The 111,857-nt window shown below is 40.2% G+C and overlaps 2 protein-coding genes across 3 annotated transcripts; both read left to right on the top strand.

The window, feature by feature from the left end:
- Window positions 1-34,255: 34,255 nt before the first annotated feature.
- prdm10 (PR/SET domain 10) lies at window positions 34,256-89,418 on the top strand. The gene is made up of 22 exons (XM_008114345.3): window positions 34,256-34,522; window positions 50,758-50,941; window positions 51,875-52,039; window positions 53,869-53,928; window positions 58,205-58,466; window positions 60,157-60,398; window positions 61,071-61,274; window positions 63,820-63,892; window positions 65,136-65,253; window positions 65,802-65,931; window positions 66,506-66,724; window positions 73,046-73,393; window positions 74,421-74,576; window positions 75,539-75,718; window positions 78,416-78,526; window positions 79,778-79,978; window positions 81,051-81,197; window positions 81,623-81,793; window positions 84,663-84,803; window positions 86,195-86,354; window positions 86,728-86,831; window positions 87,855-89,418. Exons 2-22 carry the CDS (start codon window positions 50,849-50,851, stop codon window positions 88,065-88,067), a joined length of 3,498 nt encoding a protein of 1,165 aa, XP_008112552.1. The 5' UTR covers window positions 34,256-34,522; window positions 50,758-50,848; the 3' UTR covers window positions 88,068-89,418.
- A 1,062-nt stretch (window positions 89,419-90,480) lies between these two features.
- On the top strand, window positions 90,481-108,360 carry nfrkb (nuclear factor related to kappaB binding protein). Of its 2 annotated transcripts, none has more exons than XM_008114346.3 (27): window positions 90,481-90,628; window positions 91,204-91,302; window positions 91,577-91,719; window positions 93,681-93,882; window positions 94,508-94,635; window positions 95,439-95,613; window positions 96,035-96,136; window positions 96,644-96,717; window positions 97,316-97,400; window positions 97,526-97,730; window positions 98,326-98,434; window positions 98,546-98,672; window positions 99,206-99,271; window positions 99,415-99,494; window positions 99,996-100,039; window positions 100,361-100,418; window positions 100,839-101,013; window positions 101,899-102,005; window positions 102,423-102,546; window positions 103,161-103,240; window positions 103,567-103,796; window positions 104,761-105,037; window positions 105,271-105,537; window positions 105,739-106,527; window positions 106,907-107,013; window positions 107,518-107,653; window positions 108,102-108,360. In XM_008114346.3, the coding sequence occupies exons 3-27, from the start codon at window positions 91,585-91,587 to the stop codon at window positions 108,225-108,227; spliced, it is 4,008 nt and encodes a 1,335-aa protein (XP_008112553.1). In that variant the 5' UTR covers window positions 90,481-90,628; window positions 91,204-91,302; window positions 91,577-91,584; the 3' UTR covers window positions 108,228-108,360. The 2 variants fall into 2 exon arrangements, with proteins under 2 accessions (XP_008112553.1, XP_003223215.1); XM_003223167.4 differs by having other exon boundaries at window positions 100,358-100,418.
- Window positions 108,361-111,857: the final 3,497 nt, after the last annotated feature.

Raw genomic sequence — 111,857 nt, 5'->3', positions numbered from 1 at the left:
GCAGATACCCTCACTGATAGATTTTGCAAACTTCATGGCTACTCAAATGCTAATTCAAGCTGACTATCTGCAACATTCACTCTTTTTAAAAACATACAAGGGTTCTTTCTCCCACCCTGAACATTGCACTGGTATTTCTATACTCCACTCGCATCACTGCCAACAGAACCTCTGAAGATGCCAGCCACAGATGCAGGCAAAAGTCAGGAGAGAATGCTGCTGGAACATGGCATACAGCCCAAAAAACTCACAACAACCCAGTGATTCGGGCCATGAAAGCCTTCAACAATACACTATTTAATATTGCTTTGGACCTAAATCCAGTCGTTTAGTCCCAACTACAATAGACCGACTGCATCAGTAGAAAGTAAATATAATTGATTCAATGTGTTTCCTCTAGGTTGGGATCAAACATGTAATAGCTGTTGCTTAAGAGCATGTATTTGAACTGGTTTTCTGGAGTTATTTATGATACAGTTAGACATAATAGTTCCTTGCTTCTGATGCACTTTCTGAGATGACTCCCCAGCCAATATCTTTGCAGCGGAGCGGTGTTTCTCCCTTCCGGGATGTCTGTCTTCCCGTCTCTGCCTATTCCAGTTTTACAACCTCAGCTCTAAAAGACAAATTATGGTGTCAAGACTATATACCAAGTGCCGCTCCTTGAACTTTAGTCTCGGGATTGTAAAGGAGGCGTGTGGAATGTAAGTCCCTTGCAGCCTCACATTTAAAGTTATCCATCAACTAGGTGAAGATGGCCTTGAAAATTGCATCTGGAAGGCGGAAAGGGAATTAAATATATTACAGGTCACTTGGGAAAAATCTCATTCAGATAAATGAATGCTCTTAAGCAACTGCTTCATTTTAAAATAAGATCTGGTCTTCTGAAACTGGAGGATGTTTGCCTAGAAGTTGTGAAGATGATGTTTGCTAAATTGGTTGTTAGACTTTATTACCAGGGTGCTCTGTGTATGATCACTATGAGAAAAGGTCAGCAAGAGCCACCTGATCAGAACTTGGACAAAAATTGAGTTTTCTTTTTTTACAATAGCTCCCCAAATCCCCCAGCAAACTTTTCAGAGCTCTCTACCTTGTATGTTGTGACATTGTTCTGAATACAATTGCTAGATTGACCTAATACAGTCTTGTTAAATCAATTGCTGAATGATTACATCTACACTTACGTAAATTCCAGTGACTCAGTGTTGGGAGCAGTAACTGAGCATTGCTTGTTTGAGATTCACACATTCAGTGACAGGAGATCAGAATTAGGGCAAAAGGAAAGGCGAGAAGGAAACACCCATTAAAAAAGCAATACAAAGAAACACCTAAAATATGAGTAGAAAAACATTGCTCCAACCCAGTTATTCATGAAAGAGCTGAAGAAGATCTTCTAGGCTTAATCAGCTTGGTGTATAGAGCTTTGTGTTTTATTTTACCCATATTGCTTGATAGTTATGCTTGCTTTAAACTCTTGCTTTGTAAGACAATTACCTTCAAAGGGTCCTGGTTCAGGAGGGAAATCAGACAGAAAACTCAGTCTTGTGAGAGATGCAAAAAGCAAAGTTTATTATCATAGCTATGATTAGGCAAACAGCTGTAGGCAGGCACCCATTTCAATGGGTCCCGTACCATGCAAATGGCTGCCGCAACATGTGCGTAGCAAACAAAGAATTTATACCTTTTGCTTATCTAAAATTGACCAATGGCTGAGGGTCTTCCTCACCTTCCACACCCACTTGGCATAAGTGATACCTGTGACCTCACTTGTTGATTCCAAGCTAACTTTTGGTCTTGGAACTTTCTGGAGAAAGGCACCAGCTCACAGGCACCAGCTCATATGTAGAGGCAAAGCTACATAGGCAATAGTTTACTATTTTCTGGCTTATGGTCCCTTCAGCTTCTGTTTTGTCTTAACTGCATTTCCAGATCTTGTATGTCCCATATCTCCTTTCATTTTTTTCACCACTCTTCTTTTCTTAGAGTGCATCTCCACTGTGGAATTAATCCAGTTAGACACCACTTTAACTGCCATGGTTCAATTCTATGGAATCCTTGGAGTTGTAGTTTGGTGAGGTTCCTGCAGAAAAGGCTAAAGATCTTCTAAAACTAGAACTCTTATGATTCCATAGCATTGAGCCATGGCAAAGTAGTGTCAAACTGCATTAGTTCTACAGCACCTTCAGAGCGCCCCATGCAGACCAGTGTTTCCCAAACGTTGTTCTTCCAAATGTTTTGGAGTTCAGTTTCCAGAATTCTTGACTCTCAACCAAGCTGGCTGGAGCTTCTGGGAGCTGAAGTCCAAAACAGCTGAAGGACCAAAGCTTGGGTATCAGTGATGCAGACTAAAGCTGGGGAACTATCAACCTTCAGATATTGATGAACTACTATTGCCATTACCTACAGTGGCTAGGGCTGATGGGAACTGGAGTTCAACAACACATATAGTGTGATGGGCCTCCAATGAACAAACAGGGAGTTCCATCTTCTGAGTTGAGTCTGAAGGTACTGTGGACTTCTAAAACTGAGTGCTTTTGGGACAGGGTTGTCTGAAAAGCTCGCTATGCTCATGAAAACTTCTTTGTGTGATGAGTTACAGAAGATTCTGAAGGAAAGACTTGGCCATGAGGAAGAAAAGTTCCACATCCCATGCTCTTCCTTTTATCTTTGCAAACAGTAAGTTAAATCAAGAGACCTGGGGTGAACCAATGTTGCCAGTATATTTCATGACTTTCTGAGGGTTTGAAAATGAATCAACAAAGTTCCAGACCTATTTTTGTTCATGTATCAAATTTGCAACACACAACCGTGTTTAGTTGCTAACCAGTCCTCTTATGGTTTAATAAATCAGATTTATGATAATCTTTCATTTCTCTTTGCATTTGTTCACTGAAAGACAACAGATCTTAATATGTTTATACAAACACATCTCGATTGCACATATATATTTCCTAAAAAGCTGAACGATTTTCGTATTTATAGGACTGAATTGTACTGACTTGGAAAGTTTGGAACAAAAAGGTCTATGCGAGAAAAAGCAAAAAAAAAAAAAAAAAAACCCTGTTGGAAATTATCTTCTTAATGCATCTGTTTTCTCTTCTTTTAGCCTCCACTTCACATGGATTTCAGGTGCAAAGTCCTCCAGATTTTAATGGTATAAAGAGATGAGTGATTTCAGCAATATGGATCTTTTATACTTTTAGAAATGAGGTGGAAAAGAGCCAATGAGTGACACTTCTAAACCCTTAACACATTTCATCCCGCTGAAACTAATTTTCAGTAATTGGTTTGACTCTTGTGACATAAACCATGTAGTTCCTCAACCCTGAGGGGCAAAAAGAAAGAAAGAAAGAAAGAAAGAAAGAAAGAAAGAAAGAAAGAAAGAAAGAAAGAAAGAAAGAAGCCATTTGCCAAATCAACAAGACTTGGGATAATAAAGCAAAAAAGAACTCATGTGTGATGTAAGATTTGCTGGTTTCTTAGCTCTGTGGTTAATAATTTAATGCTGGAAAAAGATCTCTGCTGACATTCCAGTTTATGTTAGTTACTCTGCATGTTCCCTACATAAGAAAATCTTATAAAATCTATGAGGTTACCATAAGTCAAAAGACAGATTTAACACACGCACACACTTTAGTTATCTTGCAAGTTAATTTTTTTTCAATACGTTGCCCCTTACTAATAGCAAATGCCAAACTTCACTTGGTTTCTTTTAATTGGTGAGGTGCTGTCATTGCTCCTGACAAATAGGAACCCACCAACACTCCAAAAAAATCCTCTAGCACGGTGGTTCAGCAGTACATAGGGCGATTGTTCACAAAGGCAGCTATTCCTGTTTTTAGCCTTGGCAGCACCAGAGAAGGATCTAGATCAGTGGTTCTCAACCTTCCTAATGCTGTGACCCCTTAATACAGTTTCTCATGTTGTAGTGACCCCAACCATAAAATTATTTTCATTGTGACTTCATAACTGTAATGTTGCTACTGTTATGAATTATAATGTAAATAACTGATATGCAGGATGTATTTTTATTCACTGGACCAAATTTGGCACAAATACCTGATACACCCAAATTTGAATACTGGTGGGATTGGGAGAGGATTGATTTTGTCATTTGGGAGTTGTAGTTGTTGGGATTGATAGTTCACCTACAATCAAAGAGCATTCGGAACTCCACCAATGATGGAATTCAACCAAACTTGGCACACAGAACTCTCATGACCAACAGAAAATACTGGAAGAGTTTGGTGGGCATTGACCTTGAGTTTTGGAGTTGTAGTTCACCTACATCCAAAGAGCGCTGTGGACTCAAACAATGATGGATCTGGGCCAAACTTGGCACGAATACTCAATATGCCCAAATTTGAACACTGGTGGAGTTTGGGGAAAATAGACCTTGACATTTGGGAGTTGTATTTGCTGGGATTTATAGTTCACATACATTCAAAAAGCTCCTTGAACCCCATCAATGATAGAATTGGACCAAAATTCCCACACAACACCCCCGTGACCAACAGAAAATATTTGAGGGATTTGTTTTCCTAAGACCATCAGAAATACGTGTTTTCTGATAGTCTTTGTCGACCCCTCTGAAACCCCCTTCATGACCCCCAGGTTGAGAAATGCTGATTTAGATAGCATTGCCTAACTATAGGAAGTATAAAATAGATTTGGAGACCTCAGTCTGAGACCTGGATTTCCATTCTGTCCCTCTGGGCTTCCTCATATAGAAACAGCTTCTTTCCCATCTTGTTTTTTTGATGTGTTTTTCTTCCTTTCTGTAAGGAAACTGAGCCAGGTCTTAATGGCTTAAATAGTAAACACAGTTTTTAAAGACAAGAAATAGCTAAAGTTGGTTTAGTTTGTTCCTTCCTTTGGAATATAGCCTACAGCACCTGATATTTGTTTGCAGTTTCCAATCCAAGTACAGTAGAGTCTCACTTATCCAAGCCTCTGGATAATCCAAGCCATTTTTGTAATCAATGTTTTCAATATATCATGATATTTTGGTGCTAAAGTCATAAATACAGTAATTACAACATAACATTACTCCGTATTAAACTACTTTTTCTGTCAAATTTGTTGTATAACATGATGTTTTGGTGCTTAATTTGTAAAATCATAACCTAATTTGATGTTTAATAGGCTTTTCCTTAATCCCTCCTTATTATCCAAGATATTCGCTTATCCAAGCTTCTGCTGGCCCGTTTAGCTTGGATAAGTGAGACTCTACCGTACTAACCAGAGCTGACTCTGATTACCTTCTAAGATGAAATGGCATCTGGTGCCTTTAGGGTATATAGGCTCTGCCACTTCTGTTGCAATGAATTTTATCTGGAAAACCAAATGGCTTCTGGGAGCACAAACCAGCCTTTCTCAAGCTGGGAGTCCTCCAGATTGACTTGACTATGGGATCCATTATTTATTTATTTATTTATTTATTTATTTTTCAAACTTATATGCCGCCACTCCCCTAGGGCTCGGAGCGGCTTACAAGAACCGGCTAAAATCAACAATTTAAAAAACATTTTAAAAACATCATTAAAAAAAAAATCTTTAAAACATCCTAAAAGCACCCATCCTTGCTGGCCAGGGAGTTGTCCAGCCTGTTTGGAGTGACCTAACTTGGGAAAGGCTGGTCAAAAGAAAAAAAAATGCTCCTTTGAACATCAGCATTGCTTGCAAAAGGAAGGCGTTCCCTCCAGGCATGTTAACAGCAAAGCCAATTGCAACGAAGGATAGCAGAAGACGGTGAGCAGCTTGTGGTTCCTTTCCACGAAGGCACTGGAGACAGCAAGCTGTGCAACCGGCTGTTTGTCATCCATGAGCCAGTGCTTTCAGAAACTGTCTGTGAGCATGCAGAGGAGAAGGAATTAAATATCCTCAGAAGGTCCTTGGTTCTCTTTTAAAACTCCCTGACTGATGGGCTGTGCAATCAGGTCAGCCTTCGCGATGTAATTTCTATATGAGCACTTTAATTAGACTCCTGATTGAATATCGAAATGATGATGATATCATTTATAATCATCCATGCAGGCGAGACGGCTCCCAGACAGGGCCAGGAATCTGAAAGCAAAGCAAGGGGAGCAAAGCGTGAGCGGAGACCTGACTTCAGGACTTAACAAATGAATTCAGAGGATATGACTTAAGCTGTGTGGCTCCTGTGTGAGTCTCTAGATATACGGGGTGTCTAAAATGATCTTTACAATTGCACTTTTCAAACACCTTGTAACAAGTCATTTCCACAACAATAGTAACAAAAATAGGACTGTTGCATGTAAGTAGCAGTGGATTTCAAATACAAAAACATTGCTAATGTAATTAAGTCGTCACAAGTACTTCCTGGTAGTCTAGAAATCATTATGGGGAAAAGATGCATTTTGCTCTTGCTAACAGCCAATAGGAGCCCTGGTGGCGAAGTGTGTTAAAGCACTGAGCTGTTGAACTTGAAGACCGAAAGGTCCCAGGTTCAAATCCTGGGAGCGGAGTGAGCGCCCCCTGTTGCTCCAGCTTCTGCCAACCTAGCAGTTTGAAAACATGCCAATGTGAGTAGATCAATAGGTACCGCTCCGGCGGGAAGGTAACAGCGCTCCATGCAGTCATGCCAGCCACATGTCCTTGGAGGTGTCTACGGACAATGCCGGCTCTTTGACTTAGAAATGGAGATGAGCACCAACCCCCAGAGTCAGACATGGCTGGACTTAACATCAGGGGAAACCTTTACCTTAACATCCAATTCAGACCTTTTATCAGCTCTGGATGATGATGACGCCACTCTGGGCTTTACTCAAAGGAACTCCTCAAGATAGCCACAGACCTTATCTCTAAACAGGTTCAATAACTGGAGTAGCTTCTCTGAAGTTTGGATTAAGGCTACAAACCCAAATCCTATCGTTAATCCCAACTAGAGTAAAGGCATTGAAACAATGGGGTTTACCTAAGTGTTGACTCACCATTCAACAGTGGATTCCATGTGTCTACTGCAGTTGGGACTTTTCAACAGTATCCCAACCAAAATGCATTTGGCAATCTCAGTAAGATGGAATCTGCTACTTATAAGAGGTAGTGATGGCTAACATCAGAGATGGCTTTAAAAGAGGAGCACATGCCTTCCAACATGTCACAGATGGAAATCAGGACATATGTGGTCAAGCAATATCACAACAACGTCAGGAAGAAAAACACCCAAACTGGGAAAGGCTGCAATGTTTGCTTTTCCCTGAACCTACAGGAAAGACCTGAGTTATCTGAGCTCAAATTACTTTTGTACTTTGAATTCAGTCTCATTAGTTAACACCCCTGAGAATGTTGACTGAAAAGGATGCACAACTAGAAAGGATATTTGGACAGAACCATGGCTATCTAAAATTATTGAAATCTGCTGCAAGATTAATTTATATTCCACTTTTGAGTTATAATTGGAAGGTGAGGACTCCTGGTTTGCTGGAGACAGTCTATTGTCTGCAAGGTCAGAGATGTACAATTATAGATGATTAATTGCAGTGCAAGATAATAAAAACCAGTCAAGTATATGCACATATCTCAAGACCATGAGGATGGAGCCATAATAAAACAGAGTATGGATTGTAAGTTACGATTGCAGTGATTGTTGTCTGTTTTCCAGTCATTTCCAGCTATGGCAACCCTAAGGCAAAGCTGTCAAAGATTTCCTGGCAAAATTTCTTGAGAGATGTTTTGCCAATATCGCCTGCCTCTGAGGTTGGGTGTATGTGCTCTGTTCAAAGTCATCCAGTGGCTTTCCATGGTTGAGTGAGGATTTGACCCTGGTTTCATAAAGCCCAAATCCAATATTCAAACCACAGACCAAGTTGGCGCTTCTCCAACCCAACTCCTTCAATTCTCAGTAGCACAATTAGCATCTGAATATGAAACATCCTTCTCATTTCTCCTTACTCTGCCATTTAAAAATGCATTAGATTTTTTTGTGTGCATTGGGAGAAAGGTAGTACTTAAACAAATTGCTGAATATCTCAAGCCATTGTTTTGACTCCTGAGTGGATGCCCATGTTCACTGGGCATCCACTAAAGGGTTTAGGAGAATATAAAAACTGGGATCTCCTGGGACCTGATTATATGTCCCTTTTCTTCATTTATGACATTGCCCTGACTGCAAAGGAGGGGTTTCTATCAACATATAAAATACATATAAGATATGGGTGCTTCTCTCATTCCATTATAACCCCCTTGTATCTTTTTCCCAGTTTTTTTTTTCTTCCTGAAGCCCACTGTTTGTAAAAGTTACTTGATGCTGACTTTATGTGGTGCCAAAAAGTCTTTTTTTTTCAACGTTCTGCCAAACACAAGCAATCAAAGGGAGAAATATAGCATAGCAACAAGGCAATGTGGGCAATGCAAAGAACTGTCTGTCCAGAAGCTGCCACAGTCTACAGAATCTAGTTTGGGAGTTGCAGAAAGATACATACAGCAACCTGGGGAATATTTACAATGGAGACTTGGGTACCAGGGAAGATTTAAGCCCTTTTGCTTTGGCATCTTTGTACGAGAAATCTACAAGTATTTGCCACGTAATTCTGTCCCAGGACTTGGCTTCTAGGGGAATAAGGGAATCAAGGGGAAGATGTCAATTACTGCTCTTACTGCTAGTTTGATGCCTGAGACAGAATAGTAAATGATAGCCATCCCCTCCTCCAATCCAAGCCAAAGATTCCCAAGTTATTTTGGCACATGAGGCAACAATAAAAGAAAGCAAAAGATAACCCTGCAAAAACCATCTCTGGCCATTAAGAACACAACATCCTCTTTTATTGGACCAACTTCATGGCATGAAATAAATTATGTCAGCTATGGAAGTTTCACTGGCCAAATAAGATGGAGTTGGCCCACTTATTTGGATTTTGTTATATTTTGCTGCATGGGCAACACAGCCACCCCTAAATATTTTTAAGACCGTGGCAGTGACAACTTGAAACATTAATGAATTAATAATCTGCTGCATTGTCCCACAGCCCCAAACCTACCGACTGAGTTGGCCACTTCATACTCTCAAATGATTGGGTCGGTCCCAACTTTAACGCAGAAACTTTGGGATCCTCTGATTTGTAAATGCTGGCATTTAATCTTCTCTTTTGTTATCCCTCCCGCTCTGCCCCCACAGTGTGTCATTACTCTGGTTTTCAAGCTAGCAATACCAGACAGGTATTTTAATTAAAATATTTTAGGACTAATAGTGGTTTATGTTATCTGTTATGCTGATGGATTATGATGATCCTGCCGCAGAGAGCAGACGCTTCAAAGTTAATGGCTGCTTACGTATCCCTGTGTGCTGCTTCTCGAGCGGAACTTGTGATACCTTTGAAAAGGCAGAAAGAGCTGGCAGAAAATGGGAGAGAGGAGGCTGAGTCAGGGCCGGCTCAGTTGCAGAAGCAGCACAGTTTGGCCTTCAAAGGGGGCTATAATAGGTTCTGCAACAAAATACAATTTCGACAGCAAAATCCTGAGCAGTGTCTTAATGACAGACAGGTTTGATTTGCTCCCACTGATTCTTTCCACGTAGGCACCTATAACTCAAGTTGAAGTTGGAATTCTAGAAAAGAGCACCAGGATCATCCAACCCCATTCTGCTATGCAAGAATACACAAAAGCACCCATCCATCCTCTGCTTAAAAACCTCCACGGCAGCCTATTTGATTGCTGAACAGCCCTTACTGTCAGGAAGTTCTTCTTAATATTTAGGTGGCATTTCTTTCCTTACAATTTGAATCCGTTACTCAGTGTCTTATCACTGGAGCAGCAGAAAACAAGCTTTCTCCTTCCTCAATGGGTCTTTCTTTCAAATATTTAAACATGACTATCATATCTTCTGGTGGCACAGTGTGTTAAAGTGCTGAGCTGCTGAACTTGCGGACCGAAAGGTCCCAGGTTCAAATCCCGGGAGCGGAATGAGTGCCCGCTGTTAGCCCCAGCTCCTGCCAACCTAGCAGTTCGAAAACATGCAAACGTGAGTAGATCAATAGATACCACTCCTGCGGGAAGGTAACGGCACTCCATGCAGTCATGCCAGCCACATGACCTTGGAGGTGTCTATGGACAACACCGGCTCTTTGTCTTAGAAATGGAGATGAGCACCAACCCCCAGAGTCGAACATGACTGGACTTAACGTCAGGGGAAACCTTTTCCTTTACCTTATCATATCCTATTTTAATTTTCTCTTCTCCAGGCTAAACATATCAGCTCCCTAAGCTGTTCTTCATAGGGCTTTGCTTAAAGCTAGCAGTAGTTTGTTTTTTCGGAATACATTGGGATGCACAGCTTCCTTCACTTTGAGGCATCAGATGTTTGGATGCTCAGTCTTTCTTGTCAAAGAGGCATTTGCTCTTCTGCTGCTGTTCCTTGTCCTGATAATGATGAAGGTGTCTCCAGAAGTTCTCCAATCACTGCATTGGATACTAGATGTTCAGTTTTGATGTCCATCATCTGGAATCAGAAGTCTTTCTACATCCACCCAGTTCTTTAGACTCTACAGCAGTGGTTCTTAACCTGGGGTCCCCAGATGTTTTTGACCTACAACTTCCAGAAATCCCAGCCAGTTTACCAGATGTTAGGATTTCTGGGAGCTGAAGGCCAAAAACATCTGGGGACCCCAGGTTGAGAATCACTGCTCTACAGTGATATTATGGTGGTATTATCAGTGGTATTATGACAATCAATGGCATTGTGTAGACAGGAAGGTCTTCACCTAATAGAATTATAGCTCCTAGCATTCTTCATAATTACATGTACATGCTGGGATCTGTAGTGTAAGGCTGCATCCACACTGTCATATAATCCAGATTATTTGCTTTGAACTTGATTATATAAGTCTACACTATCCTATAATCCAGTTCAAAGCAGATAATCTGGATTTTATATAGCAGTGTGGATGGTTTCTAACAGTAGATACCCACCTATTTCTCACTATGATAAAGATAAAGCGATTCTGCGAAAGGGAAGGAGAGCATTTACTAGAGCCAAAGGACAAAGTGTTGAATTAGAATCAGATTCATGCTTGGCCTTGGAGTTCGGGTGATGCTCATGAGGTTGTTTGTCTTGGCTACATTGCTAGGCCCCTGCATTCATAGCATCCCCAATCTTATGCCCACCGTTCCATTTCTGGGCAGCATTTAATATTTAAATCCTTTGGGCCTGATTCATCAGCAGTTCCTTCAGACACTATAAAACAAACCTGTGGTGACATGCCGTTGTCTCAGGGCATGCTGAAGTCACCTTTTTATTGCTCCTCCTCATTGTTTTTTTGCATGGTTACTCATTTCATGGGCATCAGGGTGTGATAACTGACAATGTATGTGACACACAGAACCATTAAAAACAACAATAACTAATTGGTGACACACAGCCAGCAAACACTGTTTGTGAGGCCACCAAGGATTATTATGACTACAGGGCATTTCACTCTTTAGGAACACTGCACTCCCTTCTCTTCTTGGTCTGCGTTTTTGTTCCAAAAGCAACTGTTGTGCCAACATAGCTGAAAAATTGGTCTTGGATTGGAATCACAGAATCTGAGAGCCATCTTGTTCAATCTCTTGCCATATAGGAATATACAACTAAAGCATTAGAAAGATCCCTATCCAACCTCTGTTTAAAGAGGAGTCAATTCCACTGCCAAATGCCTCTTATATTAAATACGTTCTTCCTAATGTTTAGGTGGAATCTCTTTTCCTGCAATTGGAAGCAACTGGTTCAGGATCTCATCTCTGGAGTAGCAGAAAATAAGCTTGCTCTATCATTTACATACGGAACCCCAGTGGCAAAGTGTGTTAAAGCGCTGAGCTGCTGAACTTGCAGACCAAAAAGTCCCAGGTTCAAATCCCGGGAGCGGAATGAGCGCCCGCTGTTAGCCCCAGCTCCTGCCAACCTAGCAGTTCGAAAACATGCAAATGTGAGTAGATCGATAGGTACCGCTCCGGCGGGAAGGTAAAGGCGCTCCATGCAGTCATGCCAGCCACATGACCTGGAGATGTCTATGGACAATGCCGGCTCTTTGGCTTAGAAATGGAGATGAGCACCAACATAACAACCCCCAGAGTCAGACATGACTGGACTTAACGTCAGGGGAAACCTTTACCTTTACCTTTTATCGTTTACATATCACCTCTTCAGGTATTTAAAGATAGCCATCATGGTCCCTTCCAACACAGCTAAATAAAATCTCACATTATCTGCTTTGAACTGGAATATATGGCAGCGTGGACTCAGATAACCCAGTTCAAAACAGAAATTGTGGCATTTTCTGCCTTGATGTTCTGGGTTATATGACTGTGTGGAAAGGCCCTGTGTCAACTCAAGTCTTTTCCAAGTTAAATGTATCCAACTCCTGAAATTGCTCCTCAATAAAACTTAATTTCTAGACCTTTTATCATCTTGGTGGCATTTCTCTGGATGCATTCCATCTTTGGACAAGACTCAAGCCCTTCTATGCTCGCTCTATATCCCAGGATCTGATCCCAGATTATCTGACAGTGAAGACTCATATAACTGAGTTCAAAGCAGATAACCTGGGATCAGATCCTGGGATATAGGACAGTGTAGAAGGGGGGTCTGAGGCCCCTGGTGACGCAGTGTGTTAAAGCACTGAGCTGCTGAACTTGCGGACCAAAAGGTGCCAGGTTCAAATCCCAGGAGCGGAATGAGCGCCCGCTGTTAGCCCCAGCTTCTGCCAACCGAGCAGTTCAAAAACATGCAAATGTGAGTAGATCGATAGGTACCGCTCCAGCGGGAAGGTAACGACGCTCCATACAGTCATGCCGGCCACATGACCTGGAGATATCTATGGACAACGCCAGCTCTTTGGCTTAGAAATGGAGATGAGCACCAACCCCCAGAGTCGGTTACGACTGGACTTAACATCAGGGGAAACCTTTACCTTTAGAACGGGTCTGAGTTGACTTCTTGAATTGCAGTGTGTCCTTCCTCATTAATCCTTTGACCATACTCCAATGTTGCTTAGGTTGAACCTACACTGGGAATGTGTTAGACCCATATAATGCAGTTTAACTGCATTGTAGATCCAGTGGTAGCCCCATGTTTCCCAACTTCTATGTGTGAAATGATGGAGGGCATGGTAATGACTAATACTAACATGTTTGGTCCTTCACCTCCCCCCCTTGCCTTGGAAAACACAGATCTTTTTGCCTGTATGGAATAGACCCCAGGTCCAATCAATAATTCCCCGCACAACTTGAGACCTCCTGGCTCACACACACTCTGGGACATAATGTTATTCTTTAAAACTGTTCTGCTGTCAATGTCTGGTCACGTTGTCGCTTTGTGTGCTGTTGTTGTGTATTATGAAATAACGATTTTATTCTTTTATTTCATGGTTTTTGTAAACTACCATGGAAACGATGTCAAAAGGATGAATGTAAATTATTGTTGTTAAGGTTTTTGGGAGGGTGCCATGGAAACATTGTTGGAAGAAAGTATACAATCCCTTAAAATAAAAAGAGATTCTCTAGATACATATAAATAATACACATAAATGAGAGATCTGGCTTCTCCAAGCATTATCACAGAGGTTTTGATACTCCCTCCACTCTCTTTCTTTCCTTCTTTCTTTTTATGCTCAAGCTAAAAGATTGCAAACGGGTCTGGAGCTTCTTAGAACAGCTTCCCAGAACAAGTGTCCTGCTTCGAATTTTAAGGGGCGCAGTTTGAGATTGAGTTATTAACAGTGAATTTTTTTTAATGTGTTGTTGAAGGCTTTCATGGTCAGAATAACTGGAATGCTGTGAGTTTCTGGGTCGTATGGTCATGTTCCAGAAGCATTCTCTCCTGACATTTCTCCCACACCTATGGCAGGCATCTTCAGAGGTCTTTTGGAAACTAGGCAAGTGGGGTTTATATATCTGTGGAATGTCCAGGATGGGAGAAAGAACTCTTGTCTGTTGGAGGCAAGTTTAAATGTTGCAATTGGCCACCTTGATTAGTATTGAATAGCCTTGCAACTTCAAAGCCTGGCTGCTTCCTGCCTGGGGGAATCCTTTGTTGGGAGCTGTTAGGTAACCCTGATTGTTTCCTGTCTGAAATTCCCATTTTCTGAGTGTTGTTCTTTTTTACTGTCCTGATTTTTTTTTACATTTTTTATGGCTTTAGGGGCTCATATACAATATATATATGGTGACATATACATTGGCTCTGGGATCAGGCTTTTGGTGATTAGTACAGTACAATAAAAGACTTGGAATTATGTATAATTGACAATGGAATGGCCTTGGACTATGATTTTTGGATGATGTGATTTTAATATTGAATGTAATGTTTTTAATGTTTAATATGTATTAATTTTAATTTAATTGATTTTAAACTTCTGTTTGTATGTATTTTAAGGCATCTAATAACTGCCATATGTAAGCCACCTTGAGTCCCCTGTGGAGTAGAGAAAGGTGGGGTAGAAATAAGGTAAATAAATATGGTGACATATACATTTTAAAAACTAAAATCAGAATATCCATGGAAGTCAGCTGATTACAGAGAGGGTGAAAACCTAATCATAGAAAGGAGCAGTGAGAACATAGTTCAGGAGCACAGAAAAGTGAGGCAATTTTCATTCCAAACATCCCATTCTTCTCAGTATTCTTTTCACACAACAAACCATACAAAATATATTTTTAAAATCTTCTTGTTCTGCATATGAATGTAACAAGAAATCTGGGGAAAAATCCAAAGCACAATGATTACTTTCGTAGGCAAGTCAATATTTTTGTATTAAATAAAAGATTATCAGCTGCAAGAAAATGAATGTCAGGTGACAGGAAATTCTCACATCTTCTCACTAAAGACACACAAAGAAGTTGGACACAAATTACCTTGAATTCGATGCAGATCACTCAAATCAATTCATTCTTTTATTTTCTCTTTCATTGACGCCATGTTTTTTGGAAGATTGTTAAGACCAAACTAATGGCCTTTTAGGTTTCCTCCACATGAATAAATAGGAGTTTGTTTTTGAATAATAAGAATTATATGTCACTTGGGGGCATCAGGAGTTTAGAGATGCTTAGGTGGGCATGGCCAAAAAAAGATTGGGAACCACTGTTTTAGACTATCCCACAAGCAAAGAAGAAATACCCATCATAGCAACAGGGCTCTTATTTCAATCCGAACTTTAAAGAATCTAGCCAAGAAGTTAAGTCTCATGTCTTCAGCACCTTGGATAGCTCATTGAAGATTATGGCTCCTTCCTGGACTCCAGTGTGAAATTACAATGATGAAAACCAGAACCTCAGTAGCCAAGTAACATCAGAATGTGGTCATGATATGAAAAGTAATTAAGGAGGAAAAACACATAGAAGAGGATGTAACAGTTTGTTTTTTTCTGAGCTGACTGGGAAGGACAAAAAATCCACCCCCTTCTCTCCTTAAATTCATCCTGAGTTAACTGAATGTCAATTATTTTGAACTCTAATGTGAACTAATTAAAATATGCTGACGATCAAAGGAAAAAGTTGGAGGAGGAGAAAAAAGCTGGGAAATTATAAAGCAGCTGGAAAACTGGGATAACAGAGAATAAACTGGGACAATTGGAGGGTACAGTGTAATGGTCAGTTCTGGAGTGAGCAGCCCCAGAAAGTCTTGCATGATTCTCTATTTTTCATTTGCAAAAATTGTTGTTTTGGGGTTGACAGAGAGAGAGATCATCCACTGCATGACACAGAATCCCTATCCATGGGTTTAATAGTTGAATTGGAACTTGGTGTTAGGTGGGTCAAGTGCAACAGTATGGCATTGGGTCAGGAAGTGGATAAAGTTGTAAATAAAAACTAGGAGGGATGAATGTAATCTTGAGATTTGTAACTGATAAGGCATGAGACAAATGAAGTGAACAAATACATTTGTTGTTGTGTGCCTTCAAGACAGCTCTGACTCACAGTGACCTAAGTTTTCTTGTTAAGTTTCATTTGGAGGACGTTAGCCTTTGCTTTGCTCTGAGGGTCAGATAATGTGACTTATCCAACCGATTTCCATGGCTGAGTGGGAATTTGAACTCTGCTCCTGGAGTCAACCAAATCTTGCTGGCTCAAGAAATAATTCAGTGAATCAGAATATGAAAGGGGTATGTGAGATTCTCAGAAAGGGGAAGCAGTGACATGCTACAAAAGCGTCGCTTGGAGAAAGCACATTGCCAGAGATTCCAACATAGTAAAGACTGCAAGAAGGGAGAGTTTTTGTCCATTTCCACATTGGAGACTCTGGTGCAAAAAGGAGATGTTTACACACTGGGCAGGAAGCAGGGACTTTCCACAGGGGAAGAACAAAGTCGTAGCAACATTCTTGAGCAATCGCTAGAGGTTTCCTTAAACACATATCCCCACCCAGAGGCAGACACACCTTGCATCCGGTCCTTGCTGCTGAAATCTCCACCACTTTCCAAAGGAGACATTGGAGAAGGCACTGCTGACTGATTTTTTTGTGACAGCCAGTCATAACCCAGTATTCCTCTCTTTTTTTTTCGTGTCAGGAGTAACCGGAGTTGCTTCTGGAGTAAGAGAATTGGCCATCTGCAAGGATATTGCCCAGGGGACGCCCAGATATTTTGATGTTTTACCATCCTTGTGGGATGCTTCTCTCATGTCCCCACATGGAGCTGGAGCTGACAGAGGGAGCTCATCCGTGCTTTCCCCGGGTGGGATTCGAACCTGGCAGCCTTCAGGTCAGCAACCCAACCTTCAAGTCACAAGGCTTTTATCCCCTAGGCCATCAGAGGCTCCAGTATTGCTCTTGAAGGAAGGTCCTTAGGGAATGCAAGAACAACCTGATAAGTATTTGAGATTGGAGAACCCAGCTTTTATCCACGAAGGGGATGATTGTATGATGAAGGAAGCAGAGCCGAAAGGAAGCTGGTGTTTAAAAACACTAGTGGCAATGAGATCCCTCCCTTTCTCAAAAATATGGATTGTGAAAAGAAATCTGCTTCTACAATTCTTTTATTTGTTCCAGTCCTGCAATCTTGCACACAAACCTGAATCTGGATGCCATTGTTTTAAAAATGTCCTAGAGAGAGCCACATATTTCCCTTGCAAATGCAAATAGCTGGTTGCTAATTCTGCATTTTGGGCTCTCCAGGGATTGAGTTTGAAGCCTGTCACTGCCAGGAAAAGAGGTTTGTAAATTCTAAGTGTGCAGCAAGACTTCTGATTTAGGAAGTAATTTGAGGAAGAGGGTTTATCCTGTGATTTTGGAACTCCGGAGCTAAAGTCAACAGCAGCAGCAACAAAAAAAAAATTATTGATTAAGCAAGGCAGCAATGTTGGCTCAATAACAGAGGTGGAGCAATACATTTTGAAATGAAAGTGTGCACCATAATTGTGCCCAACGCCTAAAGGAGAGCCCAAAATACAGGAGGCTCAGTGGATCCAGAGCCCAGTATGGCAAAGCAGTTGAGTGTTGGACCAAGACTTCGGAAACCTGAGTTTGAATCCCTGCTTGGTCATGAAAACCCTTTGGGTGACCTTGGGCTAGTCACACTATCTCAGCTCTTGAAACCCTGTGATAGGGAACCAATATGTAAGGAACAGGTTGAAGGCATATAACACCAATAAAAACAACAATTGATCAGTCACTCTTTTTGCATGCATACAAACCAAAACACAGCTATATATCACATATACCCAGTTTAGTAGGATCAGTTGACGGTAACTTTCTAACAGTTCACAGATTAAAAAACCAGACTATGCAACATCAGTATGGTCAAGATGTTAACCAGCTCTTCTTCTGTTTATTTATATTCTGCTTTTTCTCTCCACAAGGAGACTCAAGGCAGCTTACATTAAAAGCATTTCAATACAATTTAAAATCTACAAATATTCAAACATTCAAACATAATTTAATATCAATGGTATTTTTGAAATTCAGAGATAAAATCCATAGAAACATATTGAATGCTAAAAACTAATGAGGAAGAACACACAATCTAGAAGAAGCTGCAGCAGTTTACTTTTGCCCGAGTCTACTGGGAATGGGATTTTTTTCCTCCTCCCTTCTGAGTTAACTGAGTGCAAACTGCTTTTGAGTTTGAACTCGATTTGCAGCAATTGAAGTGAACTAGATGAAAGGGAAGCTGAGAGATTTTTAAAAGCAGCTGGAAAAGTGGGTTGAGGATTAACTGGGGCAGTCCTTGCCAAATTGGGCCAGTTGGAGGGCATCCAGACAGTCACGGAACAGTGAGCTAACAAAGTGCATGTTGCTCAGAGGTCTTTGAGATGAGAATAAGATAATGAACACAGGATTTCCCAGAAGTTTATCTTCTGAACATCAGATAGAATGCATCTTGATGTCCTCAAACCTGTTCTCCACCCAAGGACAGGTCTTCTATAAAACTAATGTGTGTTAAATGTCAACTCAAGACCAAACACACTGAAACCACTTTGCATTACTATATAGACAACTCCCAACAGCTTGTACCCGAGGACCTAATGATATTAGCCTAAAGGGCACATTTTCCCTAGTCTTGCAGGTAAGTCATCAGAGGCTTAAATATTAGTCCATTAGCACAAATATGCACACACATATACATCATAATGCATGCAATACACAAAGAAGCCTATATAAAGCCTATCATAAAGACTATCATAAAAGAGCTAAAATGTTGTTCATGCACTAGGCAAAGCAAATGATTTTGTCTATTTTTATTGCCGCACTGAAGTGTCTCTTCAGAACACAAAAAGCTCACTCATAAGACAAAACAGCTCCTCGGGGCAAAGCGGCACACACAATTTCCTGTATACCAGCCAATGAAAAGGAACTTTAACTGCTTTTGCAATTTTTCCGGAGCTTCTGTGGGCAAGAGCTGCCAGGTCAAGTCATCTCAGCGAGGAAAAGAGAAAAACAAACTGGATTTCAACCCACAAAGTCTCCTCCACTTCCACATCGAGTGCATAATTTGCTCCAAAAAGAGGTCAAAGGGTTTGCATACAGTGTGTGCATGCGTGCTAATACGTATGTATTTAGAACATTTAGATGTACATGCATTAATTTAGGCTGAAATGTGATATATATCAATTGGGACCAGGCAAGCTAGGTAATTTGGGTGTTCACTTCATACATGCCAATAAGGGAGTTTGGGATTCAGGATAAAGTATGGTCCAAGCAAGACACACATTGAAATGAGAAATTAAGGGTGTATCTTCACTGTAGAATTAATGCAGTTTAACACCACTTTAACTACCACGACTCAATGTTATCGAAACTTGGGAGTTGTAGTTTTACAAGGTCTTTAGACCTCTCTGCCAAATAGTGCTGGTGAATCACCAAACTGTTATTGAGAAATTAACCCTCCCTTATAATTAAACATGAATGGATGGAGATGAATTTAAAATACATTATTTTTTTTAAAAAATTATCATTTTCGTAATGTCAACAGACTACTCCTCCACAACTCCAGAAAAGTCCAGCCAGCTCTATCTCCCTTTGTTTATGAAATCCATCTTTATGAAACTGTATAAACTATATCAAATGACATTAACTTTTAAAGTTACTAAACTCAAGATCTGTAGAATCTTATGCCTTGGGACAAGAAATGGACTAAAGCGACTAACGTATGCAAGCCTGAAGATGCCCAGGTCTCAATGATGGCATATATATTGTATTTCTGTGAGTCAAACCTCATTCCCATTAACAAATCTCTTTTCCATTGATCCTAACCGGGCTGGCTTTTCAGCCAATCAGGGAGGGTGTGGCTATTTTATAATAATAATAATAATAATAATAATAATAATAATAATAATAATAATAATAATAATAAAAACTTTATTTATACCCCGCCACCATCTCCCCAACGGGGACTCGGGGCGGCTAACATGGGGCCGTGCCCAGAGCAATGCAATATAATAAAATATAAAAACAACATATCATAGCACCATTCAAAATACAATAAATAATAATATTTATTAATATTATTATAATAATATTAATAATATTATAATAATATTATATTATTAATATAATATATAATAATAATATTATAATAATATATAATATAATAATAATATTATAATATTATATTTTGAATGACTGTCAAATGCTCTGTATTGCCTGTATGTTTTATGTAAGTTCTTTTGAGAGCACAGATTCTGTTCTGGCATCCTTTCTGGCCAGACAAAATAAAACTCTGCCTGTTGCCTTCAAACTAGGTTCACGTCTTGATTTGGCTTTTGGAGTAGCGAAGCACACCAGGCTCTGGACTCGTATTTTAGTGGTTAGCTGAAATCACTCAATAAAACTACAACTTCCATGATTCTATAGCATTGTGCCATAGTAGTTGAAGTAGTGCTAAACTGCATTGATTCTACAGTGTAGATGTAAGATCCATTTGCCTTACCTGAATGAGACGAACACAACCTCAACTGGCTTGTTGACTTTTCAGTTCAAATATTCCCCTTGCCCCAGAAACTGAGGGAAAATCTAGGTCTTATTATAATTCAATCTCAAGCCTCTCCGTCAATTTCAACATGCTAATCGCTCTGTTGCCCTTCACACCACTTCTAACAGTACATCGCTGGAGGCATGAGATGCAAATTTCTGCCAAAGTATGCTTTGTGTTTTCCAAATTCCCATAGCCTCCAACATTTCACAGATGGAAAGCAGGGCACCTGTGGCCAGGTATCACCAGAGTGTGGGCAAAAAGGCACCAGTTATTAATGAGGAAGAAGCGGCTAGGAAAATTTACTTTCAACTCAATGTAAGAAATCAAAGTAAGATATAGAGGGAGGATAGGAGGAAGTAAGAGAATGTGCAAAGGTAGAAGGGCACTTTCATGGCGGAGAGGAATGGAAAGGCGAGCAGTAGGGATTGCATCTTTCCTCTTGAAGTTTACCAGAGAAAGAGTGGTGAGATTGTCCTCCCTTCACTCTGGAAGCTCTTGAATGCAATTCAAGTGGCTAAAGGATGGTCCTTTCAGAACAGGAGATAGGTGTGTGGAAACCTGTATAGTATCCACTGGGTACCCATCATGGATACCAAAATCCATAGACGCTCAACTCCCATGATGAGATCCAATGGTGGTCTTCTTTGAATATCTTTCTTGAGGGATGTCCCCAATATAAAATGGCAATCTCAAGCTTTGTTTTCCCATTTTATTTCCAAGCCATGATTGGTTGAATCTCTGGATAATGAGGGCCGACTGTATATGATACTAACAGGATTCCAACCTGAATCCAAAAGCCTTCATCCTTCTTCTGGAATGAAGGTGACAAGCTCCCAGGAACTTCTTCATACCACTGTCAACTCGCATCCTACTTGAGATCATATGGTAACAAAAAACTAGATTAGATAGATCCTGGTATGATCCAGTTATCCTCATACCTTTGAATATCTTTCTTGGTGGATTTGCCTGTCTGTAAAGACGAGGAGAGCCGTTATCAATGAAAAGTTTTTAAGTCTTTGTTAACTGATTGATTTGTATGTCTTGTGCAGTTATGTTCATTATTGTATTATGTTGTAGTTGTTGTATGGTTTTATGTTGTTGTATGGTTTCTGTTATGTTGGAAACCACCCCGAATCCCTTGAGGAGATAGGGCGGTATATAAATAAACTATTATTATTATTATTATTATTATTATTATTATTATTATTATTATTATTATTATTATTATTAGAACTCATCTGTCTTCTCATTATGGCAACCAGTTTCTGGAATTGCTTCCTCCGAGAGATTTTGCTAACACTCTCTTCATTGTCCTTTAGGGATCATCTTAAATCTATCAAGTAGTAATTCAGATCAGTTTGTGTTTACTAGTCTTTTACATCTGTCTACTTGCACTCTGTCAAGATGCCCCAGCTCCCCCTTAGCAAGGTATCTTGTCACGAAACTGGGGTTTCATAACCATCTATTTTGAAAATGTTGGAGGGCAGAGCTAAAAAAGTAATGAAACCCACACTTGCTGTGCAAGCGAATGATTCACCCTGGCCTTTTTTGCTGGTGACTATCAAGCACTTTGTGACTATTTGCAGTGCATTCTTCTGGAGCTATTTATGAAAAATTTATTTCCATCTGACATTTGAGACAAAGAAATAAAATAGAAGTCAGACACCAGAACCCCAAATGAACTCTTGCTTCTGTTGAGGGGGGAAGGGCTTGGAACTGAAGGTAATGTTACAAATAAGAAATTACTTGTAAGTAGTCCTTTTCCTGATAAATATGCACTACAACTATTCTGCTACAGAGAACAAACTGCCTCTTTTTGTGGTGTGAAGATAAGATTTTAGTTAAATGGTATAGAGAGAGAGAATCAGGCTCATGCTGTGGGAATTGAGAGGTAGAAGAGGTGAATAGGAGAATCGTGTTTATTTGTCCCAGGCCCATGATTTGTAGCATTCAGATGTCTCTGTGTGTTTTAAAGGAATGAAAAATAATATATTGTATGTATATATACTTGTAAACCGCCCTGAGTCCCCTTCGGGGTGAGAAGGGCGGGATATGCCTGCAAAACCTTGCTCTTCCGACAAGTGTTCAATGGGTGAAAAACTCAGGGCTATGTCTGTTTTTATTGTTGCTTTTATTGTTGTTTTTATTGTTTTTATTGTTATTTTAAAGCCAAGTGTATTGTTTTAATCTATATTTGTAAACCGCTCCGAGCCAAACTGGGAGTAGCGGTATATAAGTTTAATAAATAAATAAATAAAAATAAACATAAATGTCGCTAATAAATAAATAAATAAATAAATAAATATTAGCAAATCTTATTGAAACGAAGGACTTCTGGCATAAGAATACCATAGAGTCCGGAGTTTCTGGAATACCATAAACACTGGAGTATCTAAAAAAATAAATATCATAATCTTCAAAATATCAAAGTAGGAGGTCATGAGTTCGAGGCCCGCTCGGAGCCTATGTTTGTCTTGTCTTTGTTCTTTGTTAAAAGGCATTGAATGTTTGCCTGTATGTGTAATGTGATCCGTCCTGAGTTCCCTTCGGCGTGAGAAGGGCGGAATATAAATGCTGTAAATAAATAAATAAATAAATAGTTTACACTCAGCTCAATGGAGGGGAAGAGCAAGTAGCGGACAGACCCTTGTACTTCCCAGTAGGCTCAGGCAAAAGCCAACCATTGCATCCTCTCCCCGTTTGTTATTCCTTCCTTATTCATCACTTTCCCCTTCTTGGCCACCCTTTGACACTGCATGCACCCCAGTTTTCATCTGTGAAGTATTGGAGAGTTTAGAAAATGTGCTTAGGGTCTGCAGCCTAAGTGGAAGTGAAGGGCTTGCTTTAAGCATGGATGGCGTCCCTGAGTGGCAGCCCCAGGCCCATGAGAGCAATTGCAGGATTCCTCTGGTGTGGGCAGATGTAGGTTATGGGAGTTCATTGCAACCATTTCACCGTTCCCTAATTGCAACGAGAAAAAGCATGCTAGTTTATTGAGATTCCAGAGATAGGGTGCTCCCCTTCCTCGCCTGGAGCCCTGGATGTGCGCTCTGCAAAAATATACCCTGACGTGTTGGTGAAACTAACAGACACACACCACACGTAAAGAGAGCAAGAGACGTACATGATGCAGTGGAGTCGATAGAATTATTACTGCACCAAGGCTACTGGGGATGGGATACAATGCATTAAGCCACAGGAAAGTACATTTAATTTTTCAATTTGTATTTCATTAGCACAGCAGTTTGTCTCTCCAGGGCAGTTTCTTTTAAAAGATTTGGTCACTCCAACTCAATAGAAATTTTAACAAAATTAAAATATTTTTCTCGGCTGTTCTGACATCAAGTTGCTCGTCTAAACAAGCTGTCTGTTGGTTTGATTGGCAATGCAAAAATTGACTTTTGCTAACTGAAAAAAATAAGTGGATGATGGTTCCTATGCTTAAGACCAAACCACAATCATCCTTAAAATGCATTGCCCTTAGTCCAAAACATACTTTAGCAACGGCTATATATTAAATGGCAGACTGGCTTTAACATTCATGCCTGGCCCTTCAGAATAAAATATAACAGAATACCTTTATTGTCATTGTAAGCTGTTCAGAAGACAAAGAGAAGCCTTAGATTTGGGGTGAAATGGAATAGCATACTCTTTACTATTCATTTAAAGATAATTACATTTTTTACTACTTGAAAGCATGTTAGATTTTCTGCCTCAGGCTCCAAAATAACCTGACAAGGAATAGGTATTATTATGGCAGAAAAGAAAAATAGCAAATTTTATATATTAAAAGAGGAGGGCTGAAGTCCAGCTCTCTCAGAAGGCTATTCATTTTTACTGTATTATTACTATCTTCCTGGTGAGATGGGATGGAAACCTCTAATAAGTATATCTTCACATATTTAAGCCTGGGAGGAAGGAAAGCTCTTCTCTGAAATGTGCCAGCTATTAATAATAATACTGAGACAGTGCAATGTAGTGGTTTCAGTGTCAGGTTGGGACTTGGGGAGACCAAGTTTCAAATGTCTGCTCTGCCATAGAAATCAATGGGGTAATCATATTCTCTCAGTCTCTTATGAAGATTTGCCTATCGTCTAAGGTTGCTAGACTTATACATGAGCATATAGGGTAATAATACAGCCACCCCTCCACATTTGCAGTTTTGACTTTTGTGGGTTTGATTTAAAATATTCTTTCTAGGTCCTCCAGTATTAATGTCCTCCAGTCATGCTAGAGGACCTGGAGATTTCTAGGACAGCTCTCTAGGAATCTCTAGGGCTGGATCTACATTGCCAAATAATGCAATTTGAACAGCTTATTCCATGGAGATTCAAGAGAAGCTGAAAATGGCTTACTGTCTTTTGAAGTGAGCTGAAACCTGTTTGGTCCCAGCCCTCTCAATAAGCCCTCTAGGCTTCTTTCCATGGCTGTTATCCATCATCTCATAGACAAGTAAGCTTGGCAAACTGGTGCAAGGGGCAGTGCCAAGGTGAATTTTGTAACTATATGATCTGAAGTCAAGATAAAGGTTTTCCTCTGACATTAAGTCTAGTCGTGTCTGACTCTGGGGGTTGGTGCTCATCTCCATTTCTAAGCTGAAGAGCCGGCGTGGTCGGCATGACTGCACAGAGTGCTGTTAACTTCCCGCTGGAGCGGTACCTATTGATCTGCTCACATTTACATGTTTTTGAACTGCTAGGTTGGCAGAAGCTGGGGCTAGCAGCGGAAGCTCACTCTGCTCCCCGGATTCAAACCACGAACCTTTTGGTCAGCAAGTTCAGCAGCTCAGCAGTTTAACCTGCTGCGCCAATGTATTTTATTTACCAACATATCTTGGCTTTCTCCTGGCTTCCAGACCTGATTCTGATTAGCAAAACACAAGGGACACTAGAATTATTGATCTCATGTTGGCTGTGTTTCAAAATTTCTGTCATATATTTATCAATTTTTATTTTTGGTACCATTTTATATCCAAAGATCTCGGGGCAACATACAAATAATCGGCTGAAACACACTAAACAGGTTAAATAAGGTTGAAAACGATAGAATAGTTTCCTTTATGCAGAAATTGTGTGTATGTACACACAAAGAGATACTTTGTTAGCATACAACAATAAAATTGGCATAAAACATAGGTATATACAACAAGAGCAAGTCACAAATAAAAAGAAAACATCCTTAAAATTTACTAATCTCAAGGATAAAATTTTCAACAATCTCACAAAAGAATGCATCAGAGTTGTTCAAAAGATATGGGATTTTATAACACCTCTGCCATTGAGAACACTATGAAAACATTGAATTCCTGCAGTTCACCCATAAATTATCATATTTGGGACAAACAAAGAATGATGAAGTGTTTCAACAGAGACCAAGTCACAAGAACAAATCTTTTTGGAGCATTCCACTTTTTTATATCTCACATCCAAAAGAGCTGATGGCAGCACATTACATCTTGCAGTTGCCAAAGCTCACTTCTGGGTGGGATTAATGAAAATGCGAAGATATTCTGCCATGACTCCATGCTCACATGGATAGGGGAACAAGTTGTCTTTGCTGCAAGAGTCAGATTATGAAATAATTGTTTCGAACCAGATGCGTAGCATTTGAAATAAGTCACTGTAGCCCAAAAGGCATTAAATAAATGCAATATTTTGTTCTTGATGTAGTTAAAGTGGTGACTGAATTTCCGATATCTGGTGATTTTAGGGCAAACTGATCACAGATATTTCTTGGCAAGGCTTGTTCAGAGGGGGGTTGAAACTAAGGCTGAGAGAGTGTGACTCAACCAATCTCATCCAATGCGTTTTCATGGCTGAGCAGGTATTTGAATCTTGGTCTCCAGTGCTGAAGTCTCAATCTGGGTTTTTTTTTTCTGAGGCTGGTCAGTGTAAACCCATATCATGCAGTTTGAACTGCATGATATGTTATGACCATATCATGCAGTTTGAACTGCATGATATGGCAGTGTATATCCAGCCTGAGACATTCTGCTCTTGGCCGCAGCATCCCTCTAAACATCCCTCTGACCATAACCCAACTGACTGCCAAGATGAGAGGTAATCCGAATATAATAGAAAATGAAAGCCCCCCAGTGAGAGCTAAATCTGGGATTCTTAAAAGCACCTAAGCTACTCAGAAGCCCAAATCTCATTTGCTTTCTGTGGCGTGTACATGTTGAACAGGTATGTTTTGAATGTAGAAGCACACATTGTATTAGTTTCAGCCAACCTTGAATGCAAATGCATCTAGATGCTGAACAATAAAGGGCATCTTGGTCGATGGATTTGCACAAGTTTAAATCAATAATTAATTAAATCTGCATGCATACTCATACTGAATGAGTCAGCATGGTGTTGCAGTTTGGAATAAAGGGTGCATCTGTACTATAGAATTAATGCAGTTTGACACCACTTTAATTGCCATGGTTCAAAGCCATGAAATCCTAGAATTTGTAATTTGGTGAGGTACCAGCACTCTTTGGTAGAGAAGGCTCAAGACCTTATCAAACTACAACGTGAGGTCTTCTGGATATTGCTGAACCCTAGTTCCTATGTTTTTACTTAGCTTCTTTTTTCCAGTTGTAGTGCCAGGGTTCACCCTCTGTTCTGCATCCATCATCGAGCTCGAAGCAAGTCAATTAGATTACATGCTCTTTATCCTATCTCACTAAGTAGGTGAGAAGCAATAAGCCCCTCATTTTACCTTTATCTGGGAACAACTCATTTTGCAAAGATTTCTGGTTTCACTTCTCTAGAAGTTGTGTGAGCAACATCATGTGTTTGTTTGTTTTTGGGTTTTTTTTGGGGGGGGGGAGGGAGGTTAAAAATAACATAAAGAATCCAATGGACTAATTGGGAGCATCTTTTTAATTAGCCTAAAGATTTTTTTAATTGGCTCATGTTACCAAGGAATTAACTAACTGCTAGTGCTTAGTTCTGGAGCCAGGATATGATCCCTAAAGTGGCATATATGGCAGGTGACAAATGTTTTCCTGAACTAAATTAATGTGGTGTTGAGGGCCTTTGTTATCTCCAAGTTTGCACCTATTTTTGTCCACAAAAAGTTGGGATAGAGATTATAACAGTAAGAGCAAGACGGTATACAATTTGTGGCTTTCTGGAAAAGTAAATGCGAACAAAGTAGAAATTGGATTCTTCTCCCAAATGGTCTTTCTGAGGGACTTTTACTTAAGCAAGGTAAGACTTTTGAGAAAATTAGCCTGGGACTATTAAACTACACATTCAGCCGTAACTGCTTTAATGGTATTTTTCTGATTGATAATGCTAATAATCCTTGCTGAGAAGAAAGATAAGTACTTTAGTGAAAATTTGAAAGCTGATAGTGGAGAAAAGCTTCATTTGTTTTTATAGTCTTTTGTCATAACATTCTTCCTATATAAAAAGCATGATGAACCTCAGTCCAGCTGCCGAAGTTACTTAGTGACGCTGCGACAGAGGAATTCAAGAGAGACTAGGAAGCCATTATTTACAACAGCTTCTTTCCAATTCAGTTTTCTAATCATTAGATGGAATTGTAGGGCTTTCCAGAAATGGTTGGACTACAACTCCTAGCAGCTCCAGTCAGTACAATCAGTAAGGAAGAAAACGGGGAATTTCTGTTTAGTAACATTTGGAAAATCACACAATTCATTCATCCACATTAGGGGTTTTTGCTTTGTAATGTATTTTGCATTTCTCCAGAATTTCCAAGGTGCAATATCTGACCTGGCTGCTAGGGTGAACCAGAGAGTATTTCCCGTAATGGCACATTAGTAAAGTTGGTTGAGCGCCTACATCACAGTCCGTTTCATAACTTTACAACTAGGTTGCAAAAAAGCAATGAAATCCTATATTGTGAAATGTCAAGATGAACATTATATACTTTTGATACACATGGGGGGTTCTTTAATGTTCTGGGACATCCTAGGGTGCATGTACATTGTAGACTTAATGCAGTTTTGAGATTACTTTAATGCTATGGAATCATGAATGCTGTAGTTTAAAAAGGTTTTTAATAGAAACTTTCTCTACTAAATACTGCTAGGGTTTCTCCAAACTACAGCTCCCATTATTCCATCGCATTGAGCAATGGCAATTAAAGTGATGACAAAATGCATTAATTATACAGCATAGATACAGCCCTAGTTGCTGTCCTGATACCTTAATATCAAGCAATGGCATATCAGTTTCTCTGAACTCAGAGCACAGTTCTATAGACATAGCAAACAGGATGGTTGTGGTCAGTTTGGAAACCTTGCTTTTGAACTGTAATTCCCCAGCTAACTAAGGGAGTCTGGGAATTGCAGCAAAAAGAAGTCACTGTCCTCATTGCGGTTACAATAAAGTTAAATATTTTTGTTCTTCCAAATGTTAAGTAGCAAGACAGGGAAAAAATGACAAGTGATGATGGATTATACAATTTTAATGCTCAAACTCCAGAACTTCCTTCATACAAATAGCCATTATGTACATGAATGGTCACAGTGAAGTTAAATTTTTCATTGAGCAATTATTCATTGAAGGATCTGCTGGATCAGACGCAACATTTATTTCCGGAAATGTTTATCCACCACCGTTCCAAAATGCTAGGTCTGGACCCTCCTAGAACTTGTGTCAGGGTTTAATTATATATTATTTTTCCCTGCACAGAAAAAGAGCATCATAGCTGACATGATTATAAGGTATCCTTCCTAAGACGCTGGATTTGGGTTTATTGCCTTCTAATTTACAATGCATGTGAACAAATGTAGAACAAGGCACTGCAATTCAACATGACATACTGTACATGTCATCTAATACTCACCCAAAAAGAGTTTGTTGTGCTAGTGAAGTCAGAAAGCATGTCCTACATCTTGTTACAAATATGGTTGTGCCAAAAGCAAGTATGCAATGAATAAAGAGACTCCTGAAATCTTCATTTTCATCCCATGTGTGATGATGTTCTGCACTAGAATTTTATAAAGATGTAAAATACATATTGTGAGTTTGGATAAGGCGGAGCTTGAAGATATTACTCCAAGTTCCTCTAGCCCAAAGGTGGGCAAAGTGCAGTTATCCAAGACCATTTTTGTGCCCCCGGAGGTCCCTTTTTTGGTCCAAAATGTCCCTAAAGCCCTCTATGAGGTGTGGAGGGCATTTCCAGCACATTTAAAGGCCCTGTTCCACCCAAAGATTAGATAAAAGAAATTCAACTTCCTTTTCCCTCAAATGTCCACTAGATTTTTTTTTTTGGGGGGGGGGGGGGATTTTTACGACATTCAGACCCACCTTGGCCATTTCAACCCATGAGGCCTAATTTCGACTCCCATTCACTTCCTACTATTAAGAAAATGTCTTAGTATGGTGATAATGCTCCCTTTATCTCCTAAAGTGCAATCTCCAATATATAGCAAGTCGGCTATATTTGCTGTATTAACCTAAAGAGTTGTTGGTACAATTTTGTAAAAGTCTGATACTTTTACAACTTTACTTGTACCAATAACCTTTTTGATTCGATTCCATCTTACCAGGGCAATACTCCATGAATCCAGAGGGAAGAGAATTGCATTCAGCTGTAAAGTGTGCAAAATTCACTGAAGTACTTGGCAGTCCTTTAAAAATTGGCACGAGAAAATCAAAGCTGCAAGAAATGATCAACAAGGCAATCATATATGTTCAGCATTTTAAATAACCAACCTAACCCCCCAAATGTGTTGATTTGGCAGGGAACCGCCTGATTGATCTTCTGCCATCCCACTTTTTCAACTGCTTTTACAATGTCCCAGCTTCACTCTCCTCCTCTTGCCATCGCCCTTCATCCTTGGCTTATTTCTATTATTGCAAACAGAGTTCAAAACACAAGAGTTGTTCCTACTCATTCAACGCAAGGGGAAAAGAGCAAGATTTCCCTGGAGTCTCAGGCAAAAGCTTGCCTTTTCTTGTCTCCTGTCTTCTCTTCATTCTTTCAATGTTAAATGATCACATCTTGATATTGCTTAGTTACATGTCCAGTTTTGTGAAATGTTGGAGGGTACGGAAGGGCTGGAATAGGTTGTAGTTCAACATCTTGAGAGCCCTACCATTGTTGTAATGTTACAGCAGTGTCTTTTTATAGTCAGCAATTAGACAGAATAATGCCTTCATCATTTTGCTTACTTTAACACAAGCAAAAGAGCTAGAAACCGAATTCTTTAAAAAAGGAAAGCTGAAAGCAGGAGGTTGTGCTAGCTTCACAAGGTTTGGTGAGGACACGAGAGAAGCTGTTGAGGTCCCTTGCCAACTTGGCCTCGCTCTGTAGGGAAAGGCTCATGTACGCAGACCAGCAACGGATTGGGTTTGGCAGAAGCAGCTTTTAATAGAAGTGGAGAAAAGTGTGGTGCTTTTTCTTTCATTGCCTCTCTTTCTCTCCGATGTGTTATTTAAAAGGGTTCTACATTGCTTTAATTTTTCAGTTGTTCTAAACTGGTAATCTAATCTGTTTAATTTTTTTAAGTCACTTGTAAACTATGGCAATCCTATGGATTTCATAGCACAATGTTATTTTTATCTGTACCTGTTTTAACTTTTGGAAAGTGAGACTGGGAAAATGGTAGGGCTATGATGACTGATGATGGCAACGTCCAATCAAGCCTGGGGTGCTGTTTTTAACAGGTTTCTAAATGGCTGTATTGGTTTTGACTATGTATATTTTAATAAGTCCTGTGTTTAATTCTGTTTTAATGTTTGTCTGCTCTGGGTTGTAATTTCCATTTTGTATGATTTTTATTGTTAGCTGATTTGAGTCTCCTCTGGAAGTGAGGAAGCAGATATAAATACTACTACTACTACCAACAACATACGGCTATCGCTTCAGCATGGAAAGAAATGTAAAGAAAGACAGGATACAAAACAGATATACAGTACTAGGATTTTGTAAGGCCCAGGTTCAAAACCTAACTACTACCAGTAATGGAAAGTCACTGGGTGATTTTTGGATAGGTCACACTTTCTTGGCCTCAGAGGAAAGCAGTGCAAAGCTCCTTTGAAAATATCCTGCAAAGAAAAACCTGTTATAGGTCTGTCTTAGGGTCACCATGAGCTGGAAATGACTTGAAGGTACACAACAAAAAAGAATATATTCTACATATAAAGTATTCCCCATTATCCATGGGGATGTTTTCAAAAAACTATTGGATGCCTGGAACTATAAATAGTACCTATATATACTATGTTTTTCCTTTTATATATATACCTATGATAATGTTTGATAAATTAAGCAGGATAAGACATTAACAATAGGTTTACCTGAACGCCAGCACTGCGATAACATGGCAGGTCTGTCAAATGCAATGGCTTTCAATGACTGGTGGGTGGGTAACTAATATAATGTTGGATATGCTGGAGAATGGAATGATTCATGGCCTGGGAGGGACAGAGCAGGATAGTACATTCTCAGTACTCTTGAGAATGATGTTAAAAGCAATTTAAAGCTTATGAATGGTTTATTTCTGGATTTCTTCCCCTTTAATATTTTCAGACCGCTGTTAACCACAGGTAACTGAAATCACTGGATAAAGCAAAACAGTGGATAAAGAGAGATTGCTGTAACAAGAATGGGGTGGGAGGAAGTGGTGACCAAGACCATCCTGTATGGAGTCCTGATCCCAATCGTCCAAGACACTCAAAGAGGCAATGTAGTACAGACGTTCTCCAGCAACTTTGTTAAGAGGACAAGATGGAGGCTTAGTGCATAAAATCTCATCCCTGGGCCCACTCCAACACCCTCTGTCCAGTGTTTTGTGGTGCCTTCATGCACCACATACAGTAATTCTAGCTTCCCTTTTTGTGTCAATTCTCCTCCCCAGTGCTCCAAGCAGGCAGGCAGCCAGGCTTGTCCAGGAATCCTTCACAAACTGAAAGGCAGCCAGCTTCAGAAAATTGCAAAGGTTGCCGCCGGCAAGGAAACCCGAAGGAAAGCATCCTGGTTTGAAGAGCGCAGCCTTCCCTTCAGCACAGAAACACAAAAAGGATGTTGCTGAACACCTAAGAGATGGGGAATGCTGTGAAAAATGCAGGCTTTGCCCAGGGGAAGGGTGGAGAAGGGAGGAACAGCAAAGGGCATTCCCACCAACGTCTTAGGGCTTGATGACTCACTTGTGAATATTAATGTTACGCAGAAAGTGGAAGCGCTTTTGTTTTTAAGGGAAGGCGCTACGTAATTTCTTCCTCCTCTCAATTCAGCTTGAAGAGAAATGCAAAGAAGTATTGCATGGCATTGCTTTTAAAAATTCAAGGCTGAAAGAAAACTGATTCAAGAAGCTTGCACTGCTGCTGAGTGCCATTTCTGATTTATGGCACCTCTAATACAAGCCAGCCATGGGGTTTTCTGGGCAAGACTGGTTCCAAGGAGGTTTATTTTGGCCTTCCTTGACTGAGCAGATTTGAACCCATCTTTCAGTTCTCCATTGTGCATGTGGTAGGACTCAGACTGCATTGTAGTAAATGGTCTGTAGTGTGTTATTCTCCACACTTGCATGTCGTGGACTCCTTTGTAGCCCCCTTTCTTAAGGTTGGCTCTGCATCTTGTGGTACCAGAGCGTAGTCTGTTCAGTGCCTTCCAAGTCGCCCAGTCTTCTGTGTGCCCAGGAGGGAGTTTCTCATCCGGTTTCAGTTGACTGGGGTTCTGGGCCGTTTTTGGACTCTCGCTTGCTGAGTTGTTCCTGCAAGTATCTCTGTGGATTTTAAGGCATTGGCTGTGGATTTTAAGGATGGGCCACAGATGTCAATGCCTTGGTCCTTTCATTACAGGTTGGGTATTAGGCAGCAGAGTAGCAAAGCGCAAGGGCAGATGTCTTCACTGTGTCTGGTTGTGATCCCCAGTTTGTGCCAGTCAGCTTTCATATGATATTATTCCTAGCACCCACTTTTTGCTTGATAATCAAGCAATACTTCTTGAAAGTCAGAGCATGGTCCAGGGTAACTCCCAGGTGTGCTGCAATGCTACAATGGGATTACTTCCCAAGTCATCTTCTGAGTGCGGAATGCTTGTCTGTTCTTAAGATGAAAAGCACAAATCTGTACATAGATTGGGAACCAGCTGTAAGAGCGCCTAAAGCTTCAGAGAGATTCTGTTCAACCATTTCAAAGCTCCCTGCTTAGGCGGTGGAGGCACAATCGTCAGCATAGGTGAAACTCTGTGTCCCTTCTGGCAGTGGCTGATCATTTGTGTCAATGTTAAACATCAATGGAGAAGCATACTCCCCAGAGGCAGGCCATTCTTCTGTCTTCACCACCTTCTTCTCTGGCCCTGTAACTCCACACAAAAGCTCCTGTTTTGTAGCAGGAAGACTCGAACATGATTTGTTGTTGTTCCATCACTCAGTTGTTTCCGACTATTCGTGACCTCAAGGACCAGTCCATGCCAGAGCTCCCTGTCGGCCGTCGCCACCCCCAGTTCCTTCAAGGTCAAGCCAGTGTCTTCAAGGATACCATCCATCCATCTTGTCCTTGGTCAGCCTCTCTTCCTTTTTCCTTCCATTTTCCCCAGCATCATGATCTTTTCCAAGTTTTCGAACATGATAGTTTGTAGTAATATCCCCCCTTCCAGCAGGGGGTGCTGTTCAGCCCTTCCATATTAACAGACAACCCGGAATGCGCAAACTCGGGCCCTCCAGATATTTTGGACTCCGACTCCCACCATTCCTAACAAACTACTGTTACCTGGAGGGCCCAAGTTTGCCCAGGTCTGCTATAAACCCGCAAGAAACGGACTCAATAGAGAGGATGCTCCCTATTGGTGGAAAACCACTCGCAGTGTGAGAGCGCCTCTATGATTGGCCGTGAGAAACCTGGAAACCCCCAGTGTAGAAGCGGGGTATCCCTCTTGGCATAAGATGTTGCTCCCAGTCTGCCCAAATCCCAGCTTCATTACGACACCGGGCAAAGCGGCCTTCTCGGGAAATATTTTGTCCCTTTTAGACAAAGCGTGATTGCAGACCAATCGGCGCTTGTTGCTAGGCAGATTATGCTAATGAGCTCAAACGTACTCCCCCCCCCCGCTCTGCAGCTACCATTGTGAGGTGAGGGCAGGTGGGCGGGATTGATCTGTGGCGCGGCCCTGGAAGCCGGCTTGGACGAGACACCGCCGCGGAACCCCCTCAGGTAAAGCGATGGGACGGTCCTGGGAGGGAACTGGGCCGCAGCCTCTCGCTAGGCCCCGGCCAGGGTTTTCGGGTTGTTGTTTTAGTCGCACCCAAGATGGCGCCGGGTCCGGGGCAAACCGTTGGCTCCGGCGGGTGGGGGAGGAGGCGCAGGACTTGGTGCGCACCCCTCCCCGCCGGAGAGGTACAGTCCGCTCCCCTCTCCTGGCCCTGAGCGGGATGCCCCATCCGCCCCGGACAGGGGGGAGAGCGTGCTGCCCCCTTCTGCGCCTCCCCTCCGCCCCGCTTGGTATCGCCCGGGCCCCGCCACCTCACGGGAGAGGGGGGGCACCTCGAAGCCATTTCCATGCCCCCTTCCTTCCCAAGCACTTTTAGGCTACCCAGGGTGACCTCCCTCCCCCCGTGGTGTGTACATCCTCTTTCCCATTTCTTCAATTCATCCCCCTTTCGGAGGACTGCTCTCTAATCCGAGTGGATTTTGCTCTCCCCCCTCCCATCGCTCAGAGTGGTTGGGGCGGACGAGGGATGACCGTTGGGCACGAGCCGCTGGGGCTGTTGAGGAGCGGGGGAGGGGGGGGGGCTCCCAAGTTGCGGGATTTGATTGGCTGAGAGATTTTAGGAGGGGCGGGGCTGATTACCTGGGCTATTGTTGGGGTCTTGGACGTCTTATTCTTGCCTCAGCAGGCCGTGGCCTACTAACTCGAGTGGTGTCGTGCTGCCACATTTGGGGCCATTACGCCTTTATTTACGGAATGTGCTGCTGTTATATGTATATATTTATATCCTGCTTTCTTCAGCGAAGCACAAAGGCTCACAAGACAAAAAAACTCACAGTTTACCATTTCGAACCTGCATTGTATAATCATTAAGAATGGTTAAAAATAGGGAGAATCACACAAAACCATGCAAGACTGGGGAAATCACAAACACTGCAATTATATTTATATCCTGCTTGCCTCTCTGAAGCAAAGCTCAAAGGGGCTTATAAAACTGAATGCAATTTAACATTAGAACGTACAACATAAGCGTTACATTAAAATGGTTAAAAACAAAAACACTTAAATACTGAAATTGTATTTATTTATATCCCATCTTCCTCTCAAGCTAGGCCCAAAGCGGCTTACAAGACTAAAAATACCAGAATTATAGAGTTGGAGGAGACCTCATGGGCCATCCAGTCCAAACCTCTGCCAAGAAGCAGGAAAATCACATTCAAAGCACCCTCGACAGATGGCCATCCAGCCTCTGCTTAAAAGCCCCCAAAGAAGGAGCCTCCACCACACAGAGAGTTCCACTGCTGAACAGCTCTCTCACAGTGAGGAAGTTCTTCATGTTCTGGTGGAATCGCCTTTCCTGTAGTTTGCAGCCATTGTTCCATTGCATCCTAGTCTCCAGGGCAGCAGAAAACAAGCTTGCTCCTCCCCCCCCCCCCCATGACTTCCCCTCCTCTCAGCCATCTCTTCTGCAGGCTAAACATGCCCAGTTCTTTAAGCCGCTCCTCATAGGTCTTGTTTTCCAGACCCTTGATCATTGTAGTCACCTTCCTCTAGATACATTCCAGCTTGTCAACATCTCCCTTTAATTGCGGTTGCCAGAATTGGACACAATATTCCAGGTATAGTCAAACCAAGGCGGAACAGAGGGGTAGCATGACTTCCCTGGATCTAGGCACTATACTATTGATGCAGGCCAAAATCCCATTGGCTTTTTTTGCTGCTGCATCACATTGTTGGCTCATGTTTAACTTGTCCACGAGGACTCCGAATTTAAACTTAACATTTAAATATACAATGTGTGTGTGTGTGTGTGTGTGTGTGTGTGTGTGTGTGTGTGTATGTATATATGGTCCATGAGGACTGGTCCATGAGGACTGGACTGGTCCATGAGGTCACGAAGAGTCGGAGACGACTAAACGAATGAGCAGCAGCATGATTCTGTGCTATTCTTTTCCATTTCTGGCCATATATATATATATATATATATATATATATATATATATATATATGGCCAGAAATGGAAAAGAATAGCACAGAATCATGCTGCTGCTCATTCGTTTAGTCGTCTCCGACTCTTCGTGACCTCATGGACCAGTCCACGCCAGAGCTCCCTGTCGGCCGTCACTGCCCCCGGTTCCTTCAAGGTCAACCCAGTCACTTCAAGGATACTGTCCATCCATCTTGCCCTTGGTCGGCCTCTCTTCCTTTTTCCTTCCATTTTCCCCAGCATCGTGATCTTTTCCAAGCATTCCTGTCTCCTCATGATGTGGCCAAAATACTTTAGCTTTGCCTCTAATATCCTTCCCTCCAGTGAGCAGTCGGGCATTATTTCCTGTAGGATGGACTGGTTGGATCTTCTTGCGGTCCAAGGCACTTTCAGGATTTTCCTCCAGCACCAGAGTTCAAAAGCGTCTATCTTCCTTCACTCAGCCTTCCTTATGGTCCAGCTCTCGCATCCATAGGTTAAAAGTGGGTTACAAGACAATAAAATTTACCATTATAATAGAATTAAACTGAATGTTTAAAAATAGTTAAAACCACACTATTATAACTACAAAACTATTAGTAAGAAAAACACTGCAGTTATGCTTATTTATACCCCACTTTCCTCTCAAACAAAGCTCAAGTGGCGTACAAGATTAAAAACAATTTACTGTTTAAAACCTGCAACATATAAACATTTAATCAGGATGGTTAAAAACAAATAGTTAAAATCATATAAAACTAATTTAAACACTAGAAAGGAAGAGAAAGGAAAGGAGAAGGGGAGGGAAGGAAAAAAGAGAAAGCAAGGAATAGAAAAAAAGAAGAAAGCAAAAGGGAAGAGGAAGGAAGGAAGAGAAAGGAAAGAAAGAGGGGGGAGGTGTATGATGGACAGCAAGGGAGGCATTGTGAGGTCTTTTCAGAGCTGAAGAAGGGAGAAAGCAGGTAGGTAGCGCTCCCTCCAAACCCTGGTTAACCCGGGGTATAAATGCTAGTACTGAGATAAAGGAGACAGTTGCTCTCCCTTTTGTGTATCATGAGAAATGTTCCAATTTCCACACAGCATTTAAACGACTGAGAAAAGGTTTCATTGATTTTTACACATTTCCCTGCTAGGCAGGCACGTGTTAGGTCTTCATACTGTATGTTATGGCAGAAGATGAATAGGCAAGGGAATAATGTGGGAATCCTTGCATGTTGGGTAAATATGGTTTCAAAAGGTGCACTAAACAAGATAAAATCAAAATTACGTATTGTTGATTTGTAAATCGACTGTCTACCTTCCTTCCAAAGATCGAAAAATACAAGAAGTCACTGGTTAATTAACATACAGGCTTTGATTACTACTATGTTTTCAATTCTCGTGGATATTTAGCACTTTCCTTTTAATTACCCTGTTGATATCGAACAGGTTGATTCCTTCTGACCGCACGGTTCCGCATCTGCGGTCTTGGGTTGCTATGGCAACTGCTACTCCCACGGCAACCATCCAACAGCTTTGGTACCGCAGAATCTGGGGCATCCTGTTCAGTGGCTGAAACAAATTGATGAAATTAATGGTTTCACCCAAGAATTCCAATCATCCATTATTGGCTTGTTAGCATGGGTGCCTTTCACAGTCCCCTGTGTTATAGACATACATGTAAGCGGGATCTGTGACTACTTACCAAGGGACATTTTTAGGAAAATGCACATTTTTTAGAACTGGCAGCATTCAAAAATGTGGCTGTGCCATGTCAGTGCCTGACGTAGTTGGATCAGAATAATAGCAGAACTCAATGTATCAGTTATCAATCAAATACTATCTTCGCAATGTAAGCTACACTTAGAGCGAGAAGACCATTCTTAATTCCATTGTGATTGACATTTCTTTACTTTCTTAAACTCTCATTCTGTGTTACTTACTCATTCTTTACTTCCATTCATTACTTTATGAAACTGTCATCACTTTCCCAGCTGTATAGATTTGCTGTCAAAGAAAGATGGGAGTGGAATTATTATCTTTTTCTTTAATCATAAATCACCACGACCAGTGGCAGCTTTCAGTTCGACTTTTGCATTGCATATTATATTATGTTCTGTTTTTTTTCCCTCCCATCCCCATGGTTTCTTAACCTACCAATTTCAGTTGAACATAATTAGCATATCGTGATGTAAGATTTTTTTTCTATCCTGGACTTCAGTCTTCATTGTCTTTGATTAATAATACCTGCATTAGTATTTAAAAGCACCATGATGGCATTTGTGGCTATTGGATTATTTTCCAAATAAAGTCTGGATATGCTGAGATGAGAGTCTTGAAAAGGCACATAATTTACAAAATCCTGCAGTATAAGTGATTACTTCAATCCAGGTCTTATATGCTTGTATCAGAACCTACACAAATTATATGTAGGATTGCAATATTCCACTTCCTCAAATATTATCAAATTATTCTAATTTGCATTATAATTGTGCATATCTGGCATATTGTTGCATTTTGCTTCTGCCAGGATTCAACCTTCATACAATATGAATTAAATTTATATCCTGCCTTTTCCCAGCACAGAACTTGGGACAGCATATAACAAATTAAAATAAAATGCAACTAAAATACTAAAACATTAAATAAACATGATGAAGATTTAAAAGCCCCTTAAACCACATGACCTGTGAACCACAGCCCTGATTCAACCAAAAGTCATTTGCCTGCTGATGAAAAGAGAGCAGAGATTGAACCTTCCTAGATGTGGATTGGCTTTACGGTTATACCTGACCTGAGAGAACCTGTACACTGCATTGTCTAGACTTGGATTTGAAATGGAGAGACCTAAACTGATTGGTTATGGAATTTGTCCAGTGACCCTTGGCCATAACTTCCACTTAGTTCACCTGCTTTGAGGTCCTCTTTTTTATTTAATTGCATAGCTTGCTATGCTCACTCTCCATTCAAGTATCATTGATCTAACTGGTGCTTGCTCTGAGTAAGTAAGTAAGCAAGCAAGATAGCAAGCAAGCTTGCAGTTGCAATCTTAAGCAAATTGTATTAGTGCATTGTGCTTTTGGGGCTGAGAACATGTATGGACAAAACCATCTCATTTACGTAATGCTGGTGGGTGGTGACCTAGTGGTATTGCTGGTATATGTCTTACATTAAATTTTGTTAACCTGCTGCTTGTTGTTCGGATCCATGGAAAATAAGCCCATTATGACTTCTTTCGTATTAACTTGTGCTGTAGTAGCCCAACACCTTTCTAATGTGTTTGCAGCCGCCTGCTGTCATTGCCAGCTGTGAAAACCAAATTGTAACAAATCTTTGACGCCAGCTTCAGAGAAAGGCAGACCTTTTAAGATAAGGGATATATATATGTGTGTGTGTGTGTGTGTATGTATGTTAATAGATGTACTTGCCAATTCTGGACGCTGCATTAACAGTAGGAGAAAATTGTTGTAAGCTGTATTTTGAAATGTGGCTTTCTCTTCTCGTTACTTTTATACTCCAGCAAATCCTGTGCAGATGAGATAGTTCACCAATGAGATTATTGTGGGATCATAGAGTGTGTTTGATTTTTGAAGGGAAATTTTCCTCATGGCTACTAGTTCTAGAGCTTCTAGTGAATTAGCTGAGTTTCTATGAACGTAGCTGAAAGTAATGATGAGCGAAGCGATGGGCAGCAACCCACTTTTCTCCTCAATTGAGCAGAACAAGGGTGTGCATAATCTAACCATACATTGTTTTGTTGGATTTCAGGGCTTTTTTCACACAGTACATCATATAATTTTGGCAATAGCCTTAGAGTTGCTGGAAGAGAACAATGAGCTATCCTCCTCTTCCATTGTTTTTATGGAAAGCACATTTTTGGCACATTTTTCATGTGATATTTTAAACCTGGAATGAAATAGAGAGAGCAAGTAAGAATTGCAACAAGATGTCTTTTATTCTGTATATAATGCTTAGAAAAATTAGACAGCCTATAAGTAACAGGGAAGCACCACAGCAAACATACAGTTCTAGTGTTTGGTATTCCTTGCCATATACACTGCCTTATAATCTAATTTCTGAATCCGGATTATCTGCTTTGAACTGATTTATATGGCAGTATAGACTGCTATAATCCAGTTCAAATCTGATAATCTGGATTCAGAAATTGGATTATATGGCAGTGTAAATCCATTTTAACTCCATCTTCTGATCATGCTGATATCAGTAGCTCTGTTTTAACTTTCCAGCCATCGTAACAGGGGACTTGAGTTTGCTACTACTGTATATGGTTCTTCCCTAAGCCATACAAGAAGGGGTTAGGTGCTATATTCTCTAATACTGTATTTCTGAGGAGAAATTGCAAGTGAGAGAAGAAATAAACTGGGTCATTTAAAAGCTGAAAAAAATGGGACGAGAGGGTTAAACAAAACTGTCTCAGCCAAATCACAATTGGAGAGTATGAGGAGCACCTAGTGATAAAGAAACACCATGCCTTTACATGGCAATCTGTCAGTAGATCTCCACCGTTTTATCCATTCTAGTATTATTTTAAAAAGAATTCAGATGGGAATGTGCAGATAATGGGATTAGTGATGCAAAGAACACAATTGTGGGGATGGGGCTGCTAGTCATTTCACACACCCCTTATGTGCCCAAATTCAGGTGTCGTGTAAGTGAATAGTTGCCATCCATTGCTATATGATGAGAGAGTAGAATTATGTATTTAGGGATTTTTTTTAAATAACAGATCCCAAACCTGTCCACTGCTATTGGTGTTAGATGACCTACCTATCTTCAACAGGAAGGGATCTTACAAATATATAGATCTTTGTTTTATACTATTATCTTGACTGGAAATTTACTCATAAAGTCATAATAAGGGAATCATGTAGATCAGAGCTTTCCAGACTATGTGTCATGACACATTAGTGTGTCAGTTGCAGTGTGTAGGTGTGCTGCATGAACGTAATGAGAAATGACAAACATCTTGGAAATGTATGTTATTATCTTATAAATCATATATTTTACAAAATATAAATGAATGGCTTTCAGAAGATATGTTGTGTTCCCATACATTTCATTATTACAACTTATGTATGTGTCTGTATCTCTTATAAGTGGTTGGTTTAACGCCAGGTTTGATAGTAAAACTGAATTACTTGTGTCACAAAATAACGCATGCCTAAAAAGCGTGTCACCAACATGAAATGTTTAGGAAACTCTGATTTAGATAGTCATGTTGTTTGTGATATAGGAGAACTTAGCCCAATTAATGTATCAAAACACATACACATCTGTATAAGTTGCCCAAGTACCTGTAGCGATTTTCCACCCCAGACATACGTCTATCTTAACCCTGTGTCCAGTTGCTATTTCTATCCCACTTACATTCTATAGATGTACACTGTCTAATTATTTCCGTACAGCCCAGAGCCACCAGCTCCTGAGTTCCTTGAAGCAATAAGTGAATGCAGAGAGGCATCAGTTATTGTGACCCAGCAGTCAATGAGGTTATAAAGCAGGAGCACTTTCCAGCACTTTTGCTACAGCAAGAGCATGTTCGTGTCAAAAACCTCTCAGCAGATGCATGGGCTTTCCTTCCTATACATACTGTGATAATTATGCTAAGTGTGGGATGTAGCCTTTTGGTAAGCATTTGTGGTGCTGCTTCCACACATAATGACTCACTGTGCTGTGAAAGGCTGCACGGCATAATTCTATAGAAAACCCGGTTACAAGCAATCTTGCAGTTCTTGAATATGGCTTGTAGAGAAAGCATATCTAGGCCTTGGTGATTACAACACAGCATAAATAGCAATTACCAAGGGTATAACATATATATCCCTGACATTCTGTATCCTGAAGTTAATGTGGATAAGTCCTGCGCTGTAAATGTTGAACAGGATACTGCTTTGACTTAAAATAGTGACTTTATGGTATGTGATAATTGATACAATTCCAATCTATTCTCAAGTCTGTCTTCTCAAGCTTGTTTTACATGTTATATATACCGGTAGATCTATATAAACTGTGTGTAGTGCAGCTTTCAAATAGATACTTATGCATCAAAATATCTCTATTATTTTCATACCCTGTTTCCCCTAAAATAAGACATCCCCAGAAAATAAGACCTAGTAGAAGTTTTGCTGAATTGCTAAATATAAGGCCTCCCCCGAAAGTAAGACCTAGCAAAGTTTTTGTTTGGCAGCATGACCGCCAAACAGAACACCAGAGCATGCAGGATCAGTAAATGTACGTACCATAGAGTGTTGTACATGGAAATATTGGTAGTAACAAGAAATTCTTGATAGGATTCAAGTTTATCTGGTTATGCTGGTTTGTGATAACAATTACTGTACAGTATATAATAAATGTTCATTTTTTTGTTCAACAATAAATGTGAATTCTTCTTCATGGAAAAATAAGACATCCCCTGAAAATAAGACCTAGTGCATCTTTGGGAGCAAAAATTAATATAAGACACTGTCTTATTTTCAGGGAAACACGGTAGATGTTGTGGTCAGAGATGTACATGGAACATTTTTCTTATTGCTGTGATCTGTATATTGATAACATAAAATTTTGATATTCACTTCACTTTAAATATTCCATCCTTTTTCTGGTCATTTTTCTTTGGGGCAACTGGGGTGCAGCTACATTGTAGAATTAATTCAAATTAATTTTATTTATTAATATTTTTGAATGGCTTTTGGAACTGGCTTACTTTTTAATGAATGAATGGGGAATAATGACAACGACAACTACAGTAACATACCATTAAAAGATGGAGGAAATTGCTGCAGCTCCTCTTACATCTTAGAACAGTTTATGATTTTTACCCTCTTCACTGCAATACAGTACAATTGCTCTCCTCCACTTTCAGCCTTCACACACAATTTGCTAGGGGAAATTGCAGTGAAAGCTTTGGAGTAGAAAAATAAAAAAGCAAAACAAGACTAATGATAAGGATCCACGATTTCCCATATGCTGTTGTTGAGGTTTGCCATGTGTGAAGAGGCCAAGGCATAATATTATAAAAATGGTTTTGAATTTGTGGAGATACTATTGACTATGGAAATGAATGTATCCTCTGAACATTACACGGGTTATTTGTATATTTGACTTGTGTGTTTATATGGGCAGGTTGTCTCCTCAAGGACAGGATGAAGATACGTACTCTAAAACTGATAACTGTAACAACATTTGAATGCCATAGGATATTGGGAAATAGAAATACTGTAGGAGATTTCTTGTTTTAACTTCATTTTACTTCTTTAAATTTCAGAACGAATAAACCAAGCTTTTTCAGTTAAACATTTTCATGCAGAATATGAAGGGACTTGCATTTTGAACCTTATATTTCAAACACTGGTTTAAATCTTCTGTCCAAAACATGCTTTAGTTTCCCTTCATCTTTCTTTTGAACTGAACTACAAGAGTTGGGTAAAATACTTTTTTACAAAGTCTTTCCATAAGCAAGGCCTTGGAATTTTGAACAGAGTCAAAAGTACATTTTTCATAATATTAAAAAATAGAGGTTGGGGAAACATCAAAGGAGATGATCTGACCTTCTAGTATAATTTGGAAAGAAGAGTTAGAAAGAATGGATTAAATGAAGTCTCAAAGAGGCAAAAATTTTGTCATCAACTTAAGGTTTGGAATCCCCCAAAAGGTTAAACAGCGTTTAGTAATAAAGCCTCAGGTTCTTTAGATAAAGAAACAGTTTCCACCAGTTTTCTGAAAAGATCTATTGTTTTCATCCCACAACATTTGGTGGAATTAATGAAGGTAATGCAGTTTGAAACTGCTTTAGCTTCCATGGCTCACTGCTATGCAATCTTGGGATTTGTAGTATGATAAGGCACCCTGCACTCTGTGGCAGAGAAGACCTTGTAGAACTGATTTGGCCAAATAGGATGCAAATACAAGCAATATGCTTCAAAAGGTACAAGTACAAATTCATACAAAAACCAATCCATTGTAAAGACACTCCCTGGAAGGGCATGAACCTGGAGGAAGTGGTGATGTGGATATGCAGATGAATCTTTGATTAACTTAAGTGTGAGACAAGGGGTGCAAGACTTGAGACCCAAAGTGGCAGTTCCAGACTATTAGGGGCTTGGCTGCCCATTTAGAAAGTTAATGAATTCATGTTTGCTGAGCCCCCTCTTCCATGTGATCTTTTTTTTAAAGGAATTATGCCAACTGAGGACACAGAGAGGTACCTGCCTTCTAGATATATTTTGATACAGTTTATACATTTAAGAATTGACACAATACATAAATGATACAAATTACACATAAATCATCAAGTTAATACATTTATTAAATGTTAGATTAAAAAAAAAGTTTTTAAGGTTCAGCTGCTGCTAGGTCCATCCTCTCAACAATTTTCTCAACTTTGAAGCTGCGGAAAATGTTTAAAAAGAAATAAAAAATCATATATCTTGCTTGAAGTCTATTTATGGTCTATACATATTTGGGGAGGGGAGTGCTGTGGCTTGATAACAAAACTGCATTAGTTCTATAGTGTAGAGCAAGCATGGGCAAGCGTTGGCCCTCCGGGTGTTTTGGACTTCAACTCCCACAATTCCTAACAGCCTATTCGCTGTTGTGGGAGTTGAAGTCCAAAACACCTGGAGGGCCAAAGTTTGCCGATGCCTGGTGTAGAGGCATCCAGATGAAGGTGATAGTTTTTATATTACAGCATTTTTTCTAAATGTTCCAAGCTCTTCATATATACTGTTTACATCATTATTAACCACAACTCTCTTAATTAATCACAGAACAGAATGTTAAGAATGATTTATAAATTCAGTTTCAGTCAGATTAAAATAAAATATACTGGCCTCCTCTTAGGTCTTATGTCTTGTTTGTACTGCTTTTTGTCAGCATTTCGTTACTTTTCTGCTCCAAGATGATGCCACAGTGCATTTATTTCCTCTTGCCCCTTGCCTGCCCTTCGTTGCAGCAGCCTTCTGCAACGGCATCACATTTTCAGAGAAGGCATCATCTCTTGCTCTCCTCCCGCCCACGCTGCTGCCGTGCAAGAAGAGGCTATTCTCAGGGATGTTGCAGACATGCAAGGGATTGATAGATGATGCTGCATCACTCTCACATTGCAGCAAGTGGCATGCACTTCTTCTGATACAACACAAGCTGTCACTGACATCCTATTGTTGGTGCACCATGTTTTGCAATGGTAACTATCAACTGCCTGCATGGAGAAATGACCACAGTGGATACAGAGAAGACAGTGCATCAATCAAGGAGATATTCAGTTGCTACATCTGCTGCCTTGAAAAAAAAAAGATTCTGAAACACAGCATTTAGAGAAAATGAAATATTTCAATGTAGCGTTAGGGGCTTTTAAAATCAAATGAAACTGTTGTGTTCCTGATCTGTTCTGATACATCTGCTTTGCTTCTTTCTGAGGTCTGTACCATATTAGTTTCACTAGTATCACTTTATTTTCTGGCCATTTCACATAATCAAAGGCAATTTTGAGACCACACATTTTGTTTCTGTACTTTGACATTTCCCGGCAAAACCTACAATGATTCCAGAGAGGCGCTTTATGAGTCAGTGTATCAATCCCTGAATGTACATAAACCCAAACGGTGATTGTAAACCAGATTTGCTTCCTTTGTGAAAGTAACACAAATTATGAGCTAAGAAAATGGAACATAACAAATCCATTAAAAAAATCTAAAATGGTACATCTTGCCTTATTTCTCAACAGAAGACAACTTGAGCTGGCTAACAAAATTGAAAACACATACAATATTGCAAAAGAGTTTTGCTTCCCAGCTTCATGAGATTTTATTTATTTTATTTCATTGTCATTTTGCTGAGATACTGTCTGAGCTGTTGACCTAACCAACAGGGAGCTCTGCTTTTGCCAGCAAGACAAGTTGCTCCAACAGTAGTCCTAGGCAAGCATTTACCTCCAATATGCTTAGGATTAAATGTCAAAGTATATATCAGGGCTAGTAGGCAATCCCATCTGTCTTTTCTCAGTCCTTGTGTTGACTGCAAAGGTCTATAGTTGTTCAGTGCTGTCAAGTCAACTTCTTTCTCTAGAGACCTCCAAGCATTTTTGCAAATTCAGAGCCCTGGCTTTCTTCATTGACTTAACCCACCTATAGAGTGATCTTTTTTTTTCCACTGTCTTTTACTTTCCCAAGCATTATTATCTTTTTCAGGGATGATGCCTGAGCATCATCTCATGATGTGTCCCCAGTATGATAGCCTCAGTTCAGTCACCTTGACTTCTAATGAGAGCTCAAGTCTGGTTTGATCTAGGACCCATTTATTTGCCTTTTAGCCATCTGTGGTATCAATAGAATTCTTTTTCAGCACTACTTTTCAGATGAGTTGATTTGCTTCGTTGTTGAGCTTAGCAATGGAAATACAATGTCATAAATGATCCTGACTTTGCTATTTAACAAGGGTCCATATAGGGACCTTTAAGTAGATTTGGCTGAATGGCTTGCAGATCTCCAACAATACGGAAACTTAACAACCTGAATCCACTACCTCAGTGCATAACACATTAAATCTATGAAATGGAAGAGTTTAGGGGTAGTACATGTCAGCTTGTAATACCCCACACTCACTTTAGAGCTACATGTGTTTTAGCCAGATACTTGCAAAAGGAAAGAAGTCAATTTGGGCTTGGTAGCTTTATAGGACCCAAGGATATTCTATTGGCTCCATATTTAATCTGACGCTGAATGACCTCTGATCCAAGGAATTACACCACATGTATCAAAAGGAGGTGATTCTCAGCCTCCCATGTTGTATACAAAAGTGCCTTTGCCATTCAAGGGGGTTCTAAAAACAATCTGTGATGCAACGCAGGAGGCTAGGGCCATAAAATCAAAAATCAAATCCTCAGTGGGGATGTAGAAACTCTTTGGTCTGGTTAAAGTAGTTCTTCGATCCTGGCAGCAGTGCTTTTCCTTCTGTTGGAATAATGCCTGGCAAATGGAGATCAGTGTTCTTGGGTTTGTGAGGGATGTATGTAGACTGTCCAGGAGATCCTCATTTCAATAGAGTGCCCATAATTTAATTCTGACAGTGTATCTGTGCCATAAACGCTAATGGGTGTTTCTTACCCATGGCACTGCTTTTCTGAAACATTTACTATAGAATATTCTACTCTTCAGTGTCTCTCATTGGGAAGAAAATTAACTTGGCATGCTTTGATCTGTTGCTAAGCTTGAAGTACCAAAACAGGCAGCTTCGGGTATTATAGCATACTATATAATCCACTCATATAAAGAAATCAGTATTGTGTAGTTTTCAGAAACCGATATAGTGTTGATTTTTCTACTGTTGTACTGGGAGACATTGCTGTTTGCCTTTCCTACATTATTGATTTGAGTCTTCTGTAGAAAAAGCTACTAACGCAGAGCCTGTAGGAGTTTTATAATGCTAGCAAGATGAATAGCAAGCTGAGTCCTTGTTTTCCTCCCCACCCTCCTTAATTTACAAACCAAATGCCATTATGTGGGCATAAATTATGTCTAAAAATAATTTGCATTTGAAATTCAAATGCATGGAAGAGCCAGTGAGAAGCTTTTTTCTTGGTTTCTTGTGTTTTGGCAAGAGTCCCCAACTATTAGATCAGCTTGCCCATCCAGTCAGTATGAAATAAAGTTAATTGTACTTGCTGAAAATCAAATGGCCTCAGCCTTACATTAATTCCTAGGTCTGTGATTTAATAATGACATTGGAGACGGAGAACTGGGAAGGTGCTGAATGACTGTCTGAACCAATCAGTGGAGCTGTAAATTACCCTTCTGAGATTCTCGGTGGCAGATTGAGACACTCGGTTACAGTCGCAAGGGGGCAGATAAAGCCCCACGTAGAAGCAATTTGTCAAAATTCCTGGGTTTATGGAAATGGAAGTTTAAGCTTCATATGTTTCTCAGCATGCCAGTTGCGAGGAGGAACTAGCGCAGGTGGAATGTGGAAGGAGAGTCACTGGCCGGAGGGGCTAACTAAATCCAGGTTGAGCATCATTGATCCAAAATTCTCCCAAATTTTCCACATAAATGGCTGAGACATTTTCTCAAGGTTTAGTGTACACTATCTTGGCACAACATTCTATCTATCTCTATCTATCTATCTATCTATCTATCTATCTATCTATCTATCTATCTATCTCTATCTATCAATCATCCCTAGGCTATGTGTATAAGGTGTGTATGAAGCATACATGACTTTTAGATTCCGATCTGGGTCCCATCCCCAAGATTGGGACTGGAATTCTCTCCTTAAGGAGATCAGGTTAGCTCCCTCCCTGCCCATTTTCTGTCGGGAATTGAAAACATGGTTGTTCCAGAGCGCGTTTAAATGAACAGGCCCAATAGAGCTGTCATTAGAATACTTCTTTCTGTTTTAAAGCATATGGCACGTTATCACTGTTACTTATTTCCATGATACAGCACTTTATGAAACCTGTCCCCACTGGTTTGCTTTTAATTACTCTGATTTTATTTGCTTGGATTTTAATGTATTGTCTATTATTCTATTTTGTGCATCGTTGGAATGTTTTAAGTTTCTGTCAAATATGTTGTGTTGTTGTTTCGGGCTTGTCCCTGTTGTGAACTGCCCCGAGTCCCTTCGGGGAGATGGGGCAGGATATAAAAATAAAGATTATTATTATTATTATTATTATTATTATTATTATTATTATTATTATTATTATTTACATGTCAATACTGTACAGACATAACAATATTTGAAAGAAAGAAACATCAAAATCCAGAGCACTTCTGATCCTAAGCATTTCAGATAAGGGATACTAAGCCTGTACTGAACTAGAAAATTTAAAAAGTTAGGGATTTTTTTTGTAATACACAGATCCAATGTAATGTTCCTTGTTGAAAGTTGTCTAATGGACATTTGGATGAAGAAGTTATTTGAGGATCCCTTCTAAAAGCCATGCATGGACATTGAATAGTATATTGAATAGGTATTTCAAAACTCTTAGAACATGATCATTTTTGTTATCATGGGATGATGCACTTTGTGAACTAGTACCAGGTGGCTTGTGGCTTTTATACGTAAAAAGACATGCAGCATGCAATGTACCACAAACACTCTTGCTACAGGACACCCCCTTCTGGCCAACATAAATGCAAGTACTGCATCCTAAATTGCCTTTCAAATCTGATTTTGCGTCCCTGAAAGCTCATTTGGTGAATATCTCCAAACAAGTTATTTGTTTGTAATCTTTGGTGTCTTCAATACAAATCGACAAGTGTTTAGGAGTGGTAGTAGGTGGTGGCTTCCAAGTCACTGAAACAGTGAATCTCCTTTGGTGTTTAGTCTGAAATTTGAAAGAGCTCTCCAAGGTGCTGAACCTATTTTGGGGATGCGTAACATTTTTGACACGAAGCTGCCATCTGCTGCTGCTTAGTACATGCAGTGAGGAAGGGAATAGTTTTATGAACATTTATTTACTGTAGAATTTTATTGTATCTTCTTAAATATACTGTAATGTTTAGCATCCAGAGTGCTGCATATTTCAAGAATAAAATATACTTTCATACCAGAAGTGTCCTTTTGTCTCTGACTAGGGATGCCTTACGGCTTCATAGGCCTGTTCTTGTCAACACTTAGAGATGTTCACCGTCAGCTACCAGTTATCATTCAAAACATATTGTGGCTTTCCCCTCACAAAAAGATAGTGAGCTTGATATTATGAGGAGCATAAAGGTATTAAGAGTAGAGCAGAGTTTGGAAGTATACTTTTTGATTACGGCTCCCATAATATAGCATCCAGAAGGCTCAGTGTAGATTTCATAGGATGCCTTTCATATATAAAAAAAACTGATTGAAGCATCTCTTGGGGAAAGTATCAGAATTTGACTACATCAGTATGATTTGCCATCTTCATGGTCCGTCATCATAATTGATCAAAGGGTGAATGTGGGAAAGTGCTTATATCTTTCCATAATTCTGGGATGTGCTTGCAGATACTACTTAGTTGGTGCCTAAAAAAACCTTGCTGCTCTTGGTGCCTCCTCACAGTGTTTAGTTTTGTTCTCTCTCCATTGTGACATGACCCTATAGAACTGAATATCTCCTGCAGTAAACAATTAATTCACTTTTGTATACACCAGTGTTGGAGATGGATTTGTGTACGTACTAATTACACAAACATGGGTAGGGACGCTTCATTGCCCTTTGTCGCAAACAAGAAATATTCGTGTAATGCATTTCATGCTTCGATATCTCATCTCTCTCCACTCATCTCTTGTCTTCTGTCTTTCTCTATAGCCATGGTACAGAAGATTATCTTGTGTCAAATCATAGCAGACAGATGAATCTGTTCAGACAAGCTCAGTTTCTATAATCCGCTATTCACACCATGGAGCCCCACAGTAGAGATGACATGGACATGAAGGAAGAAACCACACAGGTGTGGTCTGAAGCAGCTGAACAGGAAGAGAACACTGCACAGGTGACTAGAAGCAATAAAGTTCTAAAATACCTAAATTTCAAAGCATCCATGTGCAACCAGGGGTTCCCTAACATTGTCTTGCGTCAAGACATAGCAGGCAGATGACCATAATTTTGGTGCAGTATTGTGTTTCTTACTGGATACCTCAAAAATCCTTGCTGTTGGATTTTTGCATGATACAAAGATTTGCCTGAGTCTACACCTTTATGCTGTGAAGAGTTTTACATAAATGTTCACCTTCCCAGAAAGAAAAGCTTGTACTGGGGTTAATTGAGTCACATTGGTAGTGCCTTAGGTGAGGTTTTTATGATACAATCTGCATGCCTCTTTCACTGAATTTTAAGAAGTCCATCTCATGGACTCGTGCAGACAAAATAATTGAGCCTTGAATAAGGGAGCCAAAATACTAAAAATCTATTGATGATGGGTGATAAGAATCTAATTTGTTTTGCTGTATGCTCGACAACACACTAATTTGCTTTATTCAACTGTTCCTAGGGTTTTGGTATTTCCCCCCCGATAAAGAGTTTTTGTACATTTAACAGCTGCAAACAGATAGAAATTCAACCAGAATGCTATACCTTCATGCCAGCATGTGCTGTGTGCATTGGGTCTCTGACTGCCATGTTTTGCTCAAGGCACAGTGTTTGTTCTTGGAAAGCAAGACGGGAGCTTAATAGATTACATTGCTTTTGATCTAAATATTCCAGTTTAACTCAGTTTTGGACTAGGCAGCTAGTAGTTTATTTCCAGTGCCAGATTGTCTCTGGAAGTGGTATCTTTAGTTGTTGTCCCCCCTTCAACAGCCTTAGACTATTATTGTGCTATTTCTTTTGCCTGCATATGCTCCATGCGTTTTTACCTAGAAACTTTCTGACTAGATGCCTCCATGCATTTATTCTTGACATCTGCCCCCTTTTCCCACCTTTCCAGGTTCACTTTGTCCCTGAAGGGGGAACCGTGGCTGAAATCGTGTACAGTGATGATCAAGACCGTCCCTCCCAACAGGTGGTCTACACTGCCGATGGCACATCTTACACCTCGGTGGATACGTCAGAGCATACGCTGGTTTACATCCATCCTGTGGAAGGCACTCAGGCATGTGACACCCCCCATCTCAGGTTCTGCCTATTCACGGCTGCAAAGGGGAAGAATGTCCGTCACAATGGGGGCCAGCTGCCTGCCAAGCTGTGTGAATGCCTAATAGCTCTCAGCTGTGCATAATCATCTAAGCATCAGCAAAGGGGGAGTGTGGATTTTTCATTCTAAATGAGAGTGCAGATGTTGTAATCAAAAGCTGGTGGCAACCTATTGAGTATGAAGCCCTGTCCTTCTCATTTTCCCCAAACTGGGGAAAAATTAAGTCTATTTTTCTTCATCTTCAAAAGACAACAGCAGTAGCCAGCGTGCAATTTCATCAGTCATGGTATTCTATAAAAGATGGATTCTCTTAATTAATCACTGCTTAAATCCGTATTTGGACAGCAGTGTGCGGGCGACTACTAATGAACCATCCACTTTTCTAACTCTGGTGCTAACCTTTTATCTCTAAGTAACCAGATCTATTCATTTGAAACTGTGGTTTCCAAACTTTCTTTCTTAAAGGAATGTCTTCAATGTGGTTTTGTTTGCCAAGGAACTCAAGATGCCTTCCATGCAATCATTGTGCTTTGAAGGGGTTTTGGAATGTGTTCCGAGGGGCAGGCTCACAGGAGGGGATGGAGGCAGCTCAGGCCATCTGTCTAGCCAAGAGAGTGCTGTTTGCACTATCATGAGCAACTGTGCAGCAACCAGGGACTCTTTTCTGTTCTTGAGACTTTATGGCGCCAAATAGACTATCTTTATGTTACAAATATACTTTTAATATCGCAGGTACAAAAAAACAAACCAGTGAGGTCCACATTTGGTTTTGAAAACCAAGTATTTTGTTTACATTAAGCTATCCTTTGAGGAGCTTCAACCTATGTTTTAATTTTGATTGCCACTCCTATAATCATCCTTTTTTTTTGGGGGGGGGGGAGAGAAAAAGAATAGTCTGGGAAATCTAGAGCCATGAAGGCCACAAAACAACCTTTGTGGGGTTGCAGGCGGTTGACCTCTGGTTTTGAATGACTTGCAGAGGCAATTTACTCTAGAGTCTTTTATAGCCCTTAAAGATGCAGGGAATTGAAAGTGAGCCCCCCCCCCCCCAATGTTCTACCTTCTTTGCCTTTTCATATAATCTATTGGCCAGGCATTCATGTGACACACAGGACCTGAAAATACAAGCATAAAGCACACACAACCCTCTTAGCTTTGTACATGTTTAGAAAAGATCAGTAGCTGCAAGTAACTTTCCAGTTCTTCTAATTAAGTACCCCCCAAGGAACTTTCTTCAACACTGTTTGAAAACCCCTGTTTTGTAATGCTAGTAATGTTAACCTATTGATTTCCAAATTCCAGCTTATACTTTTCAAAAGATTTTAGGACTATATGCTCTTCTCATTTATTTTTATTTATTTATCTGACCCTTATGACAGTGCATCTTGGTGCCTTTTCTTTCTCTTTATGCTTGGTCTAAATGTCCATGTAGGATGTGCCTTTGAAGTTGGATGTGACTGCCTTTAATTTTAAAATACGATGCAAATAATTTGCTATGGCTACATAGTTGTGTTAGTGCTTCCTAGAGAAAACCTATGTACAAAAGAAATATCATTATCTCATACTTTATAGGAGCCACGAGTGAATTCCACATAATGTATTAATAGATTGGATAGTGGAATCCATATTACATCTATTTATAGTGACCAAAGTTATTGGTATTATGAATATGGAATAAAATTTCTATTGAGCCCAATGTCACTTCCCTATCAATAGAGTTATCCTGTCACTGTGAACTTCAGACTGCCAAATGGTACATTTTAATAATATTATATCATTTTCTTCAGACTCTGTTTACAGATCCATCCCAAGTGACATATGTCCAGCAGGATGCGTCCACGCAGCAGGTAAGACCCAGCAGGTAAAGATTTGTTGATCCTTATATAAGTTCAGCAATGAACTATGTAAAGACTTATTTTGCAAGAGTGAATATTCTGTTATCTCTCAGGTTAGATAGTATTATCGAAAGTTGTATGGCACAGGCATTGGTTTACATGGTGAATCAACTCGTTTCTTTATTTACAAGTTGGTTTTCATTGTTGTCCCTGTAATGATTGTATATGTAGCAAGATGGTGCACAATATTTGAAAAACTTTCATCTGATGGCGCAAGTTGTTATATCTTATTGAAAGACAACATTGAAAGGGAAGGCCTTCAAAATTCATAGAAATACAGATACTGATGGTGCTAAACATAGGTCCGTTGGAAGTTGGGCTACCATTGAGAAGCCCTTGCCTCTCATGAATACTTAATAGCAGGCTTATTTATCTCCCTGTGGAAAGAAAGTTGTGGAGAGAAAGCATGGGGTATAATAATAATAATAATAATAATAATAATAATAATAATAATAATAATAATACGAAATCCAGCATATCTCTCTTGTTTGCTGTGTCATAATATAATAATAATAATAATAATAATGGTTTATTTGGCTGTGCAAAAAAAATGGGGAAAGATGATAGGAAAAGGAGAAAGTGTGCATTCTGTATAACAGGAATTTTGTCATTTCACCTTTTTCTTTCTGAATAAATTTAGTTGTGTTTACCTACTCCACTGTGATTTTTCATATGTAATCTAAATTTTTTAAAAAATGTTCTCACCAGTTAAAAGGCCAGTTAGAATAAAAAGGTTAGTTGCCTTTGAAACTATAACGTGAGGTTAAGGATAGTAAGAACATTGCTTAAACCAGCTATTTCTGTTCTGAAAATATACCTCTATTCCTTTCATTTAAATGAGAAAAACAAACCTATTCAGTCTTTTTTTATTTGTGCTCCTACACATTTTAGAAGAGAGTTCTTTTATATTGGCAGAATCTTTTTTTTGGGAGTTTTTATTTTGGGACATCACTGTGAAAGCTAAAAATTCCAATTACTTGCTGATGTGTCATGATGTATATAGTCCTGGTTTCCTGCTTGATGTGCTCACTAGTGTGAAATTGACTAGGAGTAGCATGAAATTGAGGGCTGGGGGAAGTAAGGATCTGAAGAGGCAAAAAAGAGGGAATAAAGTCTCTCATTGAGAAGCACTAGCTTTTCATATAATCTCTGGCGCTTTTGGAAACCAGATTATTGGCATGGCAAGGCTTGAGATACTTTTAGTTTTAAGCCCCTCTGCCATTGTGCAACAGTAGTGACTCAAAAACATTTGACAACTGTGTTAATGGCTTATTAGAGTGATACACGTCAGCTTCAGATTCTAGGACACTCTAATACAGTAGAGATAGCAGGGTACCACTTGTTTGAAGATTCTGAAGGCATTTTCCTGACAGTCAAAAAAAAGTTGGAAGGTTTTAATGAGAAGTCATACTGAGAGAGAAAGAGAGGCGATTGCTTGGTGGGTAGGTATGATTATTGTTTATCTCACTTATCTGATCTCCCTTGATTCCCCAGTTGCTAGTGGAGATGAGCTGAATGAGATAACTGAAGTTTCCCTTTCTTTTTTAGTATGACGTCAAACAAGGTGCCTTCAGCCTCTCAGTGGGCAACTGTTGGGAGGATGTCTTAGGATGCTCAAAAGTCAAAACTTGGCTTTTTTTCTGGGGTGAGTGTAACATGTAGCTAGGCCATTTGCCCAAGACTGGAAATGTGGGGAGCATTGACCATTGATCTATAGATAAGATAGGTAGATAGGATAGATGGATGGATGGGTAGACACACACACACACATTTGATCTTTTCCCTAACTACTTGAGATACCTGCTCTTTTTGTATCAGCATTATAGAACTCAGAAGATACATACTCTAAATTTCATCGACACTTTCTCCGTTTTATATCAGGTTCATTTGCCCAAACATTCAGTTTCCTAGTGAGGTTGAATTACTATCATGTGTATAGACATTCTGGGACCTAACTTGTTGGGAGGTTCATTGGCAATCTACCCCGCTCTACTAGTCTGCCTATCATTCTAAAACCAAAAAGAGGCCTTACAGATATAGGATAAAAAGAATGACATGACAAAAAAGAAACATCATAAAATGCAGAAATATTGACAGTGATATTTTGAACCAAAATAAAAGTGTCTGGCTTAAGGAATGGATATGAACCTGACAAGAAAATACTGTATGGCCTTCTTACAAAACATTCCTTCTACCTATTTACTTGAACAGGTAGAAGGAATGGATAAACTTTCTCATTATGGAAAGGCCCCTTCTGGTTAGGGACAAGTAAGTTGGAAGGGGGTTGTGATGTTTTGAGTTTTATAGGGGAAAATCATGCTTTATTCACTAGATGTACTAAAGTAACAGGGTTATGCACTGTATATTAAATGTAACAAGGTAAGGATCTGTTGAGAGGGTGATGAGATTGAAATGATGTGTGGTGATAGTGAGAGGATTTGGGAAAAGCCTGGCATATGGCAGTTGGTCAGAGATGAGGGAGAGAGAGTTGAATCTGGTTTAGGGATTAGTGAGTGGGTTTAGGTCAGGAGAGTTAGAGCCTGGGTCTGTGTTAGCTGGGAATTAAGGTGGGGGTAGAGTGAGAGATGTGAAAGATATGTATTAAATAATTGATCTGTATAATATGTCCCATTTCTGTTTAATAATTTGTGTCATGAAGAGGGTTGTGTCCAGTAGGGATAGAAGTTGGATAAAATCTCACACTGAATCCTTGACGGCATCTAGTAGGTCCCCACAATTGATGGCCAATATGATAGAAAAAAAGAGGTGGCAGAGGCAAGGATTAGGGAAAGCCCTCCCATTTGCTGGCAATAGAGATTGCGCCAGAGCGTCACATCAAATATAAAATGCCACAGAGTTCTCTAGAGCAAAGCTTCTTGGGTCAAATATGGAGTTGCATAACTGAATGCGAGTGTTTTGAAAAGGCCTGAAGACACAGTTTCAGAGATACCTCCCTTCAAATTTTGATTCTGAATAAAACCAACAAGTTGAGTTCATAAACCTTACTCAATTATCTATTAATAACATCAGACATTGGAGCCTGCATTGGATTCAGTGGTTAACTTTGCTTCTTGAACAAAACTGGTGTGAGCATATTTATTTGTTGCATACAGTTTAATCAGACTGCATGATTTATTCACCTTAAAGGGAATATCTGAGCAACCTTTGCCCGGAATTTGGATTTGTTTGGTTATTTTAAAAACAAATGAAAAACAGCAACAAAGAGTTTACTAACCTGCAGTGCTGTTTAAACGTCTCCTTGAGATTTCATTTGTAAGTGAAACTCTGTGAGGCTTTTGTGAGTCATTGCTGATGGCTTGTTCCTCTGGTTCCCTTTGAGAAGTTTCCCTAGGCACATTGTGCTGACTTTCTGCACATAATGGCCACTTAACTTTTCTCTTTATCTAAAATAATATACAGTGTTTTTTCAAACCAGGGCACCTGCTGTCCTTCAGCTGACCTTTAGTTATTAGGGTTTTAGATATTAATTAACATGTTTCTTAACCGCTATGTTTTAAGTGCGTTTGGGTGTTGTTTTCTCTTCTTTCATGGAGCGACAAAATTATAGGCAGGATTGTTTTAAGGACACATTGTAATGTCAAACTCATTAAAGTGGAAAATTGAGACCCTGGGTGGCTCCACTTCATGACAGAATAAGGAACAGTGAATGTTGAGTTGCCAAGAGTTTCTCTGAAAATTCAAAGGTTTGCCGATTCAGTGCATTCATTTGACTCAGCCCCTCTTTCTGTTAAATACAGGCATACCTTTAGTTCTGATAAAGAGAGGCATACTTTAGTTAGCAAAGCCTGACAAAGACGTTCCTTTTAACCAGACTTTTTTCATGCCTGCCAACTCCCTTTCCACCTTGTCTACTATCTTTTTAGCAGTGTCAGATTCTACATCCCTATTACCTAATGTTTGGTGGATGTTTTTATACACAAGGCTTGTTTTCCTATAATTTTCAGTCACATTTGAGCAGAGCTTGAATGTAACCATCTATAATAAGTGTACACTATAGGTGTGCATTTTAGTCTGAATTTTTTTGACTGGAGAGCCATCCCAGTGACAGGCAGAGAAGAGAGAATGACACTCAATAGGCACTTCACTATATTTCGAGAGGAAACAAACATACTCCCATGATGAGGATGGGGGATTTTGCAGTTCAAGGATTGTGGTTTTTTGCTGTTGTTTCAAATAACAGCACAGCCTTGAATCTTTTTTCTCCCAGGTGTCAATCCCTGTTCACAGCCAGGTTTTGCCTCCTATGGAGGCCGTGGATGACACTGGTCCTCTCGAAACTTTGCACAACCCAATGAGTAGTATGGAAGCAAAAGAAGAAAATGATGAAGATGATGACGAGGATGAGGAAGAAGAGGATGATGATGATGATGATGATGATGATGAAGATGAGGAGGAGGAAGAAGGAGAAGATTCAGACATGGATGATTGGGACCCAGACCCACCCCGTCCCTTTGATCCCAATGACCTGTGTAAGCATATGAGGAAGCATATTCTTCATTTTTGTGTCACCATCTTCTTCTGTTTACTGGTTTCCTATTGTAATTTGTTAAATGTAATTTCTAAAACCATTGAGTTTGAAGTGCATGCTGGGAATATGTATATTTCAGGGTTCATTTCTGGAATGAGCTTGGGTCCACTAGTGCGTGAATAATACAAAATATAGACTAAACCAGGGGTCCCCAAACTAAGGCCCGGGGGCCGGATGCGGCCCTCCAAGGTCATTTACCTGGCCCCCGCCCTCAGTTTTAGACTTCGCCTCGCCCAAAGTCTAAAATGACTTGAAGGCACACAATACCAACAATCCTACTTAACTTGACTATCTCATTGGCCAGAAGCAGGACCACACTTCCCATTGAAATCCTGATAGGTTTATGTTGGTTAAAATTGTTTTTATTTTTAAATATTGTATTGTTATTTTATTTACTAATATTGTGCCTATGGTAATAATTGAATATATTGTGTATACATATAATATTGATACTAATGTAATGTAATGCAATATAATACTAATAATTATACAATATAATAATATTAATTATACATTATATATTAAATGTAATATTACTAATATTATGGTAGTGGTATAGGATAATATAGTAATATATAATGCTAATATTGTGCTATGCCAATAATATAATATATTGTATGTACATACAACTTGTAAGCCGCTCTGAGTCCCCATCGGGGTGAGAGAGGATGGGGTATAAATGTAGTAAATAAATAAATAAATAAATAGTTGTTGTTGGGTTTTTTTTTTGCACTACAAATAAGACACGTGCAGTGTGCAGAGGAATTTGTTTGTATTTTTTTTTCAAATGATAATTCGGCCCCTCAACAGCCTGAGGGACCATGAACCAGCCCTCCACTTTAAAAGTTTGGGGACCCCTGGACTAAACCAATGAGCATCTTCAGGCTATCACTGCTCAGCCAGATGTTGGGTCAAGAACAAGCCTTCTAATGTTAGTAGAATGGGATGAATCTGTTTCATTAATAAAGTGTGGATGTTGAAAACATTTCAATGCTGCCACATTGTGTTGTAGAATGGAACTGGATAAGGCAGCAGAGACTAATGTCGGGAAAGACTCCAAGGGCCTTAAGCATCTTTCTCTGAGCTGATATACATCTCTGCCCCTTACAAAATCTTAAGAATAAAGGATTAAAAAAACTACAAAGTGCTGATGTTCCTCAGACAAAAGGAGGTAGAGAGGAGAGCGGCAGCCTCCTTCTTCTCTTCCTGCTCCACTTATCTAAACGTAGTGGAGTCTTGTTGATTGGTTTCAGCTAAAGGACATCCTTCACATGCTGTGTTTAACTCTTAAGTGGCATCCATTTCAAATGTTCTTTAGCTCTTTATGTTGAATGCGCTTTCCTGCTTCTTGGCAGGGGGTTGGACTGGATGGCCCATGAGGTCTCTTCCAACTCTATGATTCTATGAGACTAGTGTTCTCCAGCCTGGTGCTTCCAGATGTAATTCTTCAATCTCAGACAGCATGACTAGTCAACCAGAATGGTTCAAAACAACTAGGACACATTAGAGAAGGCTGGTCTAGAAAGAAGATTGTCACTGACTAAAATTCTTTGGATGTTAAACACTCTGGATTGGAGTTGTTAAGGTCTATGTTCTTTCTTTCTTTCATGGCATGTTTTTGTGTCTTTCAGGGTGTGAAGAGTGCAATAATGCACATCCTTCAGTTTGCCCCAAACACGGTCCCTTGCACCCAATCCCAAATAGACCAGTGCTGACAAGGGCAAGAGCCAGCCTCCCCTTAGTTCTGTACATTGACCGGTTCTTAGGAGGCGTGTTTTCCAAACGGCGCATTCCCAAACGCACACAGTTTGGCCCCGTAGAAGGACCTCTGGTCAGGCAATCAGAGCTAAAGGACTGCTACATCCATCTCAAGGTGAGGGAGCACCAGCTATTTCTTATGCAACTGCCTGTCCTGAGAAGCATGTTCTGTTTTTACACTGCATTCCCCGAAAGGATTCCCATGTACACATGTTTGGGACATGCAGTCATACATCCATACACGTCAAATGCCAACATCTAAGAAGTACTGTACATTAGCTATATAATACCAGAATGCCTTTGCACTCTGCATGCTTGAATTTAATTTCCTTAGGGACAGATCACTCATCAGAAACAACAGAAAAGTCTTGAGTCAGCTTAAAGACTGACAGATTTATCATGGTATGAATTTTAATAGAAGCTACTTTCTCTAGGAAAAGATAAACAACCTAAGTACATGCACACACATACATGGATCTTAGTGACTAATTCACAGGATCACATGCGTTGCCACAACATCAAAGGTCATCTAGTCTGATTCCCTGCTGATGCAGGAAATGTACTGCTAAAACATTTTGGATCGGTGGCCATTCACTCTCTGCTAATACTTTTTTTAAAAAAAGAGTACATTACCTTCTGAACTTCCCACCCCCCTTTTAGTATCATAAAGACACAGTTCACCAATTTAGGATCAAAACTGTTTATTTTATAATGGAGATGTCATCATATTGATGTGTTCTGTGTATATATGTCTCTCTCTCTATCTCTCTGTGTAATTTATCCTCAGGTATCTCTTAACAAAGGTGACAGGAAAGACCGGGACCTCCAGGAGGATCTCTGGTTTGAGCTGTCCAGTGAGGCTCTCTGCAACTGGATGATGTTTGTGCGCCCTGCACAGAACCACCTGGAGCAGAACCTAGTCGCTTATCAATACGGCCATCATATTTATTACACTACAATTAAAAACATTGAGCCCAAACAGGAACTCAAGGTATGCTGCAATGTTATATGTTTTGCATAATATGACAGGTTGAATTATCCTCCTCCCTGTTCAAATCCCACACTCTGCAAAACACACTTTCCCTGTCCTGGTTTTCATCTGAGAAATGGTGGAGAGTATGTGATCATTAGGCTGGCTACTTATTTGCAGACCGGCAAATCCACATCAGTTGATACAGGATTCTCTGAATGGCATTTCAGGCCAAATATGTTCAGTCGCAATTGCCAGGGCTTCCTTTCTGATATGGTAATCCTTTCCCCCCACAGTCAAGGAATTTAAGGGCCTATAGGACCACATGGTTTATTATTTGTATTGAATTGTTTACTTGCTCTCGGATTGTAAACTTCATCCACTGGAGGTTACAGCCTAGTTGGTGAGAATGTAATCATCCTTCCTAAAAGGAGGGGTGGTTTAGGAACTTTTGATCTTAGCTAGTTTGGTTGAATTTCAAATTATTTTTTCCAGTCAGTTATTCACTTTGTATTTATGAGCAAATTGGAGGTTGTAGGAGGGAAGTAATCTGTTTAGGCATCCAAAATGGGAGGAAAGTTATGAAGGGAATGCAGACATAGTTTATATAACGTTTTAGGTGTGAACAATCTTCACTTTTCATGCTTGAAATTTGAGGACTAAGGGACTACTTCATTTGGCCGGGGGGGGGGGGGGTGAGTTCCTATTTGAGTGGGTCAGGGATTCTATTTTGACCCTTGTCCTTGCCTCTTGGGTGAAGTGGCCCAAACATAACAATATCTGGGAAGCTGATATTTCTCTAGTAAAAGGTTTAAAATGAAAGTGCAAAAAGCATCTCAGTTTGCTTTTAATTCTCTCTTCCCCTTCTCCTCTGGTAATTTACTCCGGCCGTGAATGTGATTGGCTTTGCACCGTGTCTTGGGCTTTGCCCACTAATGAAGTGCCATTTACTTCAATCAGCGTGCCACTGAGGTCTGCAGCCGAATCTGTGCATGGGGCGATCTAGCTTTTCTGCTTGTGATTCCAATCATCATGAGGTTATTTTTATCCCATGCTAAAAACAAATCATGTGGAACTTAGAGAGAACAGTTGGGAGAATAGCTCTTTATGTTAAGCTTACAGATTGAGAGCTGGAGCACAGTCAAAAGATGAGTGCCACCATCTGGGCTTTTCCTGTTTCCTACAGCCTGCACTTCCCATTCTGTGCCCTATTCCACTTCCAGCTGCTTTTTCTCTCATGAGCGTTTTAGACCTGTATCCATATTTTGAACCTTTTGAACCATCATTCTGCTTCTCTGTCTACAAAACATAGTTCAGTTATATGCAACAATTTCCTTGGCAGCAAAGAAGAATTGAGTTCTATGCATCACCTTTGCAGGCCTAAAGATGTAACACTATTCAATAAATAGCTCCCCAGCCTTTAAATGACTGCCTAAATCTAGTCACTGGTTGGGGATAAGAGCAAAATTTGTTTATAGGCCAGTAGATGAAGATCCTTTTGGTTGTTACAGACCTGTAGACTGGAGCCTTCTTGTCCCTACATTATGGAACCACAGCTATTTCTTCTTTATTTGTTTTATATAATTTTAGCTGAGATTTGTGACAGAGGCAAAAGAGAGTAGCATATTATTTTCCCTCAGTATCACTTTTGACATTTTGAAAAGTGCTTCCCACTCCTCTTCATTGTCATGGCAATCAGTGAATGAAGACTAGTGAGGAAAGTTGAGTAGCTTATCCATTTTGCCTCTCAGGGGGTCTGTCATGCAGCATGTGAACTAATGCGGAAGAAATCCCAACAGGAGCAATCTGTTGAAAATATTAAAGGCTTGACATGCTTAAAAAGATCTCTTGACTCATCAATAGAAATTCATGTTCACTTATAAAGATGTCTGTACTTGAATTATTATTCCCTTTCTCTATCATGAGAGTGTCAGGCATGTCTCAAATGAGTAAGTCACAGATACAAGTGAAGTCCAATATTATATAATGAACAGAATGTTGAGTGTGGAAAGAGGATACTTGAGCTTGAATTGATGGTCGGCCAAGAAGTTCCATCAGTGGGCCGATATCTATGTCCTGTCTGTCTGTCTGTCTGTCTGTCTGTCTGTCTATAGGACAGAGTGAGTATAAAACAGAATAATTTCTGTGCATGCTCCCTGACATTAGGATTAGGGTTTTGAGTGTGATACTGAAATCATTATGCATTTATTTTATTTATTTAACGTATCAGAAGCGATCTGAGGGTACAGTTGTAATGTATTTAAAAATACAAACAAAGTTAAAAACTTGGCATTATACTAATGTTCTTTGACCAGTAGTTGGCCACTTGGAGTGCCTCTGGTGTTACTATAAGAAGGTCCTCCATTGTGCATGTGGCACGGTTCTGGCTGCATTGTAAGAGGTACTCTGTGGTTTGCTCTTCTCCACACTTGAATGTCATGGACTCCACTTTGTGGCTCCATTTCTGAAGGCTGGCTCTGCATCTCGTAGTGCCAGAGCATTGCTACATCATTATGTAGACTTGTTTTTTAGAAAAATACATACATTTCATATGTATTGGTTGCAGGTGTGGTATGCTGCCTCATATGCAGAATTTGTCAATCAGAAGATCCATGACGTATCTGAGGAAGAAAGGAAAGGTACTGCTGTCTTATTTGTGACACTTAATAGCAGATACCATTTGGCATAGCCAGCTGAAGCCAGACTCAGTAATAATGTCTTTTATTTTAAGTCAGTATTGTCAAACTCCTTTTGCTGTTGAAGATATTTCCACTTAGTAGTATTCAGTGGCTGTAGAGGCTGGCTTTGGTACATTTGGGAATACTTTGAGTTGGCAAATGTGGTCTGCTGTCCAAAATCCACCTCTTTTCAATCCCCATCACTGTGATGGATAATGTGCAGTGACTGTCATCATGAGTCTTTGACAAAGGGGGGGGGGGGGATAAAATTGCAGTTGCTTTGTTCAAACATACTGGTGGACAGAAAAGTTCAGATCTAATAGGCTGATGGCTGGTCTAGGCTAAGTTTTGCCAGTATTTGTAGTGCAGAACCTCTATCCCTGAGAATCCCTGCTTGCTGTTAAACTAACATGGATGTGCCTGGCCCTCCTCTTTGAAAACAGCTTGCCCCATCCATCTATTTCAAGCAATTAGTTTGGCAACAACTCACAACAGGTGGCATTCCATATCTTCCAAATCTATATTAGCCAGGCAAAGCTGTGTCATCATCTGGTATCCCTTCACAGGTTCCAGAAATGTTCTCTTACTCATGCCATCACAACAGATAGAAAATTTAGTGAAAAGTGGCATTGCATTATCTTTACACTAAAAAGTGACTTATGCTGATTTATGTTATGGTTAAAAAGTAGACAGCGATTACACTTACATTGATTATATACATTGTTGACATTGTTATACTGAAACCCTTGATGGGATGAAGATGCAAATCCTGTCACTTCATCTGCTCCACACTTCCATTTTCTTCCTCTCAATTCCTGTGTGTGTATATGTCTGTTTTGCCCAGGCAAAGAACAAAAGGTACCAGGTGAAACAAGCACATGTTGCATGGGATTTAATGCATTTAGGATGCTTAAATATATTGTATATCCTTAGAATGTCATTATATTAATTCTTCTTCAGAACAACTTTCCAAGCTTTCCTCCTCCCTCAACCTGATTAGCATCCTCTTTGCCGTTCTGAAACTGATCAGGGTTAGAGGTTTTGTTTATAGGTTAAATGTTATATAACCTATCAGCAAAAGTGTTCTTAGTCATCCCAGAAATATCAATTGGAAGACCAAGGGAGGGTGAAACATTGTATGGAGAACTAAAAACATAGTAATGTCTTGAGTTTTGTTACTAAGTGATCTAACTTGAAAACACAGTTCTCCGAGAGCAAGAAAAAAACTGGCCATGTTATGAGTGCAACCGACGGTTCATGAGCTCGGAACAGCTCCAGCAGCACCTCAACTCCCATGATGAAAAGTTGGACTTCTTTAGCAGGTATTTGTTTATTTGTTTGCCAAAAATTGATTTCCAAATTTTACCACTACTTGGAAAGGTTACTTTTTGGGCTACACCTTCCAGAATCTGCCAGTCAGCATAGACAGTGGGAGATTCCCAAAACAAACTTTTCCACAGAGCCAGTGTTGTTCCCTGAAGATTCCTCTTTGACAAAGGGGCTGGAGAAGGGTGAGAGGTTTCCCATGAGGAACATACAGAGATCAGTTGTGTCCTACTGACATTAAGAGGGTCCTGCAGCAGATATGAATGCCTCTTCTTTAATACTGGTCTGTTCTGACAAACCATTTACAGATGTTGTATCTCAGATCAAGGATGGGCAACATCTACCTCTCTTAGTGTTTACAGTATCTCTCATCATCCCTGACTGAAGCTTGATAGGGAGTTGAACTCCTACAATATCTGAAGGGAATAGATTTTCCACCCCATTTTAGACATTTGCTGAATCAAACGGATTGGCTAAGTATTCTAATGGCTAAGAAGAGTGCTAGGAGCTCCCTCCATTGCTTCTAATCCAGTGTTCTTTTCAGGGCAAGAGGCAGAGGGCGCGGACGAGGAAAGCGAAAATTTGGACCAGGCCGGCGACCAGGCCGCCCTCCTAAATTCATGCGCTTGGAAGTGGCAAGTGAAAATGGAGGAAAATGTGTAGAAGAGACTCAGGTATTGTTGGAGACAGCAGGTGAAAATATTTCTGTTAAATTTTAAAAATGGATCTGTTTAATTGTATTCAACTCCTGGTCTGAGACGGTAATAAAATTCATGCAATTGCATTCATTATTACCCCCACCCCAACCCCAGTGTAGAACTGACTTTATATAACATTATCTTTGGATTCAACCTCCCTCAAAACTTGGAGTCCCCCCAAAAACTAAAAAACACCAAATACTCGTCGTAATATGGCTCACAGTACTGAATCCCTTTGGGGAGAGAGAGCGGGTTAAAAATAAAGTCTTCTTCTTCTCCTTCTTCTTCTTCTTCTTCTTTGTATTATTATTATTATTAGGCAAACTATCAGTTTAGGAGTGTGTCTATGTAACTCAATGCCATCTTTCAAAGATAGGTTGTTTTGGCTAAATAGCAGGCAGTTACTTGGAACTGACTTTTCATAATTATCCAAGTCCCAGAACAAGGGAATTCTGTTTGTGGTCCTGGCCTCAATTACTACAGGTCAGAAACACTGAAAGGCAGGAAGGAGGAATTAACCACCGGCTGCCTGCTTGTTTTGGGATTTCAGGACTTGCTGCATTTCTCTAGCAAAGGGCAATTTGATGAAGCTGGGCAAGCCACTTTGAATGGACTAGACCAACCAGAACAGACACCGGTGCCACCAGAGACCCCTTTGGATCAACAGCCTGAGAGCCACCCGTTGCAGCTCCAACCACATGAACAGACTGTTGTGGCTACCCAGAGTATGATCACCGCAGATGACATGCGGCGAACAAAACGTATCCGGGTAAGAGAAGTATCTGGAAGCTGGCTGGGGTTCTGTGTGCACATTCCTCATTTATTTATGGGGCTTTTTAATGTATGGGTTTTTTAATAGTAGAAATTAAATAATCAGAGCTTTGCCTCTCAGTTCATTCCATGCTCAGAAAGGTTTTGCTGAGCACAGAATTAGTTTCTTTTAATGTCAAAGGTTACTTCAGAGTAAAATATGGCCCTCCTGACACTTGTCTCTTCCCTCTAGAAGTCGATTTAAGTCTCATTTTTTTGGAGAGAACAAGTGGATTATTATTATTATTATTATTATTATTATTATTATTATTATTATTAATAGTGCTTGCCTTGTTTGCTAGTTTCTCATGACATTTTACCTGCAATTAGTGTCAGTTTACAAACTCCTTACACCTAACACATTAAGCGGGACACATCTTACTGTATTTAACAAGATAGACTTCATACCAAGGAGCTCTGGCTTCTTTTGTGAATGCTTGATTTTTCTGCTATTTGGTGCTGTCCTTTTATCTTGAATTGCTCTCTGTTGGTAAACTTGGTCCCCACATGAACCGTTCCGAGTCCCCTCAGAGAGATGGAAGCGAGTTATAAATGAATTATTATTATTATTATTATTATTATTATTATTATTATTATTATCATCATCATCATCATCATCATCATCATCATCATCATCATCATCATCATCATCATCATCATTATCTTCCCCATGAAAAGACAACTTCACACAAATTGCTCTGTGCTTCTTGAAACACTGTGGGGAAACTGGCCACCAGTTGGTGCTGATGAGATTGATATTGTTTGATAATGCTTTGGCAGAAACCTTGTCCATCCAGGCGGGCAGGGAATGGTATTCTAAGCAGCCGGACGAAGTGCTGCGTCCTAATAGCCTGTTTGCAACACCATCTGTGTGGCCTCTTGGCTTTAGAAGGAGTTGCCAAAGAGGCACCATGACCTTGGCTCATTCCCATTTCCCCCACTAATCCAAGAAAGATTATTTTTAATCATAGCATTCTTTCTTGGGGCCATAGCCCCACTTTCCTCTTTTGTGAGATTAAAGTCTATATTGTAAACTCGGCATACCAAAAACAAATGCTTTGAACCTGTGCCTTTTTTGGCAGCTGCATGGTGCTCTTCTATCCAGCATATGAGGGAAATTATTCAGACAAGTAATCCTCCAAACTGTCCAGTTGAGGGGATCAGTTGATGCTGCTTAATGTCATTTCTTTCTCACCATTCATTTCTGCATGTAAGATTTCGAAGGAAAGCAGCTGCAAACAGGTCAGAGCCCCATTCATTTGTAGCATGAGATATCTTTTAAAAAAAAGTCTGTGGCTGCCTTAAAGAAGATTGAGCAAGTTTTAAGTCCATTATAGCAGGGTGTATTAAATGCCATTAAGGAGGTGGCTACAAAATATGATGGTATATTTAAGACTGATATTTTATATGCACTATCTTATTAGGACCAACTTTCCAAGATTTCATTAGAGACTCTTCCTTAGGAATTGTTGATCATGAGTTTGACTTTCAAAGTGCCAACAGTATTGAGCTGTACTATTGTACTTTGCATTTATGCAGCATTAGGCAAGTTCATTTGTTAAGTTGGTTGTTTTTCAAGGTTTTTTGGCATGGCATATTTTGCTGCCTTCTGACTTGCACATAGTTTATGAAAAGCCATACAGTTCATTTCATGCCCCAATGACTATTTAGATGTATTTCTTTCTTTGCCATGAAGACAATAGTTCAAGCTTGCTTTCTGCTGCTCCACAGACCAGAACACGAGTCAATGGATTCCACTTTCAAGAAAAGAGATTATGTAGAGAAGGCGAAGGAACGGATGTGCATTGGGACCAATGTTGTCCCGTCCTTGATGCACTATGGTTACATTACATAGAGGGTGATATAGGACTCTAGCTGATATCTCTCTTGTCTGCTGGACTAACATGGAGCTGTGAAGCTCTTATTGCAAGCCCCAAACCTGTGAATGCCTATGGGAAACAAGCATTTGCAGAAGGTAAAGCTTCTGCTTATGGTCTGCTTTTCAAAAAATATTTGTTTTCTTCTCCCAATGCTACTTGTTTAGTGGGAACTGCAGGTAGGTTTTTTTCCTTTCTGCTTTGTTCCCTTCCCCTGCCTTTCCTGTGTTCAGGAAAGGTATTATTATTCCTTGGGAAACTTCTAAGCATGTTTTCCTCACTTCCAGACTGAAATGGTGGAGTCTCTGGAGGGCTGTACCATTTGTTATTTCCGAATATGCCATTTAGTTCTTGTGCTCCGATTGCTAGGCTCCTAGGGAAGATATGAGCTAGACGATTCTTTTCCAAAGTGACTATTTATAATAGTTTTAATTTGGCGAGTGCTTCATGTGCTTTTATCATATTCAGTCTCTTAAAGTCCCTTTGTGATAGTTATTTATTACTCTCTTTTGCGGAGAGGTAATTAAGAACATAAAACATAGTAAGCTGTCTTAGGCTGAGTCAGACTCTTGGTCATTGCAGCTCAGTATTGTCTATTTGAATTGGCAGAGGCTCTCCTGAAAGCATTTTTTTCCAAGTCCTACCTATCATGTCTTCTAGTAATCGCTATCTAAGCAGTAATCAAGTTAGGCTCCGTTTAGTTTTGAAATCCAGTGAAGTCAGATGTTTTTCAGAGTGGGTTGGCATTATAAATTGAGGATAAAAGATAGTGATTTATTTCAAAACAACCAGGACAGGCTAGTCAATAAGCTATTATCTGCTCTGCACATGTTTTTCCATGGGGTGAGATGTAGTTCCATGGTAACTGGGCATCTATAAAGATACCATCAGCAGAAATTCTGAATATTTTAATTAAAATTTTTAACAGAAAAAAAACATACAAACAAATAACAACAATACATATACATACATAAACACAGACATATCTAACAACAATTGCATATCAAACTACACAACATACATCTCTAATTACATATAAGTTTAGACTACAAACAAACATACATAAATTGATTATAAAACTGGATTTCTTGATATGGTGGGATAAAATATCCTAAATTTCAGAGATTCCTATAATCATGGTTGATGGAAAAATGTTGCTGGATTTGGACAAGTTATCTGACATACTTGTATTTGACAGATTTAACAGTTTTCTCTTAAAGAATATCGGGAGAATATTTTACCAGATCCTGCGCTTCCTTCAATGATCTCAGAATGACATTCACGACTGTTTTCCTCCCTGTTTTATCATCTCAGCTTCCCTAAAAGCCCCTCTATAGTGCAGTAACACTTTGATAGTATATTCCTGCATGGCAGGGAGTTGGACTGGATGGCGTTTGTGGTCTAGGAACCTATAATTTGATACATGTGTGCCCAGAAGGCTCTAAATTAATCTTAGACTGCAGCCCTTTGTGCATCATAGGGAATTGTCTGGAGATTCCTCTTGAATGTCATGTTTATAATGGGACTTGAACAGGTTATGTAGTCTGCATTGGAAAAGAAATGAAAGGCCAAAAAAGGCACGGTGCTCATGCTGTTCTTCAGTTGCTGTATGATGTCCTATGGATCTGTTCCAGAGTTAAGACTTGAACCCAAAGCCAGCTCTCTGTAAGGGAATAGTGTGTGTGTGTGCAGATCCATGTGATGGCAACCTACATTTGCATGGCATAAGCCCTGAGCAGTTAGTGTTCTTCTGCGCAGCCAGCAGCAGTTGAGAAGCTTAACTTGATTTATTATTTAAGGAAATGTTGTAATTCCTTGTTCTCTTCTGTGGTGTCTTGAAGAGGCTGGGTGTGTTGCCTGAAGGAGCAATGCAGCCACATGGTTTCACAATCCCTGCAAGCCCAGTGGCTTTGAGCATCCACCAGGTAGTTGTTCCAATTACAAACAGGATTTGATCAGCCTCTGCCTTCCTTTATCCCAGCTAAACTTGGGAAGAAGAAAGCGTGTCCATGCGGGCTCTGTCCGCTGTATGGAGACGTGGGGAGCATGGTAATGATTAGCATCATTAAATACAATTGCACTCACTGTCTAGCTCTGGGATTTGGGTTTTTGTGTGTGCTGGTATGGATTGGAATTAATATTTAATGCCCAAGAAATAGAGTGGAAAACAGACAATGGTTAATAATAGAAGAGAACCTGCACCCTGAGAGCACATATTTTCTTTAGTGTTTTCTCCTACTCTGTAGGGGTGTGCAGAGCCCTGCTGCCTTTTCAATCTTCTGCTGAGCTGGTGTCTTATAATTGGAGATCTCGCGTACAAAACTCTAGAAATGGCTCCCACGCCAGCTACCCACCAGCATCAAAAATTCCTCTTTAATTACTGAAGCACATGGGACACTTGGAAGCAAGGCTACAACGCAAGCTGTGCGCGATTCCTCCCGCAGCCGAAGCCGAGATTAAGAGATGACTCTGCTGAAACTGATTAATTTAGAAGGATGTGGGAAAACATTTGCAGAATATCTTAGCACCATTTAAATGGGGAGGAAATTAAGGCACAAATCACATTTGAAAAAGTGTTCTAGCAGTTTGATAGCAGCATCATTGCCTTGAAAACTTATTTGAACACGGGTTGGGGCTCGTTTCAGATTAAATCAAGGTGAAACTAATCCAGTTTCATTATAGCAATAAGACTACATCTTTAACACATCCTTTTGGTCACACCACTTCTGAGTACTATAGCCACTAAAGTCCTCAAGAAGAATATACATTGACAAATTGTTCCAAAGCTATCTTTACTGATAGATCCACACTTAGATCTTGGCTTTCTTACATTACTAGAAAACATGGTGGTTTTTACTTTTGTGCAGTAATGCTCAATCTGAATTTAAGAATGTATTTGTAAGTAAAGAAGTGACTGGTGTCATAATGTAGCATACTTCATTTGTTTGCAGGGTAGAAAGATAGGGCACTGTAAATTTTATACGCAGGGAGAGAAAAGGCTTGCAAGTAACAGTTATGGTACAATTGTAGGGAGGACCACAGGTCCTGGCAATGAATTCAGCCTTCCTCTGATCCCTTGGGTCTGTGTCCTTCCTTGAATAATTACACCTTCTCTCCCCCTAATGCAATTATTCGGTGGTTACCCAGATTTTGTATGGCCTTTTCCCATTTTGAACGATTGAAATGCCTCTCCTAAGATGTAGTTACTGTTCTTGACAGCTCAGTTTTGGTTCTACTCTTTTAGCTTTGATGCCATCCTAACGCTAGATCTTTTCGCAAAATGTTTTCTGAAATTAGCATGAAAAAGATTTCCACTTTGGGGAAAGTGCTCTGAGTATTGAATGATTCTAGGTCAAAGATGGCTTTAAAGTCTATGAAGACGACATAGAGTGAGGATGTATTTTGGGAGGAGTACTTTTCAAAAAGATGTTGTAGTACTAGACATTGGTCTATGGTGGATCAACCCTCCCTGAATCCAGCTTGCTCCTCAGCAAGTATGCTTTCTTGTTCCAGTCAGTCCTGGAGTTTCCACTGAAGATGTCTTGCATATAACTTACTGATTGTATTGAGAAGGCTGATTGGTCTGTAGTTTGCAGGGTTGTCCTTTTTCCCTTTCTTTTTGTAGATGGATACAATGATTGCAAGCCCCAATTCTTGGGGATTTGGCCATAGTTGTCGATGCATGTAAAAAGTGATGCTAGGATGGGGTCCAGAAATCCAGATTGTTCTTGATGACCTCTGCTGGGATAAGGTCTTCTCCTGGGGCTTTTCCTGTTCTTAGTTGGTCAACAAGGTTCGTGATCTCTGTTACTGTTACAGGTGGCCACAGTGGGAGTTTTCTCATCACCAAGCATTGCTGTTTTTTTCTAGAGCCATGTTTTATCATGAAATGGTCAAAATACGGCAGCCTCAGTTTAGTTCTCTGGTCTTCTAAGGAGAGTTCATAGTTAATTTGCTCGAGGGGCCATTTATTTGTCTTTTTAAACCACCCAGGTTGGAATTTGCTCAGTGTTTCAGTGATTTCTATCTGCAGAATAAAATGTGGAATATGAGAAAATTATGAGTAAACTGTGTATGTATTGACTCATCTGTTCTTATTTCACATATTAATCGCAGTCAATTTTCCTGAGTTCTGCTGTTGCTGAACACAATTTTTTATATGGCAGAACTTTAGTCATGCCTTTTTTCAAGTTTAGTTAGTAATGTTCTCATGCCATTAGTACGTGATTGTGCACCACCATCATAAAAGTAAAATCCCTTTCTAGCTCTGCTAGAATCTCACAGTTGTTTCCTTAGGCAAATCCATTCTCCTCTGTTTCTCCATCCATGTATTGTATGTACCTAGCTATGCTGGCAATTTAATTTCTCAGTGTTTTTGCCCTTTCTTGGATGACTCTTTTCAGAACGCAGCCCTCCAGCACTTATTCATCCGGAAGTCCTTCCGTCCCTTCAAATGCCTACATTGTGGGAAAGCATTCCGTGATAAGGAGAAGTTAGACCAGCACTTACGGCTCCATGGTCGGGAAGGAAATTGTCCTTTGACCTGTGACATCTGCAACAAAGGCTTCCTTAACAGCAGTTCTCTGGAGAGTCACATGAAATTCCACTTGGACCAGAAGACCTATCCTTGCATTTTCTGCCCCGAGTCCTTTGACCGCTTAGATCTGCTGAAAGATCATGTGGCCATCCATGTTAATGATGGTTGTTTCACTTGCCCTACGTGTAAAAAGCGCTTTCCAGATTTTATCCAGGTGAGTAATTGTTGGATCAAAAGTACTAACTTCCTTGTGCTTCTTTTTTTGCTTACTTCCAAATTCTGAGAATCTGCAAATGGTCCAAGGTTAGCAAGCTTCCAGATGCAGAGATGAACATTTTGTATGAACATTTTCATGCTTTTATAGAGTTTATTTTGATGTACATCCAAGAACTGGGCAGGTTACTTTGCTGATTTAAACAAGATTGACCCATTAAAACTGTTTAGCTTTTAAATCTATTCAGTCACTGAATAAGGTTGTCATTATTGGAGTGTGATGAAACAAAAGCAGGTTTCTTGTCCTTTCTCTTGCTTTCTGATAAAGCTTTGTAGAGAGATGTGGGGAAAGAACCTAGGCCCCCGAGCATGCACCAGTGACATGTGCCTAGCTTGGTACATGTTCCTCCAACACATTGAAGGCCCTAGATTAGTATTATTTTTTTGTGTCTGAATGATCTCTGGATAGAGGAGGAGAATTTCCTGGTGCATAATCTAACGTCACAAATACAGAATTAGCCATAGAATATCTATTAAGTATTGTAATTTTAAGTTGTTTGTACTGTAAAAAATGGAAATCATTTTCTCTTAGCAGTATCCAGTAATGTCAGATACTTTCACTAATTGGTACTTAGCAATATAAAATTTATACAAAGTGATGCTATTCTTTTGTCCCCAGCCCAGTTTCCTAATTGGCACCCCGACCTTCTTTTTCCCATTTAAAGACTGGGGTTTCATGGATCTGGATAAAGAACCATTCAGATTGAAGCTGCTTTTTCTTCTTGTTTCCCAGAAATTTATAATCAAGTGCTAAAGCATTGTTAAGGGATTGTTCAATCTAAATTATGTTTTCTTGACTGCTTCAAGGTTTTCTTTTAGTCTTGTGGGAAGATAGCTTTCATCCCAAGAGAGGAATAATGGCAGCAAAAGCAAGATGGTCTCCCAATAATGATACTAAGTGGAATTACATTTATTTCTTCTGCTTGAATGGTGACATTTTGGGTTTTCTTCTCAATTCTCCCTGCCAGGTAAAGAAACACGTGCGTAGCTTCCATTCGGAAAAGATTTACCAGTGTACAGAATGCGATAAGGCTTTCTGCCGCCCTGACAAGCTACGACTCCACATGCTACGGCACTCGGACCACAAGGATTTCCTATGCTCAACATGTGGCAAACAGTTCAAGGTAACGCAGCTCCCATATCAGACATGTACTACAAGCAGTAAGACATCTTTCTCCCTTGTTGACAGGGCTGTCTTCTCAATAACAGGAGCAGTCTGCCAGCACACACCACTTCATACATATTGTCCAGCTTGCTCATATGCAAGTACGTGGGATGTGTTGTAACGCCAGCTGTTTGTGAGCAAGCAGTTTGTTGTGGACAGCTACGTTTGAAATATTACAGATATATGAGTCAGGCATGTTTTCCTTTCAAACCAGAGGAAGGCACAAGTCCAGAGCATATTTCTGCCATTCTGTTGCATTTTTTTGCTGTGAAATTGGCTTTTCAAAGTAGCACACAGAAATTGCTGTTCTACACAAGTTTACTTTTGTGCTGGTCCTTTATAGCCTATTTGTAAGGAATGGCGAAGAACCATTTTTATAAAGCTTTCTGTCTGCTAGCCAGAGATGATGATGATGATGATGATGATGATGATGATGATGATATGGATGTGGATGAAGTCTTCTGGTATAATATTAGACCTATTACTAGCACTCCTATTACTACCATTATCATTGCCTCAATTGTCAAATCAGTTTATGTGTCATAATGCTTATCTTTGTAAATGAATATATACGTCAATCTAAGAGCATGTTCAATAGACTGACATACCGTTACTGGCTCACCTACTAGTAAGATTTAAGTGGAAAAGATTGATTCATCTTTAATAATTTTATCAACCAATCCAATCAATTAATTGGATTTTATATCTTTTATTCAACAAATAGAACTGACCAAATAACGGGTTCTAAGTTTTCTGCACAGGTCCTAGAAATACTCATTCAGGCTCTAAACTGGACTTTCTGATCTTCAGCTATGTCTAGTTTTAACTCACCACATTGTTTTGTCTAGCCTTTCTAACCAGAAGAAGCTAACGTGGTTGACTTTGCTTTTCTGTCCCGCAACACCTTTCCCCTCCCTGCAGAGAAAAGACAAACTCCGGGAACACATGCAAAGGATGCACAATCCAGAAAGAGAAGCAAAGAAAGCTGACCGGATTACTCGCTCCAAAACGTTCAAGCCTCGGATTGCCTCTACGGATTATGAGAGCTTCATGTTCAAGTGCCGCCTGTGCATGATGGGTTTCCGGAGACGAGGCATGCTGGTCAGTCTATGGATTTTCTATTCCATTTCAGCTAATAGTATTAGATAAGAGGTGCACACGCGCATTCAGAACAAGGGCTGGAGAGGAACAGAGACAACAGAACATTCTTTGCAGAAAGTTCTTTAGGCCATCATCTTGATTCTTGTCCTGCTGCTGCTGCTCAGTCGGTCATTTCCGACTCTTCGTGACCTCATGGACCAGTCCACGCCAGAGCTCCCTGTTGGTAATCGCCGCCCCCAGTTCCTTCAAGGTCAAACCAGTCATTTCAAGGATACCGTCAGGCCTGTAGCGATGGGGCGGTTTTAGGGGTTCAAACCCCCCTGAAATTTTTCAGGTTATAAAAAAACCTGGTTTACTCATGAATTTTAACTGGTTAACCAAATCCCCATGCCAAGTCTATGAGACACAAAACATTAAGAGCCCCTCCAGGCACTATCTCAAGCAGATATTGACAGGTTTGTAGCGGGGGGGGGGGGGGTGTGTGTGCTAGGGGTTAACCCCCCCCCCCCGAAATTTTCAACCCCCCCCCGAATTTTTTTTCTGGCTACGGCCCTGGATACCGTCCATCCATCTCGCCCTTGGTCGGCCTCTCTTCCTTTTTCCTTCCATTTTCCCCAGCATCGTGATCTTTTCTAAGCTTTCCTGTCTTCTTATGATGTGGCCAAAATACTTCAACTTTGCCTCTAGATTCTTGTCCACATTACCTTAATTATTGCAGTTTTTCCCCACCATCCTTCTAAGAAATGTTGCATACGAGAGGTGTTGCTTTGCTGACCTCACAACTACCAAATGAGGCTAGTCCAAGTTGACAGAGTAAGTGACTGGTCCAGGGCTTATTACTCGGCTGAGATGCCAATTGAATAATGATATATCTCATACATCCTTCTTAGGTTTTCAAACCTAGAGCCTATCTGTGTGAGTAAGCAGCCCTAAACAATTTATTGACACAAGCTTTGCATTTGGGGGGGGGGGGGCAGGATTTTACATGTTTATTTCCCCTTTTTAGATCAATGGGTTAAAGGTACCATTGTTATATACTGCAGACAAGTCAAAGCACTGCAAACACAGCTTGTGTGCATCCATTCTATATTTTGGCAGGTGCCTGAGGCAGTTACTGTCATTGCCTCGGCTCATATTATCCACCGTCCTACCACCCACCTGTTTTTGGCAGTTTTGCTGTGGCATCGTGAGTGTAGGAAGAGTTATGAACTGAGCATAAGGCTGAAATGATGCCATGTACTGAACAAATCATTGATCCATTCAAGTCTTGTTCTTGCTGGATTTGCTGCCTCCAGTGGCCCTCTGTATTATCCTTCTAGTCATTTTGATTAAACGTTGATTTAATCCATCATCCCATCCTAGTCCTAATGCTGGAAGAGGTATAATATTGCCTATGTGTAGCATAGGGCTGGCAGCCTGGAGCACTGCAGTTTTGAATTACAGCTCCTATCAGAATCCATTACTGAAACATCTGAAGAGCAATGGGTTCCCCAGCCCTGGCATTTATATAGTAGCATCCAAATAGTACATTTTATATCATGTATTGAGTACGCTGTGTAACAGCCTTCTAAATCACGATAGTAAGTAAATATTGCTGATCGGGATCTCCAGGTTCATAGATAATGTAAAAATAAAAGCTGAAAATTCTCTATTTTGCTACTATCATTTTGCTTCTCTTTCAGTAATCAAATCATATAATCTGATCTAATTTACTAACATGGATCAGTACTCACTGTTACCTGGTGCTAATTAATAACAATATTTGCAATAAATTTCTCTATCACTTTAAATATATCAGAGTTACTGGGACAGATAAATTATTATTAATAATAACAACAACAATAATTTGAATTTATTATCTGCCTCTCCTTATGACTCGAGGTGGGGCAAAACACAGTTAAAACACATTATCATAATAAAATACATTCAATAAAAGCATATATTAAAACTTATTTCTATAAAATACGTATATTCAAAATGCATTTATTTGTTACAGTTATTATCCTACCGTTCTTCCAAAAAGGATACCTTTATACCCATTTTATTCTCACACCAACCTTGTGAGGTAGAATGTTATGTCAAGATATACCACTCATGTGAGGGGTCCCCAAAAATGGTAACTCTGAGATTCCCCTCTTATCTGCAGTCACAAGCAGCCACTTGTAACATGCATGCCTCTGCTGCTCTTTACCTCCCTGTCTTCATGCTTGCTCTGAATTGAAAGCACATTGGACTACTGTTTCCCAGCCAATACAACTCTTGGCAGCTTCCTGTTTATTACAGTTACAGCTTATTTACAAATTACTTACAAGTCAGAAAGTCACAGCAGGCGATTGATGGTAAAAGAGAAAGTCCGAATGCATGGCTACCACTTATAATAGACTCCTTATCTTCAGGCACCATCTATGGATATGATGTTCTTTGACCAGAGGTGCCATCCTGGTGGCTTCTCTAGGCACTCACTCAGGCATCTTAACCTTTAGATTACCTGGTGCTGCTAACCACATGTCTTGAGGATATTTTTTCCTGATATATATAACTCCACTACTCCATTAACAACTCATCCATCCCTCAACAAGGATTTCCACCAGGATCTCCATTGTCGAGCGACATTGGCTCTGTCACACGCTTTGGTCAATGGAGCAATCTTGCTATTGTGATTTTTTTAAAAATAAATGCTCTGCTTTTCCATTTCAGGTGAATCATTTATCAAAGCGACATCCAGACATGAAAATAGAAGAAGTGCCAGAGCTAACGCTGCCCATCATCAAGCCCAACAGAGATTATTTCTGTCAGTACTGTGATAAGGTATGAAAGGAGCCTACCTGTTTTTCAGTGCGTGCCTGGAATCAAATTCTGACTCTTTGTATGAACGTGTAACAGATCTTGTTAGCTGTCCTGCAGTACACTTTTGTGTTCAATTTTTTCCTGCTGTGAAGATCAAAAAATATGTCTGTCAATCTAGTTAATTACATGAGATGCACGTGAAGAAGAGATGCCTGAGCTGAAAATGCACACAACTCCTCTAGGACTGAGGAGGACAGCTGTGTTGGGGCCAATTTTCCATCTCCTGACTTTCCCATTTGCTGAACCTGTGCCTCCATTGTACCACAATATCTACTTTTCCCTCTGTTTCTTCTCCAGAATGAGATTTATCAATTCCTGTTTCTATTTGGGATGTAAAACAGAGGGAAAAGATGATACTTGACAGAAGGTGTGGGATTCTGAGAGAATTTGGGGCTGAGGAGCGGGTGGTTTAAGGAACTTGTAGAAGGCTTTGGTGTCTGCTTGGAGTTTGTACCATACTTTCTCTACCCCTGTTGTTGATTTTCCATAAGTATTTTCCTTAGAAGATGTTCCAGGGTGCCTTATAATTTGGAAGTCAGCTGTGCATAGACATCGGACAACATGCAGTTGTGTAGTCCAACAAATGACCAGTTATTTGTCATTTTTTCCACTTAGAATTTTTATAACTGAAATCATTTACAATTTGAATTCATCTGTCTGTTCACCAAAGTAGATCTAGATTTTAGATTGTGCATTTACATAGCATGGCGGATGAAATTATTCCATACCTAATACAGTAGCTAAGAAAGTCAGGGGGGTGTAATGGTTTGCTCATTGGACTACAGCTTTGGAGACCAGGGTTCAAATCCTCACTTGGCCATGGAAACCCACTGGGTTCCCTTTGATGATGAGTTGCTTTAGGATCATCATATGTTGGAAGGCATACAACAATAACAGCAGCAGCAGTAGCAACAACAACAACAGCAGCAGCAATGGCACTTGTCAGTTTTCAGCAGATACATGATTTTGCATACCTAGAAAAAGATGTAAACATTTATTCTAGCTTCTTGCCATCTCTCTCAACACCTGAAGTTTTAAAACCTATATGTGTGGGACTAAGAATACTGCAACTATTGGTGAAATGCCATTCAAATGCTTTTCAGACTAAGCAGTGCTGCTTTTCCAGAGACCTCCATATGAATGGATTAAGATAAAAAGTTTCCAGCGCAGCACTTAGTGTTGCTTGTTCATGGTCAGACTTTTATCTCGCAGGTTTACAAGAGTGCCAGCAAGCGCAAAGCCCACATTCTGAAAAATCACCCGGGGGCTGAGCTTCCTCCAAGTATCCGGAAACTGCGCCCCGCTGGCCCTGGAGAGCCAGATCCTATGCTGAGTACCCACACCCAGCTGACAGGAACAATCGCAACGCCACCCGTCTGCTGTCCTCACTGTGCAAAACAGTACAGCAGTAAGGTATTCCAGGCTCATTGCTTACCTCTTTATCTGTTTCGTGGCTATTCGTAACCACAGCCATTTTAACCAGGGAAATATATAGCCATGTTATTTTGAACTGTGCAAAAAAGAGCAAATATTTTTTTAAAATATATCATTTGGAAGAAGTGTGGCAGACATTGCTTTTTATATTAAAGACAGAGCCAGTCCAACAATGAGGCGAATTAAGCAATCGCTTCAGGCGCCAAACATACGGGGGCGCAGTTGAGACTGCTTTTTCTGTTGATTTGTTGTAAAACATGATGTTTTGGTGCTTAATTTGTAAAATCTTAATGTAATTTGATGTTTAATGGGCTTTTCCTTAATCCCTCCTTATTATCCAACATTTTTGCTTATCCAACGCTTTTATTTTTCAGTGATTGTTTTTTTTTGGGGGGGGGGGCGCCAAAATTCTGTTTGCCTACACTTGAAAAATACCCAGGGCCGGCCCTGATTAAAGAGGACATTTTGAAGGCACCAGCTTGAGGAAACCTACTGCAGATGTTTGCTATGGCTCAAACTTTGTAAAAGGTGTCTTCAACATGTGTGCAGAATCCAATCTGCTGTTGTCACTAAAAGGCAAAAAAATCACCATCAAGGCAAGTTTAGCAACATATTGTCAGGCTGTTGCTAGTTAGAACATTGTGCAGTTGGCAGTGTGATGCCCGGAATTTAGACACAGTGAATTACTTCATTGGCTTAATGTGTCCTTTGGAAAGCTAAAACAACAGAGCCATTCAGTATGTTAAAGTTAAGGAGTTTGATTCTGTGGACAGCAGCGCTATAGTCTGATGTATGTACCACTATTAGTATATTGTATATGGTGAAATAGCTGTATTATTATCTATGTATATTGTGTTATAGTATAAATGTCTGCCAACTGAGGCTATACTCCATGCATCTGATGTAATGGGCCTCCTTCTATGAAAGCTTATGGCAAAGTAAGTTGATCCTGCCTGTGACAGTTAACAGCTATGTTCCTTTCATAAACTTCTACAGGGAAAGCTGTTGTTCTAGCCATTCTGTAACTTTCCTTTTTCCCATATCACCTCAGACCAAGATGGTGCAACATATCCGCAAAAAGCACCCGGAGATTGCGCGACTTCCAGCTGACATTATACACGTGCCCTTGACCACAGCTGTCATCAGTGCCACCCCTGCAGTCTTAACAGCCGACAGCACTTCTGGGGAAACCGTTGTGGTAAGAAAGCAATAGTGCATACACACATTCACTAAAGAAGTGGGTTTGTTACAGAATCCAAAGCTTATGGTTGACTTCAAAAATGACAGGCCATGGTTTCCTGTTATTATGGTTAGTTAAATCAAAGCATGACTTGGCTACCTTTTGTCTATCAAGTGTTACAGCAAAGTAACTCCCCATTCTCTGCTTTGATTATGATGCTGGGGAAAAAGGAAGGAAAAAGGAAGAGGGGCCGACCAAGGGCAAGATGGATGGATGGTATCCTTGAAGCGACTGACTGAAGTCGCTGGGGGTGGCTATGGCCGACAGGAAGCTTTGGCGTGGGCTGGTCCACAAGGTCGTGAAGAGTTGGAAGTGACTGACTGAATAAACAACACTTTCACGTATGTAGTAACATCCCTCTGCTTTTATTTTCTGTTTTTCAGACCACAGATTTGCTGACACAGGCCATGACGGAACTGTCGCAGACATTGACCACTGACTACAGAACCCCACAGGGCGAATTCCAGCGCATTCAGTACATTCCTGTCTCGCAATCCCCAGCTGGCTTGCAGCAGCCCCAACACATACAGTTGCAGGTTGTGCAAGTGGCTCAAGTGAGTCTTTTTTTGATTTTTTTGTTTCATATTCTGCTATAATGGAAGCCCGAGCTGTGTCTTGTATGGTCTTGATAAATAATAACGTTAATGATAATAGAACGAAGATGGCATGAGCCAGCATTGTGTAGCGCTTTGAATATTAAATTACGACTGTGAAGACTAAGGTTCGAATCTCCCCACTTGGCCATGGAAACTCACTGGGTGACCTTGGGCAAGTCACTCTCTCTCAGCCTAAAATGAAGGCAATGGCACAAACCTCACCTGAAGAAACATTGCACCATTGCTTTCCCGCCAGAGGGGTACCTATTGATCTACTCACATTTGCATGTTTTCAAAGTGCTAGGTTGGCAGAAGCTGGGCCTAACAGTGGGAGCTCACCTCGATCCCTGGATTTGAACTGCTAAACTTTTGGTCAGCAAGTTCAGCAACTCAGTGGTTTAACCCGCCACGCCATCAGGGGGGCCTTTTATGTAATTATATAGTAAGTGTATAATTTTAAAAGTTCAAATTAAATGGATATCTAAGATTTCATTAATCTTGAAATTATCTGTTTCTAACCCTCTGCATAGGTCTGAGAATGCAGGGTGGTGTTTTTTTTGGAAAGCATATAATCTTAATTTATTTATGTCTAACTAGTGAAACAGTGCTACCTATCTGTCAGTGCAAGTGATTGAGACATATTCTTCCCATCTTGCATTTCCTTTGTCATCATATTGCTTAAATTAATTAGGCTGTTTAGCAAGAACTTAGAAATGTATTCTTTCGCCTCCCTAGGGTATAAGATTCTGCAGCTAATCATAATGTTAGAACATGAAAGGTATTCAAATACATGAATGCAGTGAGATAATTGCTTCTGGCTGTTTGTAATTACTTTGTTAGCCTTAAGTGGATAATTTCTTTGATTCTTTTTTAAAAGATGTGTTTACTAATCAACAGCCTTCTCCTGATATTCTAGAGTTGACTCATTATTACTTGACATTCATATTATGCTGGTGCCTAGAGGCACTCTTCACTGTCCTAACCTTGCCTGATACATAAAGGAAACACAACCGCTGCTTCCCCAGGGTTGCGTCACACACTAGCACACACTTCTCCCATAACGCATGAATGAGATGTCACACAAGAACAGGGACAGCTCTTTCATTAAGCAAGATAATGTAACGTGCTTTAGCTGGCAAATTCTAGGATACATGAAATGCCAGTAAATTCTCTAGTTGGGGAATTACATCTTTGTAAGCATTCTTATCTCTGGGGGATTAGAATCAGAGTATTCTATAATGCCCTCATCCTATGGAGTGCTGTTACATTTACTACACAGCAGAGACGGCAAAGTTTACCCTATGAGGAATGGCTTAAAGAGCTGGGTCTATATAGCCTGCAGAAGAGAAGGGTGAGGGGAGAGATAAGAGCCATATTCAAATATTTGAAAGGATGTCATAAGGAAGAAGGAACGGCTTATTTTCTACAACCTTGGGGACTAGGGCTCAGTGGAGCAATGGGTTCACATGACAGGAAAGGTGATTCCACCTGAACATTAGAAAGACTGTTTGGCTATGGAACACTCTACATCAGAATCTGGTGGAAGCTTCTTCCTTGGAAGCTTTTAAACAGAGATTGGATGGCCATCTGTCAGGGGTACTTTGTGTTTTTCCTGCATGGCAGAATGTGGTTGGACTGGATGGCCACTGGGGTCCCTTCCAACTCTGATTCTATTCCACAGTGAGATTGATGCACAACTGGACCAGTGCACAACATTCATCCCAATGTGCATTGTATCAGCCCCAATGCATATCATGTACCAGTGCACATTGGGCCAGTGTCTTGTTAGGCATCTTTGCAGTTGACTGACAGGGTGTCCAAGCCCTTCTGCAATGCATTTATATATGTTTAAAGCTAAGTTAAGTATAATATAGGATGTAGGATTCCCACATCCTTTATTATTTTCTTTAGGGACGTTTACTACCAGTCTACGCTTCTGCAGCATTTCTCTTTGTCAATTTCTGAGATTCCAAGAGATGTACGATGTTAAGGATTCTGTATCAGTCTATTGGTCATTCTATTGTTATCATATTTCTTTCTCCAGTTGCAGCATCTCTACAAAATTTCTCCTAGCCTTATCACCTAAAATCCTATTTTTCAGAGGTGCCAGGGAATGGATCTAGGAACTTCTGCAAGCCAAGCTGTGTTCTTACACTATACATTTGATATTGAGTATATTTGAGCCAGGAAGGATCAGTGGTTTGAACGTTGGACTAGGACTCTGGGAGACTAGAGTTTATATCAGGCAAATGAAAACTTCAGCCCTTCAGGTGTTTGGACTTCAACTCTCACAATTCCTAACAGACTACTGGCTGTTAGGAATTGTAGGAATTGAAGTCCAAAACACCTGACCGTATGAGCTGTTCAACAGTGGAACTCTCTACCTCGGAGTGTGGTGGAAGCTCCTTCCTTGGAAACTTTTAAACAGAGGTTGGATGACCATCTGTCAGGGATATTTTGGTTGTCCTTTTCCTGCATGGCAGGGGGTTGGACTAGATGGTCCATTTGGTCTCTTCCAACTCTATTATTCTATGATTCTATATCCTCACTCAACCATTGAGACTCACTGGCTCCCTTTGGATAAATACCACTCTCTCATCCTCTGAAGGCGGCAATGGCAAACATCCTCTGAACAAATCTTGCCAAGAGAATGCTGTGACAGTTTCACCTCAGTTAGAAATGACGTGAAGGCATGCAAAATGTTTGATACTACTTGGTGGCCTTTTCTTTCATTTGTATGTGGTGCCCAGCATGAAGAGGAAAACAATCCTGGGCCAAGGGCTCTAGAGCCTGTGACAATGCTTCACCATGTTTTCTCCTTCTCCAGGCTACCTCACCTCACCAGTCACAGCATTCCACAGTAGACGTGGGGCAGCTGCACGACCCTCAAACATACGGCCAACATGCCATCCAAGTGCAACACATCCAAGTCACAGAACCAGCCCCGGCAGTCTCCACCTCATCACAGGTAGCTGATGCATTCATTTAAAGACCTACATTCAACACACACACGTTATATCTGCAAACCCAAGGTACCAGGTCGGATTTCCATAAAGCTCCCACTGTTACACACAAAATAGGTTCATTCTTAGTACTTTTGGGGAGGGGTCCATATAGTGGATGCATTCGAGCATAGACAAGAGATCCAAGAATCTGAGGTTCAGATCTTGCTTAGCTGGATCGATTTCAAAACTATGCTACAGATAATGATTTTTGAAACATAATCTACAGTTGGTTGGGAAAAGTCACAATTAAGATGAACTCCCAGAAACCTCAGCAGCTTTGGACAATGACCAGAAATTCCGGAAGCTGGAGTCCAAAACATCTGGAAGAACACTAATTGCACTGTAGAACGAATCCAGTTTGACAGCTCTTGAACTTCCAACAACAACAACACTATGTAACACGATTTTTGTTCCTAGGTTATAAATGTCATTTCCCAATTGGTTCTATCATAAAAACATGGAAAAAGTTTGCTCTAATTTTTCAATGAATATCTCATCATAGAGTCTCAACCAATTCACCCTAGTTTATGGCAGCCACAAAAGCTAAGCTTCTGGAGAATAACAACTACTTTCAATTACCACACAATTACACAGGAAATTTTCAAACCAGAAACAGAACTTTTTTCCAAATTTTGTTACATAGTATAATTATGATGATGATGATGAGGATGATGGTGATGATGATGGAGGTGTATTGAAATGCAAAGATTCAATATATTTCAATAATAATTATAATGGTATATTTAAATGCAACGAATACGATCTGGTGCTACAAACTATTGTTTCAAACAATATTCAAACACGCCCATCGAAGGACTTTATTATTGCTAAAGTTTTTTTGTGAGAAGAAATCTAAAAAAGCCTTTTTTGCATTATACCACATGCTAATCATTATTAGGTTAAAATTAATTATACACCAAACTATATATGTGAATTATTTTAAAATAAAAGCATGTGAAAAATTCTTAGTTGTTACTTGATAATGAAAAGCAAATGATTGATGTTCTTTTATGGAAGCCAGTGTTTATAGTAAGCACAGATGGATACTAACACTACAGCATGCTGGTTATCATTGCAAACTGCTATATTAAGCACAAGAAGTATACAGGGCTTTTTTTCCCTTCTTACCTATCCCTTTTTCATTTTGTGGTACGTCTTTTGGAACTGAAAGAATCTCTTATTTTATGAGTCATATCTACATGTGCTACAAGATTTTTAACTCAAAAATGGTTTCAACAAATGTTTCAACAATGTTGAGATCCTTCCAAATGGAGAATGCATGGCTTAAGCTTATGCTTAGCATAACTTTCTGGAAGATGTATGCTTTATTTGCCTTTCCTGTGTATTCTTCCAGGTGGGAAGTCAGCCCTTGAGTCCCTCTTCGCAACCGTCTCAGCAGGAACTCAGCCCTTCCCAAATGCAGACCACTGCCTCGTCTCAAAGCCAACCACAGCAAGGCACCTCGGTCCAGCAAACATATCTTCCCAGCACATGGAACTCCTTCCGCAGCTATCGTATGTATCACATATGACCAATTATGACAAAACTTGCTTTTGAAGGAGCCAAATAGCTGGGCCATATCTACAGTTGCTTATCTGCGATTTAATAAAACATTTGTGGATCCCTTCAAAGAGGAATAACAACATGGTTTCCTCATATCATACTTGAGCTGTACGTTTCTTTCTTTAAACATCAAACTTTGCATTATCTTACCTAAGCTTGCAGTTTTAACTCTGTTGTTCTACAAATAGAGAGCTGATCCTTTTAAAATAATGTCATGTACAGACTGTTTTTGGCTGCATTTAATCCTTAGGTCTCCCTTTTATCACCTTCCCGATTGGTGATGGTAAATTCTTCTTCTTTTTACTTTCTAATCTTGCTCTACAGCCTCTGAAATTCAGATGATGACCATCCCACAGGGTCAGTATGTGATTACAGAGACTGCTGTGGGCACACCTGTCACCACCGGCCAAGTGAAAGCGGTCACCCAGGTAAGAATAAAGAGGGCAGTCCCAGTCATATTTAATCATATCTAAGAAACTAGAGCTGTATATCCATTGCAGTTTTCTGAATCAGTGGCCCAAATAACCCCAGGAATATATCTAAAAAACAAGACACAAAGAATTTCTTTTGGTTGGACTGTGTAACCTAAGTTTAACACCTTCTCCATTCCCAACACTCCTCTTTAGCTATTAACAGGAGCTATTGCCAATATGAAGACCCTGACTGCTCCGTGCAACCTGTAGAGTCCTAATAACTATAGTTAGCAATTGACAGCTTGCCATATTTATTTCAGTAGGTGTTCTTTAAGCATAACATAGTCCAGATCCAATATTTGGAAATTTCTCTTTGCCTTGGAACAATGAAACTGATACTGGGCAGATTCAGTCAAGCTATATATGTTTTGGATTAAGGAATTGATTTTGTGTGAACAAGCCTAGTATTATAAGACCATGATCATACTAAGCCCTTCCACAGAGCTGTACAAAATCCCACATTATCTGCTTTGATCTGGGTTATATGGCAGTGTGGACTCAGATAACCCAGTTTAAAGAAGATATTGTAGATTGTCTACCTTAATATTCTGGGTTTTATGGCTGTGTGGAAGGGCTCTAAGGATTCAGAAGGCCATTTGTTCTTATTTTCACATCTCAAATAAAATGTACATAATCATTTCAGATAAACAAAGCATATACGGTATGACTTCTGTATCTGCAGGAATTATACATATACACGTGGTTTCACTTATCCACAGTTGCACTTATTCGCTTAGGGCCTCCTGTACATGCTAAACCTTTTTTTTTTTTCAGTATCTCCATCATCCACCTAATTGAAAGTAATAGGTTTTGGTATATTCACAGTTTCACATATCTATGTGAAGTCCAGGAGCGTATCCACTGTAGATATATGGAGGTTGAATTGTATTTATGCACATTGCCATTTTTCTTTTTACTGAAGATATAAGAGAAAAATATGAAAAACGTAACAGCTTATGTGGGTGTCTTTTCTTACAGACACATTATGTAATAGCAGAAGGCCAATCTGAACTGGATGTCAAGCCTAACCTGTCCCTTTCCAGTGATGTCGAAGTGGATCTGTCTCAGGCGTCCGCACATTCGGACTCCTTGGAATCCCCAGCAACCAGTCAACAGCAAACAGCACAATTCATCATCACAGCTACTACCAATGGCAATGGAAGCAGCGATGTGCACATGGAAAAACCATAAACTCCCTTAGCAGCAGAGAAATGAAGAGATACGATTGGACCAGACGACTTTGTCAACCATCTAAAATATGTAGGATACCAACAGCTGTCCATTTGTATAACGTCGATGTCATGCTGATGTCTCATTTAAAGCTCCTGCCATCTTCAGTAGCCCTTGAACAAAGAATGCTAAAAAGGAGAAATATTATTTTTCTCTAGACTCCTTTCCTTCTCTTCTCAGCCTCATTCTTCTATTTGTAGACAGACGGCAGTGAAGGAATACATTGCTACACATATAACTGCTGGAAGAATATGTCTGAAATACATTTCCGATGCTTACACCTCAATAGCTGATCACATTTCTTTTGGCTTTATTTTTTAACAGCCATGGAATAAAAGGGAATATATCGGCTTGGAGGAGAAAAAAATTACTTATAATGGAACAATGGTAAACTTTTGTTTTCCACTACATTGGACAGATTGAACGATGAAACTGTGAAGCTGTATAAAAGTAGTTAAATTATTATTGGGATGGCGACCCCCCACCCCCCTTTTATTTTGGTAACCCTGTGGATTATTTAAATGCCACCTGCATGGCCCTAATACTCATTTCTGAAGAGTATGATGGAAGTGGCCTTGGATCCTTTGCAAGCCTCAATCTCATTCCAATCAGAGAAGCGCATCAAGGTAGCACTGAGCCCGAACCTTCACCTCTGACTGTGTTCTCTCTGCATAAGAAGAATTATTTTATTTTATTTTTGCTAAAAAGGAGAAATATTATTTTTCTCTAGACTCCTTTCCTTCTCTTCTCAGCCTCATTCTTCTATTTGTAGACAGACGGCAGTGAAGGAATACATTGCTACACATATAACTGCTGGAAGAATATGTCTGAAATACATTTCCGATGCTTACACCTCAATAGCTGATCACATTTCTTTTGGCTTTATTTTTTAACAGCCATGGAATAAAAGGGAATATATCGGCTTGGAGGAGAAAAAAATTACTTATAATGGAACAATGGTAAACTTTTGTTTTCCACTACATTGGACAGATTGAACGATGAAACTGTGAAGCTGTATAAAAGTAGTTAAATTATTATTGGGATGGCGACCCCCCACCCCCCTTTTATTTTGGTAACCCTGTGGATTATTTAAATGCCACCTGCATGGCCCTAATACTCATTTCTGAAGAGTATGATGGAAGTGGCCTTGGATCCTTTGCAAGCCTCAATCTCATTCCAATCAGAGAAGCGCATCAAGGTAGCACTGAGCCCGAACCTTCACCTCTGACTGTGTTCTCTCTGCATAAGAAGAATTATTTTATTTTATTTTTGCCCTGGAAAACCAATAAAAAGCTTCAGTGATGTTATGAAATGTTTTGTGACTTTCTGTGTGGGGAAAATAGGGGAGGTGGAAGGTGACTGTGTATTAAAAAGCTGCTTCCATCTCTGCTTCTAATGCTGGAAGAAAAATCTCAGATTATTCTTCCTTTTGCAGATCTGAAGAGGCTTCAGTTGCTCAAATCATAAGTTTGTGTACCAAGTAGTAACTGAATGACAAATGGTTAATTATTTCTATGGGAGCCAATGCAGTGCAGCGGTTTGAGCATTGGACTATAACTCTGGAGCCCAGGGTTCAAATTCCTGCAGGGCCATGGGAACCCATTGGGAGACATTATGTTTTGGTGCTTAATTTGTAAAATCATAACCTAATTTGATGTTTAATAGGCTTTTCCTTAATCCCTCCTTATTATCTAACATATTTGCTTATCCAACGTTCTGCCGGCCCATTTATGTTGGATAAGCGAGACTCTACTGTATTAGTATTATTACATTACAATGTTATCATTTCTATAAACAGTAGAGTCTCACTTATCCAAGCTAAACGGGCCGGCAGAATGTTGGATAAGCGAATATCTTGGATAATAAGGAGGGATTAAGGAAAAGCCTATTAAACATCAAATTAGGTTATGATTTTACAAATTAAGCACCAAAACATGTTATACAACAAATTTGACAGAAAAAGTAGTTCAATACACAGTAATGTTATGTTGTAATTACTGTATTTATGAATTTAGCACCAAAATATCACGACATATTGAAAACATTGACTACAAAAATGGCTTGGATAATCCAGAGGCTTGGATAAGCGAGGCTTGGATTAGTGAGACTCTACTGTATTATTATACTGTATATATTGGGTTTTACCTTCCAAAGAGTTACTATTTCACCAATTACATCTCCCAGGATTACATAGCATGGAGTTATGGTAGTTAAAGTGGGGTCCAACGGTATTAATACAACATTGGGGACCAGGATCAGAGAAATCCCTCAAATGTAAACATCTCATTCCTAGACAAAACACTGGGAGGAAGAGCGCATGCGCTGTATAGCGGCTGGGCGAGTAGAGATCGAGCGGACGGCGCAAGCGCTAGGGAGGCGGAGCTCCTGCAAGCCACGCCCCCAGCGCCTTCTTCCACGACCTGGAAGCAGAATGCCTTGTCTGAGAGCAGGTGAAGAGGCCGGGACGGGAAGCTGAGGGCTTTCAAGGCCTGCTGAAGGAATACAAGGCCTAGTCGTCTCTGGTATGCAATGTGGGGGGCAGTGGGGAGTTCTCAAGGCCTTGTCAGAGCTGCAACTCCCTTGATCCCATAGCCTGGAGGCAGGGCAGGGGAAGGGCTGTCATTTCACAGTTAGGGATTGTGGGAGTTGTAGTCCAAAACATCTGGAGGGCCCAGGTTTGCCCATGCCTGGTGGAGAGACACCCACACCAGAACATGGGCCTCTCAGTTCCCAAATACAGTAGAGTCTCGCTTATCCAACATAAACGGGCCGGCAGAATGTTGGATAAGCGAATATGTTGGATAATAAGGAGGGATTAAGGAAAAGCCTATTAAACATCAAATTAGGTTATGATTTTACAAATTAAGCACCAGAACATCATGTTATACAACAGATTTGACAGAAAAAGTAGTTCATTACACATTAATGCTATGTAGTAATTACTGTATTTACGAATTTAGCACCAAAATATCACGATGTATTGAAAACATTGACTACAAAAATGCGTTGGATAATCCAGAACGTTGGATAAGCGAGTGTTGGATAAGTGAGACTCTACTGTAGTTGGTTTAATGTGCTTTTCACTGATTCTCCCAAGGATCATCCTTCCCAATGGCTGCTGTGTGTCACTTTCTACTCTCTTTGACTGGCCTTCGTGGTCCCTAGCGAAAAGAGCTGCGTGTTCGTCAAATAAAAGGTAAATAAAACTGCCGTATTAACATATTAATCCTGGAGTAGGCAAATTTTGGCCCTCTGGGTGTCTTGGACTCCAACTCCCACAATTCCTAACAGCCTCAGGCCCCTTCCTTTTCCCCCTCAGCCGCTTAAGCGGCTGAGGGGGAAAAGGAAAGGGCCTGAGGCTGTTAGGAATTGTGGGAGTTGGAGTCCAAGACACCCAGAGGGCCAAAGTTTGCCCATGCATGCCTTAATCGATGACGATTATATTATATTTCCTGTCTTTTTGTTTAAAGACAAAACCATGGATTCCCTGGATCACATGCTGACTGACCCCTTGGAGCTGGGCCCTTCTGGAGAAGGAAATGGCACACAAATCATGGAGGACTGCATGCTGGGGTCCATACGCATCAGCCTGCCGGAAGATCTCTTGGAGGATGTGAGGACAAGTAGTAATCATTCCACCTGAGTCAATTATAACAATATCATAATATATAATATTCATATTGTGATCTACTAATAATATAAAAAGGCAAAAGTAAAGGTTTCCCCTGATGTTAAGTCCAGTTGTGACCGACTCTGGGGGTTGGTGCTCATCTCAATTTCTAAGCCGAAGAGCTGGCGTTGTCCGTAGACACCTCCAAGGTCATGTGGCCGGCATGACTGCATGGGGTGCAGTTACCTTCCCACCAGAGTTGTACCTATTGATCTACTCACATAGGCATGTTTTCGAACTGCTAGGTTGGCAGAAGTTGGAGCTAACAGCAGGTGCTCACTCCGCTCCTGGGATTTGATATTATACTATATTATTATACTATATTATTATTATACTATAATAATATAATATGCTTTTATAGTACAATATAGTAATATATAATGTTTATATTGTGCTATGTTAATAATATAATATATAGTATGTAAATATAACTTGTAAGCTGCCCTGAGTCCCCTTTGGGGTGAGAAGGGCGGGATATAAATGTTGCTAATAAATAGATAAATTATGCCTCTCTTCCCCAAATCATGTGAAACAGCAGTGCAAAGGGAGCGTTTTTTACATTCTTGAGGAACCATTACAAATGTGATTCAGTGAGGGATGGCTTTACCGCCAGCATTAAATAATGCATCTTCTGTGCCTTTCTGTGGCAGTAGAATTTCATGCTTTTGGGAGGCCAAGCTCCATGTGGATGGTACCATTGCTACTACAAAGGTCAACCAGGCTTTTGTCAAAGGGACAGATTAAATGGCCAAACTCCTTAACACTATACAGAGAAGCTCTTGGCCAGTGAAAATGACATTGAAAGTAGTTGCTTTAGCTACCTCTTGACTCGACAACAGAGTTAACACGTGAAAGAGATCTTAGAGTCTGAGGCCCCTTCCACACAGCTGAATAAAATCCCACATTTTTTGCTTTGAATTGGAATATATGGCAGTGTGGACTCAGATTACCCAGTTCAAAGAAGATACTGTGGGATTTTCTGCCTTGATATTTTGGGTTATATGGCTGTGTGAAAGGGCTCTTAGTGGACAACAAGTTGAACATGAGCCAACAATGTGATGCAGCAGCTTAAAAAGCCAATGCATCAAAAGAAGTATCATGTCTAGATCAAGGGCACTCGTGGTGCTCTTCTGTTCTGCTTTGGTCAGACCTCACCTGGAATACTGTCTCCAATTCAAGAGGGATATTGACAAAGTGAAAGGTGTCCAGAGGAATGCGACTAAAATGATCAAATGTCTGGAAACCATGGGTCCCTTTGAGGAGCAGCTTAAAGAACTGTTTAGCCTCAGAAGAGAAGGTTGAGAGGAGACATGATAGCTATGTATAAATAAGTGAAAGGATGTCATAAGGAGGAGGGAGCAGGCTTGTTTCTGCTGCCCTGGAGACTGGGTCTCAATGGAGCAATGGGTTCAAATGACAGGAAAAGAAATTCTATCTGATCATTAGGAAAAATTTCCTAACCCAAAGAGCTGTTCAACAGCATAACTCTGTCTAAGTGTGTGTTGGAAGCTCCTTCCTGGAGGCTTTTAAACAGGCTGAATGGCCATCTGTCATGGGTGCTTTGATGGTGGTTTTCTTGTGTGACAGAAGGGGGTTATTTATTATTTATTTACTATATTTATATCCCGCTTTTCTCACCCCAAAGGGGACTCAGAACGGCTTACAAATCAAATGTATATACAATATATTATTAGCATAGCACAATATATAAGCATTTAATTACTATATTGTACTATATCATTATAATGTAATATTACTAGTAATATTACATGTAATAAATAATATATAATTAATATTATTATATTGTATTATTAGTATATTGTATTACATTATGGGTTGGACTAGATGTCTGATGCAGTCTCTTCTGACAATTATTTATGTTCATTTTGCTCCTTCTCATGTAGCCGGAGATCTTTTTTGAAGTTGTCAGCCTGTCCACATGGCAAGATGTCCTGGTGGAATCGCAGCGAGAACACTTGAAGAAGTTCTTGCCCCACTTCCCAGAAAACAACACAGAGCACCAAAACAATCTCATTTTGTCTCTGTTCAATGGAGAAAACTTCCGGTTTGGAAATCCTTTACACATTGCCCAGAAGCTGTTCCGAGGTGCGTGGTCGCTTTATATATAAATTTAAATGTATGTTCTTATAAGTAATGTTGTTGTGTGCTCAGTTTTAATGTTTTATTTACCTTGAGGACTTGGGTTTTGGGAAGGATATGGATTTAAATATGAATAAATAGGGCACATCTGTCTCTTGAGTCCAGCGAGTCTACATTTTTAAGGATGGAAGTAATCTTTTACTTTTCTCTGAATATGGGTTCCCACATATTTGATATTGCTGAACATATAGAAGTGCAGAAACTTCAGATAATATCTGCCATTCATATATTGACATGTCCTTAAATTTCAAAGAAGTTGAGGAGTTAAGGCAAAGATATCTGGAAATACTGTTATATACCCCTTTCTGTGTACATTGAAATGAGTTAGACCTCTAAAATGTTTTGCCAGTTAACTTTGCTTTCCTATTCTGGTCTTTTTTAAAATATACAACTTCATACTTTGCCATTTTTAATCTGCATGACTTGGCTATTGTATAACCGCAGAGGAAAGTCCTCAGTGCCTTCTTTCTCTTGAAAATTGATTTCTGGAAACCTTTGGAGTGGTCCTTATTAGAGGAAAAATATCTTTTGGACAATACAATGAAAAGTAGCAGTGATATTCTTATTCCAGATGGTCACTTCAACCCTGAGGTAGTAAAATATCGGCAGCTGTGCTTCAAATCCCAATACAAGCGCTACCTCAGTTCCCAGCAGCAGTACTTCTATAGGTTGCTGAAACAGATCTTAGCCTCCCGAAATGTAAGTATTTCAAGAAACTGAAATGAAATATAGATCCCTGAACATGTTTGGGACTGGAGGGATAGTCCTGGTTTCTCAATTGCCTAGTACAAGTTGGGATCCAAGGAAGTCTGCTATAAATTCTACAGACTTAAGGAATGTGTAACGCTCAAGTATTTTTAACAGAGCATGCATAAGAATATGAATATGTTGCCTTTTACTATGATGCCATGTAGGTTGGTATTGTCTGCTAAGGTAGCAGATTTGCAAACAAAGGTATTCCTTTTTGCTGCTGCCTGAGTTGACTCACAAAAGCAGCTTGTTGTGTTAGTCTGTTGTTCCAAGTTCTGTTTTTTTATCTTGGGAATGTGAATATAAACATGAGAGCCATGTTTAAATATTTGAAAAGATGTCATAAGGACGAAGGAGCAGGCTTATTTTCTGCTGCCCTTGAGACTAGGGAGTCAGTGGAGCAATGGGTTCAAATTACAGGAAAGGAGATTCAACTTGAACATTAGGGAGAATTTCTTGACCATGAAGAGAGTTGTTCACCAGTGAAACTCACTGCTTCAAAGTTCCGTGGAGGCTTTTAAGCTGAGGTTGGATAGCTGTCTGTCGTGGGTGTATTGATTGTGCTTTTCCTACATGGCAGGGGGTTGGACTGGATGGCCCATGCGATCTCTTCCAATAATATGAGGCTGAATGGCTATCTGTTGTGGGTGCTTTGATTGAAAATTAATTCGTAACTTGTTCTATAATTTTTCAAATGTTATAGCTACTCAAATGGCACTCATCTTGTTGACTTGTGGACATATCTGTTTCAGCATCTTTTAGAGCTGGCCAAGAAAGGTGGTCCTAATCTGGCTGTGAAGAGGAAATACTCAGCAGCTGCTTACGCTGCTGAAGAGCGAGACAGACAGACGCATCGGCGGTACCTGAAAATCCTCAGGGAAGTGAAAGAGGAATGTGGAGATACTGCTTTATCCTCTGATGAAGAAGGTAACAGATTGTGTTTTAGAGCTCTTCCTTGCAATATTTCTGTCTCAATCTTCATTCAGGAGATCTTTGAGCGACATACAAATGAAACGATGTAAACAATTGAGAACAACTCCAGATTTAAAAATAACGAGAATATGATGAAAGCATATTAAGCAAATTTTAAAATTCTAAACTCCCTGGGTTTTTAAATGCCATGTTTGGTGCCCAAAGTAAGCCAACTTTAACACCATAACCAGGGAAATCGCCTTGTACAAAATGTATTAGAAATTCCTTTATTTCCCTAGCGGTTTAATTTTTTTGTATAAAAAGGAACTACCTGGTAACTTGGATGTGTGGATTTGCTGTAATTGCTTAGGAACATAATTAAATATTCAGGTTTGTTGGCAGTTCTGTGTAGAAACCTTGCAATTTTGCATTTCAGATCTTAGTTCCTGGATTCCAAATTCCCCAGCTCATTGCCCAAGTCCTACGGTACCTCTCAGGGTATTACCAACATTATCAACTCAAGATATGAAAACTGCAGGTAAAATCAAGTGATATCATGTTCTGGTTCATCTTGAAGTTTTGTAATGTAGATGCCAGTGATTTGCTTTCTTGACTTAAACATTTCTAAATGTTTCTTCTGTTTCTTCTACTTTTCCTAGAGGCCAATCTATTGTTAAGGAAACTGTTCATCCCTTTAGTAAAGAGTACGATTGCCTTGTGTATTTATTGTTATACTGCACCACAAACAATGCAGAATGTGTGTTTACCATTCTTGCAAGAAATGTCAAGACTTGTTTTATTTCTGTTTATTAACACATTATACTTCTGCCATTATCAACATCTCGTTATGTGTATAACACCATCGATGTATGATCTGAACAACATCAAATATGTTTGTTTAGTAAACCTGCAAGAGGCAGTCTACTAATTAGAAGGCTGCATAATAGACCGGACCTAAGTCTGTCAAGATAAGCCGTTTTTAAAATGAAGTTTGTAAACAGCCTCACATAACGCTTTCAATGTTATTTGACTTTCTTATCCTCAGATAAAATGGACTTTGATGAGAACGTTCTGAAGTTCATGCTGAAGAAGCACCACGAAAAACGCAAACGACAGCCTGTAAGTTAGCCATGACTCACTCCATTAGCATTGCCACTTAATAAGGTAGCAAAGGAACGGATAAAACAGGGCAACTGAAAGTATTCACCCAATATCTTCCATAATTACTTAGAAAGAAGTTGCACTGTGTTGAATTGGGTTTACTTCTCTTATTCCAAATAAACATGCCAAGGCTTGCTGCTTCGATTGGCTGCAAGGAACAGGCATTCGGCCTCAAGGCTGCAGGAGATTATTATTATTATCTTATTATTATTATTATTATTATTATTATTATTATTATTATTATTATTATCAGTCATTAGGGAGATAGTATTCTGAGACATAGCCATAGTAGTCTATTTCAGCATAAAAAGCAATTTGGAAATTTTCTAGCACCAGTGAAACTGAAAACAAATAACTTGTAGAACAACTTTACATGGACAACTAGTTCACTTAGTCAGGTTCACTTTTCAGGAGGAATTAGGGAAATCTAGGCCGAAGTTTGCCCATATCTGATATAGTTAGTGCAGAGGAGAAATCTGAGAATCAGAGGTAAACCTCATTTGGTGGTTGCTCTTTTTGCTTTTCTCCTCATTGAGTGCCTCTTTCATCTGTACAGAACCATCCTGATTTAATAACTGGGGACTTGACTCTGAATGACATCATGTCACGCGTGAATGTAGGCAGAAAGGGATCCCTGGCAGGTTAGTGGTTCGGATATGATTCCATATCCCTTTATGTATTTAAATCCTTTTTGTATCTATTCTTTGGTATCTTTCAACTGCATAATGTAACACAGTAATTCTTACCTTTTTTTTATAACAAAAAGCCTTGTTTGACCTTGCGGTTCTCAAAAAGAAGGTGAAGGAAAAGGAAGAGAAAAAGAAGAAAAAGCTAAAAGTGATTAAATTGGAGGCGGAAGACTTCTCTGAGTCCTTAGGAAACCCCGAAGGAGGAATGCCTTCGATATCTCAGGATCCATCCCCAATTCCTCCCATCTGGGATTCGCCGTCTCTTCCATCAGTGAAGGAAGAGTAAGTTGCTTCTCAAAGCAATTGATGTAGTCTACGAATAGTAAGAGGACAATTGTAGCTAAATGCAAATTAAATCAGATAAGTTTAGTATAAAAACACTTTCCCCCCCGATAAGATCAATGTCTCATTGTGAGGAATAACGTGGCCTGAGTATATCCATATATTCTGTGATTCAGAGTGGTTAGGCGTAAAATGGATGACATACGATAATGCGGTGATATAATGTAAAAGGAAAAGCAAAGCACATCGTCTTGCAAAGAACACTAGGAAGTGTGACTAAAAATACATGGACTGCGGGCAAGGAAATGTAAATTCCTAAAAAATGCTAAGCCCTCATAGCTAAGACTTTGTGGTTATAGGAAAGACACGTTCATAACTGGTTCTGTTAATGTGTTGTTAAAGGAACCTCTCACTTTTAGTAGCCTCTCATTCCAAATTTGCAATCAATTGATAGGCTTTTTTTTGTAGGATTCCTTTTTTTTAAAGTCTGTTGGAAGCTTCTTTACATATGAAAGGATAGGCCAGCACTATGTATTTCAGTCATGGGAGCTGGGTATTCTGATTAGATTAAAACATTATCTTTCTTCTGTTAAAGGCCTCTTGAAGATATCAAGCCCTGCCTTGGAATAAATGAAATTTCCTCCAGTTTTTTCTCTCTTCTTCTGGAGATTTTGCTTATAGAAGGGCCTGCTAGTCTCTCAGTGGTAAGAGTTTGACTTTTGTGCATCTCCCCTGTGTGTAGCTTTTATTTATTTATGGCAAATGACAGTGTATACAAGTGATACAAATTCAGATTGTTGCCTTCTTTTGCCCAGCTTGAGGATAAAGTTATGGACTGGCAGTCCTCTCCTGCGAGCACCCTGAACAGCTGGTTCTCCTTTGTCCCAAACTGGTCTGAACTTGTTCTGCCAGCCCTGCAGTATCTCACCGGTGACAGCGCAGGTAAGTCCTATTCCGTCAATTCGTAAAAAAAACCCCAGAATTGCTGCTTTTAGAATTTTCTGCAAATTCAAACAATTTAGTGTCAGATTGCAGAGCTTGCAGGTAGTACTTGCTGTTGTTTTTCTTGGAGCAATGCAGGCATCTGGCGAGTCCCAAGTGCTGACATTAGACTTAAAGCAATATCATACAACTGATTATGTCCCTCAGATGCTTGGTTCAGAGATCTAGAAGGTGAAATTAGCCCTAAAGCTATGTGTTTTATGCATCCATGCCAATGTGTACTGATCATCTCAATGGGCCAGTGTCCTTCTACAAATGGAATACTCTTTCTGTTATTGTAAGAGCTTTCCTCAATTTAGTGTTACACAGAAGAAGTGTAATCTCTAGGGTTTTTTCTCCAGAAATGTACATATTAACAAAGTAGTTTCTCCTTGTTTCATCAGATCCGACCCCATACTGTAAATATGTTGAATTTTAACATAATCCTATAGCCTGAGTTAAATTTGCTACATTTTTTCCTGTTTTGGTTGCAGATGCTCCTTCCACGTCTTCTCCATTTGTTGAATTTAAGGAAAAAACTCAGCAGTGGAAACTGATAGGTAATTTTTTCCTACCTTGGGCCTTCACGTTAATAAATGCTGTCAGCTGACCTCTCGAGGTTGCCCATGCCTGTACTATAAGATGGATAATAATAGTTGTTCATAGTAATCCATGTTGCCGTTTCTGCTTTCTAATGCCCAAGGTTCTTCCCAAGACCACGAGAAGGAGCTGGCAGCACTCTTCCAGCTGTGGTTGGAGACAAAAGACCAAGTCTTCTTCAAGGTGAGATGAATATGGCAGCATTTGGAAGCAAAGGAACATTAGCCCTTGCACATCTTTCTTTGACTTATTTAACTCAAGCCTTTTTATTTCACCTCCTGCCTAGAAAATTCACTTTCCCCTTCTTCCAAAAGCATGGAGAGGTGTGTAATAAAATATAATAATAATAATAATAATAATAATAATAATAATAATAATTACCACCAGTTCTTTGTTCAGGAAGGGAACATCAGTGAAGCTCCTGCCTCAGGGATGGCTTAAATTCACACATGAGAGCCAATATATAGGGGCTCTTCTACTGAAGTGTACATAATACTCTTTTGACTATCTCATTTCCTAACCAGATGGATTTCCTTTTTTTTTTCTTTTGCAAAAACATCCAAAGTATTTTCTCTCTCTTTTTTCTACCATATTGCACTGGCTACGCTGCACTGTGTTTCGTATGGATCCCAAATATTCCTATGGGCACATCAACTATGCTTGATATTATACTTCTCATTGCAGGACAACGAAGATAGCTCAGATGCTACTATACCTGTTCCCCGAGTGTAAGTACATAATTGGTTCGGAAATGTGTCGAAATCACCAGAACTGTGGAATGAACATTGTTGACTGCTTCCCAAAGCTTTGCTGTTTCTCGTGTCCAGCAGAAACTAGGTGCATCTTTTTTTTCTTTCACCTCCAACATACTTGTGTATTTGAGCTATAATTTTTACTAAGGCAGAGTCCCTATTCCCTGATTTACCTTTCACTTGGCGAGGAGCACCTCTGCATTACAGTGCCCCCATAACACTGCTGTATTATGCAGTGGAGGCCTTATTCTCTGGGCTGTATTTTCCCAAGCCTCACGCTGTCGTTTGTTTCAGAAGGACTGACTACGTGGTCCGGCCTAGCACCGGGGAAGAGAAACGGGTGTTCCAGGAACAGGTGAAGACAGCATGCATCCTCTGTCAAATATTGTTGGGTAATGACAAAGGTTTGCAAGGATCCCTTAGAAATTAACCAACAGAAGGACAGCATGGAACCAGGAACATACATTTTTCCTTCCCACATGATATATCCCCCTTTTTACTCATGATCCTGTATTTATGTCTGATCAAGGTAACCTTGGCTCATACAAACCCGCCATACATATTCAGTGAGCTGTTGGTCAGTGTTTCAAATAGTGGTGCCTCCTTAATAGGCACCTTGTTATATGTTGTACTTTAGCTGAAATATAAGCCACCACTCTTCCTGATTTCAGTCTGTACTATTAAACCAGAAGTAAGAATTAATTGTTTGCTGCTCATTTGGAAATGTGTGGTATTATCTTCCTTACCTGGGTGTCCTCCGTTCCCACATGCACAGGAGCGTTACCGATACAGCCAGCCCCACAAAGCGTTCACGTTCCGCATGCATGGCTTTGAGTCAGTGGTGGGTCCCGTGAAGGGCGTATTTGACAAGGAGACATCTCTGAACAAAGCCCGAGAACACTCTCTGCTGCGATCAGACAGGCCTGCATATGTCACCATCTTGTCTCTTGGTAAGTTGGCATTCTCACTTGTGTGTGTGAGTGGGAGGTGTATTGCTGCCATATACATATTTTTACAAAGATGAAAGGGAATGGTCAGTAATGCTTCCATGTAGAATGTGATTTGTTTATGCTGAGACACTTTGAAAATTGGTCTTTGAAATGCAGAATCTGAACAAGGGTCTCAAGTTCAATTTTTGGTATCTCTCGCTAAAGGAGACATGGTAGTGATACCTCAAAGACCGAGATCTTCAAGCTACTGCCATGTCTTTTTAAATCTGGGGTGCCATTTAAACGTTAAGTTTTTTTAAAAAAACGATCAGGATAGGAAGTTACAGAAAGGATGCAGCTGTCTTATGAAGTTTGACTACTTGTTAATGTGGTTCACGAATGCCAAATCTGCCATTAGCTCTCCAACTCCTCAGGCAGAGATCTTGCCCATTATCTACTTTCTTATTCTTTGTGGAATTGGAAAGGAGAGGATTGAGATTGGTTGAGTTATCAGGCCTGGGCAACTTGGGCTGTCCAGGTGAGATTTTCCTGCTTCTTGCAGGGGGTTGGACTGGATGGCCCATGAGGTCTCTTTCAACTCTACGATTTTATGATTCTATGATTTTGGGGATACTGTGTCTGTTGGCCCTAACTAGTATAGATGAGAATGGTTCAGAGTTGCACTCAGAAAACATCTGGTTAACCATCGTTGTCTGCCTTTATTTAAGTGATGTGGAGAAAAGTCCTTACTTGGGAGGGGATGGTTGCTATTAAAGGTAATGTTGGAATGACAGCACAACCCAGAGTTGAGGTTTATAAGCCAGAGGCAATTGGGACATGAATGGTTTGAGAACTGCACTTTCCGTTTCAGCTTTGACTATGGTTTGATATTTTTTGCTGTCTCAGTCCGGGATGCTGCTGCCCGCCTTCCGAACGGAGAAGGGACTCGTGCTGAAATCTGCGAGCTGCTTAAAGACTCCCAGTTCCTTGCTCCCGATGTCACAAGTGCTCAGGTAATTGCCAGGCAGTTGTTACTTCTTCTTTCACAAGAGTATCTTTTAAGGAAAAATACTTTCCACTAAATGCGGGAAGATTTCATGATGAATATTGTTGCCCTTCCTTTCACAGCTATGGACAGGTTTGCAGAGTTGTACAGTTGACGGTGGTATGCAGAATTGCAATGCAGTACAGCATAGAATTAGTGTCATTTTGGAATTAGACATATGATGTCCATGGAAGGTTATAAGTCTTGATAGGGAGAGATCTGTCTTATTATTAATATCTCTCTGTCTTTTTCCTATCACAGATTGGGATAATTTAGGGACAAGGTTATTTTTAATGTGCCAATACTCTTTTCTCCCCTTCCTATCTGCACACTTGCTGTGTTGACTCCCAGTTGAATCTATTTTGCTGCTTATTTCCCTTTCCAGGTTAACACTGTGGTGAGTGGGGCACTGGATAGATTGCATTATGAAAAGGATCCCTGTGTAAAATATGATACTGGACGCAAACTGTGGATATATCTTCATCGAGACAGGAGCGAGGAAGAATTTGGTAGGTGCTCTGTAGAGGATACTAGACTACCGGTTTTGCAGTAATATTAGGGTAATGATAAAAATATAAGATAGAATATATTTGTAGAGTCTTACTTAAAATGTAGAGAAGAGATCCCCATATCTCCCCATATAACATTCAAGGGTACTCAGATTGTGCAAGAATGGAGCCTTTTGCTTGTACCACTAAGTATTGTGTAAATAAAACTAAACTGAATGTGAAGTTTTAAAAAGGTGTTTAACACATTCTGGGCTGCTAGTTTTTTTCTAACAAGATGATATAAACATGTTTTGACCTATTTACTCTAAATTCTGTCATCGGAAAGATGGAGCATATAATTTCCCTCTTGTCCCTTGTTTGTCATTCAGACTGAAAAGCATAAAAGCCTCCTCCTGGACACATTTATAGAAAATGTCATAAACATCTATTCAGAGCTTTATAATTTTCATATAAGATCTGCTTCTCTCTGGCTGGCAAATTATTCTGGCGCAGTTTTTCGTTAACTGAACAGCAGAAATTGTTGGAATGACACATGGACTAAAAAAAAGACTGTTGAGCTGTGCAGCCTTTTTATTAGCATCTGTATGAGAATTACTGTTATATTTTCTTTGCAGAGCGGATTCATCAAGCTCAAGCTGCGGCAGCAAAGGCCAAGAAAGCTCTTCAACAGAAGCCCAAGCCACCTACTAAAATAGTAAGTTTCCTGATAGAAAGCTGTGTTGCAATGGCAAGGTTTGGATTTCTGAATCTTTGCATGCAAAGCATATGCAATTCATAGAATCCTAGAGTTGGAAGAGACCCCCCCCCCCAGAGGTCATCCAATCCAACCCCCTTGTGCCATAAAGGAAGGCACCATCAAAGCCCAGTCCACTTGTACTTCACAATAGCTCACTCTGTTGAAAGTGTTTTTAATCTTTGTCCATTGGTGAGTTTTAAGTGATGATAAAATACTTTAAGTAAGTAATTAACTGCTGTTATAGACTTGGTGGCTTAAGGATACTTGTTGTTGTTTGGCTGCAGAAATCCAGCAGTAAGGAGAGCTCAGTGAAAGTGGCTACCAGCGCCGCCTCCGAGCCAAGCCAGCTGAGCCTCAGTGATTCCAGCATGCCAGCCACGCCTGTGACGCCAGTGACCCCCACGGCCCCTCCAGTACCAGCAATGCCTATTTCGCCGCCACCAGCACCAGCGATTTCTGTGGTTAGCAAGAATTTGCCAAGTGTTACATCAGAACAAGCTAAACCCAATCAAAGGTAACCCTTAGGTCTTGGATAGTAGTGGGAGAAGCACTCACTGGATTTGATTTGGAGGAATTCTTTGTTATGTAATCTGTTTTAAAACCCGAGGAGGAGAAAAGTCATCCTGCATGGCTAATCTAGTTCCTGGAGCGACACCAGTAGCTAGCGAGGAAAGGAGACATGGCTGTCTTGAGTTATTGATGAGAGATGACAGCAGTAAGAGATCCTCTGCATCTTGTTCACCTCCCTGTATTGAATAAAGTTCTACCAGGTTCTTTGACTGGGAAGCTGATGAGTTCAGGTTTTGGCAACACCAGGGAGGGACCTGCCCCAGTCCTACATCATTGTCTCCTCCTTACCATGGTATAATAACCTCTTAAAATGCAACATGAGACATCAGTTGAAAACACAGAACACAGTTAGAGCTATAAAGGAAAGAAACAGTTAATCAGATCTCTAGGGAAGAAAAGCTCTCCTTCTAATAAGTCATTGTCATTCTAATGAATGTCATCCATCTTGAAGGTGATTCAAGAATTGGAGACTAAGGCCCCATCTACACTTCATATCATGCCATTTATGCTACATTATATGGTAGCTTAAATATAATGCAGATTGAACCATGTTTAACTGCATATAACAGTGTGGATCCAACCTTAGAAAAAGTTCAAATTTTCTCACTGCCTGAACAATATGGAAGCAGTGATGAATGGCATGGCAGTCAAAAGCACCTTTCGGTCTCTCAAGCTGATTGCAGAAATGTGTTCAGATAGTATTTCTGGCCAAAAAATGATCTAGAAATGATTTTATTTCAAGTGATGCTGTGCTATCATGTTTAAACAGTCCCCTGCATTTTTATTTGTCCATTTCATAGAATCATAGAGTTGGAAGAGACCACATGGGCCATCTAGTCACAATCAAAGTACCCCTGACATGATTATTTTAGCTAAGAGTGTCTTTTTCCCCTCTGATTTCTGGATAGCATCCTTTTGGTGTCTTCTCCCACCATGCCTCAGCTTGGTACGCTGCTCTCAACCACGCAAAGTCCTCCTGCACAGACTCAGCCTCCACCTCCTCCTCGCGTGAGCAGCCACTCATCCCCATCAGGACTCCCCCAAGTCAGAGTGGTGACAGCGCCCTCTAGCCTCCCTCCTGTCTCTCAGCCGGCCTCAGCGGCAACACAGCCTCCACCCGCAGCAGTGCCTGCTCCTCCGATCCGCGTGTCTTCCACTTCTGCACAAACTAAAGTCTTGCCTCAGGTGAGCAACATCTGTTCTAAAGCAAGTCAAGAATTGCTCAGGGGTTATATAAAAGAGCAGCATTTAAAAGGGTATTTCCAAAAGTCTTTCTGAAGGAATGGAGGATTCTTGTTTTGTTATTTCTGGTTGTATGAGACATACTGGTTCTGAATGCATGTATTAATGAATGCATGGTGTTTTCTGAAAAGGGATGATTGTCTTTGTTGATAAGCATTTCCTACCACCATTATTAGGCTGTTATGACGGTTCCAGTGAAAGCCCAGAGCAGCCCAGTCCAGACGCAAAGACCGGCTATAACAGGGGCAGCCAGTGTTGCGGGCATTGGGATTTCTGCAGCTCCCAGCCCTGCTCCAAAGCCCACAACCAGTTCTCCTAGCAGCTCTGTACCCAATGTCTCCACTATTTCTTTATCATCGTCAACACCATCGTCTTTGTCATCTTCCTCCTCTTCATCCACTGCTGTCCTCCAGAATGTAGCTGGTCAAAATATTATCAAACAGGTAAGAGCTGCATGCAGTGCCATGGACTTTGTATATAAAATATTTGTTTTATGTACTGGGTGTTTTGATAATAAGATAAGGAACTGGTGGGAGGGGGCAAGAGGGTGAAGTGATGGAAATAGGTAGTAATTGGTGGAATGCCTGTGTGGATGGATGCAGGGAAAGAGATTAAGATTCAGCATGGTAGGTTTTCCTTTATAGGTGGCTATTACTGGACAGCTCGGCATGAAAAGCCAGCCTGGGAGCAGCATCCCACTTACCACTTCCAACTTCCGCATCCAAGGCAAGGATGTCCTACGCCTGCCTCCCTCTTCCATCACGACCGATGCCAAAGGGCAGACCGTTCTCCGCATCACCCCAGACATGATGGCTACTTTGGCCAAGTCTCAGGTCACCACTGTCAAACTGACACAAGACCTTTTCTCAACTGCTGCTGCCGGGAGTGCTTCTGCTGGGAAGGGCATCTCGGCCACTCTGCGCGTGACGTCCAGTCCCATCCAGTCTTCTGACTCTCCGGCCAAGACCAGCACTCCAGCCTTGGCGTCCCCAAGCTCCGCTGGGTCCACAGTGGTGAAAGTGACTCCGGATCTGAAGACAGTGGAGTCCGCCGGTTCGGCCTTCCGACTGATGCCGGCTTTAGGCATGACTGTTGCAGACCAGAAGGGCAAAGCCATCACGACGGTTGCAACCACCGAAGGCAAGCCAGCCACCACTATCAGGATTGTACAGGGGATGGGAGTGATGCCTTCGAAAGCTGGGCAGACCATTACTGTTGCCACGCATGCCAAGCAGATGTCCTCTTCCTCTTCTGTGAGCATGCCTGGCACTGTCCTTACCTCGGCTGTCTCTCTGCCGACCATGTCGGCATCAGTATCCAAAGCAGTGGCCGTTGTGTCGGGAGCTGCAGGGACACCTATAACGATCGGAACGGGGACCACCACCGTGCGCCAGATTCCAGTGAGCACAACTGTTGTATCCACCTCCCAGGCAGTAAGTCAGATGTTTTTATGTGGGTTCAATTGGACTGGAAATTTTAAATTTAAATGTCAGTCAACTGATTTGTCTTGCCTAGGCTGCAATTTTGAATGGTTGCATTTGTCCCTGTAATTTATTTATTTATTATTCAAACTTATATGCCGCCACTCCCCTAGGGCTCGGGCCGGCTTACAAGAACAGGCTAAAATCTAAAACAATTTAAAAATGGCAGTAACAGAATGGCTATGGATATATATATATCGTTCTGTGTAAAGAGAAATACCGCCGCACTCTAAAACTGTTGAGGGGGGATCTTTGTTTTCTTCATGAACTATATGGCAGAAAGACTGCTGCCAAATGTTTGTAACTTCTAATCCTAATTCATTTTCTTTAGGGGAAGCTGCCTGCGCGAATCACAGTGCCACTGTCAGTCCTAAATCAGCCAGTGAAAGGCAAGAGCGTTGTGACTGCTCCCATCATTAAGGGCAATCTTGGGGCCAAGTAAGTCGTATAGGAAGAACCTACCATTGGGCACCATTAGTGCTAAGTTTCTATTTACTGTTGGCTAACACACCACAATTATATTAATGCACATTTAATTTTGAAAGCTTCAAAATATTGTAATCGGCTGATTCAATTTTGCTCCCTGAAACTTATCTAATAGTGGATATTTCATAGTTCACCAGTGTTGCCTTTTTATCTGACTTCCTCTACAGCAGAGCTTTTCAAACTGGCACTGCCATAGATGTGGGTGAAGCGTCAGGAGAGAATACTTCTGGAACATGGCCATACAGCCTGGAAAACACACAACAACCCTGAGAATGTTTATTGTTTTCTTTAGTTTTGTATTAGATATTTCCTGTTAACGCAGAAATACGCAGAGCTTGGGAGCAGGCCTGACTAATACCCAAAGACTATAAGTGGAGTGCCCTCCAGAGAAGCATCTGAACAATAATAATTGCCAGTGCATCGCTGCTGATTTTCTTTCCTTCTTTCTTTCAATAGCATCAGTGGACTGGGTAGGAATATCATCCTCACCACGATGCCAGCTGGGACAAAGCTTATTGCCGGGAACAAGCCAGTGAGCTTCCTGACAGCACAGCAACTGCAGCAGTTGCAACAACAAGGCCAAGCCACACAGGTGAGGGTTCATATTTCCCAGCTGTAGTTACTACAGTATGACCCTCGTATCTGTGGTGCTGTTTATCCACAAATGTCTTCTCTGGGCATTTGCTATGTACTCCAAAGCAAATCTATGGTATTATTGGGCTTCTTAGATAAAGTTATCATGATTATTTATGCGCGAGCAGATGGCAACTGGTAGATGCGTATCTTCTGTATCTCAAAAACTAGAGTTGACGGGGAAAACTGGCTCCATTTTTGGAATCAGAAGGTCAAATATACTTAGGAATGGGTCAAATATACCCAGAAACAGAAATGTGTGTTAGCCAGCGTTATCCAAGGGTCATACCAAAATCCATCATTTTATAAAGCCCTTGAGTTAAACATGAGGTTGACTTAGACATGATTATATCAAATATGTATTTTCAGCATGCAATTTTCGTGTTTCTCTTTTCTGTTTTGCACAGGTGCGCATCCAGACAGTGCCGGCCTCCCATCTTCAACAGGGAACGGTCTCCGGTTCGGCCAAAGCAGTCTCCACTGTGGTCGTCACCGCCGCCCCGTCTCCAAAACAGACCCAAGACCAGCAGTAAATCCAGCTCCAAAACAACAATGTGTTACAGAGTTACTTTGGTCCTTTTTATTCCATTTCCTTCCAGCTTGGAGTCAGACGTGACCCTCTGTGATTGGGTTTCCAATGCATTGAAAGCATCTGTGAGATATATTTGAACATTGTTTTGACTCAGAATCTGCAGAGGCTCCAAACACATAATGCTGTATTCTAAATGGCCTTAACATCTTCATATTTGGGTTAAAACGCATGGGCAAGCTTCAGCCCTCCAGGTGTTTTGGACTTCAACTTCCACAATTCCTAACAGCTAGCAGGGAGTTGGAGTCCAAAACTACTTTTGTGTCCAAAACTGTACTTTTCCCTGTTTTAAAGGCAGAATTTCAAAGACATATGTATTTAGAAAAATGCTATCTCTCTCCTTCATTTTGTTTCCTGACAGAGAAGGCGGAGCTTGTCTCAACGAAGTTCGGTATTTATTGCCTAACCTGCTAACAGACCTCCGCTTGGGTTTTTCTAATGTCTTCTTTCACATTATACATGCTTTTATTTTTAAAAGATATTCTTCATTTCAGAATGTCTTAGGAAAGGCTTCATTTTCTTGCTTAATACCCATTGATCTGGTAAAAAGCTGAAAATACCTTGTTATTATCTGACATCTAAGGAAAGCTATGTTTACACACTTTTACTATTTATTTTTAAAAATATTAAATAAAAAATATCTATGAAGACAAGTGGATGCCTAAACTTTAGCACTATTTTGTTACAAATGCTTTGCCTTCTGTAAATGGATTCCCAGCAAAACAGTATACTGTATACCAAATTAACAATATAATCCCATTGCAAAACCTTAAAAAGAATATCAAGCCAACTAATACTGTTCACGTTTCTTCCCTTTCTCCCTAAAATTAATTAATTAATATTTTGGCAGTCAACGCTTAACATTCTGTTGGTGTTTCCATTTGGAAATAATATGATTCCATTTGGAATTTTGCAAATATTAAATTAAATTAAATATTAAATTAAATATTAAATTCAAATTAAATGGTGAATACGGAGTTCTTTTTCAAACACCCTGTATATATGCACACAAACTTGTTTTCCTTAGTAGGATTCAAATTATATATAGGGCTTTTTTTTATCAGACCATAGTCCATCTCTTTTTGCCTGACTACTCAGGTTTGTTCTGGAAATAAGAATTTGGCAAGAGCAGAATCCTGGTCTTTATTTCTAAACCCCTAATGTCATCATTGATGAAAATGAAAGCATATCCATAACACTTTCCTTCTGCCTTTCTCTGCCTGCGTTCACTTCCTTGCCCATCTGCTAAATATTATATTTTTTATACACAGCACGGTGCTAACTTTATAGTATGTCAATAAATGCCATACAAACAAGCACACATATGTGCTTCTTACCCCAAAGTTTAATGCCACAGATTTTCCGGTATTTCTTCAAGCCGAACCAACCTAGTTCACAGAGTGAAATCTTGTCTTCCAAGAATTTGCTGGAGGGCAAAAATGTTCAACATGTAGCCCAGCAATATGGGTTCTGTTGCACTATCAGCATTTTTAAAGGCTATGTGCTCCCAACAGTTTAAAAGTAGTGTGTGTGTATGTGTGTGTGTATATATATATATATGTATGTATATATATATATACACACACACACACATATATATAGTTTCCCTGAAAATAAGCCCTTGCATGACTTTTCAGGATTTTTGAGGGTGCTTGAAATATAAGACATCCCCTGAAAATAAGCCGTAATGCAGAGAAGAACCTGATTTGCATTACTGGAATCAGAGACGGTCACAAATCATGGAGTAAGGAAGTGGTTCTCTACCTGTCTGTGAGCCCGCAGATGTTTTGGCCTTCAACTCCCAGAAATCCTAACAACTGGTAAACTGGCTGGGATTTCTGGGAGTTGTAGGCCAAAACACTTGGGGACCCACATGTTGAGAACCACTGGAGTAAGGCAAATCAGGTCCTTCTCTGCACCACCTTTGAAACACAAGTGTTAATTTAACACCAAAGTTTTTGCGAGGCTTTGGAGTCCTAGCGTCCGAATCTCCTCTAGCAACTCGGATACAAATACGTATTTATTTATGCCTGTTATTTTAGTGTGATTGAATACATTCACTATACATTTCACTATTTTCTTTGTGACTTTCATCAGTTTTTCCAGTAGAAAACAAAGATCGAATAAGCCCAGTGTCTATCAAACCCAGATGTATAACACTATTTGCTAAGCAAATAGCAATTTATATTCATTTCAGACATTCCTAGGGAAAGCTTCCTCTTCATTTTATGATCTTGATAAATAAATCAAGTTTTATGCCTGTTGTGTTGGAAATGGCCTTAAAGATCTTCCGGCTTGTCTAAAATTATCTTGTGAATTTGTTATTGCTTATGTTCAAGTCTATCAAATTATAGGAGATGTATTTAGATATTGTTACTTGAAAGGATAGGTGAGAAACATTAACTTTCCCGTATTCTGAAACGTATCCTGTTCCACACACTTAGTAAAAACCTGGTACAGTAGAGTCTCACTAATCCAAGCTAAACGGGGCCGGCAGAAGCTTGGATAAGCGAATATCTTGGATTATAAGGACTGATCAAGGAAAAGCCTATTAAACATCAAATTAGGTTATGATTTTACAAATTAAGCACCAAAACTTCATGTTATACAATAAATTTGACAGAAAATGTAGTTCAATACGCAGTACTGTTATGTTGTAATTACTGTATTTACGAATTTAGCACCAAAATATCACGATATATTGGAAACATTGACTACAAAAATGGCTTGGATTATCCAGAGGCTTGGATAAGCGAGGCTTGGATTAGTGAGACTCTACTGTATTTTAAAGATTTAACTAATACACATTTTCAGGAACGACAGTCACCATTCACACAATAAAATATACTCGTTTTTACGGTATCACAGTGCATTCTGTTTTGCCTTTTGCAGCAGTTGACAGGGCTACACCTTTGGAGTCAGTTGATAGTATTGTTTATTGACTTAAAAGCAAAGGTCATCACGGAACAGTATTTGCCATCCAATATTAATCATATCTGCAGGGCTGTGGGAAGATTACAACCAATGCTGGTTTAGAAACAGCTACCTTCAGCCTCTTAACTGAAAGCACATTGTGGTAACTAGGCACTGGCTGCCTGCTTGTCCTGCTCTACAAAAATAGATTTCGCAGAATCTGCTTGCAGTGAATGGACAAGGAAGAAGTATCGATGGCTTCACATGGGGAGAGGTTGGGCTGGGAGGAGGAGAAAGAGATGAAAAATAATGAGGGGGAGAAGGAAGAGGAAAAGGAGATAGAAATATTATTTATACACCACTTTTCCCTCTTAAAAGAGACACATGGTGCACATTGGTCTGGAAATCTGGTCATTGGAGCATCAGGTCGGCGGCAGCTGAAACAGCTCATTTTTTGGGGGAAAGAGAAGCCACTTGATGGATTAATGAACAGATAACTTCTGAAAAATGATGCCTGTCACCTTGCATTTTCTTAACAGCCCTCCCCTGTCTGTTATTGAGATACTTTGCACTGCAGTCACACTGAGTTTGCTGAGCAGAGATGATAACTGTATTTCAAATGTATTAGGTGGAAATACACTTGCAGAAGCTTCCTACCATC

This window comes from Anolis carolinensis, unplaced genomic scaffold (assembly GCF_035594765.1).
Source record: "Anolis carolinensis isolate JA03-04 unplaced genomic scaffold, rAnoCar3.1.pri scaffold_8, whole genome shotgun sequence".
Lineage (NCBI taxonomy): Eukaryota > Metazoa > Chordata > Lepidosauria > Squamata > Dactyloidae > Anolis > Anolis carolinensis.
Note: the sequence above shows the minus strand (reverse complement) of the source record. Positions and strands in the feature narration are given on the sequence as shown.

Bases quoted from the DNA above. Each gene is read 5' to 3' on its own strand.
- nfrkb (XM_003223167.4), top strand. From the start codon at position 91,585: ATGGATTCCCTGGATCACATGCTGACTGACCCCTTGGAGCTGGGCCCT. The intron at 96,137-96,643 runs GTAAAATCAAGT...TCTTATCCTCAG, and splicing joins TCAAGATATGAAAACTGCAG to ATAAAATGGACTTTGATGAG. The intron at 99,495-99,995 runs GTGAGATGAATA...TTCTCATTGCAG, and splicing joins AAGACCAAGTCTTCTTCAAG to GACAACGAAGATAGCTCAGA.
- prdm10 (XM_008114345.3), top strand. From the start codon at position 50,849: ATGGAGCCCCACAGTAGAGATGACATGGACATGAAGGAAGAAACCACA. The intron at 75,719-78,415 runs GTCAGTCTATGG...TTTCCATTTCAG, and splicing joins TCCGGAGACGAGGCATGCTG to GTGAATCATTTATCAAAGCG. The intron at 79,979-81,050 runs GTATTCCAGGCT...ATATCACCTCAG, and splicing joins CAAAACAGTACAGCAGTAAG to ACCAAGATGGTGCAACATAT.